Genomic DNA, 144,179 nt, shown 5'->3' with positions numbered 1-144,179 from the left:
CACAGTTTCAATGATGTGTTATTTATTGGGGAAAACAATAGCTCATCATTGGAGTAAAGAGTTCAGAGTGTGCAACGGTAGACTGCAAGCAATTCCATCAGCATCTCACCTCTCTCTCACCCACCTGCATTTATTTTAGTGTTGCCCCTCAACCCCTTCAGATGGAGCCGTCCTACAGTGCAGATGCTGTGTAGTTCTATCAGCGTAACAGCGGTGAGGGCAGCTGAAGTCGGTATGCGACTGACAAAAAAAAAAAAAAAGGATAAAAAAAAGGTAAGGATTCCGGTTGAATCCATGTAAACATCAATTCAAAAGGGTTGAGAGGATCCTGTGGCTTTGAGAGATGGCTTTGAAATTGATTGAAAAACAAAAACAGTGAAATAGAGATTTCGACACAACTGTATTACAAAGCACACATTTGCATGGCGTGTGATCCTGAGTGCTGAGGTAACTACATATTGCCTGAACAAGTGACTTAGCTCTCTTCATTATCCTGCTAGTGATAGTGGTTATCATGTTCCGCATTTTGTAAATCAGATTGAAAGGCATGTGCTTTGATGACATGGTATTTTTGTAATATGTACATTAGGGCTGGATGAATAATCACTTTAATTGTAAACACCACGTTGGGACATTTTGATAATAAAAAAAAATAATAATAAAAAAAAAAGGAGTGGGCAGTGTCTTTGCTTTTAATTAAAGAACATTGAAGCGTCAAATTTCAGATAGCTAGCAAGTAGCTCTGCAGTTTTTGAGTTTGTATGACAGATAGCTAGTGAACATAGTTGTCGAAAATCTCCCAGGTGAACTTTTAAATATACATATATAATATTTGTATGCTTCTCATCTTGAAAGGCTATGAAGCACCTCATCCATTGCAATTACAGCAGTCTGCGAGGCTAACGTTAGCCAACTGGGCACATATGCAGCTGATAAATATAATGTCAAATGTATACTTTTCAATGTAATACACTAATAAGTGTGCACTAAATTGATCAATTGTAAGTAGAACACTAGGTGAGTAGATTTTGATTGTTCCCTTACTGAAGAAGACGAAAGTAATTGGATAAAATAATGCAGTTAATGTGGAAACTAGTTACGTTTGTGCTAATGCTTGCATATCTATTTTAATGTTATGAATTAGACTACAAATACAGGCCTGAAGTTTAATGTTATTCAAAAATTGTCCTCCAATCGTTTAGTCCTAATAATGATAATTGTATTACTATGATTTGACTGCATTTCCCGTTGTGACTAATATAAAAGTGTCAAAGTTGCTGCAGAGAACCTCCCCCCGCATCTATCAGCAATCTAAAGAGGTCTAACGAGCATTCACATCTGAACTGTATACTTTGATGCCATGACAACCCTAATTATTATTCACAGTAAGAGTGGGGAAAAAAAGAGCAATTTTGAAAGACAAGTCCTCTTAGGAGTTCACTATCTAAGGGAGGAACCAGTGTGTTGATTGCCTGAGAAATTACTATTCTTGCACCTCAAGTATGATTGGAGTGGCAGAAAGGCAAGAAGACAGTATAATCATAACCATGTTGACCAGGGTCATTTGAACCAACTCGTGCCCTTAGACGCTGACGGTCTTTAACGAGGCACTTCTCCTTAGCAATAATAATACATGTGGGATTATTCTCCATCGTTTGCTTTAGAGGAAGTCTAAAAAAAGAAAAAAAGGCTGTACGGACAATGCTGGATGATTATATAGTTCGTGATATCCAAGGATCGCAATGACAACAAGGATGTAGATGGTCAGGTCGAATAAAGCATATATCCTAGCTGCACGCAGCACTGACTGGAAACAGCAATATAGAGCAGTTTGTATTCAGGCTATGAGTTTAACAAACATGGAATTCTCTGAATAAGTGCCAGCTGCTGGTTAATTAGCCATGTAGTGACAAATCATCAGCTGGCTACATTTTTATTTCAATTTAAGGATTTCGTTTTCTGAAACTCAGCCACTAAAGAGTAAAAAATAGTGGCCGTGTTAAAAACTGCATACTCAATTAATTCAGTAGGCAGTATGCAGTACATCATGAATAAGCCATATCATATGACTGACGGCCATGCCAGTCTCAAGGCACCCCACCAGCGTCTGTCACATCTCCAAAACAAACAGCCGTTATTTTAATAAACTGACCACATATTGGAGTCTCAATGATTACTTTCTCGTCTGAAAACATGTTAAAAAGTTTTAGCCTGGCTCAAAATCTCCCATGGCTTAAGGCCTAATTGCCGCCTCCCAGTCCCAAGGTCAGCGGCTCTTAAATCTCCAAAAACGTTGCAGCAAATTTCCCAAAAATGGCGATATATGGATAAACTGACCACATACTGGAAATCTAAATGGTTACTTTTTTCTTGCAGGACAACATATTAAGACTTAACACATTAACAGCTTTTAGCCTGACTCAAAATCTCAGCACCCAGACAGGATGCAGCCACTAACATTATGAGTTAGAAAAAGACACAGCTCCAAAAAAACGGAACCATTTTTAGCAGTTTGCAGCAGCTCCTCTCATTCAAGAAGCTGCGTGACATCATAACCAGGAAGTAAACAGAATACATCCCAGATGACCCCACTCACACATTCCCCCTTGGGAAAATGGGACACAAACTGTGCCACCCAGCAGTTCTGCCTGAAAGCAGTCTCTGCTCAACAAGCCATCTACTTCAGTTCTCTGCATGAACTGGGAAACTGCCCCATAGCTGATGGTGAGCACAAAGTGCCAGTCAGAAAAAACAGTATCCAGTCAGAAAGAAAGTCCTAATGTCATGTTTGAATGTATAGCTGAAGAACTAAAGCAGGTGAAGTGAATGACAGCTTGTTGGCGGTGATGGTCCGTAAGTAGATGGAAATCGGAGAGTTCCCCAGCGAGGGCTTTTAAAGACCATTAGCACTGAACCATGGAAGGCAAAGATGTACAATAGCAAATCATGGTTGACACATCTTAACAGCACAGGTCAGAGCAGCTAATGGCCTTCCAAGTGAGCACTGCAACCACAAACAACCCATAAAGCTAAGTTCTATTTTTGTTCCACGTCAGTATGCTAGCGTTGTGTGCTTTTTAGATTTGAGTGGCCCATTCCACTATTTACCGGTCAAGTCAAACTAATTTAATTGTGTTCTCTGAGCAAAGTGCTGTGACAGAAAGAGTAAAAGAGAAATACCCTACGATGTTGTTGAAGAGCAAAAAAATAAAAGAGTTGAAGAGGGGTGGGGGGGGGGTTAAAGTCCAAAAACATGGCAGCTTTTAAAAAGACAATTGCAAAGCCATTAGGCATTAGGCATTGACATGGGGGAAAACAGGAGAGAGAGGTAAAAGTTGCGGGTAAGATGAAAGGTGGTGTTCTTCTTTTATGCACAATTACTGTGCTTATCATGAAAGAGCCGCAGTCGCATACGCCCAAAGCGGCAGGGACTCTGTCTTCAGAAGTGAAGGGGTAAGCAAGTGTGTCATTTGAGACGCTGCCGCTGAAATTCCATTTCAGACTCAATTTTCCTTGAAAACAATGAGATTAATTAGCTTCATAACTCCGACAGTGAATGAAAAAGTAATGGCCACAATGTATCATAATGTCATACACTATCTTATGCTTATTATAAGCATGGGCTTTCTGTCAGACATCAATCCCGACCTGGCAGGTTTAAGTACACCAAACTGGTCAAAGAAAATGGTGGACAGATGGTGTGTGCATGGTCACTAATTTGAACAGCAATTTGGGAGAAAGACCCGTGTGTGGGGGAAGAAGAAAAAACCCCACCAGTTGTAGAAACGGCATTAGGAATGTGTTGCAGTCTGTAGTAGAAATCACAACTACATGTAAACATATTTATGGGATTAACATCACAAATCAAGAACCACAGGTGTAGTACCAGTTCTCCCTAAAGGCTTCCACCAAACCCAAGTTAGCAATCATTATTCCATGTTCATTCATTCAAGCATACAAACATGCCCTCATCCATATTATTTCCCGACCTTGTCAGGGTTCAGGTTCACGACAGTGGAAAAAGAAAAAACATACTTGGCAGGCATGCATGTGCTTGGAATAGAAGATGAGCCTGAAGTGTGACTGGAGAAAACCATTCATATACATTGAGACATCATAGTGGTACCTGGAGTGCCTGCTCACCTCGTGAGCTAGGAACCGAAACCCTTTCTACTACTCCCAGGGCGCTGTAGAGTAGCTTCCCATGGTTCCCACTTTGATGGGTTAAATGCAGAGTCTGTGCTTTGTACATGCGGGACGAATAAAAGAGGATTCAAAATCCTCCATTTCCATGAGAACAAACACTATACAGCAGGGACTGCATATAGTTGTCCTTCCATCTCAGCGTACATCTCAAAAACTAGTTGGTTAGGTTTAGGAAAATATTATAGTTTGGGTTAAAGGTTGAAAGGAGCCAGTTGAGGTGGTTTGGGCATCTAGTAAGGATGCCACCTGGGCGCCTCCCTAGGGAGGTGTTCCAGGCACGTCCAGCTGGGAGGAGACCCCGGGGAAGACCCAGGACTCGGTGGAGAGATTATATCTCCTCACTGGGAACGCCTCGGGATTGGCGGATGTGGCCCGGAGAAGGGAAGTCTGGGGTTCCTTACTGGAGCTGCTGCCCCCGCGACCCGACTCCAGATAAAAGGTAGACGATGGATGGATGGATGATTACCTTTCACAATACAAATAGTAATTTTTGGTATAAAAATACAGATAGGTGCAGCTTTAAATCACAATCAAATCGCAAATGTAACTGGAATGTAACAATATTCACTCCATGAGAATGCATGCTTTTCCTACAATTAGACTTTAATTGCAATCTCTGATACAATAGTATTTCCAGGAAATTATCTCAATGAAGTGTCAAGACAACCACCATGATGGGATTCCTCCTGTTCTCAGCTGCTACACAGACGCGTGCCTAAATACATTTCAAGTTAAAGTTGGGCCTTCCCATCAATGGACCCTCTGGCATCATTAGTCATTCGACTAATGTCTGTAATTTCTATTTTCACCAGTGTTCAGTGCTTCCAAGTAGGACAAAAATATCCCCCTCAAACCAGCCTTACTTTTAATGATTAACCCAACACATTTAGTTCTTTAACTTCAGTCCTACTGCTCAACCACCTGCTGTTATTTAGTCCACAGAGCATTAAAACACATTCCCAATTCCACTACAGCTGCTGTGTGCGTGTGTGTGTGTGTGGAGATACTTGATGGTTGCACCACTTCTTCCTTTAGAAGGTAATTCAAATTAAACAGATCTTTACCAAACTTTAAAGTTCGCTCAGTTAGTGGAACAGGTTAGACAGTGGAGGGAATGTTTATGCAGAAAAACCCCTAAAGAGATATATATATATATATATATATATATATAATTTATATATATATATATATATATATATATATATAATATATATATAATTATATATATATATAATTTATATATATATATATATATATATACATACATACATACATACATACATACATACATACATATATATATATATATATATATATATATATATACATATATATATACATATATATACATACATATATATACATACATATATATATACATATATATATATATATATATATATATATATATATTATTTACATCAATGAATGAGGCGGTATTAAAGAAAAATGTCCCCATTCTATGTCCTAATAGCTTAATCTGGTGGAATTATCATATTTGTATATTTCATTCATGCTGAAATATCGATGCATTCTACCATATTTATAGTTTAAGCCAAACCAAAGCATGAATATATTTTAGTAATGATAGTTAATTAATTCCCTTCATCAATGTAATTACTTACATGTATATTAGTCAGATCTGCATAGCTTTCAATTATCTTTGGGCGTGTGCTTCATTAATTTAATGTTACAAAGAAATTTAAAATCAGAATTTATAATAGACTTAATGAAGTGTCTCCGTTTCATTTAGGCTGAAAATTATTTGACATGTTTATTTGTAACAGGGACAACGTGATCACTTCTTTTGTGACCCTAAATTGAGGAAATTCTATTCATGTGTAAAAGACACAGAGCAAATTTCCTAGTTAGAATGAATAGCTCTCTAATGCTCTAAATTCCCTAGCATTTCATATTCTCCTTTCAGATAAACCCTAATTAACAACTGCATCAAGTAATAATTGTTATCTCCTTGGGGCAACACAGAAGAGCACAATTCATTTAAAACTATTGCAAGTGTTCAGTTTTAAAAAGTTACTCTTCACAACAGATTCTTTTTGTCTCTCTTTTAATTGAAATCTTCCCCCGTTTCACACTCGAGTTGTTCTCTTTTTTCATTACCTGCGGAGATAAGCAGATACTGTTTGAACAGGACCCTCGCCTTACTTGGATGTCCAAGAGACCACACGTACAACTAGGGTGTCCTTTAAAAGAAGGAGCAGGCCTCACTGCACTTATAGGACGATTATTTACTCCTTTTGTTGCAGCTTCAAATAAAATAGAACGGGAGCTTGCCTACCATGAATCAAAGTCCAGACATGTCAGCAGGCCAGCAAATTCCCAACAGAGTGGCAGTAGTCGGGAAAGAGGGTCGTTTGATGCATGTTGACCCATTCCAACAGGTCAAATTGACATGAGATCGGCGCAAAACACCAGTTTAACAGCCCAGCACTTTGAAGAAAGATCTGCAAAGTGCACGTGTGTAGAATCCCACGCCAGACCTTTATCTGACCCTGGTTGCTAAAAGAGGCCAAGGAGCTGAAAATAAAAAAAAGGATGGATTGATGACTTTGAGGACCCATTTGGCCAAGTTAACAAAGTTGGCCACAGTGCTCGAGCGAGCCTTGCAGGAGGGATTAAAAAAGGGGGTAAACATACATCTGGCCAGCCTCGCCCGACCTGCTTCTGACATCCTGGCTCCATACGTGCTGGGATTATCAGGGACAGCATGAGTGTCCTCAGTGTGAATAGCCTGGGCGATTTTGACAGGATTACCTCCAGCATCAACAAAGACAGCCTTCTTTAACCCAAAAGCCTTGCTACTGTGGCGCAAGTTGATGGAATGACAAAGTGTAGGGACTGAGGCTGGAGGATGGACCAGTCCCTATCTATGACATAAACGATGACAGTGAGCCACGGAAAAGAAGGAAAGCAATATTAAAAAAATAGGTGCTAAAAACAGTAAGTAGCACATTTCAGTCACCCCCATGTGGGTACGGTATACTGATGTTGGTTTGGAGGGTGAAGGATGGCCAGGAGCAAGTAACAGCTTATGAAAGATGAACCCCGCACCCAAAATCAGCAGAAATGATAACAACTATAGCCCTTTCAAGTTGGAACTTAAAAAGGCTACCTCTGGGGATGCAAAGAAAACGGTTTAGAAAGATAATACGTCTTTGCTTCTGCAAATCTTCAGTGTACAGAGCAACACAGTGTTGGGTACCTACCAACTTTGTTTTTACATGAAAAAAGGGCCAGAAAATGGGTGCTTCGGGGTGGTGTCTAATTTGGCTGAGGATGTAAAGTCCCAGGTGAGGCTACTGGGATGGGCAAAATGGCAAGGAGAGTCCACATTTATGGTTTGGGGCTCTAGAAAGGTAAGCAGACAACAATAATTTAGGGGCAGCAGGCAAAATCCTTGATTGACAACTAATTATTTTTGGTGAAAGCTCAAACCTGAACGCGAGGAGAACCCGGGCAAAAGAAAAGATCCCCAAAAACAAATTTTATTAACCGAGCGTCTCCTTGTTAATTAGAACATTAGCAATGTGATGACGGTAAATGCTACATTTAAAAACCTTTTATAGATAGTTATAGTCATAGTTTTGAACGGGAGGAATCTTTTTGTTTTAGTTGATGTCATTTTTTTTTAACAAAACAAGTTTAACTTCTAAATGGAAAGCCTTTTGAGAGGAACAACTAGATATTTAAGAATGTTTTAGTGTGCAGCTCTGTCCTTGGCATTTTGTGAACCTCAGTTTTAGGTTATTCCAAATTAATTCTGAATTGCCAGATATGTGCGGTGTTAAATAAACTAAAAGAACAAAATGACACCCAACAGTAAACGCTGTATCTTTAGGGCAGGAAAATAAAATCAAACAGCCTCATGGCATTGCCACATTTCAAAGTAACACTCTTCCCGTGTCTCTGTGTGTTAGTTCTGCCACTCATTGCTGTTCCTTTCGCATAGTACATAACAAAACACACACAGTATGTAACATACACGTTTGAAAACGACAAATTCCAACCAATTCTGTCCCCCAGTTTGTCCTCACTTTACTGCAGCGATATGGATTTTTCTGCCTTACTTCTCTTCAAAAGCATTGCAACAGTGGCTCGGCGGTGCGGTGCGTCTTGAAAATCTGAACATGACCAAGAAGATGTCGAGTAATCCAGGGTTAACGTGCGCGGTCAGATGGAAATCCTGCTCAGATTGCAAAGCAGCATGGGTGTCCGTACGCCTCCTACACTGCCTGTCTGTAACATGAGACAAGCTGCCAAATGCTGTAAGAACACCGCTATATCAGGTCCATTATAACAACACGGCGAAGTCTGATTATAGATGACAGCTGGGTACAGGTGAGCATGTACTCTGCTGCACAGCTGTGGCTCTTGACCTCATCTTACCTTTTATTTGTTTGGAATTATCACATGAAGGTCCTGAGTTGCCAAGAGTCCACATCAGCTACACCTGGCTGGGGGTGTGAAGGATTAAGAAGCTTTTTCAAGCCCTTAATATGAGCTATAGAGTGAGGAAGAGGGAAAAAACAGTGGCAGTTGATTACAATTAAGGGAATGAGTCTTCTCAATCTTATACCAGACCTTTCTTTAGCCTTGGGGCGCTTCAGGCCAGAGACTCCATCACTGAAAAGAGACACAAATGAGAGAATTGGGACAACAAAACCTCTCACAAAAAGGCAGCTGGATGCCCTCAGCACTGCAGTTTTACCTGAACTCTTTGTGATCATTCACTCTTTGAAATCACCAGTTGTGTAACTGTGTTAACTGCTAAGCGTGACGAATCGCTGACTGGGCGCTCTGTGCCCCTCTGACAAACCATTTGTATCCGAGGTGTTTACAGGGGCGGAAGAAGTGTATTCCCTTAAGTACGAGTGGCAATACCTCAGTGCACATTTACTCCGTTACATGTTCGATGAGGAGATCGATACCGCTCATATATTTGTCTGTGGAACATAAAAGCTACAGCCAGCAGATGGTTTAGTTTAGCTTAGCAGCACAAAGACTGGATATAAAAAGCGCAACAATCAACAAGTTCAATTGACTTTGTTTCATCCGCACAAAAACTAAAGAGTAAGCACGACAATCCGATGTTTTAGGGTTAGGGTTAGGGGGACTATTTCTTGGGTCTGAGAAGTGGTTATTTAAGGAAGTTGCTGCTCCCATTCAAGAAATATCCCAGTATATAAAGGCCCTTTAAAGAGCAGATTATAATTTCTACACTTTGGTTTATGTACACATTAAACAAGCATGTGCTAATTAGTGAGCATGTGGATTTTGTTACTTTTGGACTGAGCCCTGCTGGCAGTTCCCCCATTTCCACTTTTTGTGCTAAGCTAAGCTAACCAGCTGCCGTTTTATAGGCTATTTAGCGCACCGGTATCCATCTTGAAATCTAATTCTCCTCCAGATAGCGTACGTGTGTATTTCCTAATTCCTCCCTAAGTATCTATAAAATGGAAATACTCAAGTAAAACACAAGTACCTGAAAGCAGGTTCACTGTTTTGCTCAAGGAGAAAACGAAATCCACTTTTTCTGCCTCAAACCGGTGAGGATTTCGAGGGGCCGTCTCAGGACAGAGGGCCAAAATAACTGGAATAATTTTTTTGTTTGGGCGCCTAATAAATCTTCATGTGCTACATTTTTATTAAGAGGCATCAAAGCCAGAGAGGAGGCAAACCTAAAGGGAATTTGAGTTGCCCCGGCCTGGCTCTTCTGTTGGGAATCCCTTAGGTGGCTGAAACTGGCCGCCGGCGTGCACCTATATACGCTTGAGCAAAGTCATAGGGAACAACCGGCGAGCTCTTGATGTTCCGAATGAATGGAGAGAACAAGAGCAACACAGAGTCGGCTGTGCCAATACATTCATCATACTCCGGTACCCCCCTCCCACCCCTCCACAGGCCGGGTTCACTGTTTACAACCTCACACAGTAGTTGTGGAGTGCACTGATGGGAATTTGATGCAGAACTGTAGCCACTGTAGCGGAGCGAGCATATTAACTTAAATGCCTGTTGCTGGTGTTCCTATTTTAGGCTTGTTTGCTTACTGCACTATTTTGGGGGGGGGGGGGAAACTACCAAAAAAAAGGGTTTAATTCATTAACAAATATATCGCATGTTTTATAATAGTGTAATATAAAACGGCTGTCCACCCTTTTTTTTTTCTTCCTTCCATATATCCTAGCAGAAATACTACTAGTTAATGAACATCTATTTTAGTCATACATACTTATATTGTCCTCATTACAGAGGTATTATTTCAAACTGCTCCAGTTGCCTATATGGGGCGTAAAATAGAATGTCTAAGCCAATCTTCCGTGGAAGAGGAGCCTCCAGAACATGTCTCTGTTAGATAAGTTAATTACCTCATATCCTGCGGCTACACACCAGCTACCCTCCTCCCCCCCCCCCCCCACCTTCCTGTACAGGAGGAATGAAAACAACACTCCTACATGATCAAGCTGTACTATATGCTAATGCTAATTAACTCACCGCTATTATCTTCATCATGTAACATGCACCTGTTATCTGAATAATCACAGAACCATCAACTGTGTAGGTTTCACCCGTCGCAACATAAATCACAGGCTTCGTTTATTTCACACAAGAGGAGGATTTAAGAGCGCAGAGATGGAGTTTCGTGAGATGCTGGGGTTCTCCGTGCTTTTTCAGCAGGAAAGTGTGTGTGTGTGTGTGTGTGTGTGCGTGGAATCTCAGTGTTTTCTTCATGGAAGTTTTTCTTCTGTGACTTACTCAGTTTGGCAGAAGTACAATAAGGAAAGTGAAACAATTAACGGTGATTGCACAAATAATTGTCTTGTTCAAAATGACATGACTATCCTTCACAGCGCTTAATGAATCCACTGGTTGCCATGTCGCGTTTGCACGTTAACCGCTGTTTGATGTCACCACATGCTTAATGAAAACATTGTTTGCTCCTATGTTACAATTTAAAAAAGGTAAATCAACATGCAGTGTGCCATGTACTGTTTGCATACAATTGATTTATTGTGCTACATCCCAAGTAGAGAATAGCTACACTATAGACATTATGTATGAATAGTGCCACTTATGCACACTTTCCACATTGCCATGAATAGCGGTGGCACTCTCTGCACAAATAGGCGGTTTTGTCCACATGGAGCACGTATTAACTCACGAGTATGTTCTGAGGGATTGTCCCTTTCGTGTCCTGTGTATCACATCATAAAATAAATTGTATGGTTGTTGTTTTTTTTTTGCTCTATTGCTACAATTTGTAACACAAGAAGCATTCTGGGCCGGCTGAGTAGCTTCCTTAGATGCAGTCTCAGGAAGCGGTGGCTTACAAAAGAGGCACATTAGTTTTATTGTATTCATTGTGACAGAATATTACATTCTCAGGGGTTTTAACCCCTTCCATTATTAATAAAGACAACCTTTATCAAATAGAAGAACTTTCCTTCCACATTCTTCATTTTTTTTTTTAGATAAAGTTAGTTTGAGAGGCACAAATGGGCTTTGAAGGAAATTTGAAAATCTATTTTTTTTCTTAATGTCAACAAGTTCCATACCAAATAGCAAAACATCAATGCATTGATAAAGTTTATAACCATGATCATGGTTTATTGTGAGTAGCAATGCCATAAATACTTCCCCACAATAGCATTAGCCCCCCCCCCCCCCCTTTTAGCAAGATGCATTCCAAAAAAAAACCTATTGACAATACAACAGCAAATGTTAAAAACAAACAACTATTTCAAATCTTAGATTCATAGATTAGATTAAATTCAATAAAGATTCAAAGTTTGTCCTTCAAGCTAGCTAAATGTCCAGAGCAAAGCAAAACACTGACAGCTGGAGACGTGATGAATGATGGTTTGACAATTAAAAAGATGTGCGTGGCAAATAAGATGTTGATATTATAAATTATATTTTTTAATAATGATTATTATTTATTTAGCATTGTTTCCCTCAAACGTGTGGAGGTCCCACTGGCCAGCCTTCTGTCACCAAATCTGTATTAATCCACTGCTGAAAATAGTCCCCAACAAATACACCTATTTACTCCTGTTTGAGTAATGTTTGCTTTTTTCAAAAATGAAACCATATATATATATACACGTGTCAGCTGTTTGAAAAGAACAAAAGGGCTGCGAGGGGCCGAGTACCACAGACGCGGAACATCGGAGAGTTTTGAGCGATTGACGATCCTGGAGGTCTTCGGGGATTTGTTGACAGTAAGAATAATGCTAGGCGTATCCTTTAAGTGTACACACGCAGCCTATGACACCATCCACCAAAATGAAAAGAGAGAATATAATGATGGAGGAGATGTTGTTGATCATTACGAGTCGGAGACACCTCGTCTGTGTTGTGGGAGAGTTGGACATGAGTACTTTGTGCAGAGTGGCCCCTGGTTGTTATGGAAACCTGTTTTTATCATTATAAAATGCTGTCTGAACAGTGTTTTTTTTATTTATTTATTTTTTAAAAGAGAGGGAAAAGCTGAATAACATAAATTAGTCCTTGACAAGTTTGGCAACCCCTTGTTTGCCACATTGTCTCTGCAGCTCCTTAATCACTAAAAGAATCCATCAGCCCATGAAACACACACAGAATACACACCGACTGTGCTCGATACACTTTTGAAAATATAGCATAATCCTAATTCTGTATATTCAGGACTGACATATTCCCGAAATAGCATTAAAACCCTATTTTGAATTGTTACAGTGAACGAGTCCCCACTTTGGATGTTGATTTGTTTAAGGAGCTTGAGCTGCACGTAATCCTGCATGTCAGCGCTGCTTTGCTTGAAGCCGTTTCGCATGTTGTCTGTGTTATGCACTCCAGTCGCTCTGCAAATACACTAACCTTCCACACACACACACACACACCTTTTCACACAGACATGCTGCACACACACACTGCGGTGAAAGTCAGCATGAGGGCTCAGTAGCCCCCGTATAAGGCGTGTTTTTACTGGATTATCCCAACTCCACCTCGCCTCTGAAGAGCTTTAAATTGGGGGGGGGGAAATGCTCCTCCTTCCCTTGATATCGTGCTGGCTTAATGACTAATAAACCCTCTTGTTGGTGCTCAAAGTCAAAGGAGCTGCTAACACAAGCAAAACAAACAAGTCTACTAAACACCGTTAAATGCAACCCTTAAAAGTCACAAAGTGCAAAAGGCTTGAAGAACACAAACGGGCGCATGTTTATATTTCACTTAAATTCCAAAGATGCTTTTCTATGGAGGTCTTTCTGGAGCTGTATCGCTGCAGCTGGAGAGCAGCTTCTGCCTCTTTAATGTATCATTACCCCCCTCTGCTGGTGTAAAACAGGAAACAAAACTCTGCCAGATCCACCAGGGAAGTATATTTAAAACATCTTTACCACCTCATTGTTATGACCCAACACATTCTGCCTTAGTGTTAAACAAGGAGAAACAGTATAACACTTGCTGTAGATTTTATTAGTGGAGCAGAGTACTGTGACTCATTTCCAAGTCAGCGGCTGGAGGAGTTGCTTCAGTATGCAATGTGCTCTTCTCACAGGATGACTCTGTCTCTCTCTCTTTCCTCACTGCCTCTCACTCTTTCATTCACAGTTGAATTCATTAGCTCTGCTGCCATGTTGCCGACGCGGTGAGGAATGTAAATTAAGGTGACGGAACAGATATTAACAGACGTCTACTAATAACGTCAACTGATGTTATCGGGCGGAGTACAATATTAAAAAGAAGCTCCCTTTTTCCAGATGCCCTCCTTGTCTCCTCCTGAGTTATAGCTATTCTCTCCATCCACCATCTTCCCTCCATTGCCCCCTATCCCTGTGGCTTCTCTATACCCTGTCACACATGGCCTCCTCCAGCCCATTACGCTTTGTTTTGTGTCATGCCCGTGGTCGCCGGGGCGAGGGGCGCGTTGGATGATTTCAATCTATCTCAGGAACCCCTGTCCTCCTCCACCTCGGTCTTTCCGTCAGACAGACACACTCTCTGTTCCTCTCCTTCTCCCCTCAGTGCTTACGGATGTAAAAGTAAAGTTGCAAACTTTCCCCATCACCCCTACCTCACATAGAGCTTGTCCAAAACCCCATTCACCCTTGGTAATGCTAAAGCTCTCCCCCTGCCGCTACTCCGTCAAAGCTACCCTAACGGTCACTTACTTTTGCAATAATATATATATATTTTTAATATCTCTGAGAAAAGCAGACAGGTTTACCAAATGCGTTTGAAGGTTATATCAAGGATGTTAAACCGATTCAACAGCAAACACAGGTTAAAACGATAAAAGACAGAAGCTAACGTTAAAGCCTCCAGATGACAAGCGAAACACCATCACCCGACGTCCGTGACGGACAACGAAGTTAATGGAGCAACGCTGTTCCAGCGAATGCAGGGTAGCTCTTTGTTCACTGAAACACTCCATAGACAAGCAAAAGCATGTGTATACCTTCAGTATACCGATTTAAAAGTTAATGATGGTGCAATCGTGCTCGGCTAACGTTAGCTCCACAGGTCTTCTTTCTAGAAACGTTGAACCATGACTGGCTCAAAATGCACAAAACCAGCCTGAGAATGAAGAAAATCTAATAACGATTGCACGAGAGTCGAGGGATCATAGTCGTTTAGTTATCGGACCGTGGTCAGAGCTGGCTGATACTGCGCTATAAAAGTCTGCGATCCAGGTTGGGTACTTAGCGAAGGATCTATAGCTATTTGGATAACCTGGACATAGGAAAACATGTTTAAGCAGCGTGTACTGTATGTACACAGGACACAGTGCATCTGGAAGTGGTCTGGCTTGCAAATGATCTCATCTGGTATTACCATGTCTGAATACATTATCTGGATAATGACCTCTGGTACCAAACAGCGTGATCTTTATCTGACCACAGCGTGTTTTGCGTGCATGTACACCTTGCATTACCTTATTCAAATCCAGATACTGATCACATGTTAATGCCAGGCTCAGGCAATCCTATAAAAAAGCTTCCTTGGTATTGGGAAAAGAAAAAGAGCCCACACAGCAGCATCGTGTTCCTCGACACCGTGTTTGTTGGTCGGCTTTGAGATCTGATCACAGATTTGACTGGAGGCATAATGAGGATCTCATGTTAATACCGGGTATAAAATGGGGTCTAAAGATTCAGAGTCTGGTTGGTACCATTTCCTAATCTTTTTCCTGTAAGTGCTGGTGAAAGGTCATGACGTTAAGGCACAACGTGTATAATAAAAGAAAGGAGCCCTGGATAGGAACTTTCTCACCTGGAGTCACTGGGGGAATGGTGTTAAATAATGAACAAGATAGTTACTAATGAGTGACTCATGAATCTTCGCTTTGGAGGAACGTCACGAGCATTCGTCAGCACGATTCATACCTGCACATGCACACCTCCACCCATATTTTACTCTGTATCTTTCTCCTGCTTTTGTCATCGCACACCGGTTGCTTTCAGGTGCATGTGTTTGCTATTTCCCAAGGGCTTTAACTTTACTCCTCTCAGCACCATACCTCCTCCCTTCCCTGCCTCTCCCAGTCTCAGGAATCAGACACAGGTTTGCCACTGCTGAGGAAGCAACCGTGGTAATCCTCAGGCTCAACTTCAAAAAGAGCCCTCTAAAGACTACACTCTCTACGGTTCTGGCAACTCAGCCTGCTACCTATGCTGGGGGAAGGGGGGGGGGGCGCGCGAGCACACACCTCTACTCTCACCTGCCTGTTTCTCCTCTTCCCAGATACTTCACTCAACTTGCTTCTACTTTATCAGCACTAAATGATCCTCAGCTCAACTCCTCAACTCCTCTCACAACAAATGCTGCTCACAACACACATGTCTGCAAGGCAGGGGAGAGAGGGAGAAAAATGAAAACCATAAGCAGGGAATAAAATAATAGGACGGAGGGTGGAGAGGGAGGAAAAAGTGGAAGTCAATGTGAAGCATAAAGCAGCTGGTGAGTGGAGGAGAGAAAGATTGAGAGAGAAGGAGGGGAAAGAGTCCCCACTTCTCCGGTTGGTCTCGGAGGGATAGCTGAGACACTGTCAGCAGATCTTTATAGTAGTAGCCTCCTCAATCCTTCCTGATTACAGATTTGATACTACCTTTGAAGCGGTGTGTGTGTATGCGTGTGTTTTTATGAGAGCATAAAGACTTGGGCATCAGTAGAAATCCTTTCAAAATTGCCATGACCAGGAAATTTCAATTGTGGAGTGAAGTTAATCTTTTATGTCAAGTTCAACTTTGGGGAACCAAAATTGTTGACCAACAGCAAATTGTCTCGACAGCAATGGCCGTCCTTGGAGGAAACTATCGTAGCTTATAAGCTAGGTGAGGAGTCAAATACGTCTTTTGAATAAACTGTTTGACTTTAACGTCCCGTTAGCGTTAGCTAACTTGCTGACTGACAGTTATGTCCCTGGCTTGCTAGAGTGTTCGGCATTAGCTCAACCAACCATAGTAAATAAACCAATTGACCAACCTTATTTCATGACTATGTGCAGATTAACTTCAGGTAAAATCAGTACAGTTTTGTACATTGGCTGTTTGGGCTGAATTTACACAGACTGCAAAAACAGACCAGTGGTTAAATTGTCATTGACACTTGAATAGAAAACAAGCTTACCAAGACAAAGCAGAGCAAAGACGTTAGGCAGGTCAGGAACAGGCAGCGGATGAAAATGTAAGTACATGATTTTATTTTGAACAACAGGCAAAGAAAGTGGCTGAAACTTAACATTTACAACCTAGTAGAGGACTGGTGTACGTGGGCAGGTGATTAGAAGGGAAATGAGGGGCAGGTGTGCTGGCGGCTGTGGAGGACAGGTGACTGGGAGGGCGACATCTGGTGGACAGGTGCAGAATGGACAGGAAATGTCCTGGAGGAAGTGAGAACATCTAAGGCTGAAGGCAACAACTATATGCTTCGGCAAAACTGTATTAGTCATATCATATCATAGTCCCCAATGGGACCAATGTACATTCCCAGTTTGTCATTATTATTGTCTCTTTTCATGGAAATGGGAGGATTACAATCGAATCATCTTTCATTCGTCACACATGAACACAGCACCGAAATGTAAACTCTTTAAACTCTATCATTAGGAGCAGATGCTATTATATCTACACAGCATCGGGGCAGCAGTGTGGAGTGCCTTGCTCAAGGGCCCAGTCAGCAGTGCCCAGGAATTGAATTGGCTCACTCACACACTAAATACTGTATAATGAAATGTAAAATGGAATCATGAACTGAGTGATATCATTTAAATTGAATGATCCCCTCTGAGTTCCCCACATTCTGTACAAATTTACAGTTAATATGTGGGAAGAGAAAACTATGATTTGCTCTATATACTATTCCGTGTTCCTTTTTGTAGTTTTTTTCTTCTTCTTCTTTGATTGCTTTTCTCTCATTCTATGTGCTAATTCTGTGGATTTTACCCAGAGGTGCTGTGCTGCTACGCCCGGCTGCAACCCCACCCCCACTTCCCCCCATTTTGCAATCACCCATCGCCTACGTGTCATTGACTTAATCTGTCCCCGTAGATGGTATGCTCCAACAATATGAATTATGAATTATTTATTTCATTACAACAGTCTGGCCTGCCTTTCTGAATAAAAAAAGGCATGAATTAAGTTGCTTTATTCAGCTGATGCCACAAGGCAGAGGCCGCTCTGAGCAGCTAGCAAGGTGTTTCTGCTTTGGAGGCAGAAGGACTCAGACAGGCGATACTTAAACATTTAAAAAGGGGGAGGCCAACTTCAAAGGAATGGCCTAGCACAATCAGTGTAGCCCTTTAACACAGTCTGCCAGGCTGGCATGCTCACCTAAAGGCTGGGCTAAGGCCGTGAAATATTGATGGCCCCTTCTCGGGAGTGAGAGGAACGCTTTGTGCTTCGTTCCCCCGGGTAAAGTTTATGCGTGTAAGATATTTTTTTGACAGCAGACAGCCGAGTGGGTGATTTGTTTGTGTGATCCGAGTGGGCGTGAAGTGACGCAGTAGTAGCGGATCGCACTAAATTCAATCAAAAGTGTCTCAGCAAACACTCCTCTATTCTAACTCGGCAGCACATTAATCTTTTACTGCGGTAACACAACAAAATAGTTCTTTGTCTCTCTATCGTTCTTCCTCGGCCTGAGAGTGATTCTTACTTATGATCTGCGCTGTTTTTACAAATCCATTTACAGTATTTCACCTATGGCTGCGGCATGTGAACTGAGAGAAGGGCAACTTTTGGAGGAATCAAAGCGTGTTTGCCAGTAACCGCTAGTAAACAAGACTTCATTATTATCCACGATGTGTGATCCTGCAATCATCAAGGACGTGGAACAGACATCTGCATTGGTAATTGCACCAGCTCGTCATAAAACCAGCACTTAACATCTGAAACATTAAACACTTTTACAAAACTTTAAACTTGTATCTTCATTTTTAACGAGAAGGACCTTATTAATGTGTTGTGGGGCTTTGTAATTATCTACATAAAGAAACAAACACGGTTTGAGTTTGAAACCTTAAAGAAGAGGTAGGATGTACATTAATTACTTGGAAAGGATCTCATGTAAATCTTCAAAACAACTTTGAAGGAAAAACATTTTTGGTAGAACTAGTTCTCACTTCTCTCTCACTCCGTTTTTATATAAAACATAGATACCTCAACACATCCAGACCTACAAATTGAAGTTTCAAAAGAGTTCTCAAATAGACAAGGTGTGAACTTTGACATTCATCCCCGAAGACATCCTCACTCGGCATGCCAGGATGTGAAGCTGAAGACAGAGAACGAGAGGAGCAGATTGGATGTGATATTAGTGAGGGCTCAGGCAAGTGGAGGGTTATATACTTAGTCATACGATGACACAGCCTCTAATGGGGCAGAGAAGCGATGCACTGATATCCTTAATTGATGGATTAGAAGCATATAAATTCCCTGCAGAGAGAGGAAGATCAAGAGAATGGAAGAGAGAGTAAGCAGAGGGAGCGAGAGCTTGAACATGACCTGAACGGTTAATTGAATAGGGAAATTCCCAGGATATTTTTTATTTAAATGAGGTTGGGAGGAACAAATGAAGAAAGGAAAGTGAGATGAAGAGAAGGTTAGAATTTGTGTGGAAAAAGGAGAGACTATGTCAACAAATAGTGATGATGTTAAAGCGCTGTTAAAGAGTAGGAAGCAAACAAAAGGTCGCTTTTGTGAATGACTGGATATGGATGATGGATGTGGTAAAGCAATGAAGAGAGGAGCCTGGGAGCAGCACAGCATTTATACATCAAGAGTGAAAGGTAGATCCACAGCAGAGACGGGGATGGATGGGTGGAGGAGAGAGGAGAGACCTCTAGAGGAAAGCAGCAGATCCCTGTCTAAAACTCCCCTTTCATCTGGCCCACACAGTGCCAGATCAATCCAAACGCCCGCCCATCATTAGGCATCAAAGAGGTGTAGGAGGGGGATCCTGTCTGCGCACGACTAATCCCTTTTAAATATGCCTTCTCAAGGAACAAAGCCGCCATTACATCCACAATGAATTTCTGAATAATCTACACTTTTTCTTGCGATGCTTCGAGATCATCAAAGCGAGCGAGGTGGCATAAAAAGTTACAAAAAGAAAAACCAACGCGGTGACTTAGGATAAGTAGCGGCACCTTTTCAACACGTTTGTTTGCTTGTAAAAGCTCGCAAATGCCTCCAGAGAGGTGAGGGGCTACGTTTGATTGTCTCCATTCATAGCCTAGAACGCCTGGTTCGCATTGATAAATGTTCCGACACCGACTTAGGGGACATGTAAAACAAAAGGTCAGGTTACTGCAATCATTTCCATCACCACAGATGACAAATGGAGTCGGTGGCTTGCATTAGTCAAGACATTCTCCCCTTCTCTTAGTCCTCTCACTCTATTTTCTGTACTCTGTGTCTCTTACTGTTCCTCCATGAAATCCATGAATAAATAATTCAAGCCACAGATTTTTCATTTTATGACTGAATATGATATTTATCCCTTACCCGATCTTGCCACCCACCCACCTCTCTGAAGGAGCACATAAAACACTGTATGCCTCAAACAAGACTTTCTAAAAAAGCCCTCAACATTTATTTCCTCTCAACGCTCCAGGATCATCTCTTGAGCCCCAAAATGTTGTCTCAGCACCATTTGACTTGTTTTGTTTTCTCTTAAGTATCCCCTATTGGCCTCCCTGTTATCCCACCCTCTCATCCCTACGTTGCCCTCCTCTCAGCATCGTGCCGTGAATCTGAGACAGTGACAAACTCCGACAAGAATGCCAGCGATCTTGATACCTCCTTGCATCTCAATAATGGAGCAACTTGATATGAAAGCCTTGTTATCAGGGCCCTCTTGGCTCACTGCATGTTGCATCCCATCCGTCAATAGGGAAAGTTGTGGGGAGACACAAGGGGGAGAAAGAAGGAGGGAGGGGGTTATGGTTCGGTAATCACAACAATGGGATTAATGGGTGTGTGGAGTTTGAATTGGCTCTCGATGACAGCGGAGGCCTCACCCTGTTTCTATCAGTTATCGGCAGGTTTCCCCCCATTACTCAGTCTCTTTCTCTCTGTCTCTCTCCCCTCCCTTACTATTTCTCCCTCTCCCCGTAGCTGCAATTTATTCCTCAACCTCTTACCATTTATGTCTGAACCCCCCACACATCAATCTCTCCCCCCCCCCCCCCCCTCTTCTTCTTCTTCTTCACTCTTTGAATCCAATACTCCAGACAGCATGATGTCCAAATTAAAGAATGTGTTGGAAGCCAATACAAGTACATAGCCTGGTGCAGTAAGTCAACTGCATAAATGGACTAAATGAGCATTTTCAATATTTGATAACTGAATATGGTGTTGTGCAGTCAGGGAAAATAGTACTAGGGAAGCACTTTCCCATCATGTTCCAAATGTGTTCATTTCTTCCAACTGTATATCCAGTAGTTTTACTGAAGCTAACTATTTCAACTATATATCCAGTACTTTTACTGTAGCTAACTATTCCAACTGTATATCCAGTACTTTTACTGAAGCTACCTATTCCAACTGTATATCCAGTACTTTTACTGAAGCTAACTATTCCAACTGTATATACAGTACTTTTACTGAAGCTAACTATTCCAACTGTATATCCAGTACTTTTACTGTAGCTAACTATTCCAACTGTATATCCAGTACTTTTACTGAAGCTAACTATTCCAACTGTATATCCAGTACTTTTACTGTAGCTAACTATTCCAACTGTATATACAGTACTTTTACTGAAGCTAACTATTCCAACTGTATATACAGTACTTTTACTGAAGCTAACTATTCCAACTGTATATACAGTACTTTTACTGAAGCTAACTATTCCAACTGTATATCCAGTACTTTTACTGAAGCTAACTATTTCAACTGTATATCCAGTACTTTTACTGAAGCTAACTATTCCAACTGTTTATCCAGTACTTTACAATTTCTCTTGTGTAATCATTACTTTTACTATTTGAACAGTTTACGGTTTCTACTTTTACTGAAGTAATTTACTAATTATTAACTAGGTTTACTTATTACTTATTTCAACTGTATATCCACTACGTTTAATGTAGCTAACTATGTCAACCGTTTATCCATTACTTTTGGTGAATGATTTAAACGGTTTACATTTAGCAAATTATTTCCACTGTTTATCCATTAATTTTAGGTAGCTGTTTGCACTACTACTCACCACAAATATGTGAATATGTCTTAAATCATAATTTCAAATTTCTTTTTTTGTTGAGTTGCTTCACAATTTTTTCCACGTACCTCCATGCAACTGTAGAAATACCCCCTGGGGTCCAAATATCACAGGGTGGGGATCACTCAATTAGGGCATACAGTACATAGCTTCCACAGTAACTGAATAGACACATCCCATCAGGTGCAGCACCATATTTTTCCATTTGAAAATATTCTACGAAAGCCGGTCCAATACTTCTAAGAATGCTTGCTCTATCTTTTAGGAAGAAGGACTTTGTCGGCGATGTTTATTCACTACTCACTTTGGTTTGAAAGGCTCATTCATCTTAAAGAAACTTATGCTCATAGCAGCAGATGGGCTCGGAAGGAACCACTATCAAAAAACTCCCCGCAACAGCTTAATTACTTCTCACTCTGTTTTACTATGAAAGAAATGGAGGAAGAGGCTTTAACATGTTAAAACCAAACTCCATTTGGGGGGAAAAGAAAGGCCCAAATACAGCCATTTTGCTGCCACAAACTTGGCTTACAGTCACAGACACTGCAAACTATGAGACATCCTCAGTCGTCATGGTGGGTCTGTGTTGATCAGCTCAGTCCTCCTTTTGTGTGCTCTTTTCTTTATGTCACACATCCCCTCCGTCACAAAAGTCCCCTGTAGGTCTCCATTATCCCTTGCAAATCCTATCAGCTCCAAAACACACACGGCGTATTGCGATCATGTTTGGAAGTGGTTGATTCAATGTCCTTGTTTTTTTTCTGTGGCAAATAATGTGAGCAGGGTACGCCATTCAAACATCTATGTGGATTCACAAACATCTGCGGCTGATGGAAGAGATACCCAAAGAGCTTGATGGAATATGGAGAAAACATTACCTGATGTGAGCAATTTAACGCCGTCAGTTTCAACGTCGACTTCCAGGAAAAGGATTCTATTTTAAGAAATGAAAATCATACTTTGTATCAAGTCTTTTATGGTAAAATTATATTTTAGCTTCCCTCAGGAGACAAGTCAAACCAAAGTTACAAAGCTGATACCTGACAAACAGTGAATTCCTAGAACCAATATAATATATTATAATACAATATATATATATATATATATATATATATATATATATATATATATAATATAATCTTCATTAAACTGTGTTTGCAGGATTATATGACTGCGGCATAGTTTGACATATAATAGAGCTGAGTGCATGGAAGTGGAAGCCAGTGTTTGCTCTTTGTGTTGTGTGTGTTGTTGTGGGAATGGGGTGAGCGGCATCTTTACACATGGCTTCCCCTCAGTGAAGGCGAAATGAAGGGGAGCCCTCAGGGCAAACACAAAGGCAGGAGGATCTGAAAGAGTCTGAGATGAGCATAAACACACAGACACACACAGACACAGTCACAAATGTAAACAACAAGCACTTGAGAAATAGAAAATTCAGATGCACACCCAGACACACAATGAGGAACATCTTCAGTCCTAGCACATGTGTGGCCTTTTCAGCACCATGGACAGCAACCTCCTCTGTACATACAGTATAAGCTGACAAAACCAAAAGCATGTGCTTCTCAAGGTCAACGAAGACAGCTGATGATGTATCATATTTGTATTTAAATTATACGGCGATTGAACGAGCCTCAACTTATAAACACCTGTTTGTTTCTCTACTAGTCACTGTCTTTCAAACAACATATTGTGTTTCTTAGGGTGAATTTGGGTTGCTATTTTAAAAACAAATGTTGTTTTTCGTTTGGTGCGAGGAATAAATGAATTCAAGCAATTGATTATGGTTATATTTTATGCAAATTCACCTTCTTTGAAAATGTTGAATTCAGTGTACCGTGCTGCATTAGTCTCCGATTCGGGTTTACGCACACATCATTGCGGTTTGTATGAGAAAGTTGGTTTGTCTTCCTTATTCAACCGTAGAATGGAACACTGGTACATTTTTCTTCATAAGTCCGTATTACACAAAATGTTTCTTTATTTATGTTCTGTACCGATTCCTAAAACTACCAGTGGGTGCAACATTCGGTCACAACGACCAGTTTTGTACGTCATTCCGCACTGTTGACGTTGTTCCTCATTCCTGTTTAGTCAATAGCTTAATGCAACAAAAACAAAGCTAAAAGAAAGGCCAAATTATGAGTGAGTAGCAAGGTTAAAAAATGTATTTAAGTGCAAACAGATTTACTTCAAAATCTATACGCCGACCGGTCTGCATATGTCGAGTTGGAGTTGCATCTTCATTGTGTAGAACGAACGCCACATTTCTGCAGAAAAAAGAAATCCCCCTCCCACTGTTATCTATTATTCTCTCAGCAAAAAGTTGCAAGTAAATTATCCAAACTTTCAGCAAACAGCAGAAAATGTACTTTATCGCCTCCATCTTTTTTTTTTTTTGTGGATTTATTTCTCTCCGTCACCCCTTCACCCCCCTCTGATAATGATTTGTTGAGATTCCAAGAGACAAAACATGGAAATTGCACAGAGGGGATCAGGAATTTACTTCTTGATAACATCTGTTACTAACTATTCCGCTCAGCATGCAGAATCAGTTGCCCCTGTAGACCCGTTTTCCTCCTTTATCTTATTTATTTTGAGAAAGAGTTATATTGTCTCATACACCACAAGGTGCACCTTGGAACCTCTGTGCATGGCTAAACGGGAACTTTTATAGCCGTCCCTACCCAGATTGGCAATTAGCTGCGGTAGACTGGGGAAAAACACAGAGCAGAGTTGGTATGCAGAGAGCTCTGCAAAGTTAATGGACTTTTAAATCGACACTGTGCGCCAAATTCCCTTATTAATGCCATCCCTGGTCCCTGCCTACGCGACCGTTTGATTTCAAAGGTCAACCCTCAAATGTCAACATAAGAATGGTAAATAGAGTACATTTTTATGATGCACGCACTGTGTGTCCAAAGAATGTGAAGTAAATGAGAGGTGAAGTGAAGAGGGTCCCTACTGACACGTGATCATCTTTGTCTATATTGTAATGTATAGGGCACGCATGCTAGTCCTCAGCACTGACCGGCTTTAAGTTTGGAGGGTTTACACATGAATACACACACCTATATTCTACCAGTGTAGTATGTAGAATTGAAGAATCGACTAAATAAGTATACTCAAAAGCGAATATAAAAAGCCATTCATTTTTGAGTGTGCTGTAAATTGACATTTTTCCACCGTGAAATGCACAGAGGAAATGGAGGAGCTGCTGGAAGAAAAAAAATGATGGGGAATGGGGATGAAACCATTCTTGTAACATCTCAGAATACAAAACAACAACAAAAATACTGTGAAATTGTTGGTCTGTCTCTAAAGATTATGTATTGTTAAAGACCATTAAGATGGCAGCAAACACCTATTTGCTCAAGATATAGTGCAGTGATGTCCATCTGAGCAGAGAATGAAGTCACACTCCCTCTGTGTGTTGTAATCCGAGCTTCTCTGTGCTTTGTTTACGTAGCTGATCCGGCTCCCTGTTTGTGTGCCCCACTTGCTAGCTAATGGCTGCCGGGCTAATATGCTAATGTTAGCATTAACGGCAGTTACTGCCTCTGAAGTGTAATGCCCACCCTGGGGGTCTCCCTCAGGTTAACTCTGGTAGCTCTATGAGCACCGTTAGCTGCTAGCTTAAACCACAGTTTGACTGATTTGATACAAAGTCTTATATCAGTTCTAGCTAGTATAAAACTGCTTATGACAGTAGTTATATATTGTATAACTGCAAAAAGAGTACACACCTAAAGAGAAATACATAGTAGGCTATCGGCTAATAGTTCAATTATGTAAATATAAGTAGTCAGAGGGAACTATCTGATCAAGCTAACCTAACAACATTTCATATATTAGCTAGCTAGCAAGCTAACGTCAGATTAGTTAGTTCAGTTTTTAAGAGTTACAACTGGCAGTTAATAGGCTACTGTTAGTGACAATAGTAACAACTATCTCTATGTAAAAAAATAAGTTTGTCTGGTGCATCATGGTGCATACATCTGCTTTACATTCTTAACACTTTTGTGATAACTTCGCTTGGTTTGAACTCTTGACTCAAGATGGGAATCCTACGAGTCCCACTCCACTTCTCTGACATTCTGTGCCGCCTCGACCTTGTGTGTCATTTAATGTCACTCAAAGGTAATTAAATGGCTGTGGTAATTATGACTGAAGCATAATTGCACAGAAACATTCAACAAATGATAGGCATATACTTTTATCGAAGGTGCCCGAGTAAGTAAATGAGCTATAAACTATTTTAGGAATGTCCAGGGTCACTGTGCTACTAGTATAATATACAAAAAGTGCATTTATTGTCTGTGCTCTTCTTACTGGTTTCATTTGGATGGGCATCAATTGAGAAATGGTGAATCAAAATTGAATGGCAGTTGGTGGGCTTTCTGCCATTCAAACCAAACCTACACAGAAGCAAATGAACTGAGTTTTTCTTACTTTAAGTTTGATTGTTGCCTTTGATTTTCTCAGTAATATTTAATGTTATGGAGAAATACTTTTTTTCTAAGTTTTCAGGGGCTTTAACGTTGTTTTTAATGAAAACCCAGAATTGCTAGTTTTGTGTGTCTGCAATAACATTGCTCTGTAGCCTTTTTATTTGATTTTTTAGTGTATTTTCCATCTTTATCTAAGAGATTGAGTTTGCAACAAAAGTCTGATTTATCTGTTATGACCCCAAAGACTAAAAATGTTGTTTCCAGGCATAGTCGGAAAAACAAAAGTTTGATGTGTGAACATAAAGTGCAGGGGTGCTGAACTACAGAACAAAGATGAAGTAATTGGTCTGCGGATTGCAGCAGACCAAGAGAAAGCATCATCAGCGTTTAATGAATATGAAGAGACAGATACTGAAAATATCCGGCCACTGCGGGGTCCATAAGGAAAGAAACAAACTAGTCACAGATTTAATGAATGATTCTGGACAATAACAGCTTGTCAGGAAAAGAGGTACATTGGGAAAACATCATGATGATGGACATCTCATGATGGAGACTGAAAGAGTAGCCCTGGGGTTGGAGTTTGGAGCTGGAAGGGAGAGTATGCACAACTGCAAATCTTTGCGTCCAGCCCGAGGCTACGAGCTGAGAGTTCTGACCCCGTGACTTTGACGGACTACGGAGCGAATAACGCCACGGGCCATAGTAGCTGGATGAAGACGTGTAATGTATAATGGAAACACCACATCATTTTTTGGCACGGCCACAAAAGAAATAGAAAATCCACAAAGACACAGATCCATTAATCTGTCGAAGTGAAGATGTGCTGTGTGAAAGCACCTCGGTATTGATCGCGCTGATGTAGCTCGAGGTGCAGAGGGACACAAGAGTTAACGGCGTAAAAAAAAAAAGAAGAAGAAAGAAATGGAGGAAGAGGAGAGAAAAGGCGGAATTTAAACATCGCCTCCAGCAAGCAGACTGTATCTGTCTATTTTAATTTGCTTTCCTAATTATGTGATTACTGCATGTGCTCGTGGATTCTCTAAATATAAGCTCAGATTGTTACAAAGCTCTGCTCACACATTCTCTTTGATTGTTTGGTGGCGCAAACCGTCCACACAGTGAAGGGGTCTCACTGAAATAGTCCCACCTTAAAAAAAAAGCAAAAAAATGCTTTCTCTGAGATGTTTTCTTTTCTTTCTTTTTTTTTAAAGCATTTGTTAATATGCCCTGAAGGCAGAAGCGTTTTCATCTCCTGTCCCACTTGAAAGGCTCATCAGGCTTTCCAGATGTTTCCCTCTGCCCTTTTATCTCCTGGCTTTGTTGTCAAGAAAACAACAAAAAGTTTTGTCTCATTAATTATTGTTTGTTCTCCGCCTTCGTGTTGATGTGTCTCAAATGCCATGTTTGGTGCCCGTAATAGGAGCTGTGTTGTGCATTCGTCCGGGCTGAGGGGACGTTAACGTGAAAGGAAAGTTTAAAAAAAGAAAGAAAGAAAGAGAGAGAGAGAGAGAGAGAGAGAGAGAGAGAGAGAGAGAGAGAGAGAGAGAGAGAGAGAGAGAGGAGGGAAGATTCAGGGTGTGGTGAGAGAGGGATATAAGGAGAGACAGAGGAAAGCAAAAAAGAAGGACATTAAGAATGCAACCTGCTGGTTATCAGGTGCAGGGTGACAGGGCGAGTGTGTAAGTGGCAGCTGTGAACGCTTGTCAAAGGAAATTCAGGTCAACATGTAGCCATCTCCCTCGACATCATTGTGGCCATGAAACGGAAATCCACACAGCTTAGATTATACGTATGTGTCAGATTCCTCTAAATGTTTGCCTGCGCTCATTGATTTCCTGTCGCTCCGGCTTGATTGATAAGCCGGGCGCATTCATCTATTAGTTTTGGTCCTCCAAAGCAACTACTCAAGATGAAAGGGACAGAATGCCTTTGCAGTGAGCGTCTGCATGTCTGTGTGTGTGTGTTTGTGCGCTCGGAGGCAGCTGCCTGTCTACTATTGTCTAGACAGAGTCATGTGCCTGCATACTGAGAGAAGAGGTGACACGCCTAAAGCTGCCTGTGTTGATAATTCTCCGCGACGCTCATTTGCTGCGACATAGACCCGAAAGTTAGTTGCAGCAGAACTTTACAAAAAATTAAAGCGGTTCAGGGATTTAAAGTGAAGATCAGCTTTTCAGCATAAAACACTCGACAAACGTAACAGCGACGAGTTAAGGGGATTACGATTATAAGGCTCGCAAAGTATTCAATACAATACTATCAACTGTGTGCATACCCCCACTGTGTCTTCTTTGGGCGTTTTCCAAAACGCGAGGCAGAACTGATGTCATAAACTGCTCATTATTCACTGTATATAAAGCCAGATACAGTGGGAAATACTTTCAATGTTTCTGCATGAAAAGTCTGACACACTTTCCACTGCAACTTCTCAATCCTCCGCATCTCCTCTCCATCTGTAATGGAATCACCACACACACCATCCCCAATCAGCCCCCATAATGCCTTGCTGTCTGCATGCCCCCTGGTTATGGCTGTGCCACGCTATAATGGCTCCCGCCTTATCTGACACACAGTTATGCAAATATTAGGTTCCACCCGAATATCTGGTGACAGGAGTTTCTCTCGCTCGCTCCTTTTCCCCCTGATTATGCAGTGATAGGCTCGCTCGGCCTGGAATAGACTACTCGCGTATAATCGTGATTAGTCATATCTCGTGTTGGCAGTGATGTAAAACCCATCACTGCCTGGTCTTTATTGTCAATGAAAGTGTTTCTGTTTGTGTGCGAGACATAGTGATGGACAATCGGGGACAGACGAATCTTTCTCATGCCAGCGGTTTCGATATTGTTTGTAATATGCTACGCACTGCGTTTGCTAATGTTGACTTGTTGAATGCTGAAAGTGGTAGTTCATTATCTTGTCATCCGCCTTAACGCAGCAATGGAACTGCGCAGCCTACCGACTTTGCTTTCCCGCTATCGCTCCTCGGCCCTGGTGGATGTCACAATGTAAAAATGAAAAGCGCCGACCCAGAACGAGACACAATCCCACACGGTCGCAGCCGTAAATAGAGATTGGCACGGCAAAGAAAACTTAACCATTAGTCTTAACACGTCGCTCGGCAGACTTTAACTTGCCTGACAGATTGCGAAGCGCAGTGACACGTCATGTCATGGAGACAGACGGAGACGCAAATGACAATTAAAGACCCGTGTCCAAAAATAGAAAAATAACTCAGGATGCTGCAGCCTTCGACATCATTAAGGCGAACTGACAAGAAGTGACTAGATACAGAAGATTCCTCTCGTTCATATTATCATATATACTTAAAATGACAATCAAGATTACATATTTTGGTTTTGTTATCCTTATGAAAGTAAATGATTTAATATTAGGTCACTTGTTTATCACATATGTAAATCAACATTACCTCTTCCACTCAATGTAATATTTATGTACTATTTTTATTTTTTTAAATGTTAGTGCCTAACCCTAACCCTAGATGTGTTTTCCACAGTACATTATTTATGTCCCGTATCTTATCGTCACTCGACCTCATTCGTTATCGTTTTTATGCAACGGTTAATTATTTAAAGCGTCTGCCTCGCAGTCGCCATTGGACAGTCGGTAGAGTATGTCCAGTAAGCTTCCGTCTCATACTCAGAGATTCTTGTTAATGTAGCAGACAGCCGGCCATGTAGTCGAGTACACAACACCTATATACTATGCAGTTGGAACACACTATATATTCAATTTTACGTCACACTTAGTATGAATAGAAAGTAGGTATGCAATTTCAGTCACTGCCTTTGACATATTATGTCCCTATAAAGTTGTTATTACTAAAGGTTCTGGCCAACAGGTGCGTTTTTACTTATCTAGCAGACACGGAGCAACTTTAGCAGTCATGTTTAATGCCATCTGACAAATGTAAATTCAATATTTACTCTTCTTTTAGCTCCCTAATGGGAGCTAATGGCTAACTAATGGCTCTAATGGCTAACTTAGCATAACTTAGCATAGGGGGTTTATCTACAGCTGGCCACTATAAATAGGGTTGATGACGGTGGAGTTTCAGGCCAAAAAAAAACAAAATAACAAGCTAAAAGAACCTAAAACACTAGGTAAAGCTGATGGGGAAGTGCAGAGTCAAGGGATAACATATTGTGGGTTTAAAAAATGCGGACACTCCTTAGCGAAGTGGTTGTAGATTGCTCACCTTAATATGACCCCAATTTGACCCTTATTATGTGCAGCTGTTGTAGGAATAAAAAACAACCTAGAAACAATTTGAAGAAATGTACAGTTTTAACAATGTATTAACTGAGTGAGTTGGAATATTAGGATCCATAAGACCTATCAACAGTATATATTAACATGTTAATATTGGCAGAATCCATATATCTGCTTTTTACATACAGTATTAGTTGGTCATGTAAAGCATTGGTGGCTTGAGTCGATCAGGTAATGGTGCCAAGCAGGCTGTTGACAGCAAGACAGAAGGAGGTAGGTGGGAAGTACGTGAGTAGTAAAATAACAACCAGCCCTTTCTCTCTCTTTCTCTCACACACACACACACACACACACACACACACACACACGTACACCCTTCTCTCGCTCACACACAAACTCCATCTCCCTGAGGGGTAGTGATCTGTGACTCCTCAATGTTCTGTGCACATCTGAGATGACAGCGCACACACACAACATGGCCAGCGCTCCAGTCTGGGTTCCACATGATCACCCACAGCAGTACTGTACCGCAAACAAGATACAGCCACACTGTGTACAGACAAGGAAACGGGCCAGGACACTCACTAAATTCAACAGTGTCACGCTCAGACTTGGCCACACATTATGTACAGCGTGGTTTTGTCTTGGCCTGCTTCGGAGCCAAAAGAATGGACTTTACAGTACACTAAAATGCTCGTACGTCGTTTGTATGTTAGTTTACTTCTTTGCAGACGACATTCAGCTATTCCAAGTGAACTCTCCGAGATTCTTTTGCCCAGAATTTGATCCCATTGCTGTATACTGCAAATTCAGTAAATGGGATACAAGTAGTAAAGAGAGATATTTGTTTCCAAACACTTTGGTCTGAGAGATAAAGTTGCCATGTCTACTGCGACGATCAGGGGGATTCTAAATTCCTTCATCGGATATCACTTTTGTTTTCTTTCTTTTCTTATGCGGTAACATAACAATATAAACATATTATTTTGATCTTAATTGATCAGAGAAAATCAGTGTATCCGAAGGATTCTGTCATTCAGGACATTTTTTTAATAGATCACAACGTTGACTTGGATTTGATGAGGACGCATTTGTGTCAGAAAGCTTTTAAACACTAGTCCCCACGATGCTCATTACAACGAAAGAGAAACTCTGTGATGCCGAATGCTAAAAGGAAGTGTGGATGTACACTCCATTCCGGCTGATTTTATGGAAGCTGTGGGAGAAGTTATTCTCCACAGATATGATCAAGTGTTTCATGAAACATGCGTTTTTTTTTGTGTGCAATTTCCAAATGTAATGTAAATGTGTACATTTTCTATCTCATGTCATTTTAAAACCTGAGACATGTTTCCTCCTTATTATCAGCAGAGGAAGGAGCAGACCAGATTCAATTTGAGGAGAGGTAGTGGATCATGAAAGCATTTCACCATTCGGGAACAAATTTGATATCCGTCTGGAACTCAGGACCCAGAACGGTAGTGTTGTCAGAAAAAGTAAAAATGTTGCTTTATTTGCCATTCCAACTCCAATTTCACTTTATTGCTCAAACTTATTTTTTTCCGATATCATCACCTTTTCTGACTTTTTTTCCTTAGATCTTTGCTCCTACCTCTATTTCACTACTTACCAGTTTTGGGGTGTACTTAAATTCCATCTTATGAAACTGATACCAATTACACTTACAGGATCTTTAACAGTGCAGTAGATTTCCTGTGAGGAAGACTGAGGAAAAGGGCAAACTCTGATCCTATTTCGTTTTTCTCCTTTTATAAGATCAAGTTTTTGTCATAGGAATATCCTCTGAAATTCTATCCTGTTGCAAACTGTAATACTGACAGGGGTGCGTTTCATTTCGGTCATCAATAACGGAATTGTGTTCTTCGATGTCCTGATAATAATTGCTGCAAATGCATGCACTGGGTGCAAAATAAAGACACTATTAAAGTTTTTCCAAATTGATTTCTTTCCTCCATATGCAGAAGTGAACACCCTTCACTCTTTCAGTGTAAGTTTGCTCATTTATTTCTTGAGTCCTTTCTTTTCTATTCTTTTCTTTCACCCCTCGCTTCCTTTTATGAAGAATTAGCTATTACACCGTGGCTTTGTAATTGCAAGTCTCCCTCTCAGAAGTGCAGATTTTGCCAAAGTTCTTTTGCTAAAAAGCCAACGCTTAATAAACAAAAAGCTCCTCTTGACCCACGGATTGACTAAACAATGTGAGCCGCTTGCTCGGCGTAATTTTTATTCGACAATTGTAAATGGTGTAATTACAGACCACAACTTTGAATGAAAAGAACCATGGCCCCCTTGTTCTCTTCAAAACATGCCTTTGTTCTATTATTCCACTGATATTTGCTCCAAGACAATTCTTTTCAAGTCCTTCCCATATAATGAACACTTTACCTCCTTCTGCAGGCCTGGAAGTTAACTCTATGTTGCAGCTTTTTCTTAATACATAAAAGCAACAGTAATACAATGCAATATAAAACAATAACGTATGCCTGAGTATCCTTTGGAATTGAATCGATATTAGGAACGTTTTAAGTATTTGCCCAAGTAATATCAACATTTACACATTTCATTTAGTTTGACTTTAAACGCTTACTTTGTCTGTTTTAGTGGATCTGTGTGGCTATTTCCAACCAATATCTATCTTTTTAATCTGTATTTCTACCTGCCTGCCTGCATTCCTTCTGTCAAAGCTTGGGAAAAAAAGCCATGGATAGCAAGAGTTGGAGTGAAGCATCAGGTTGGCACGATGCCTGGGAAACAGCGAGAAGCACGGGAGAGATGGAGAGAGAAGAGAGGGCAAGTGAAAAATGTGATAGCGCCGAAGGTCCCGGGGGAGTCCGATGATGCAAAATGAAAGCATAACAACGGGACAGAGAGCGAGGAAAGAAAGAGCGGGTGAGTAAGATGTGTTTAACTGCGGGAGGTTGTGTAGGAGTGATGGGAGACCCCGCGGGGCCCCGAGGTAATCTGCAGGTTTGTGCGTTAGCTCTCCAGGACCTCGCAGGTGTGCTGCGGCGGAGATGTCACAATTGTTGTTTTACACACAAATTCAGACGAGCACATGACAGACACACAGAGGATAAACTCAATTCAGGATAAACAGGTGGGTATTAAACTTCCACTGCGGTTAGCGCTTTAACTTGTCATCGCAAAAACATACCTATTAAAAAAATATATTAAAAAATGTTTTTAATTCCCCTCTTCTGCTTCTCACATCCATTTTTTTTGTCTGTGGAAATTACAATCAAATATCTTTGGAGTAATGTTGTAAGCCCAGACCTGCAAACTCCCATTAAGATCAAGAATGCGCACTAAACAGGCAGAAACCAAACGTCCTTGGCTGTCTGTCTTCATACTCTGTGTTTGTGTTTACCCTCGTAGTCACACACTCTTTACGCAATCTCTGACAAACTTTTTGCTCCGAGAGAGAGATGAACAACAATGAGATTTAATCCCGTTCTTCTTTTTGCAAACAATTACATTAAGGCTTTGTTTTCCATTCAATTCGATACGAGAATCTGACACCATTCTTTCCCGCGATCCGCAGTCATACATTATGGAGACGGCGTAGCGTGCTTCTGTTAATAAGAATTGACAGGAGCTACTGCAGAAATAACAAGAACAGACTTCTCCGGAGTCTCGGGCCCCACCCGAAAAACACTGCGCTTCCACAGACACAAACGCACTCGTGCACGCGCACCACCGCCAATGCAGAACAGCAGTGGGACATCCACAAGACATCCTCATCAATTATGAAGGAGCTCTGAGTACCATCCATTACACACAATCAGCTGGAGAAATCACTGTTTTACCACCATTAGCATTCCTCTATTCATTAGGAAACCCCACACACACACACACACATACACACACAAATATGCACACACATGCAGACAATGCACCAGATAAAGCAGGATGAATATGGAGGAACTAAACAGTTTTCAGAATGCAAAAGAAACCAGTTCCAGTCCCTAGTTTATTCATGACCTGAATAGCATGCCTGCACAAACAAGCCCCGACTAATGTTAATTAAGCAGAGAAGAGGCTCGTTAGAGAGGGAGAGAGAGAGAGAGAGAGAGAGAGAGAGAGAATGGATTAATCCAAGGACGGCTGGAAGGAAACGTTCGATTGGAGTTGGGAGTTATAGGGAAAATATTGGCAAACTTTCATGCTTAAAAAAAAAAAAAAGGACAGTTTTGAAGGAACAAAAAGGGTAGAATCAGACAGGCGGATTTAGTTTCAATGAAACCACGGTGAGGAAAGGCAGATGATTAACGCTAGACAGCTTGCCACTAAAGCAGTGGCTCCGAAACAAGGGACGAGAAGAAAAACAACTGGATAGATAAAAAAAAATGCAACTTTTGTTGAACTTGGCTTTGAAAACACAGTCATGTGTATTTGTGACTACAGAAGAGCCACACAGCTAAAGGTTACCAACATTAGCCACCATGGTCATACCAGACCAAATAAGGTAGTGGCGCTCAAACCCAGAAAACTAGCTTTAAGGAAACAGTAGCCAAAAAGGTTTGGGATCCACCACACTAAAGCATTTTCAGGTCCGATAACATGGACATGTGTTGGATGACGGATGAGTCCAGAAACATTTTTCCACGGTCAAATCTTGCCCAAAACTTGCTTGTGACTTCATTATGAAAAGAGTAGATCGTGCATCAAGCTGAAGGTGAAGCGGTCGGGAAGCTAAGATGAAAAGGTAATCGGATGGGAAGGAGTCCATTCTGTAGTGAAGGCTGTCGGGCTGCTTCATGTGGCTGCAGTGTGCTTCATTATGCATGCCATATTGAACCAAACCAATAGGTAATCAAGGTAAATCAAATATTCATTGGGACAAATTTCGCTTGAGGCCACGGACGCACCGGAGTCAGGGCAACAGGGACATATCAAAGGCAACAAATGTTGCATGGGAAGCGGCGGAGTGACTGAATATTTTAGTTTAGCCTGGAAAATATGAATTCAGAGGGCAATGGGCTCAATAGGTGTTCCCATTCATGGTACACTACAGTGCTAATTATGTTTATAGGTGTACTCAAACGTGTGAGAAAAAAATAAAGAAAAAAACATTACCTTTTCATCTGAGATTCCCCTTTTAGCAACACTTTGCATCTCCTAGCAACAGTGTTTTCTGACACTTCTGTTTTCTAATAAAAATAAATAAATAAATGGTGTTGCTGTTTGGTGCGCTTTCTTTTGCCACAGCCAAGATGTGTGATACATATGTCCACTGGTCCTACTAATCAAGGAAGTTGTCTTTCTGCTAAATGAGCTTGTAATAGGTTTGGGGGAGAAAAAGGGAAACAATTGATGTCTATGAGCTGGAACAACTCTATCATCATTGCTTTTCTTTTCATCCGTCCCTTCTGTCTCTTTCCCTCTCTAACTATGTCTCGCTAGAGCACTTGACCCTAACCCATGGTCTATCTCGATCTCTTTTATATCCTCTAGTGGAAAATCAACCACATGCACGTAAACAAAGCCACATACTCACTCACACATCAGGGTGCATGCACGCACACACACACACACGCGCACACACACACACACACACACACACACACACACACACACACACACACACACACACACACACACACACACACACACACACACACACACACACACACCATGGGGCTGAAAGAAGCTTCTATCAGCTTAGTCTTTCAGGTGGTAATTAGCAGTCATTGTTGTTCTCCAGCTAATCAGAAATCTCACACACCAATGAGGGTCATTATCTTGCCATCAGGAAAAGAAGACCAGCCTAGCTCAGGGAAGATGCAGAGTGTGTGTGTGTGTGTGTGTGTGTGTGTGTGTGTGTGTGTGTGTGTGTTATGTGATATGTGTGATGATAGAATTCACAGTCTTATCAAACAAAATGGCAAGATTGGATCTTTTTCAATCATTTGCATATAGAGGGGCTTAATATCAATTAAGCGATGAAATTCTGTGATTGTTTTTTTTCCTCTGGCTAATTGTGCCTTACGGACGCATTGTTCTGAAGAAGCTTTGAGGCTAGCTACAGAGTGAACAAAGAAGCAGTGACGTTCAAACAGGGTTAAACAAAGCTGAATACAGTTAGGAATGAAAATGTATGTGAAGAAGAACAGGAAGCAAGAAATCTAATTAATTAATAGCAGCATGGAGAAATTCAGCCCAACAAAAAAACATGTTCTCAGCTTGCTTTAAAGCTGCTACGTAAGATAAACACACTGAAAGCAACACATACGTGGCACCAATCTTATGCAAGATGATGCAACTTTTGCTCAATAGCAACCATTGTAGCTATATTTGGCATTTATGGGAACATAGTGAATGCTAAAAAAAAAGCTAAATGCTAACACCGTAGCACAAACCGTAAAGTCAGGGATCTAGTCTCACATCACATACACATCAATACAAAGTCTGCTAGCATGAGCTAATATTAGCTAGTGGTACCTACCACAGCACGTAGGGATGTAGCAGTTAAACCTTCAAGCAAGACTACGGAACGTTTGCTTAAATAGTGTCTGCTGTGGCCACAATAGTCATTTATGGAAGAATGCCAAACATTCGGTGAACACTCTCACTAATGTCACTTATTATGAATCCCACTGCTTTTCTAATTAGCATTCAAGCGCTAGCATTGACCAGGTGTTCATGCATGCGCGAGGTACGCATAGCACACTTTGTTCAATACATACCCTCAACCAGCTACGCAGGGAGGGTCATGATTACGCGCCACTTACGTCGAAAGTTTGCTAACATTAGCCACCATAGGCTACTGGTCATATCAGTACATATACATATATACTTTTATTTATTTATATTGGGAAGACTACAAAAAAGTAATCAACTGTATCCAACTGATGCAAAAAAAATAAAATAAAATATATAAGCCGAATAGTAAGGGGAGGTGTTCATATTGACTCGCTAATGCCACCAATTTACTTTTATGAAATAATGATGAGATATCTGAACTCTTTGATTGGTGGCTTGGAGTGTTTATACAGACAGTATGCCAGATATTAAGTTTACCAAACAGCAGCCAAGGACACCTAAACTTCAGAGGACGACTACTCTGCCACTTTATCGAAGCTCTCTGCCTGCAAACAAATGTTTAAAGCCCTTCCAGTTTGCCACTTCTGTACCCACCCTGTGTTGATGACTTAATTTAGACTAAACAATCTCGAGATGAAGGTTACTGTGGGTGGACTGGCATTCTAGATTAGAAGGGGATAAATAAATAATGGACTCCGAATGAAGCGACACATTATGCTCGTCTCCCCAATTCAAATCAATGGTGTCCAATCTATATCCCGTGTCCTTGGGATGGCGTGGGGTTTGGAGAGCTGTGGGGCATGATGTTGCACAACAAATTGCTGACTGTCTCATGTTGTGTGCTTCTGGTCACTCCGGGGAGATGGCCGCCTGCTTTAATAGGGTGGTCAAGGTCCCACACTTGAGAAGAAAGCGAATACAAGGACTCCGGATCCAGGGGTCAGGAGGTCGTCGAGTACTATCCCTCTTTCGTTAAGGCACTATGTTAAACGTTTAGGTGTGCAATCTCGCCATTTCCATTCAACACATATTTCTCACTCTTTTCCTCCCACCTTGTTCTTCTTCTGCTCACTCCTGCCCATTCCTGTACTCGCTCCCTCGCGAGTTTAACAAGGGAGCCCATTGGACGGTGGTATGCAGGGGTCGGCTCGGCCTCTCTTCTCATTCCACCTCTGGAGTGGATTACTAAATGGAAATGACCGCGGGGTTACTAGGTCCACCCTGATCAGCTCACAGCTCCCCTTCTCTCTCTCTCTCTCCCTCAAACCCCTCTCTCTTTCTAAAAAGGTGCTGAACCCCTCACCAAGTCCCAGAGACCCTCATATACAGCTTGCCAGCCTCCGGTTTGTCTGAATCCACCAGCTGTAGTTGTTTCAATATTAAGAAGCATTCTCCTCCATTGCAGTGTGCCATGTTCACAGTGGAGAGGCAGACTTTCTATGCGGAGATTAAACGTCAGGATTTATTTTTCATCCTAAAAGGGGTACTCCAGAGTTTTATTATTGGATGCCCATAAAGTTGGGGGGGGGACTTGCAAGAGACAGATCAAATAAATAATAGTCAAAAGCGATCCAGGCCAAGATATTCAGACTTTCAGTCACTATCCAGAGTCAAGCTCCAAAAAGACTGGATCCTACATTAACGATGATGCATCTTGGGTTAGGTTTTTTTTTAAGGTGAGATTAAGAGTGGGAACGTCATGTTGGTCAAGTTGCATTGTGGGTAGTGTAGACGCCAAGTTTTGACAATGAGTAGAATGTGGATGATTTTTCAAAAGCTGTCCGACAACCATTAAGCTAATTGCTACTACCTGCTGCTGCTTGTGTTTAATGACTGATTGAGTCATATGCAAACTATAAAGACGGTAAGGTTACCGCTCGAACAATATAGTGTTATCACTGAGGGGACCTCCTCCTTCTGGCAACATTCCCATAATTCCAATAATGTGAAAATATGAAGATGATCTACAGCCTTATCTCCCACAAATGTTTAATTGGAATGTTTAACATTCCCTTCTTTATTAGCCCAGTGGTGACTCGCTCCCTCAACCAGGACGGGGGACGGGGGACGGGGGACGGGGGACGGGGGGACTGATTGAGGTTTTAAAGACTCAATCCCAGTTGAATTGCAATTGCAGAGGCTTTTAATTAGATAAAGCTTGGCTGGTTTGAACGTATACTTTACAGCCGTGTCAGGCTAAAAGGGTCCATGTGCCGTAAATATCACTCGAGACATTAATAGAATTGAGATTAGAGGGCAGAATGTGCGGATCAGCGTAAAAAAGGCGGCCGGCAGTCGGACAACCTCGTGCACTGAGCTATTTATAGCTGCTAAAATGGACAGCTCCATTAATATAAGGCTTACCCTTTCTGGAAATGTAAATCACCGGGGCCATGGCTCGACGTGCATGTTATACAGCTGCGGTATGTCAGAGTTAACAGTACCGTCTCTCTGATTTACAGGGGTCTGGGATAAAGCAAAGAAGATTGCTTCATTTTTGTGTCTCACGGACATCTGGTGCGTTTTAAGTCAATATGGCAATTTTTTTTCTCTCTCCAACTCTTATAATAACTCTGCATATGGCCGCAAAGGAGATATATTTTAATTGCACGACTGTTTCAGAGAGGCGGCACAAGGACGTAATACTCGGCAGACTGCTATACAGATGTCTAAAGTGGCATTAGAGCCACGTTGAGACCCGTCACTCATCTGCTCTCTTTTCATTTCTGCACTTGATGTTTATATCATTCAGACATAGGCAAAGCGAGCGATCACCAAAGATGTCAGATCTCCGCCTCAGTGGACATTTCCACAAGGCCGATCAATAACCTCCACATTTCAAAAACTGCATTGAATTAAGTCCAACAAGTTTTGTTTTTTTTGAAACCACAGGCTCCAGGTTTAATTGAGAAGCATCTCACGTCGAATCAGACGGCTCATGTCTGTTCTTTTGAAATAACTTGTCATTTTTCTCTCTCCCTTTCTCGAGCATATCAGCTCGCTCCTTTTCTCCCCCCCCCCCCCCCCCCCCCCCTCTCCCCCCTCTCTCTCTCTGTCATCACTGTCTGTGAGAACACTGCACACAGCTCAGGCACTCTGCGACTCTACTCGCATGCATGTGTTGCGAGACTCCACACAACCAGTGAGGGAAGAAAACCACATTTTTTTGTGGGAAAAACCCTCCTTGTACAAGTACAAGTGAATATATACTAAATCAGTATTTCCATATTGTACAGAAATTAAGTCAATAGCTGCCTGGGTGGTGTGAAAAATAAGTCAACATTTCTATAGTATGTGTTAATATGTATTATGTGAGCAATAGGGTGAGAAACATGCAAAACCCACTGGTAACTAATTATTCAAAATGGCCATTTATATTATTGTTATTAGAATATGCAATAACATTTTAATATCGCAGCTGTTTATGTACTATTGGCTAATCAAATCTAACAATGCGTCATATGTAAAATGCTTGGGTTAATGTATTTTCCACCACTGCAGCCATGCAAGCTGTTACCTGAACAGAAGCGATATGGTCAATGTCACTGCGTGTGCAATGATTCCGCAGAGCCGTCCACTGACGTCTCTCACACCATATGGTGACCTTCGTACCCTATAGGCTTCAGAGGGATGACAAAAACTCTGGTTATACAGACAAAAAGGACAACGGAGTTAAATATACATACCGGTGACATTTAGTGCACACACGAGTCAAAGGCACGTATATATTATCCGAACTGAGAGGTGTTGCAGTACGTCTGCTGCCAGTGGAAGCAAGGCTACGCGCAATGAAACTGACTCAACAGCCCAATTAAAGTATTACATTAAAAGTAGGAATGTATTAATTTCTACTTGTGCCGTGAACATAGTAATATCGCTAATATGGGCGAGGGAAGAAAACACATATTTGCAGAGGAACAACAAAGCCCCTAATAAGAAACGCTCAGACCATGAATGAACAAATGTGGCAGTTCTGTGATTAGAATATAAGGACATGAAACAAAAGGACAAGCAGCTGGCGTATGAGGCATAATGAAAATAAAATGTTAATATGAATTTTTCATGGGAGGAACCTGTGTGACAATTGCCTGCGTGTGCATTTTCCGACGGCTATACATTATTCAACAACAGTGTGCGACTTGAAAGGGAGTTTATTTTAACGTTTCGAGCGAGAAAAGGCAGAATTTGATGAAATCTATGAATAAAATAATGATATAATTATATATAAATACGTCAAAGATGGAAGTCTTTTTCACATTGAAGCTTAAATTGCTTACAGGACTGCATCTCGTAAATATTGCAGATATGAAATATGACACAATAGAGTGTACAGAAGGAAGTTTAATCAATGCAATATAAAATCCCTGAATGTATATATAATATATATATATATATATATATATATATATATATATATATATTATATATATATATATATATATATATATATATATATATATATATATATATATATATATCCCTATATGTATATATATGTATATACATATATATACACACTGAGCACATTTACCTGGTGAAAAGGGCCCAAATGACTGCATTCTATAAAGCAGAGAACAGATGCAATATTAAAATAGAAATAAAAACACAGATAAAGACTTCTTAGCAATTGAACAGAACAAAAAAAGAAATCCAATCACGATGGATAATAAACCTGGAAGCAATGTCGGTAATTATCATTTAACACTGATGCTTTCATTCTCTTATTATTTTAATGGCTTCCCTACATGCGGTATTTTATTTTTACCTAACTGTAATTATCTGATGGATCAGGGTATATTTCTAGTTTTGTTGCTGTGAAGAAGTATAAAACTGGCAATTTCTCGAAAAAACAATTTCCTGTGTGTATCTCTCTTTCGGTCACACTCACACACACACACACACACACACACACACACACACACACACACCGATACCTCCACCATCTCTATTGTTCCCAGCATCTGCATTTCTGTGGAAACGCAGGAAAGGAAATGTTTTATTTACACTGACAGACCTGAGCACAGCTCCTCATTTCATCAATGTTTTTTGTGTGCCCACTAAGTATAAACAGAGACCGTCAAATAGAAAGTTATATATATATATATATATATCTTTAGATCGTAATCTGTTGACTTCACACCTGAACTTTAAAAATCCTGTTTGTGTTCAGGATGGATGGATTCTGATGGAGCGTGGCATTACTAAATAAGATGGTGTTATTATTTGACGATGTTTCTGTGGAGGGTTCAACTTAAGTAGTGCAACTTTGACTGTGCTTGATAAAAAAACAAAAACATGGAGGGGTGTTAGCTAACTTTGGCTAACGTTTAGCTTGCATTATTTTTGTTATTGTACGAAAACCCTGAACATGAAGGTAAAACTTAAAATATTAGTAATATAGCAAGTTAAAGCATTTTGCAATGTTTATTAGTATATTTATAGTGTACATTTACAGTAGGTGGAAGTACAGAATAATATGCTTAAAAAAAGAAAATAAATCGCTAGTTAGCTATACAACAAAACATTGTGGGTAACGTAGCTGTTATAAAAACATATTTAAAAATACTCAGAAATAAATAGTAACTTGTGAGATTGCCCTCCACTGTTAGCTAACTTTGCATCGTCTCATTTTCGTTGCATTCCAGTACAAACTAAGGTTTTTATAATTCCGTGCGTTGGTGGCAGACCCCGCCACTATTAATTCAAAATATAGGAAATGCTATTTAATATGTGCAACTCCATTACATTACAGTGGAAAAAAATGACCTAAAGATACCTTTAAAAGCTCACCGTGTAAGGATTCAAATAATCATAATACTTGTCAGATGTAGTCAAAACAGCATTTTCAAAGTGAACGTGAAGTCACGAAGCGAATCCTTTGGGAGCATTTCGGGAAACTTCTGTGGGTTTGACGTCCGGACACATTTTTGGAGCAGAGCGGCGTATGAATCAGGCTTTGTAGTGCTTGGGTCAGCGCTGTGTCCAGCTGAGGTCTGCATGACCTCCAATGTCTTGCGCACCTGCTTTCCACATACCCTTGTGCACCGCCGTCTTCAGGCTATAACGTCCCCCCCTTCCCCCTCCCCTCACGAAGCAACTTTCTTTGGCTCCATCAGCATCGTGTGGTCTTGTTCTGCCACGTCTTTCTTTGTATACTCGGCCGTGTAATGTTGTGTCTTACCGTTCAAACTGACCCTTCTGTGTACCTCTCCTCCTCCTGACATCCTGTCAGTCGTTGCTCTTGGCACCACGACTAGTCTTGCTTAGCACCGAGCTAAGTTCAGTCAGCAGATTAGGCGGCATCATGAACTCCCCGCCCAGAGCAGGTCTCTTGTCGAGGGTCTTGAAGCCACTCTGAGGAGGAAGAGGCAAAGCCATGGGCTGCAAGCGTCTGGATGAGGACGGGGAAGGGTGAGGTTGAGGCTGGTGAGCATCCGCAGGGGTTCTTCTGTACGGGGCTTCCGGGGCCTTGAACGCGTCGTGGTGCTTCGGAAAGTTGGTTGTGGCGTTTGTCTTACGGTGCAGGGTGGCGTCCTTGGACCTCTCGTCTGTCAGCTACAAGCAAATATGGCAGATAAAGATGAATTGAAACACATTGCGTTCAAGTCGACCACAGACGACAGGAGCATTTACCACATTGTGTCATGTCAGGAGTCAGTTCCACATAGGAAAGGGATGGAACGAGTCATCAAACTGAAACTGAAACCTTGAAAACACATTTCTCTGTTTCTCCCAGTGTACCTTGAAGGCAGCAGGAACACATTCCAACATTTAAATGGATTCCTCACCTGTTTGCTGGTATTGTGGTTGTGTGTCGAAATGTTCCGGCCGTCAGGCACAGCTCCCCCTCTGGAGGGTTTGTGATCTGCAGCTTCTTCTGAGTCGCCCGTCTTTGAACAGAGGTCCGAACCGTACTAAAGAGACACAGCCATCAGCAGAAATTACTGGTACGGTAATCATTTGGGAATGTGATTCAATGTGGACAACAAAGATGCTTCATGTTTTATTTTCTCTTTAAGTACGTTTGTTTATTTTGGAATGGGACTGTTTGTACATGACATCGTCAACGTCCTTTACCATGAATAAAAAAGATCACGCTTTTATTGCTAACTTATAGCACTCATTCAAATAACCATAACACATTTATGAGGTCAATTATCATAATGCTTCATAATTGATGGTCACTCACTGAACATTATTTGTTGTTGCAAAGATCATAGTGTATTTTAATTGACTTATAATTGAGTAATAATGCACTGTAAGTGGCCATTATTTGCTTTAAGTAAAAATAAATCATTAAATCAAGAACACAAAAACGTTCTAGAATAATAGAATATTTAAAAATCACATTATAATGCACCGTAACAGAGATTGCAGTGCATTATAAAAAAGATAATGCATTACAGCAATGGGAATTATAATACACCTTGCAACAAACAAAAATGACCAGTCATTATAAAATGCTTTATAATGTGCTATGATTATTGCCACAAAGCATTATGAGTGCTTATAACTATAATTAAACAGCGCTATAAACAGACTAGAATTCATTATAAGGATGTTTGTAATGCATTATAGACATGGAGTAGAAAGCATAATAATAAAATAAGGACAATAAAGAGTTGGGATCAGTGTTCAGGTATATATTTCTGCTTTTTGGCTGGACTCATGCAAACACCTTTAAAGAGGCTCCTCGCTGCAACCGTGTTCTGATCTCTGGCTAAACTTTCTCTTAAACAACTTCTGCTTTGTTTTTTTTTATCTCACTGAGACCTGAATGTGTATTTCCTCACAGCTAGGACCCGTCCTTGGACCTCTGCGTCCCCCCCCCCCCCCCCCCCCCCACCCCCCACCCCAACCCTCCGACACTCACCACCAGTCATTCCACCTTGCTTCAAAACTAAGTCCTCCATCGCCAGTTGCTATGGAAACTGTCGGGGCACAATGCTCGCTAACAGGTAAGAGAAAGGGAAAAAATAAAAAATAAAGAACACTGAAGTGCTCCGTCTACTTTATCATCTACACGTTCTCTCTGCCATTCCCCACAAGTGCTGTGTCCTTCCCACAAGCCCCTGCGTTGGAAGCTGACGATCCGGATATTTAGCGGATTTGGGAGGAAAATCCTAATATTTTTAGCCCGGGCTCCGGTCTGCTATAGATTTAGTTGTTGCAGAGCTAAGAGCTTCTGCAAAGAGCAGAGGAGAGGTCACTGAGCCCACTGAAATAAACACCTTGAAAACACTTAGAAACACTTGGAAACAATAGACAAAAATTGGCTTTCCCTTTAGATCAATCTCTCCCTGACAGTGTTGCCCTTTTTACTCGCTAACCCCCCAAGTAAGGCACTAAAAGGCTTTTACAGTAAGATGCCGTGATAAACAACACCGCGCTGCAGACAGGTTCCCATAAAGGAAGCCGAGCGGAGGGCTAATACCGATTAAATGTGCTGAGCTGCAACACGGAGCGGGGAAATCTAAAGATTCGGTTAGATCTTTCAGTTTAGGACGCGTTACAGTCATTTACATGGAAATCATGTATTGTTGTCGGATGGGGAAACAGTGACTTCACTGAGTAGTGATGAGTGAAAAAAATAAATACACAAATATGACACATCCGTAGCTTCTCTCCCCGTGCTTTGCTTTGCCTTGCATTATTTATGTCATATGTGCTGTGTCAGCGACTGACAGCGACAACACTTAGCTGTATCTGGGGGCTAAGTACCACAATAAGATTGTTACAGTCGCCTTGACCTTATTCTCACAGCTTTTCCACATAAAATGATTTATGTTATTGCTGAGTGACCTCGAAAACTTTACAGTTCTTTCCCTGTTTATGTATTTCATCAGCCATCGGCACAACGGAAATGGATGATTGGGGGGAAACTATGATTTATCATATCTCCTTCTTCTGTGATATGGATTGTAAAAAGATGATTTATTCCAGTTGTAATCTTGTGTATTTCTCATCCACATAAGGAAGGGGAAAGAAGGATGTCTCCGCAATGTGCGTGTCACATTCACTGATATGTTTTTGGTTTGCAGCAGCAGCAGTAAAAAAGATAGAATGTGAACACTTCCCCTGCACTCCAGTCGCTGCGTGCTTTGCTCATTAAATGACTTCATCAAGCATTTCCATGAGTGCATCCCTCAGTCTCGTTCAAACATCTCCGCCGCACGTCATCGTACCTTCATCCTGACGATGTCCGTCACCCAGCTGACCCGCGCCGCCCTCGACTCGCAGCAGAAATGCCTGAGGAGTGAAAGCTCGTGTCGTGAATCACTCTTTTCCACCTCGTTATTTTTTTCACACTCATTTTCGCCAGGTGACTGGACTCGGTGAGTCACAGCACTGGACACAGCTTCGTCTGAAGAGACAGCTCGTTGGAAACTCTAAATAGAGCCGACACTCCTTGTGATTACATGCATGGGAAAAGAGTCCCCTCGCAGGGCGATTAGTGCTGTAAGTAACAATCTATTCAGATTCAAATGACTTTATTTATCCCGGGGAGGGGGGGGGGGAATTAAATTTATCGCAATTACTACATTTTAGATTAAAATACAATAAAATATTTATACATGCACATCATAATAAATATTACATGTCACAATATATACAGCAGTGTAATAATAATGATTATTAATGCTGAAAACAAGATGGCTTGAAATGTACAGAGTAATTGCACAGGTGGTGTAAGTGTAGTCCGTATTGCACAGTTTAGATATAATAATAGGATGTTTGGGTTTGAGCCGCTTCTGGTGTTTCTGGTGTTTCTGTTTGGCATTCACTGTAGCACCCTTTTTTATTTGTTCTGCTGTGCATTCCAGATGAGACTCGTGTCACATGGTTAGCTACAAAATATAGAAAAAGAAAGGGTGCAAATAAGCTACCAAGACTAATGCTGCATTCTCATGGAATTAGGCAGACGGGTAAGCGGATATCATTTTAGTTGATTTGGACGCATAAACAAGGGATGCAACAAGTTCACCTCTCCTTTCACCTCGGTCACCAGATGACGTCTTATGCTCATTTGAATTTCTGATCCATGGAGGGTTTTATGTGTTTGTAGCTCGAGCCGAGAAAAAGCTATTTAAAAATCTGTGAGTTCACCACAGTGTGAAGTCTTACGGGCCGAGCGGGAACTCGCGGGCGGGTACAGCGGGAGAAACACTAATGCGTAAATCCAGTGGGCCGCGTAAACCAGGAAGGAATTCCCGGAAGCTATAAAACTTTTTTTGTTGTATGCTAATCCGCCAAAAAATTATCCTTGGATTGAACCGGCGCCATCTTTGGGTCTGTTATCCAGTTCTTATATTACATCCATGGAATGCAGCACAAAACTCTATAGCTATGCTAGCAGGTCTGTGAAGCTACATTAACCTCAGCATGCTAACATGCTCACAATGACATTGCTAACATGCAGAGGTTTACCAACCTTTACCACGTTCGCTAGCTTAGTTTGCGTGCTAGCATGCTAACACTTGCTAATTAGCTCTAAACACATGGAAATCCCAATCAAATCAGATATGTTAGTCTGGACCAAAAGAGGCGGACCGAGCAACTAGCATTGCCATCCCCGGGGTCTCGCCAGCTAGTATGACAAAAGAAAAATAAAGCCTGGCTTGTACTTTCAAATTGTTCCTTAAAACATTTAGTCAGAAATATCCCCATCCTATTCAGATTTAAATAACTTAAAAAAAGAGAAAATCATTGTATTTTTTCACTTCCTATGAGTCGACCAGACAGCCCCTTCCCCCCCTCTCCATGTAGTCGTTAATATTTTTTTACAGCGTTGTTAATCCACTTGGATCAGTTCTTTAAATTCAACTTTTTAACTTTCTGCCACTTATTTCTGTTTTAGAGATATTTCAAGAGGAAAGGGTAAAAGTCAACCTTGTCAATGATTGAATTGAGAACTGCCAGCACGGCACTCACCATTGTTGTTTATCAGTGTAGACTGTGAAGCCCCAGCTGTGAAACGAGAAAGACACGTGTCAGAGATTCTTCAGATTCTGCAAAAAAACGGAAACTTACAATGTCCTGTGTATCAACTTAATTGAAAAAGACAGAGGTTATAAACATCTTTTTGTGAAAGGACGGTGGAATAAAATTTTAAAAAAAGGTAGTCAAACTCCAGAAAAGAAAAAAGTTTTTTTGTTTTTTGAGAGCGTATCGCTAAAGATAACGGCGGGTCAAAACCTTTTCATCAAAATGCAAACGCTAGGTGCTAAACAGTGGAATTAATTAAATCAATCAGTGGCGTTCCAGCCCACATGTTTATGCAAGGGCAGACCTTAATCTGCTCTGGGCAAAAGTGTACAATACACCGAGCTCATCATTATAAGCCTTAAACTACAATTTGTTGGGAGAGATGGAAGAGATACGGAATCTATTTGCCGTACATAAAATGATTGCATATAAATGTTATTATGGTGCTGCGAGGCAAGCTAAATAAAGACAAATTCTTCCCACTCTTCTTTTTTGTTTGTTGCACGCTTCAAGGTGTATACATACATACATGCATGCATGGGTGTTTTAGAGCGAATTAACCCACCCAGAGGCAGCGCGAGGTGAAAAGACCACCGTCCTGGAGAATACACCTTCCCTAAAAAAAAAAAAAAACCCCTTCACAGGTGAGGCTGAACAGGAGCAGAGAAGTGGGGGAAGAACAAAGCGAAAAGAGGGGGCAGGAGATTGGACAGCCGGCAGCACCACTCCTGTGAGTTAAGGCGGCCGATCCAACCCAGCAGTAGGCCGCTCACAGATAGACCTCTGCCTAATGAGGTAGCAGAGCGCTGCCTCTCCTAACCCTCTCGCTATGACTCCCTCCGTTCTCCTCAGCAACTCTTGTCTTTACTTCTTTATTCACCGTATCACTTCTCCCACAGCCCACTCAACAGTATATCTATGATACCACTCTGTATCATCCTCTCCTTCGCTTTCTCTCTCTCCCCCCCCCCCCCCCCCCCCCCCCCCCCCCTCTCTCTTCATCTTCCACTCCCGCTCTCTTATCCACTGTCTCTCCCCCTGAAGGACGTCGTAATGCAGATAATCGCTTACCGGACTAATTTTTCACGCTTCCCCCCCCCCCCGCTGACTCCAAATTCCGACGTGGGGAAAATGATGAGGAATTAGAATTGGGTAATTTGAAATATGGTGTTTGGCTTCACAAACCCCCACCCCCCCCCACCCCCTCTTTGTTTGACCAACAAGAAGTGCGGAGGGTTTTTGGCATGAGTCGTAAATTCTAATAATAGAAGATCATTAAAAAATAAAAACAGTGGCAGCGGTGTTTTTCTATCCGCGGAATAATTTGTATTTGTTAAAATGCAATTACATTTAATCAATTTCATTACAGTGAAAAATACGATGGGGGGGGGGGGGTTCAGAGGAGTGGTATCTCCTGGTGATGCTCAACTTTGGGAGGGAAGAGAAAGGTCAATATATCTTTCGGGGAGAAATAGTTCACACACACACACACACACACACACACACAAAAGAGAGTAGCGATGGTAAATAATGACTTGTTCATCTTAATAACACAAAAAGAGGGGGGGGTGGTTTTGCTAAGAACGCTTGTTTTGGCTCTAATGAGTCACGTTTAATCACATTTATTATGCAGCCACAGTAAGTGGCGCTGGAAAGAAAAGTTTTCAAAAACATAGTTAAATTCAACATGTACTGCACCAAAGAGATATGCAAGGAGGGACGGGGAAAATGTATACAAATGACTATTAAAACTGGCCCATAAATGTCTATTGACCGCTGTGGCAGATGCAGTTGTGTCTGATTTAACGTCTCGGGGAAGCAGGTGTAAAAATTTGTGGCACTTTTGTTTTATTGGCTGCTCACAGAGGTGTTGGGGGGGGGAGAGAGAGAGAGAGAGAGAGTCACCATCGTCTACATTTCAGTAATATCTATATGACAATGAAAACCATTTCACTGATGGAAACAAAGGATATTGTAGCAAATAAATAAATGCTCATGAATTGCACTTTACAAGGGGCTCAACAAAAAGCTGCAAGACAAAAATGTATATTTTCTGGGTATTATACCAGATGCGATGTTCAGCCAATCATATACTTATTACATTTCAGTAGTTGTTTTAAATCCATTCGCAGCAGTAATCTTGTCGAAACACTGCTTGTGACAACACCTTCACATAATATGAGCGTAATACATTTGAATGTGGGAGCCCGATGCTGACCTTGGGGTTTGTTCACTTACTAAGGTTTTCTAAAGCTACATAGAAAGCTCACCTAAGAGACCTATAATCGTTAAGTATGTATTGTTTGCTGTTTTAAAACATCCCAGCATCAGGTGTTAATTATCAGCAGTGCATGCGAGTGCAGTTTACCTGGTTGGAGGTTTGAGCTTTCTCTTCAGGCCCAGGTAACATTTCACAGAGTTGAGTTGGATCACTTTCTCTGCTTTCGTGGCCTTGCAACAAAAAAAAAAAAAATGATAACAATGAGGGGGAAACTCAATTTAACTAATTAAAATCACAATGAAATAAAATGCCAACAAACTATCCGGGCGGCATCGCAGCACAACGATCAATTTGAAATCGTTAGCGTCTTCTTCTTCCCGAGGAACAAAGAGGAAGAGAACAAAGCGAACAAAATCAAAGTTATAGCTCTTCCTCCTACACATCACAACCCACCGATCGTTTTCCCGGTTTCATCCAAACGTGAATGTGCGCTAACTACAATAATTGTAGAGGCCAACAAAATATCAATTCAATTTCAGAAACACTTTCCATCTCCGGTAATTAGCCACATTCTCGTGATATTTAGAAAAGGTTTCAGAGACGACTCACAACACCACCCCCATTATAGTGCCAGAATTACTGCACCTCCATCAATTATTAACACTTCTTCACACTCCTTTACAAAATCCTATGTTTCAGCCGCGGAAATGTGCCGAGAAGAAAAAGGCCTCTGGGGAACTCGGGCCTGCTGGTCCTCTCTGAAGCACACACGTAATCTTTCTTTTTCCAGAGAGAGAGCGAGAGAGAGAGAGAGAGAGAGAGAGAGAGAGAGAGAGAGAGAGAGAGAGAGAGAGAGTGGGAAGTCCGCTGCGATCGGTGTGTTTTATTTCCCCACTTAAATTTGAAGATTTGGAACAGTGAGACGGGACACGACGCCAGGGAGATGAAGCATGGAGAGTTTGGGTGGAGTTTTGGTCTATTTAGTGGCAGTTATGTAGGCGCCATTCTAACACAATTTGCTTTTCTTAAGCAGTTTTATAACCTCCTCAATTCCCTCGTGATACAAAGCGCTCTCCGATGCTTGCATGCAAAAACCCACGACGGCAAGTGTTTACAGTCGATGTGAGAGAAGATTAAACCGAAAATAAGTGTCCTTACTTTGATATCTCTGTAGAGCTGCAGAGTCTCTGCACGTAGTACAACATATTTGTCCTGGAATTTGTGCCCCGACAGCAGTTTGGAAGATCCATCGTTGAACTTCAGATAGTCTCCTTTTATAAACTGCATTTGATCTGCTGTGAAACACATCAAGGAGAGGAATATTGTCTGTCAGCCCAGAGTGGACGCACAATGCTCTCAATGCTGCTGCTGCTGAAACAATTAGTTCAATGATAAATTATGACAGTCGATTAAATATTTAGGAAGTACAAATATCAACAAATAAGCTCTTCAAATGTTTTGTTTGGTGTTTTTTCTGTTTTACATCATTGCATATTTAACAATCTTTGGGTTTTGGACCAACAGCAACTATATAATCTGATTACACATTACATTTCGCTGTAACCATTTATCCAGTAGCCTACTTTAAGCTAACTATTGCAAGTAGTTCTCTCTTATTTTTAGCTAACTATTTTGTAAGTTTAGCCATTACTTTAAGCTAACTATTTCAAGTGTTTAACTAATGATTTAAGCTAATTATTTCTACCATTTATTTGTTACTTTAAGCTAACTATTACAACTAGTTCTCTCTTATTTTTAGCTAACTATTTTGTAATTTAGCCATTACTTTAAGCTAACTATTTCAAGTGTTTAACTAATGATTTAAGCTAATTATTTCTACCATTTATTTGTTACTTTAAGCTAACTATTACAACTAGTTCTCTCTTATTTTTAGCTAACTATTTTGTAAGTTTAGCCATTACTTTAAGCTAACTATTTCAAGTGTTTAACTAATGATTTAAGCTAATTATTTCAACTAGTTATCTCTTATTTTTAGCTAACTATTTTGTAAGTTTAGCCATTACTTTAAGCTAACTATTTCTACCATTTATCTGTTGCCTTAAGTTAACTATTACAACTAGTTATCTCTTATTTTGTCGCTCTTGCTATGAATATATGCTTTTCATTAGTTAAGCTACTAAACAACTACAAGTAGTTTGGGAATTACTGGTATAAACTAAACAAGAATTAAAATACCTATAATAAAAAATAAAAATTGCAGTCCTACAATGAACAATAACTCATCCACGTACAAAACATACAGCATTAAAAACATCTTAAATGGTTTTGTACTGTTTGCACACCGTACCTTTCCCATCAGCCACTCTTTTGGCCGCTGTGAATTTCTTTATAACAAGAAAAGCAGACCTAGGGCAGTCTAGAGTACTCCACTCCAGCACCTGTTCAAGAATCTTCTCACTGTGGTGTAACGGACGCTCTATTGAAAATAAAAGAACACGGATCAGAGGGAGGGGAATGATTAGCAGGTAAATCTGTTAGGAAAAAAACCATAACAAATTCTATTTAACTAAATAACTAAATAATGTTGTTGTTCTCACCATTTTCATTGCAGAGCAGTTTAATTTATCTCCAGCATATCAGGACTTGATTATAAAAACACACTCATGTGAAAAATAGACCTATTATCTCTTCCTAATTGGTGAACAGGGTACATGCTATCAGCCCCCCCAAAAAAAGGAAAAAAAGTAGATAATTTGTGTACCACCACCCCTGCTCTGTTGCCTCCATCTCTACACTCCCCCGTTTTTCATAACCGAAGGAGGTAAAAAGATCCACAACGGCATAACTTATTCATAACAGTGGGCTTATCTTTTCTCTGGAATCTCTGCAGACCCAGGCCATGGAATTAGTTCCTCATTTCCCAACAAATATTAGCTCCCCTTCTCTGCCTAGTGTTCTCGATAACAGTGTTTATCTGTAGCCATCCTCCAAAATGGCTAATTAACACACTTTCCCTCCCTTCTTTATGGTTTTATGAGCAAAACCTGTCACGCTATACCACCTTCAAAATAGCTTGACTGTTTACTCTTCCACAGACACATTGTCTCGGCATGGAAAATATGCTGAACCGTCAGCAAATATATTCAGTATTCAACACACCTTTATTTATTTTTTTATTTTAGAGGAGGACGGCGTGTCCTCTGTAACTTTGTGAGGAGAAAAACAAACATAAGAGCGCGGCGTAAACTCTCTGTGAACTGATGAAAAGTGTACGAGGACCGCCAGCTAAGCAACTCCGCGACAAAAGCTCAACTTTGACTTTCCTTCGCTCGCCCGCTTCCCGTGTTATGATCAAAAATTGCTAGTGTGAGGCAAGGTGGGGGCCATCAGTGCATATTAATGCAAGATGATGGGGGGGGGGGGGGCGCCGGGTCAGCTGGCTGGGTCGATCATGCCAGAAAGATGAAGGTAATTTATGACATATGATGGTACAGATGATTAATTAATGTGCATATCATCAAACTGACGGTGCTTGGCTAATTTCTCAGTGTGCTTCCATGTTCACCGACACTGGTTCATTAGAGAGATAACATAATCCTCTAATCACGAGCTGCTCGGATAAGAGCAAGTGTGATCTTTGTATATGCCCTGGATGAGAATAGCCAATCGCTAATTGGATATATTGTGGATGACGGTAGAAGGTTTAGCGAAAACGTTTCTTTTTACTTCTATGGAGATGTGGAAAGTGACAGCGGGGTAACTTTTCATTTAACTCGTGGGGATTTGACGTCATAGTCCAGAAAACAGTTTAATTCAGATCTAATGACGCAACAGTTGATAACTATTTATCTAATAACAAGGGGGTGAACAAAATAACTTCTTCAGAAGTGCAATTACATAAAAAAAACAAATGAAATGATTGTGCGTACACACTGTGATATTAAGACAACACTACATACTATGGCAATCATTTTCAGAAAGATCAGCGTATAGAAACATAATCACATTTGTCAGGCTTTTGAGAGTCTAGCACTTCAATTAAAGAATCAATTACTCCTTAAACCTTCGGTCTTAGAAAAAGAAAGGAAAAAAGAAAAAGAAAAGACTGTACTCTAGTAAAGCAAGACTCCACATTAATGTAATTATGTTTCACTTGCAATAAGCAAATATTGATGGAATTATAAAGAACATAAGTCATTATTGGACAGAGACAGTGGAAGGATGATAGGAAATGAGAGGAGAGAGTGATAAGTAATGATATGCATGGACATTTTACGGACACTATAAGTTCAATTATGACACTTTTGTGTAAAATGTTGAAATAAAATGCCATAAAAGTAGCAATTGATAAAACTGCAACGTCCATGGTTCATTTCCCGGCTGAGGGAACTTTGTTGCATGTCATACATCTCCCCCCCCCACATTTCTTGTCTGAATCTCTCCTACCACTATCTAAATCTGGGCGTGTAACCCATCAAATGCACAATATGGAACCCCTCGCTTTTGCCTATAACTTAGAGCTTTCTATGCAGTAGTTAGATTAGAGGAAATGACTTCGAGACAAGAAATGTATTCTTATATAGGGGACATGAGGGGAAATCCTGCGTACCTAACTCTCCATTCTCAATGACTTCAAAGGTGATCCAGTAGTCGTCAGCCTTAAAGGTGACGTTCCTCATACAAAGCGCGGTTTCTGCAAGCTCCGCGGACCGCATGCTGGGAGAGACCTACCGCAAAAAAAAACACACAGCAAACACATAAATACATACCGACGCAAACAACAAAACGATTAAAAGAGAAACAATCAAACGCATCCTGCTTAGATCAGAAGCTCCCTGGATCGATATCGCTGCCTTCAACCATCTCAAGAGCCACTCAATATTTAACATGTAACACTAACTGCACAGATTTATCTGGACTCGCAGACGTGTACGCGGTGCACTGATTAAATTCTTGCTTCTTTGGCAAGTTATCAGTTGTACCTGAACAGGACTGAACAAAGCAAATGTGCTACTTAACTCCACGGAGAGAAAGTGGAGTGTTAAAGTGAAACTGTGCTGCCGTGCGCTCCTCTTTAACCCCCATCCCGCCGCCGCTGACGACCTGTGAAAGGAGTCCGTAACCTAGAGCGGCCTGCGTGCCTTGTAAAATGCAATTACTCACACAATTAAATCAGACGTTTCTTTGATTAGTCCACTTTTGATTTATTTCAGGGCCGGTAATCCCATCAGGTTAAACCACAAATGTCTCAGCCCTATTCTATCAACCTCTCCACCTCCCATTCTACACCACCCTCATTCACCTGCCTTCATCCCGCACTTCATCTCCCCCCCATCCCTTCTTTCTTATTTCACCTTACCACCGAAGAACCTGCGGGAAAAGCAGGCACACTCGCATGCCCACATGGTAGCTGAACGTACAGACGCACACACATCAACACACACACACACACACACACACACCTTGATTAAACAGCAGTTCTCTGGCTCTTTCTTTTCCAGGTACACCTCGAAGATCAAGTCCCCAGCTGGAGAGAACTGGAGAGAAAGAGACAATGGACAGACAGAGAGATCAGTTGAATTACAAAAAAACAATAAGGCCGGATTAATTGGCTTTTCTTCCAAGTTCGTACTCCAGTGTGGCATGAATCTAAATGGAGAGAAGTGAGAGAAACAGTGTGGAAAAAAGAAAAAACCAGAGGTCGTTTTCTGGAGCTGGAGGCAAACGAAATCCCGGTAGCGCTAATGGAATACAAAACCCGGCTAAATAAAGAGAACATGTGTGAGACAAACTTGTAAAAAGGTGGAAGCGCAGGGTGCATGTTTCACCCACACTAAAACTCCTCAGGTGTTAACTTTACGTGTGCTGTCAGTTTAAAAAAATGTTTTGAAGATGCACCTAGAAAAATGTTGAGGGGTTATTATGGGAATGGAAAATACTTTAGGCAAAGAAGAGATGCGAGGAGTCACCGTGCATGCTCCACTGTAACAGTCTTTTCTCACACTTTTATTTGTACAAGGCATGTCACACTGCAGAAAAGGAAATAGCTGTATCCAATGTAAAAACCTTTACAAAGTGTTGCCTTGCTGTAAATCTCAAGGACTTTGATTTCAGCCTACTTCTGTTTGTACATCCATTTCTGAAAGCTACATAGGCTAATCTTAGTTAAAAGGTTTAATACACATTTATACACCTTTGTGGCAGTCATCCCTAAACAGTCAATACAGTAATGTACTTTCTTGCAAAGAATTAGATGAGAAAAAACCCATACCACTCCCAAGTCTGTCCGTTAAGAATGGAGCTAGTGCTAGGTGGCGATTAGCATAGACTAGCCTAGCATAAAGACCGCAGGCTAAGCAGGGGGAAACAGCTAGCGTAAAAAAAGCTTACAAACAGGCTATCTTATCTTTTCTTTCTTTTTTAAAGCCGTATACAAGACAAGTTGCGGTTTTAACCACTCTGTAACTGCAAAATTAACGATTTTCCATTTTGTGCTTGTATCAAAACAAACATAATTTATGTTACAGTAAGCTACATTTAAGCTAGCAGCTCCACAGCTTACTTAATACAAAGAGATGCGAGTGGTATCGATCCTTTTGTCTAACTCTTTGCAAGAAATATATAGAAAAATATAATATATATATATACAATTTATATATATATATATATATATATATATATATAATATAATATAATATACACATACATACACATTACAGCCTATAGATCTTCCTGTGTCTGGTGATTTTTTCCCACTCATGGACGACTAACCTATGTGAAATTAAAAGGATGACTTTTAAGTGGCCTTCCTTCCTGACATTCAGTAGGTCAAATTCCCAGTAATATTGCTCTTGTCAGTACAAATCATGGCACCTTTATCCATATGTTGGAGCTGTAGGCTAATCATCCTCCTGCATCCAATTAAAAACCGACTTTTTTGGTGAGAAAACCAGATAACTTAAGAGAAAGTGAAAATCTAGTTTTAAAAGGGGAAAGAAATGAGACAGGGTCATACTATTTCTGGCCAAGTTGGAGTGGTAATCCATTTCTGGACAATGAACACCTAAGCACGAAAATGTTTCTTTTCCTATTGGCTATTTGGAAATTACAGTTACTTTTCCTTTGTCATTAAAGTGCAGGTGAACTAAGGTACATTATTGGCTTGAAAACTATCACAGGATAAGAGGGAGCTAGCCATGTCTGACTTCTGTGGCCCTGAAAGGACACAGAAATTATAGTCATTCAAAGCAATAGAGTGAAAGCTGTCAACGTAAAAATGCCACACTTATATGGCGCCATCTTGGCTTGCTAAGTACACTTTTCCTCCTCCTTCTTCTGCTCCTTTTTCTCGATAGTTAAACGATGGAAGTCCAGGCACACTTTACGAACGCCACATTTGTCCCGTGAAAAAGAAAAGCAGGAAATAAAGACGTTGACGACGTGCTGGAGAAAAATAAAAAATGTGTTTCACAGCTGATGAGGAGATTTCTCAGCAACGATCAAGAAAAAACAGTAATGTTCTACTCGAGATTAAGGCTTTCTTAATCTTTACCAAAGTCATACTCCTGCTGCACTCGCTCTGGCTGTAAATGCAAGTATCGATTTTAAAGTGCCACTTCTAACTTAGAAGGCGTGACATTGCCTTGCACCTCATTATATCACTGATTTATTTACTCCCTCAGTCTAGCCGTACTATCCACTTACAGGGTGCAGGCCTCCTTGTCATTCTCTGCCTTTAAAAAAGGAAACAGATGAGGTCAGACGCTTCACCCGCAGGGCCCGAGCCCTCTGCGACAAGCTTTCTGTAATTGTCAAACGAGCACATCGTCTTGGTCAGGGGTGTTGCGATGTATAGGCATTGACATATTTAATATGATAACCCCCCCCCCCCAGACACCCACACCACACACAGACACACATTCTGTTAGTGGAAATGTTCTTTCTTGTAGGCTTTTATGCTTTACGGGTTCCAGACTCTCTCTCCACATCCCTACATGTACATTTTTTCTTCCCAACTTTGCACAGAGATGGAAGCGGCTCCATTTTCAGAAGACATAGCTCTGAGATTCCCGATTTTGTCAGATAATTCATCTCCGAAAAAAACCCTACATGGATGGATGTTGGATGGTTTGAGACACACTTTCATGACAATCCAATACCATTTTCCTGATTGGCTGTTATTGAAAATATGATGAATATTGAAAAGAAAATGTCATTCCAATAGTATACTGAATAAAACCCCCCATGATTATATAAACCTGTGAGAGATACCACTATAAATGAATGGCATGCATACATAACCAACATGAGAGAGGCCTTTATAAATCTGTGTGTGGGAAATTACATTTTTTACAAACTGCTTTTTTCCATGTTGCATCAGGTTGAGAGATACTAGAAAGCAGCTCTGGAGCGTCCCAGTAGCTCAACCGGTAGCACAGGCGTCCCATATACAAAGGCTGAGTCGTTGCCACAGCGGCCCACTGGTTTGAGTCCAACCTGTGGCCATTTGCTGTATGTCGTTCCCCTTCTCTCTGTCCCCCTTTCACAATCTGCACTTCACTATCATAAAGGCATGAAAAGCCCAAAAATATAACAAAAAAAATAAAAAGAAAGCAGCTCTGCAGTGGACTGGATGAACTTTCACTTAACTTCCTTTTTTAATATCAAGTTCACTGGGTTTAATTACTCTGTAGCTTGTGTTCCACGACCCTGCAGACATCATTGTAAAGCCAGTGACCTCTGCACGAAGCCAGTGAGTGAAATAAATGACAGTCCAAACTATATATTAAACAAAAGTAAGTAAGTCCTTTGTAAAAGGAGAAGATTAATGGAACATTTTAACTTAAAGCAATGTTGAACGAAATAAGCTGATCCATTATCCCAACAGAGAACGTTTCCCCATGCTGACTTGTAATTGCACTGAATGATTGTTCTTAACAAAGAAATTATGTTATTTTTCTAACATCATTTTTGTTAAAACCCTAAAAAAAAAACACAAATTCCTGTCCATAACTGTCCAAAGATGTTGTCCCAATTTTCACCTCTGACAGCACTGGCTTTCCACTGAGTAAAACTCCTTGACCCACAGCAGCAGACATGTTCTGAAAGGCGGCGGACAAGGTGGAGAGAAAAGGGGGGAGAGAGAGAGAGAGAGAGAGAGGAGAGAAAAGAAAGGAGCTGGCATAAACAACCTATTTCAGATTTCAACAACGGCAGCGCCATGTGATTTAATTCCCCCCCCCCCCGCCAGTTATCTGGACCAAATGTTTTTCTCGGCTGAGGCATCCAGGCGTAAAGTACCTGCCGCAAAGGTTAACAGGAACAAAGCCCTTTTTCCCCCTCCCACGCCTGCTCCTGCCTCCCCCGTAGCCCCCCCGTCCCCTTCATTTTTGCCAGAAAAACAGGAAACTTGCTCACATGCGTTCCTGTTTTGAGAGACCAATGGCGCACGCAGGCAAATCAATACACACACACACACACACACACATACAAACAGAACACCCGTTGGTGATTTCCATTTGGACTCTGCGGGTCGACTTACCGTGGTGTCCTTCTTGTCATTCCAGCGTGTGATGAAACTATTCTCTCTCTCCATCTGTTGCACCCGGTCTTCATTGACCTGTTGGACACACGCACAGACATCCGTTCAGACTCAGCAAAACCAAGAGAAACATTAAAAAAAAAAAATTGCTCGATAGAATCTGAAAACCATTTTCTAAGAAAAGTAACATTTTTTCCAGCCCTTAAATACAAAACATGGGAAGATTAAACCAGTTGAAAGGCATCACACGCACATGTAGAATTGGGTCGTTCAGCTAAACCTTCTAAAAAACTAATTTTTGAGAAGGAAGTTGGCTGTGAGTGTTTGACACAGCTCAGTGCCAAGTGAATACTCTTTCCTTTCACAAAGCTCTGTGTGGGAAATTATACTTTTTTATTCCAACTTTTTTTTTTTACACCATTATCATTTTCAGAGAACAATTTGCTTTGTTAGAGTTCCACGAATGGCAGAGAAGATTGGGGGTAGAGGGGTGGGGGGGGGGGGGGAGATACACTCACAAACTCATAGTGTGTGTGTGTGTGTGTGTGTGTGTGTGTCCAGGCCTGATAATGGGCCCCGTCGAAGACATCCAGCACAGAGCTGGCGCTTTAATTAGCGAGATGTCTCACTCGTTTTATGTTGCAGTGTGTGTATTCACTGGTATTTGGGCTTAGGATTGGTTGAGCTTAATGGCTATTTGTCATGCGAACGACGGCGTCCCGAACCGATTTGGAATGAATGCTCCTCCTTTAACGTCAGAACAAGAGAGATCCAGGCGTTCTGTTGGGAATTAGCAGTCGCTCTGTGCTGCGTATCCCGTAAGCCAGGCAGCTCTCCAAGGGTAACATTGATCCCAAACCCCCCCCCCCCCCCCGACCATCCGCACATCAGCAAAGTCAAGCCAATTGTGGAGATTTGGCAACAACAGCTCTGCTCCGCAGATGGTTGAAGTAAGAAAGTGTAAATAAAGTCAAGCGTGCAGCTTGGTTTAGGATATGAAATGTATAAATGTTAGGATGGTTTTTTTTTAAATAGATTTTGAAGTCACACTAAATCTAGCAGGAAGACTAGATGAGTCATATATAATATGTTTGATTTAAATGTTGGATGATTTAGTACAGATAATGTATACAACTATTTTGCATTCTATAGAAAGAACCAGAAGTTTGTCTAGAAATGATGTTCTGTAAACCTTCACCAGTAATAATTATTAAAACATTTCTTTAATTAAATCCTGCAGTTATTGTTACTGTATTAATCAGCCTGTGAAAACAGTTGTATAATGTCTTGACGGAGCTTTGTAAACTCTGACCCTTACTGTATGATGTCATCAGGGAAAGAAGTGGGAGTTTCCCCAAGGCCGGCAGGGTATAACACAAGATACTAAAGAGTTGCATTATGGGAAATGTAGGATTCCGCGCTATTGGAGCTTGATCAATTCTGTCAATTTTAAGCTTCTGTTTTGAAATTCGTTTTACTATAATACTACAATACTAAACTTTCCTGAAATGTAACTTGCATAGAGTTGTTTAGAATCCTTTCTTATCATTAGTGGATTATATATAAGAACACATTTTAAAATCTCATGTTCCAGGCATCAGTTGCCAGATCTGATCCTGAAGATTATTATCACTTTATACAATAAGGAGCATGAAAACATCTATAGTTTTACATGCAGTTGGTTCAAACTGCATCACATGAAGCATTTACAGTGCATGTAGTTAAAACATCTTTAAAACGCTGCTGAAATATAACCGCAACAAAAACAACCGAAGAATAAAGTCACACTGCTGCGTCAAAGCGGAAAGAAATAGTGTATTTTCCTCACATATAGAACAAACGGAGTCATACGCCTGGCCTCATTTCATCTCAAGCGAAAGATGTCCTAAACAAGATTCTCAGGGTATTGTTTTTCTTCTAGGTGACCTGTTTTTACAACATATTCTGTATTTTTTGGAGATGTGTGTCGTCATTGTCTGCAGAGCACAGTCGGCAAAGACGTTGGTTTCCATATTTGACTGATAACTGTAACAGCTGAACTAACCAACTAGTGTTATGAGTGTTCACGCAATAAACAATTAAAATCTGATTTGATCCATCTTAGAGGTGTACCCATATCATGTGACCATGCTCAGCCCTTTGTCACCATCTTCATCATCTCTTTTAAAATGTTTTTAACTCACGCTGAAGAGTGTAATGTAGTTGCTGATGAGGTCGTGGATGACGCTCATTTCCTGTGGGGTTTGTCCCCGAGTTTGGAACAAGCAGGTGGAGAAGACAGAGGCCAGTTTTTTGCTCTGCATGTGGTTGAGGTGGGAACACTGCTGAATCCTGAATGATAGAAAAAAAACGTGGTTAGAATAACCCAAATGTGCCTTCAAACAAACACACACACACCCACACACACATGTATATCAACACAAACTCCTATCTCTTGCTCAATAGCTCTCTAAATCTCTCATGCCCACACATACTGTACACAGAGAATTTAGTGAAAATGTTCGGCCAAATTCAGCAAAGGGCCAATTAAGTCTTCTCCAAACAATCTACCTCATTAACATAATGCAGCTAAATCACGACTATCCACTGCAGGTTTCTGAGGGAGCGAGGTGTAAAGTGAGCTTCAGTGAATGAGACATCAAGACAGCGCAGTGTTTGTATAGAAATGCAAACTAGAGGTGGAAAAACAGGGCTGCGGTGTGGGGGCAGCTGCAGGGCGGGATCCAAGTTGTGCTGCTAGCTTTAGCCTCTGCACCTCGTGTGTAATGCCGACACCGTGGGTTGTACATAGTTGTATTCTGTCATTTATAACTAAGAGCTGAAAAAATCTTCAACACTGCAAGTGAACAACTGCCTGAGAATGAACTTCAAATATATGATTTACCCCCCCAAAAAAAGATGCCATGGGGCTTCAACTGTGTGTGCTAATTGGCTGAGTTTTTAATAATGAGCCAGTCAATCTGTCTTACTTGCTATATGTGTTACGGTGCGGTGTACAGGGGAGGACCCAAACGCAATACTCACAAGTTGATGAGAACAAAAAGCGAGCTTTTATTAAAACAAAGCTGAAAACACAAAAAGGTACAAAGCAACTGTACTCCCCTGAGGGAGCTGGCTATTAAATACAAAAGGTAAAAAGTACACTGAAAACACAAACTGAGGAAGACACGAGGAAGCACACCAGGTAACATCAATGTAACAGGGGTGACGAACAGACAAGGAACACTGGGACAGACAGGTATATGTATATATTTATATGTATGTATATATATATATATATATATATTATATATATATACATACACACGGACACTAATCAAGAAAACGAGACACAGCTGGAGGAAAAAGTCAAAGACACGAGGGCAGGGTGAATAGACACAGGAGGATCAAATCAACAATCAGAGGGAGGGAAAAACACAAGGACAGGAGTAAAACAAGACATGACACAAGGGGAAGTGATTATTTAAAAAATAAAACAGGAAGTAGAAAATCAAGATCATGACAAAATGGCAATAAATGGTGAAAACAATATGGGATTGAGTCATCAATTTCAACCGGAGGAGGCTGTGGGCTGAAGGCCATCACACATACATCGCCCACTAAATCCGAGATGTGACTAGAAAGTATCTTGATTGGTCAGAAGAAAAACAAACAGCAGAGGGAGAGAGTGGGTCATTAGCAGAGCAGATAGGGACAACGGGCTAATTAGCAGGTGACAAATAGCAACCCTGGGGCTACTCGGAGTGCGGGACCTTTGGGTCTCAAACTTGTTGTGTCTGTGATGCGAGTTGGCATCTGTAGAGCTCCACCTGTTCTATCTGCCACCAGTCCACTCACTAAACAGGAGGAAGACAAGAGCTATCGAACAATTTGTGCTGCTATTCTAATGAGTTATAATGCACGATCTGTCAAAAATAGTAGTTTATGTCGAATTAAGTATGTCAAGTGTCTACAATGGACGTACCAGTGGTGGAAGAAGCACTCAGTTCCTTTACTTAAGTGAAAGTACTAGTACAACGGAAAAAAAACCTCCAAGTCCTGCATGGAAAAATCAGCTAAATGTATTTAAAGTGTCAAAGTAAAAGTACTGGTTCTGCAGTGAAATGTCCCCTGTGACCGATATCTTATTATATATGATATATGACAATATTAACACTTAAGCAGAAGTTTAAAATCGACTAATCTGAGGGGTTGTGAGATGATTAATGGGGGAGACCAGAAGAAGAAAAGTAAGTTTTGATACACAAATGTGCTTGTTTTTGTGCGTTTCTTTTTTTTATGAAACAATCTGAGAAGTTTAGAGGAGAAATATCTCTTTGATGGAAAACATCTGAAGATGGCTCCAACTAGACAGATTTTATTTTGTATTACAGGTCACGAGCAAAAAAACAATTGGGAATGGCAGAGTAGTGTTTTCTATGAGCTCATCATATGATTTTTATACAAAAATCTTAATCTGATAAATAGCCTGACAGCTGACACATATATGTAGTGGGATAAAAAGTGCAATAGTTTACTCTGGACTAACATTTAAACAGTTAAATGTGGTTTTGGCATTTTGTTACCACATGCATTATTCTCCTTCAGGACAATAAACGTTATCCCCACGGCTAACCTCGACCTTGAAGTAGCCTAACTAGAACAAAGCATTAAACGTTTGTGCGAAGTTTGAAGCGTGTTTGTGTGTGTGTGTACCTGTGCGCAGTTTGAAGTGTGTTTGTGTGTGTGTGTACCTGTACAGATGTTGGAGCACAGCATCCAGGGTTGACCTGTTTATCTTTGGCAAACTCTCAATGAAAGTGGAGTACTTCTTTACTCTCGGCCTCTCGTCCGTCTCGTCTACAAAAAAACACACGGAGGAGAACTACTGTAGAAAACTAGAAACTGGGACACATGGGAACCATGGACACAAAAAGGAAAATGAGGTTCATACTGTAATTATTCAACCGTTGAAGCAACAGGTCCTCGCCTATTGCGAAGCTACAAAGCGTAAAGCACAGAGTGTATTACTACATACACCACATACCCAGAGCTGACACCCAGTATGGATAAAGCTCTTTGGTCAGCAGTGCATCCTCCGCTTGGGATAAGAAGTTCTTTAGGGTGTCAGTCACATCCTCCAGGTGGTGCTCTGTCTCCCTCAGCTTCACATTACGGGCGTCCCGGGTGAACTCCTCCAGGAGGTCGGCTACTCGCCCAGGGTCCCCCGGCCTCTGGTAGACCCCCTCCTGGCACAAACCTGGTAAAAAAATGGACGACCGGCTCATCATTTTACGATCTCTGCATTTTTTTGGTTTTGTCACTGTCTGATGTGTAGTGTCTGCGACAGCAAATGGCAGTACATACTGTAGATTTCTATAAAACTAAATACAATTATAAAAAAAGGCAATAAGCAACCTTATGGATGCTAAGTTGTGGGATTTAATAACGTTACATAAGCACATTTGAATCTAAATTGCAGGCAGAATGAAATTGTCGCTGCGAGGTATGTTAACCTTCTGTACCACTTTGCAATTTCAGTCAGAGTTGACTTTTATGCCAATCCCTCATTACATTGCAGACCACTTATAACGCAAATGTATAAGTTTCTGCATTTATCGTGCATTGTTGGAAGTAATATGTAGAATAGATTTTGTGTAGTGCAGTGGACTATATTTTCTACATTTCTATAAAAGAAAAAGAAAAAAAGATGATGATGATGAAAAGAGAGATGGGATAATGCCACAACATTATGCTAGACTACATTAGAAAGCAGCACATTCTCATCACGACGCAGCACACCGGATGAATCAGCTCCTCAAGGGGAAATCATAATAATAGTCATGCGGAAATATATCTTTTTTTTTTTTTACTTTTCTCTCCCCTGTGAGTATAATGCAACTCACCATATTGGGTGACAAAAGCAATGCAACTGTCGACTATAATGGGGACACCGTTCTTAGTTAGCTGTTGGTCGCTGAGCGCCTTGCCATCTGTGGCAGCAGCCAGTGTGATGGCAGAGTGCCACAGTGCAAAGTCCATCTTGTTGAAGCCATGGATGTAAACTGTTCTGTTAAGAGAGAGAGAGATTTGGGAAGGAAAAATCATTTCCAGATGTGGCATTTCATATATTTGGACAAGTCATTAAATAAAACAACCAAAAGTACACATCTATACACAAGCACCGGTTTCCCCCGCGAGGTCTCATCAAAAACACACACAGACGAAAAAGCAATTAACGCAGGAAGCACAAAGGCTCTAAAAAGGGGGAGACTGTTGGCCTGTGCGACGTGCCGTGACGCCTTCTCTGTAAACTGAAGCGAGACTTTGATTACCGCCGATGGTTACAGTAGGTAAAGTGCATTCGGACTGACGACACGAAGGCGACGGCATTGCGGAATGCATCATTATAAATAAATACAGCCGGACATACCTTCTTCCCTCCACCATCAGCAGGACTTGGATCTTGTCCTCACCCTCCGTATGTGTGGAGACAGCTGGGGGGGGGGGGAGAAGAGCAGCAACTTGTAAAAAAAATAGCAAAGACATACAGTGTACATTCAAAGACAAACTAACGCAATGCGTTTAAATCTGACATTTGCAGTCGTTCAATCTCTGTCGAAAGCATCGTCGCTTAGAAGCCGCCGCTACAAACTTGGAAAATGCATTCATTACCTCTTTACTGAAAGGTCTCCGCTCTCTTAAGTATTTGTTTCCTTCTTAAGACACTCACTGCACAGTTTGTCTAGACATATCTTTTCAAATGTGCAGACATATTGTGTAGTGGAAAGAAAAGTAAGGCACAGCAGTGGAGAGGCAAATGCATCCAACTGGAGTTAACAACATTTTCTTGTTTCAAAGGAACACTTGGGTGGAGTTTTTTGTGATCGACTTACTAAAAGGTGGTTTGAACAAAAAGTGTGTGTGGGGGGGGGGGAGAGAGAGAGAGGAATACAGTGTCAGTGGTCAAGCTTTCCACAGAGTTGGTCGAATTGCAACCAAATAAAGATTGCACTGAGGATTAACACCGAGAGAGACAAGGGAAGAAAAGAAAACTTCAACTGTACAAATCAATCTTTTATCATAACAGTGCAAGGATACAGAGAAACTGGGCTCAGGGACTCGAAAGCACTACCATAATCTCTTCTGTTGGTTTAAGTAGCTGCTTGGATCACGGCAGAAAGCACAAACGCAACAGACAGAAAGTATAACAAAGAAAAATTAAAATAAAATTAAAATATGAGCTGTGCATTTGTGAGTCACAAATCTCCAAGCAACATCTGTCACTTTGATCTTACTCAAGTTCCCACTGGTTATGCTCAAATAATAGATATAAGGACAGTATTTTCTACATAACAACCAGTTCTTTCCATTTCCTCCAACACACACACACACACACACACACACACCGCAATCTCTGCATCTGCTCGACACACGGCTCTGACACCTGAGTTTATCAGGAATCGATAAGGGGATCAAAAAAGAATCGGTAAAATCAGCATCCATCAATTCCCATCCCGACATACGACTCTGTTATTTGTCATTTGTATGTTGGGTGAAAACAGCAAAAGCAATTAATCCCCAAAAGTCTCTCTTAACAAATAATTAGATTTTTGTTTTCTTTGGCAGATATTCAAGGGCACAGTATTTGATTCTGATCCAAAACAACAAGAGAAAAAAAAGAAAACTTCACAGATTGATATTGACTTGTGAGAAGTTTATTAGCAGTGTTATCAGGTAAATGCAAAACATTTGTCACGGCTGTTTGAACAAACACAAAAGCAATCCTCTTTTATCCATCTTACAGCTCAGTGGGAACATTATTATTACTTAATATTTTTATGTGTTAAGGAAATAAGTCTGCGGCATTGTTCTCTCCATCATTTGCACCGGGCGCCCTGTAAGAGATTTCTATGAGGGGCTTTCCCCCCCCTCTAAAATCAGGGTGATTTAGAGCGCTGGTGCAGATTTCCAGTGGAAGCATTAAGTGTCGTTTATTTTGACAGGTTCTGTATGATAACCTCATAATATTACGAGCCCGGTTGCCAATGTTTGCCATTGAACAAAGACTCCAATGAACTGGCCCTGTTCGTTGAGGGATCCAATGTTTTCACCGGATGCAACAGCTGTTCCACTTCCTGCCCGGCTCGATCTGCTCTGTGCGACGGCCCGCGGCTACGTAAAATAATAGACTATAGGTATTTTTTCTTCTGAGCTTCTGAAACACTCTACGTCGTGTTTTCTAGCTAGCGGTCTTTTTCACGGTCTTTACTGGCACGCGGCGGTATTTTCATGAGTGGAGATTAGTGTCAATCGTGAATGTCGCTCCGTAGAGCTACAAGTGGTAAGAACTCTACAGGGAAGCGTTAGTTTAGCAATTTATCCGAAAGAAAAATCTAAAATCGTCGAAATTGGGAGGCACGGGGTCTCCTCTGTAATGGCTCCATAAGTGACACGACTTAAAAAGGAGTTGCAGCATTCATTAGGGTTATTATTTTCACATACCCCACCTTAGTTTTATTAACTGTATTGTATGTACGATGTCGCCGTAGGCTAACACAATAGGTATAGAAATATGAATCTGATCAGAATTAAGTATTAAGTTACTTTGAAATGAACTTGAATCATCACTTACAGTTCTGAACATGTTAGATGTGATTGCTTTGTATCTTAAAAATTATATATATATATATAAAATGTAATTTAATTATAAAATGAACCTCCGTGTGGACACATTTGGAATGGAATCTGGCTGCTAAATATGCTTTTTTTTTAGATGATTGAGCAGAGCAATGGATTAACCTTTTTTTCCTGTATTGAGCCGCTGCCTTAAGAGAAATCCAGTGAGAAAATTGCAGTGAATGAGTTCAGAGTTAATGTGCTCATCTTAAGTGTTCATTTCAGAGAGTTCTGGGTGGGACGGTGGATTTGTGCACTGCGACAGGTTAATGATTATCCAACTGTATCTGTCATTTCCTTTTCATTTGGGCTTTAGTTCTAGTTATTTGTGAATCACAAAAAGATCAATCCTCTCTCAAGTTCACGGCTGAACCCCCCCCCCAAGAAGCCATTTTGAGAGGTAGCGCACTCTTGTTCTTTGGGGATATGATTCTTTTTTATTTGTTGTTTTTTTTCCTTGAGCATTTATTTATTTATATAACACTTTTCAAACAAAAAGTGCTTCATAGCCAAGACCAGTGAATACTGCACATTGACAAAAGATCAATGAAACAAATGGAACGATGAAGCTAAAGATAGTAAAAAAAAAAAGTGTCCCTAGTCATTGGGCTTGAGGCAAACGTAGAATAAATAACAGTCAAGGCAATTAAGGATAAAATGAATAAAAGCCAGAGATTGCAGCTTTCACTTTATTAAAAAACCCTTTAGAAGGTTTTGAGAAGATATTTAGAAAAATGATGGTAACTGTGCCAGCCTCGAGTCAAATGAAGAGGCTGCATCACTCCTGCTGCAGTTTGAAGCGCTGCATGCTGGAAACATGGGAGCGATTTTAATTGAAAAGTCTATTTATTAAATCCCTCACTGCTACACAGGGGGTACCTTTTTATGTTGTGGTGTCACTGCAGAGAAAATAACAGTTAATCCCATGTCACAGACTGCGATTCCTAAAGGGATCCTTTCAATGCTCCAGAACCGACAAAACACAGTCCCTTCTGGCCTTAACGGCTCCTCGGCTGTGACAAATATGGTTTGAGAAAGCCGGGAATCAAAATGAGCACTGTTGCAGTTCTTTATCCCGCCCAAGGTGAGAAGACGGGGCGGGCACTTTGTGCGATTTGATCCACGTCGAGCGTTAAATGGATTAAAAAAGGATCCATTGATTCTTCCCTCCCTTCTGTTCACACATCACACTGGCGCATCGATCAATCTGCCAAAGTATGCGTGAACTTTTGAGCCTTCCCTCGTGACTGGCAGCTTCCCTCCACTGACTATCCTTTAAATAACTGCTGTTCGCCAGTGATGTGGAGATATTGGCAAAATGGATGTCAGTGGGCGGTGGGAGGAATGCTACTATTAGAGTGTTAATATTCCAGATCTTTACCTCAATCCCAAAAATAAATAAAAATGAAATATCGCAATTATTTTGTATGCAAAACAAAAGATTCTCACTTTAGTGTTGCCGGATATTAACTCGGAGCAGCAGAAGTACCCATTGAAATAAAATAAACATGGGGAGAACTAGAAACATAATGAAAGCATGCTTACTGAGCTCCTGTAGCCGTTTGAGTCGGAGCACTTCCTCCTCTCCCTCTTCTTCTCCCGAGCTGAAGTGCAGGGCAGAGCCTTCCAGTGTAAACCAGCCCACCCTCCAGTGGTACAGGTCGTAGCCTTCTTTGTAGTGCAGTCTGCCGATCAGCTCGCCGTCTCTCTGCACCAGTGCCTCGACTTGAGCCGGGACGAAGCACTGCGAGTCGCAACGAAAGAGAGAACAGTTTTTACGGTGGCGTGCCACCAAAACAGAGCAGGTGCAGGCTTCTTGTCGTCAGTTTAAACCTTTGCTCAGTTTCTAGTGCCTGATTGAATTATCCTGCTAGGCTCTGTCTGGCCGTTGTGTGCGGATATACAGGGAGGGTGTGGAAGGCCTATGGTACAGATGGAGAGACATATGGACTAATGCAGCTATACCTCTCACTATCTATGACTGGGTTGCCTGGGATTAAAGAGATTAAAAAAAAGGGAATAGGGGACACATTTATGTAGGGTGTTGTTACAAGATCCTGGCAGCATGTGGGGGGGAGAGATAGTAAGACCACTTGTGTTATTGAAAGAAGCACAGGCAAGCATGGGGCTCACTGAGGACACTGAGTGTATGTTGCAAAGTAGCAAGAGTGAAGGAAAACAAAGTGTGGATGTGCTGTATCTCTGCGGCACATTCACATAGTTTTTCTCCTTTGTGACTTTAAGTGAAAAACAAACTAAAAGGTAGGCAATGGAAATAAGTGTGTTTGTGCCGTATGCAAAGTGTGTCACCTTTGTTAGCGCCTGGATCCAGTCGTGCTGAGTTTCCTGTGTTTCGGCGCCGACAATCAGTAGCCGCTCCGTCTGCAGGTACAGCTCCACGGTGAACACAGCCCTGCCAGGAGAGACACACGGCTCAGTATCAGATATCTGGAATCTCTCACAAAACGCACACATGCGGGAGGCGAGCGCCGGCGTCCGTGTACATTTTGCACACGTACAATAAAAAAAATGAAAAACGGGACGTGCTGACTGTCGACGGAACATGAAAATATGCCGGCGGTCACCGCTAAAAGTTAATTATACTGGGTGTAACAAAAGCTGTAGAACAGATTTCCAGACACAGCTGACTTCATGCAGACGTAATAAGCTTAAAAAAAAATTCACACAGTAGATAACAAATATTCTGTTTGGTATATATTAATATTTGATACTACTCATTGAATCATATTTGTAGTTATTGAAGTACAGTGCTCAGAACATGCATTTCGCCTTGAAACTGTCATGAATGTGCTTTTGTACAATGTGTGGCAGATGCATGTACACATTAGGTTATATACACACCGAACAAAATAAATAAATAAAAGTGAGCATCCACAAACACTTCCGTGGCTGTCGGAAGCAAAAAGGCAGCTATTAATCTTTGTTGGTCTTTCTCGTCTCTGCCTCCACCCCTCTCTCTCTCTCTCCCTCTCTGCGTCTCTCTCTGTCTCTCTCTCAGTGTGAAGGTACAGAGGTCAGAGTATCAGTATCTTAATGGTTTGAGCACACTGCCAAGCGGTGGCCTCGTTTCCATTGGTACGCTACGGCGAGGGAGGCTCTAAATGCTACAGCGATGGGTGTTTAAGGTGGCGTGTCACGGGGGTCACGGCAGCGCTGAGTCGCTCTCTTCTCAGGCTTGTCAGGGGAACAGGCGAGACACGGGTGTTTGTGTGCTCCCGGGTGACCCCTATCCTCCCCGCCCTCTTTCCTCTTCCACCCGGCTTTCCGCCAGCAGGTGTGGAGGCGCTTGTTAGAGGAAGTTCCACAGGGAGAGCAAAGGATGGAAGCTGTGGAGGGGTATCGGAAAGGAGAAGACGGGAAGGATGAGAGTCGCATTATGAGTGTCCCAGAGGGAGGGAGTGGATGGGGAGAGGACAGAGAGATGCTCGAAACAAAGACAGTGAGACAGTGAGAGAGTGAAAGGTGCGCTGAAAAAAAAAAAAAAGCGAGCGACAGAAGAACTTGAGAAACATACGGCCGTCATCGCACAGGACACATTCTTGTACCGTGCCTGTGCAGCTGTAAACGCTTTGTGTGAACATCATCTCCTTTGATGAGATGTCATACGTCTTTTAAATACATTCTTCTTTCCTTTTTTTCTTGTTTACTGTATCCAACTTTACGCTTCTGGGCTCAATAATGCACACAAGAAAAGTAGGTTGTTGGGAGAATTCAGGTTAAGGCAGGAAATTGTGCACTTGCAATAATCAGTTAGTGTAATTGTAATCGGTCAGTGGGGCCGTTTTTGATAATCAATTAAACATTAAAGACAGAAAATACCATCAAATATGGAGATTTCCTGTTATATTATATTAAACCGAACATCTTTAGGTTTGCGCTGAGCAATATAAATGAAATGAAGCATAACTTACTGTTCAGCAGTGGAAACATATGTCAAGCTAGACTAAAAGGAGCAGCATTGATTTGATATAAATGCAAAGGCAGATTACAGTACACGACATCATGTGCTAATTTGAGCCGACCTATAGTACAACAAAAAGTACTTTCTCTGCTTGAGTAAAGTTTGAGTTTAAACATGCACTTTTCCTTGTGGAGGAACTTGCTGCACAAGATTCACCTGTGGTTTAAACAAGCATTGAGTTATCTATATGTATTTCTGTAGCCTTTTATTTCCTCCTTAAGGCTTTCCTTGTGCTCTGAGAAAGTCTTAATTCCCCAGCCCTCATATATCTAACCCATCTCGCTGGCAAAGTTAGCACCTGAGCCCTTCTAAAAGTCTATTTAGAATTCTGCTTATTCCTGTCGGCGTGTGAGAGAAGAAGACGTTGTGAAAGAGAGTGAAACGGTGCAAAGAAAAGAAGCAGAAAAGACTAAATAGAAAAGAGAAAAAAGGTTTGTTGAAGGTCAGAATTGACTTAGAAATAGTCTTGTCGAAACAGGGCAGAAAAAAAAAACCCTTAACTTATCACCAGCCAACATACTCCCTTTGCATTAATTCCTCAGGGGTGGGTTTGTAATTTTAACGTACAGTATGCGTCGGGGTTCACGCCGTAATTCACGGTGTCCTCTGCCACGGTGAAATTACCCAAATGCTGTGCTTAATGGAAGCGACACCTACGGCCTCCTGCGTGCCGGCGATAGGCTGCCGGTGGGAGCGTTGTCATCTGCATACGTTAATATTCATGAACGACAGACAGTCAAGAGGTGAGGCGTTCTCCGCTCGCTCTGCGCGCGGGCATGCTAGGAACGCTTGAAGTTGCAGAAGTGAGAGGGAGTGAGGCAGAGTTTAATCTAGTGAAACGCACAGCCATTATGAGCGTCGGCGACGGAGAAATAATAGCCTTTCCGGGGGCGACGGCGTGACCTGTAACTGCCTTGTATGTGCTGAGCAAAAATAAATAAAAATGCCACATGTTACTGTTTGCAGCGTCTGTGCAAACACAATATTGTAACCGAAACCGGTCACGACCGCGTGGAAGTGTCCGGCTCATCGAAAGGTCGTAGTTTCAGCTCGCCAGGTGTGTTTCTGATGGCTGTATAAATAACATTTACAAAATTAAGCATTTTTCCCTTTTTTTCGTAACATCTGCTGCCGTCATTAAGGACCCGGCTTATGCTTTAATCAGTCTCCAGCAACACGCACAGTAAGACACGTATACAGTGTGACCCGATGGGAGCGGGGGGGGGCAATGTGAGCAGGAAAGGATCGAAAACATCTGTTTTCTTCTTCGTGCGTTTGAGTCACTTGCAGAAGAAAGAAAAAAGTAGAAGAAAGTTTTGTCGTCAGAGAAACTTTTTAAGTGAATCGTAATCTGAGAAGCGATCGGGGAGGCGGCGTAAAGCGAACGGAGGGAGGGCAGTTAAAGCCGCGCCGTTCGCCTGCATCTCCGCCAAAGTAAACATAGAAATATAGCTCTCATAAAGCCGTGATAGGTTCCGTTAAAGTGAATAATGCTCAAGTTTAAGATTATGCTAATGAGACGTGACGAGGGAGAGGAACTATGCAGGAGCCTTTGACTATATGTTTATGTTAATATATGGATTACAGGCAGTAAATTGTAATGTAGCCAAACAAAGACAATAAATCACTTTGTGGTGTTTGTGTATGGATGCGTGTCCTTAAAGCAGGTTGAACAATGAAATTATGATTTAGTGGCATTTCGAATGGGTTTGACTGTAAATGTGTCGGCCGCCGCCAATGTAAAGTTTGAGTTATGTGTATTTAACTTCTCATTGCAGAGGATTTAGATCAATATTAAATGTTATATTTAATTATAAGCTTTAACTTACATTGGGGGAATCTATATGAAAAAAAGCTACAATGACAGTTATTCTGATCTTGCCTCAAAATTTTACAGTAGATTTTACTAGACAGCAGCAATATGTACATCGTGTGTTAGTGCGTGTGTTCATACCCAGCTCCAGTCATCGTCTCTGTGCTGCTGACAGCCAGGCTAACCACCTCGGAGACGTCCACCCTGCCGATGGCCGACAGGCTGCGCTCGCTCTCGTAGTAACTCAGGAAGCCGCCCTCCAATGTACACCAACGACGAGCCATGTCTGAAATACATACGCAATCGTGTAAGCACAAAAAATATACAGACACGTGTAAGATAGGCGGTGAAGCCTGTGTGTAGAGAAATGCTGAGTGAATTTAAGTCGGGCTTTTATTGTGAAAGGCAAGGAGTGAAGCTGAAAATGTAATGCGCTGACAATGTGGAAAATAACCTTACTTACTTACGGAACCTTAATGTTTATTACATAAGTATAGGTGCAGCTCGGCTCCCCTATGTTTTGGCTAGGCGTCAGTAGCTCGTGCGCAATGCATCCTGGTACATGTAGGAACTGCCGGCACGCACTGAGGAATTTATTGCTTCAATGGACTACATTTAACATAAACACTGATTGAACATTAAAAAAAAGGAGTTCTTTAAAAGAGAAAGATTTCTTTATGTTATCTGTCAAAAGTTACACAGTCTTTAAGCACCATGTAAGTTTCAGTACGTGTACGCAGATTAGCAGCCTCCCTAAAGAAATATGCAATATTGGGTCACTGCTCTGATGCTCCTTTCCTTATGCTCCCAAAACTCTCCAATATGTCTGTTGCCTGTATTGAATTACTACTGTAGAGCCGAGCATTTGCATACTGATAAACTTAACAAATGGGTTTGAAGAGTCAGGGAAAAAAATAAATGAATTACAGCCTGCAACGCTAGTGATTGGTTTGTGAACAATTAGCACCACTCCAACCCTATTTAACACAGCTAATGACTCTCCACAAGACAAAAACGGCGCTACCAAGAAATCGTTTAAAAGTTTGGAAGATAAGACGCTGTGCATTCGGCTTTCAACACATGGATGGCTGCATGGAGATGTGACACTGTCGTAGGCCTCTAACTTTTCTTCTTCTTCTTCTTAAGACCAACCAAGTTTTTGGTATCCAATGCCAAACCAGGCAAAAGGATTACACCACCTGAAAGCCGGGGAGGTTTTTTTCAAAGCAAACATCCTTTAAGAATCAACATCCAAGATACAACGCCAGAGAAACTGCACTGTAATTAGTATAAGTAGTCTACAGGTAGACTGTGGCCTTCATTTCCAAATCAACAAAAGAAGTCTTTCCCACTGTTGAAGACCAGAAGATTTAGTTGTGTCCCTCGTTTTTCTGTCCATCAGAGGACAACTAAGTCCAGCTTACTGTATCCGGTGTGTGAGGGAACGCACGCGGAGTTAAGAGAAGTACCGAACAGATTTCAATCAACAAACGAGATCTCAGTGGGAAAAAAGCTGGAAAACACACAACATTGTCTTTCATGACTGTCTGACTGTGCAATTTACATAGCCAATGAGCATGAAGTTCATGAAAACATACCTAATTTTGGATTTTCAAAGTCACCGTGCCATCTGCTTTTGTGTTCCGCAACAAACACACACACACACACATATAAACAGCCTCCCCCCACCGCCACCACCCTCTATTGTACCCCCTGTCGCTTGCGACTCCAAAGTTTCCACTGTATTCATCTCATGAATATGCTAATTGTGCATTCCTCTGCCAAATGTGTGTGATGTTTCTGAAGGAACAGATATAGTTCCAATAAAGAAAGGAAGTGTCTACAACTGGCTGTTAAAAGAAAAAAGGATGTGATAAGCATAGGAAAAGGAGAATGTCAGTTTCACTCTATTCACCCTTGCACTGCCTCTCTGTATGGCTCTTTTGACTTTCTCTTTGTCTTTTCTGTCTCAGAAAAACAATCTGGACACAAACAGCTTTAAAAGTGAAAAATGACTAATATCTTGTCGCTTACTGTGGCATTTGAAAAAACACTGATGTTCTGACCTCACTTCGCTTCGAAGAAAAGATTATTCCAGCAGCTGAATACTCAATCGTTTTTATCTGAAACAGGCCGTGCATGGAGCAGTTTTGCATGTGTGTGTGGGAGAGAGAGTCAGAGAGAGACTCTGGTATTTAAAGTTATTTCTAATCCAATCTATCGGACAGGATGAATTGTTGTCTTGGTGACGGAAAAGATTGTAATGTACTAAATGTGTCCCTGGAGTGCATAGGTTTTGCAGAAAATGTCATGTCCATCATTTCCCATCGGGGGAATGTCGAGTAACAAGTAAGTAGTAATTTTGCCTTCCTTCCCTTTGTCCCTCCGCTAATAGGGTAATAACTGAGTAGTTTGTACCATATGTACAAATATGTTAATGTTAATCTTTGCTTCTTTGTTGCTTGGTCCACCACTTCGGTCCAGACTGAAATTGCTCAACAACTCTTGGATGCATTGAGAGAAAGTTTTGTACCGAGAGGAAGGTCCCCAGATGATGAATTCTAATGACTTACTTTACTTGTGAAATTTTAGTACAGCCATTCATGTCCCCAAGAGGATGAATCCTATTGACTTTCATTACTTTCCCTCCAGATCCTCCGGCAGGTTCTCGAGCAAGATTATCGTGTCAAAACGTCAATTTGTCTAATATTGTGTTTTATTTATCCAACAGTTTGGTTTTCTTTACAAAAGGGAAAAACAGTCTCAAAGAGCTGTGAACCAAACAGGATGGAGACCACTGCCCACACACCAGTAGTTCTTAAACCTGGGGTCGTAAGGTAAAAATCTGAAGGGACCCCAAGATGATTAACATGAAAGGAAAGAACAAAAAACCTTTTTATTTATTTTAATTTTATATATATATATCTCTTTTCTTGTAAATTACTGGTCAACTTGATAAATAATAATAGAAAAGCTTTTCGAAAAACACCTTTTTCATTGACCTTGTCTTATGTAGACATCCAGTGACGAGTGTTCGCAGAAGACCTTGCTGTGTCTTAATTGTCCTAAACATCCAGAATATTAATAGATCTCATTTCCAAGTTGGCACACGTGGCATCTGTATTGTGTCTCCTTGAACTAAGTCGGACAAAATCGTTCATGCACAATTTCGAAAAGCCGAAAAAAAACATTTTTAATTTTCTCTCAACTCCAAGGAGAGAAATCACACTGGTGAATTTGGGAAGCAAATTGCTACGGGACCCTGGGTCCAGACAGTGTGGACACATGAATGAGCTTACTACTCGACCCACCAGTTTGTTTTTTTTGAAGAGTTAGCCTCATAATGGCCAGCACACCCACAAGAATAGACGCCTGCATAAGGCTGAGGACATGGAAGGTTGGGAAAGGAGAGGGATTAGAGGAAGGCCAAAAGGTGTCGAGAGACTACATATGTTCGACAAATGTAATTTCAGATACAGTTATCTCGTTTGGGTTTGAATTGTGCATGAATATGAGGGATTTGGTGGACTGAGGAGAAGACAGGAGAGGCTATGATGACAGGAACTAGACATTTTTATGGAGGCCTGAAGGTAAAAGAATATCTCAAACCAGGCAGGAAGTAAGAGCAAGATAGAACACGTACCAGTGGTGTGGCTGTCATTTTCGGTATCATCATGACTTCAGTGCAAATGTGGAATAGCTGCAATGAGTTTTGCTCGGTTGAATGCAGATATTCTTCAGCTATGTTGGAGTTTGTGACAAGAGTTGCTTCCTTACACAGCAGTGAATGCCTTTGGATCCCTTCAGGATATTCCACCGGGAAACTGGCGTTAACAAAAAACCTGCACAACACCGGATCGCACGCATTCCTTCTTTCTTCTTTGTTTGTGGTGCAGCATTTCCTTAGCGGGTGGGATACCACTAGCTTCGACACAAGCAGTCTTGCAATGTGGGGAACAATAGTGCTTGATTTACAATCAAGCAGCTGCGTCCATTGCCAGCTGTTCCACACACACACACACACACAGCAATGGCCCCGCGGCCCAGCCGTTCTCCGCAGGAGTCCGCAACCAGCCGCCAGAGACAACGCTAGCGGAAGCCAACCGTGGTATATGCCTCCACCAGCTAAATTGGGCCAATTAGCTTGCACGCCAAGAGTGCTCCCTGCATTGCATTTTCCAGTGGAAATGTGGAATCTCTCTCTCTGTTTCCGCTTTACTTTTCACCCCCTCTCTCACTTTGGCATTTTGTAAAATGTTCTAAGTGCTCCAAGTACGCAAGATGAGCAGGTTGATTAGACTAATCAAGTCGTCAATGTGGCAATTAAACTGTCGTATTGTTCATTGACTGAAAAGGTCCAAGTTACAGAATAACATATTTGCTCAAAAAGTTTCGACTCTGATTGTGTCCCCAGCTGTATTCTTAGATTTACCCAATGTCCCTCTAAACTTTTTTATCGACATTGCACAGACACCCATTTCAGTATGCATTGAAAAAGCAGGCTGTGCCCCTTTCCACTGAATCAGCCTCTTCCCTCCCTCACTCTCCCACCTATCTCCCTACCGCCAATCTTCTGCCTATCTCGCCATCAGACTAAAATATCTGCGATGAAGACATCTGCTGGACAGCTTGTCAGGGGGGCTGGAAATGGAAATCGAGAAACTGAAGGGATCTGAACGATCTGTCTGTGCCAGAATTACAGCCCACTTCATTACAGGGAGGAATGGATAGATATGGCATAAGATAAAGAAAAAAAACACTTTCTGACATGTATTTCTGGCCTAAGCAACAACACTACTCGCTCATTTAGTAGAGCAGAGGCACATTAATATGAGCACTCCAAAAGCATATTAGATTAAGACAAATTGTTTAAACAGGCTTTGTGTACTCCTCGTAAAATCTAAAACAGAATAACACAAATGTGACTGCTTAAAATTTCCAATCATTAAAGCACCCTTTGACAAATCCTTTTCCACATAAACCATCAAGAATATTTGGTTTATTATCCAAAACTTGACTCCAGCTTTGTAGATGCAAGGTATCTAATGTTCGAGTGAGCTCAGATTTGTGTCCTTAATAAAACTGTTCTTTTCTCTCTTCTCTCAACACACCCCCCCCCCCCCCCCCTCCTTCCTTCTTCTTCTTCTCTCTCAAACCTAATCAGAAATTAAGGCTGCCATTTCCCTTCTGCCACTCACAATTTCAGACAGTAACTGCCTACTGTCTCTGCTTGCCTCCCAAGAATCTCACGAGTACAGACACACACACACACACACACACACACACACACACACACACACACACACACACACACACACACACTCTTTAATGTCAAAGTAGCACGAGTCACTTTTCTACACGTTTAGAGGGGGAGACTTAATTTACGCTAGAATCAACTGCGTAAACCTGATATGGAGCGGAGCTCAACTGAACAGCAAACACCGATTAAAGTGGAGCCACGCTGGAGAATAAACCAGTTCAACCTTGATTTCAGCACAAATAAAACAACATAGGAATATTGTTTTTTTAATCCTAATCTATATTCTCAGCTGCATCTGGACTGAACACGTTATTTTTGTTGCCAAATGCTAAGTAGCTCAGTATTTTATTTCATTATGGTGGACTGGCACAGTGATCCCCTATGCCACCTCTGTCAAGTCCATTACCAAAATTGCTTGCCAAATTAATTTATGTCATTCTTTCAATTTAGCTCCCATTAGGGGGAAGCATGGAAGCCTGTTGGGAGTAGTCTCCAGACAAAAAAGTTTAAGATGCTGTGGCAGAGTGCTTTTATTAAGTCCTGAGCACAACCTATGAATTATTAAGAACAATGGGTGTATCTAAAGACCATCTAACCATTAGCCAGGGAGCGAAAGGCATCCTGGAGTACATTCAAAAATACCTCATCCCTTCGTGCTCACAAAGTCCTGACAGCACTTCTTCGTGATTGAAGAAGTTGGAAGTTTTTGAGTTTTAAACCCAACCCCTCTGAATTTTTCAACAGTCGCAGCTGCAGTTAAAGCACAAACTTGTACGGCTTTTCATATTATAAGATATAACAGGGTGTTTACCAGCACTTATCTGAAGGGAGACGACTTTGGAATGGGGCTATGTCTGTAAATGGACCTCGACAAGATGGACACCTGTAGGGTAAGCCCATCTCAAGCAGGAGCTCTCTTTACTGATGGTGGAAGAGCCAAAAGTGTTTTATTTCTGTAAAAGTTTTAACACGAGGAATGCCACAGGAAAGATTAATGCTTATGGATGCAATTACTACCTTTAACCACTTAACGGGTGGACGGCCCATCGGCCCGATGACTCGCGTATCGTGTAGCCAATGAACTGCTGGCTGGACCTTTAGACATGTGACAAGCTTGGTTTTAGCTTTGTGTCATTACTACTGACAGGGAATATTGGGTATATAATAGTTATTTAGCGTAAAGGCCAATAGTTATTTATGGCCTTTTTATCAATAAATATGATAATATCTCTAATTGCACAGCTTGTGAACGCCTGGTGTTACTCTTAGAAAAACCTGTGTAATATGTTAAGTTTTTATCCCTTTTATCTGAAATTGGAAGTTTGACTTCATAACACTTGGTGCTATGTTCCTATTTTGTTTTCCAGTTCACACCTACCAGCTATACCCATCTTCAGGCATCTTTTTCAACAACAAACTTCAGGCGGAGTGTATTTTCTTCAAATTCAGTATATTCAGACCACTATTACTCAGTGCCAGAAGCACTTGGAGTGATTCAATGTTTTGCTAGAATAATAAGAGTTATCTTTTGAATGAGACCAAAATCATGCAGCTGGTGCAAATGGCTGAAGAGCAGCTTTTAATTTACTTTGGGTATGTCGTTTGTAGGTATTTTCGGGTAAATTCCCCCACCCTGTAAGAGGTTAATGTAATTGATGAACCCACAAATAATCACCAAGCCCTGAAGAGGGTTTTAGTGTTTTTTAGCTCATTGTTTTGGTTTTACGGCCCACGACTTTTGTCTCTCAGTGCTCTCATCAACATCCTTTCCAGAAGTAGACAGCGGTTTTCTGCAGAAAAAACAGCTCTGATGAACCCATTTCCCACTTCCTGTTCAGCACCAAACAGGATGTGGAAAAGGCTTTGGCTAGATAACGAGCCAATTACTCACCATAGTAATTCCTGCTATGCAGCAGACACCCTACACAGTCTGTCACTGTGAAAGAACATTAACCAAGTAAACCTTACGTTACTTGATGGTTACCCATGCTAATATCAACTGTGGCTAGAGAACCTTGTTAAGTTCAGTTATTAAGCTACATGTGAATTTCTGGATGAGAGATTTTTTCATTTTTGATGGCCAACAACTATGACATTAAGACCCAAATTGCAACACATTGGAATGGTCCTTCAACAAATATAATGTAAATTAATTCCATCTCTACAAATAATGAGAATTTCAATAGACACTGGTGGGAATCTCCCCCCATCTCCTCTAAGGGGCAATTTTCCAGACCTCAGCCCTGTTCATTAGTCAGCATGTACAACACCAATGAGAGCAGAGTGTGTGTGGGTTGATGGAAATGGAGATGGATGTCTTGCCCAACACGTAAGAGATTCAGCTTGTTCAAGTGGCAGGTAGCTGCAAGCTGCCTCCCCACCCGGAAACCTTATTTTCCCCCCACATCCTTCACCCATTCCTCAACCTTCTCAATAACCTCCTTCCCCAGGGGCAGCATCCAAAGCCAGCTCCTTCTCCTAATTACCCATGGGCCCAAGAAACGCTCCAGCTGTTTGGAGAAGTGGGACCATTGCAGAGCAGGAGGTGCAGCAGTAGCTGAGGAGTTTGTATGTGGAATGGAGCCTGATTAAAAGTTTTAAACTGCCTTGGAAGACAAAATGAGGAGAATTTAGAAGTTTTGGAGGTAGCGTCTCTCGTGTGGATTTAGAACGGGCTTGTGCTAAAATTATTTTATTAATTTATATCCTAATTTTTTTAACCCTGACCCTAATTTACCCTGAACTTCCAGAGAGCACTGCTGGGTCGTCAAAAAAACATCTTTCTGTCTGACAAGTATTCCCAGAGGACCGATGCGGAACGCATTCGAAAGACAAATTCATTGATCGTTTTGACTGCACTGTTTAGTGTACGGATTAAACGATTGGCAGTTTGACAGCTGACAGACTGACACTGATTGATCGCTCAGCACTTAACTGGAGTAGACCTCTGACAAACATGCAGTTTAAACTGCTTACAAATGGATTGATGGATTGATTGGCCATTTTGCAACCAAAAAAATAAAACGGCTTTTTCGCTCACCATCTCTTCCGCGGCGGTCCAACGTCGTCTTGGCAGGGCCGGAGGAGATGTAGAGGAAGCCATCCATGAAGAGGGAAGCTTCAGACAGAGAGGTGCTCTCCAACCACTGCTCCAGGATGGGGAAATCTGCAGTAGATGAGCAAAGAAAATGGTTTCCCCCAATTATTGTAATGGTGGCAGGGCACCGTTCTTGACGCTTCACTTGCACTTCTGTCACCATTTCACCTCCATCTGCAGCTGTAATACAACTCATTTTAAATATCACCCTTTCCGCACTTAACCCCTAGAATGCTAGAGTGCATCCAATGAAAACCGTGTAAGCATATCATTTTGACAATTTGAGATAAACTGGAGGGTTAAGTTGTACTTCATGGGTCAAGGAAATTCTCATACCCTTTGATTTAAATAAAACATTTAAAAAACCCATCGGACAACCTATAAAAATGCATCATCACAAACTGGGTTGTTATTTTTAATTTGCGAAGCATTCGTTTTTCAAAGGACAGCTACGATAGACTATAATAAAGGGCTAGAACTACATAACCAATATAGCTTTAATTAAAAAAATCTATATACATCACAGTATGGCAAAACAACATGTAAAATAATCAGTTTGATGTCCAATGCAAACAACAGTTCCCCACTGTTGTGTATTCATATTCAAATACAAACTGCTTATAATATAAAGTTGCTCAGGATTATTCATTTGGAAAACACAATTTTGTCTTCGTATCATATCACGGTAAGAGTCCACTGAGAATTGTTAAATCAACAGCTATGGTAGTAAATTCCTTACATCAAGTATGCAATCCCACAGTGCACTGTGGGACAGAGTATTAACTAAATGTAGCATGTCATATATCATCTGTCAAGATGGCTAGCTTCCATCCCGCCAATCATCGTTGTTATGTCATTATATTGTCGGGGGAAAAAAACTGATTTGGATTTGAAATATGGGAATGTTTTCAGATCTTTAAATCCCACTCTTATTCAAGTAAAATCCCTAAAAACATCTTACTACCAGGAAACATTCATGGCTCAATGAAGGCATAGCTCGCCATTGTTGAAGTTCCCTTAAGCAACACACTGGATCCCGACCAGCTTCGTAGTATTTCCCCGTGGACATCAAAATAGATCCACAGTATCTACTGTATTTTTCCCCACAAAGAGCTTGTACATGACTGTACACACTACTGTATATCCAGTCACATGGTCATTTAAAGACAAAGATGAGATGTTCTTAGGGCATTTCAAGGCACATACCTCCATGTATCTGTTAAAAAATAAGTTTTATGTTCCATCTTCTTTTCATCGTGGTCCATTTAAATTAAAAGCCTCATTTCTCATTTTCCTCTAAACTCCCTCTTCTCATCCTTTCTTGCCAGCTTTAAACGCTCCCCACATTCAACCTTATCGTTCTCAAATTCAATTAGCTTCAATTCTGGGGTTCAATTTTCTGCCCGAGCCTTGGCAATATCTTACAGATGTTATCTTCACTAACTCCAGCTCTCTCATCAGGCAAGGTAAAATAACTTTAATTGAAACCACTTTTAATTGAAGCGACATTTCCACCCTTTACTGACACCGGCGACGCCTCATCATTCCGGAGAGAGAAAAAAAAAAATCAGTTAATTTAACAAGACAGCTTTTTCTGAAAATGTGCGATTTCTGTGTGCGGATTGTGTCAAACTAATAAATAAAATGTCCGAATTCACATTAATAATCTTTGAACAACAGTAAAATATTACGAAGACATTAATATTACAGTTGGATACAGTATAGCATGAAATGTTTTGCCTAATATTACTAAATGATGATGACATGAAATTAAAGCCCATTATGATTATATAAGTCTCTATAAATGTATGTACCTGTGAGTAGGGGGTTGACAATATAAAATATACTCCGAAATGACAAATGTGTCTTAGTTTATGCCGTGTTATGTATCCAGTTAATATCTCTGGGTGGGGCCCGTGTTACAAATCAGGCAGCCAAACTGCTTTGTGGTCATATTGTATTTCTAAATGATTGATTTTTGCATTAATTATATAAGTACACTGATTTGTCAGCTATTTAAAATCACTGGATGAGCCAAAAACAGATATTTTGTGAGGTAATATATTATTATTCATTAACAGTTGTCATTTTTTACAAGAAATGCGTAATACTATATCAGGGGTCGGGAACCTTTTTGGCTGGGAGAGCCATAAAAGCCAAATATTTTTTTTATGTATTTCCTTGAGAGCCATATATTTAATAAATTTGAATGCAACTTTACGTATGCATTTTTTAATATAACACGTCTCCGAGTACTAATAGAGGTATCAGTGTTTCATTGAACAGGTGCTCTTTTATTAAATAAACTAAACGCTTACGTTATTTATCACATATATGAGCACGTTTCAGTGTTTACTGCACGGGTGTCAAACTCAAGGCAATTATATCCGACCAGCGAAAAAATATCATATGTCTGTCATAACTGGCCCGCCGGTTAGGGTAATTAAATCAATGCATGGCACAACCACGGGGAAAGACATTTGAGGAAGAATCTAAATGTGTAAATGAAATGAAAGTTTTTGGAAAGCAAAGGGAAACACAGCACAGATCTCTGGGACGATGTGAGCTGGCCTGTTTGTGCGACATAACGAAGCATCTCGCTGTTAAACCTGCAGCTTCAGGGCCGTGTGATCACGGACATGTTTGATGCAGTGAGAGCTTTCTAAGCCGAGCTGCCTGTGGGAGACTCTGATGCAGAAGGAAACTTTGGTCACTACGTGTTTCCAAACACTGACAAACATCTCCACCGCTGTGTTCCCGACCGCATTCTGCTGATCAACTGAGCGCATTTGCCGACTTTGCAGCTCAGAAATGAAAACTGAACTGCTCAGCAATCCGACTGCAGTTGACTTAAATATGTTCCATATCTTTTTGCACTTTATGTTTATCGTGTTCAATAAATGTGGACCGTGTTTGGCCCTCGACGTAGTCCCAGTTTTTAATGTTGGCCCTCTGTGAATGAGTTTGACCCCCCCGGTCTACTGCTTGCTTTGCGCAGTTTCTCCTCTGCTCGGTTTCGCGACGGGCGGGGCTCCGCCCCCTACACCCCTACACCCACACCTACACACACACCTATACACACACACCTATACACGCACACACACACACACACACACACACGTGTGTAAGTGTGTGCGCTGTGCAGTCTGAGACAGAGCGGAGGAAAGGAGAGGGGAGAACTAAAAACAAATCCGCTGCTAAATGTTTTACTTTAAAATGACACAGTATAATTGTTTATTACTTGTTAATCATGTTAAAAAATGTCAGCTCAAAATTGTCTGCGAGCCATAACGCGTCATCAAAAGAGCCATAGGTTCCCGACCCCTGTACTATATCCTATCAATATCCTGATATTACATATTCCATAAGTTTGATAAAAACATTTTCCAGGTTACTTTATACTCTTTAAATGTTTTAAAATGTTGAATTCTTTTTTATAAACATCTCTTTTTTTGGCTAAAAGATATTCTGAAAAATATGTTTACGTTTTTAAATGAAAAGAAAAGAAACTTGAAAAAAACACATCATGAATGATTAATGGATTAAAAAGAAAAAAGACCCAACAAATGTACAAAGGTCCATGATCAGTCTAGCACGTCGCAATCAAATCGAAACCAACACCTTCTCTGGCCTGATACAGGCATTTTTACGCACTGTAGCAATTTCTAACAAGTGCAAAATGATTTTAATTCTGTTGCCAAGGATGCAGAGCCAATCAGGAGCAGGGTGACACAAAGCATTGGGTGACTTTAGGTACCGACGTCTGTAATCTATCTTTGAATCTAACACGGACAATGTGTATGCCAATAGCAGCCTCGTAAATGCATGAAATCTGACAGAATTTAATCAGCAAACTGCAGGGAGGTGAGTCTAAACACGCGCACCAATTTTCCAAGCACTCAGGTTGAGAGAATGTAAATAAGCCAGTGGCTTGATGCTGTATCAGTTGTAACAAGGCTCTCTCTGTGAGCCTTCTAAACAGTCCCTCTGGGCCGCTAAAGCTGGACTCTGTTAAGATGGGACTGTGATGTCTGTGGGGGAGGCAGTTGAGAAGTCTGGCCTGCGCTGATTGGCTCAGTCCCCAGTGAAGGGATGTGACATGACAGAGTGCTCAATTAGCCATCTGGTCGCCCACGGCAACGGTCACAAAGTGGTCCCCGACAAGCAGCGGACAGTGGGGTAATCAGAGACACGCGCTCACGCACACGCAGGCGGTGAAGCTGCACATAGTAAATTAAAAAACACAAATGGCGAACATATGCGAGGCGAGCACAGATAACACGTACGAGTAGAAAGAAGACGAGATTTCCAAGTGTTGAAACATGATTATAGAAATAAAACTCATTTATTAATTGAGATGTTTAGCCAAAAGCCACACTCAAACGCAAATATAAAGCACTTTCCTTCAAAATAAAAAAAAAACAGACACTTCACCGGAGAAAACTTCATTAGAAAGACTTTAATAACTTAACAAACACTCAGCATCTGCTCGTGACCTCATGACCCTCTAACAGCCATGTTTGTGCTTTGGTTAAAAAACATAAACAACGTCAACAAGCACTGAAGAAACTGGCAGAGCCTTGCAAAGTTGCAAACAGCAGGGTGGAATGGATACCCAAGATGAAACAGGGCCTCTGATTTAGTTTTCGTGTGTGTGTGTGTGTGTGTGTGTGTGTGTGTGTGTGTGTGTGTGTGTGTGTTTCATGTTTTTATTATCCACACAGAAAGCCTGCTGGATAAATTTTTAATGTGCCGCGAGATTCAGAGATTCGAGGCGTCAGGGATGCTAGGGCGGCAACAATAAAACTTCTTTGCCTCCAAATCCGTGGTGTGTCATTTAAGAAGAAGCGGGATGATGTCAACACAGTAAGAGGCATTGCTGTTTCGCTTGGTTTTTACAGTACAAAGGCCTCCTGGGTCGAGCGAATAGCTGCCATAAAACACAATTTACATGTTTGCATTGCTTTGTTTACAGTTTAGGCATTAGCTGATGCTTTTATCCAAAGATTTACAGTAAAATACCTGGCGCTGTCTGGCTGCGAGACACACACGTTGTTAAGTGTAGAAAACAAATTGCAACCTTAAAGCTAACTATTTGTAGCTATTTCATAAGAATGGCAGTATGGCAATGCTTTCTTCTGGGAGGTGCAAAAAAGTATCGAAATCTACACATAGTTGCTTTGAAAGTGCAATATTTCTTCTTTTTTAATGAACAATGGGACGGATGACTTGCAGTGACAAACCCACAGATGATTATCATCCCACCTGCAGTTCCCCTCAGCACAGCTTTTTAGGTTTTCATGACCAGTTACTTTACTGTTTTGGTTCAGTCTTAACGCTCTCATCAGCCCATCAATGTCACTTTTAGCCACAGCGCACTCAAGACAAACAAAGTTAGCAGCTAGCTGGTAAACACAGTGGAGCATTAACCCTTAGGAGTCGACCGTCATGCCGGCGTGATCAGATCACATGACCTGTTTAAACCGGCGCTGCATAAAATCAACAGTCCGGCCAACATTGCCGACTGCTTCTGTCAAAACTACAGGCTTGAAACTCTTTGTCAGACTTTGTTTCATGTAAATCGACCCAGTAAAAACGGAGATACGATGATATAAATATATATATATATATATATAAAGTTGATGCAAAAAAAGTTTTTACGACAATATTGAATATAGAATTTAAAAAACCAAAATGTTTTATGTATATATGAACTCTGACCCTGTAAACTAAATCTCCATTTCCCTTTTCGCTGACACAAGCTAGCGGGAGCAGCTACGATGGGGCGCTAGGTGCGTTGTTTACGCTAAACACGGCAGAAAAGAAAAAGAAAATGAACTATTTTCATAATGATTAGGAGGAAGAATCATTTTTTACAACAGTGAAAGAAAAGTGTGTATGTCTAATTTGCGGGGCGACGGCAAAGACACTTCGGTACGTGTCACAAAGCTACCATGCTAACTAACTAACTAACTACCTAACTAACTACCTAACTACCAGCTGCAGCACTGCGGGCAGAACAAGTTGAGAGTTAAAGGCACCAGGCCGGTGAACAAGTCACAGAAAGCAACAGAAGCTTCACTTAGAGCTGCACATTATTTAATTAAGAACAAGAAAGCCTTTTCGGACGGAGAGGTCTTGAAAGGTGCAATGATGTTATTGGAAACACTGTTCTAAGACGAGAGGAAAGGTTCCGATGTGATCTCCACTCTCTGAGGTCACAAAGTTAGTGTTTGTACAAACAGGATATGATGTGAAGATGTGACAGATAATAATGATTTCATATAAAATGTTACAGAAGTGATACTTATAACCGGTGTGATTTTGAACAAAATGCTACAAATGTGCTCATTCATACAAAACTGTCAATAAAGATATTTACAAAGATATCAGAGATGTGATGACTTTCAAATGTTGAAATAGATTGAAAACATAATTAAATAATGTTGCATGTTTAAATATATCTGTTTCCTACCATAAATCATTGTTAATAATCATTGTGAGGAATAATTAACATTAATATGTGATCAGTCTCTTCACATGTATGAATATTAATTATTATTATTATTAATGATGTTATCATTAAAGGTGAACCGTGCAATCTATGTTATTCAGGAAGTTTGTATCAAACAAGTAGCCCTTTCACATCATCATAGTGACATCCCATGTATATATTTCCAGCTTTCAAAATGTTTCGTTGTTTGTGTCACCCATAGTTAAAATAATGTCGTTTTCAAAATCTGTTTTTTTGTGTGGTTTTGGGTCCATTATGTTCATATAGTATGTCAAAATGAAAAAATAACTATCAGATGATATAGGTGAGGTTGTGCTGAAAAATAAACATGCCAAACATTGACATGCTAAACCTTTCTTAATGGGGTTTAGTAAGGCAGAGTCAAATGTTGCGCCGTGTCTGCTGGATGTATAAATAAACATGTTTTCACCGTAACTACTTTATAAAGACGATAATAGGTACACTTTTTGTTTACAGCTTGTTGCACCGCCCTTAAGTGGCCTTTGTGACCGATGACGATCTTTGGGCAGTATATAAATGGTTTAACATGACACAAGGCATCTTCCAGTAACCCGTATTTAAAGCCTAGTACATCAAAAATAACCTTTTACACCCATTTACCAGATTTGTAATATCATGTCACTATATTTGAATCCAGATACACCATACAAACAATACAAGAATATCCCCTAGAGAACATAAACACAGAAAACTAAACCAAAAATATTAATGTCTCAATAATAACTACAGATCTTCTACTCTAACGGAAAGGACCCCACATTAATTTCTTCACAGAAGCACTGACGGGAACTATTCATCTTATACGTTTGGTCATCACCTGACAGTTTGTGAAGATTCCCAGCGTATGACCGCTCATTGAAAAGGGACTTGGACGGGTATTTAGTTTAAACGGATCGAGCGTGTCTGTGTATTGGTAGCAAAGCCAAGTGGCAGATGGAGTTCAGTTGTTAATGTTACCCACCTGCAACGTTTAAGAATCAATTACCAACTTGTCTTTCTAGTTCAGACAGGGACCAGTGGCAGCAACACAGAGAGTGACACATCCAAGGACTGAAACTTCTTTTGTTAGTTAATAAAGTACTCGTTGGCCAAAACGGTCCCCTGTGTCGTCTATTTAAGCCACAAACATTGGATGTGACAGCAGTGCTGGCAAAACCATCAGTACATACTCTGTACCTGATAAATTTGCCAGCAAGATGTGGGAATGTTGACACATTATGGGATTAATAATGCACATTTTTGGTGTTAAGAGAATTTACATTTACAGTTTTAGATCATCAGTCGAGAGCACTTCCAATTTAGTGCAAAGGCTTCGAGGGGAAACAACGGTCCTCGTACACATTTGTTTCCTTAACCACCAACACTGGGAATTAGCATTCAAAAAGTGGCATCAACGCCGATCAAAGTGCAGTATCCACAGAATTCAGCGTGTGGTGTCATATCCATCACTATGTTCAAACTGGAAAGTGACAGGACAGACACTGGTGACGACGCTGTTAGACACGAGACATATTGGCAGTGCGTGTTTGTTTATAAAATGTTGCTTAAACAATGCCTACATTTTTTTTAAATCAAACCTTATACTATATAATTATTATGTTTTTTAATCGTTGTGGCTTATGTAGCCTCTGGAGTGTAACACATGGGATGACACTGGACATGAAAAATGAAAGAAACCTAAAGATATAGAAGAAACCACCCCAGTGGAAGCCTTTGACTATAAGAGATAGATCCATCATTGAAGCTGCCCTGAGGAGATTCTAAAATGCGAAGAGACACTGCCTTGGAGAGCTGCCATTGGCTTCTTTTTAATGAAATCTGGGATGGGGATATGTAAATGAACACACTCCTGCAGTATCTCAGGGTGCTTCGGGGTGAGCAGGTGGAGGCGGGACGGCGAGGGCCGCCGAGACCCACGTGCACGCGTTCACGTGGAGGCAGAGAAGAAGGAGCTAATGAAGTGGCAATGCTCTGCCGTCAGAGGGTGTCCTAATACTGGAGCTACAAATGAGCCGCTGGGCAGTGGAGAGGTTCTGGGACACGCAGGCTGACAGCTTTGTTTTACATGCACTATAATCCAGGCGAAATGGAGGGTTTTCCTATTCTAAATGGTGTACAAACTGAGAGCGCGATTCCCACTGTGAAGGGACCCAGCGGCGATGTTTTCCGCACACTAAGACATACTCCAATTGAGACTTCAGTTATCAGGGAGAATTGTGTCTGACGAGTGTTTATCGCCGGCTTATCCCAGTCTCGCAGCGGGGGGATAGTAAATTTGGTGAACAACAATGTTTGCCGCTATTTCATTCTGGTTTACAGCAAAGGCCTGAAGTGCACCCTCGTTGTTGATGCCTGCTTGATAGGATAAGATAAAAGAAAAGAAAAAGGGAGAAGAACTAAGCACACAGTCACCACAGGTATGCACATAATGCCATAACAGCAGCAAGACACTGCAGCAAACAAATGAAATACTTCTTTGTCCTTGTGTTAGCTTGCATGTTTGGAATTTCAACTCTAACCCAAGGCTGAGGACTCTAAAAGTCTAAAAACAACTCTGCACTCTTGTGTTGTCCTCGATATTGGCTCCTGTGTGGCTCCTTTTATTCTTCCGTCTATCTTCCCTCTGTCAACAGCAACGCTACACAGGAGGGGCGGTGTCACATGGGTATTGAATTGTTCCCACTTTGTGCTAGAGATAACGACCGGGGGAAAAGTTCCAATTTTTTGTTTAATCAAAAGTGTTCACAAGTCTTCTGGGGGGGCTGCATGCGCAAAAAACAATGAAACACTTTGCACAGCTTTGTGTGATGTGACAATGTGTCCAGCAGTAGGGAAATGTCAAATAGGGAATTCTGAGTCACTATTACCGTAGTTTCATAAAGTGTATTTATAGATATGTGCTTTTATATGATTTTTTTAACCTTGCTGGATAAAGGCATTAGACATATTGTCAACTGTTCGATCACGCTGTAAATTACACATACTATAAGGATCGGACAGTACTGATACTATCAGTTCCTACTGAAGATATAAATCCATAAAGAACTGTTCACAAATATTAAGTTGCAATTCAAATAATTCCTAAAGACAGCTGGTCACTGTAGTTTTTAAACTATTGTTAATGATTATTTACAGCAGCTGGACAGTGTAGGTGGGATCTACTCAAACATTTTAATGAGGGAACATGTTCCCAAGTGCAACGTGTGGCTGATTAATGTGTTTTTATTTGTTTTTGGACAACATTTAGAGGTATACGGTACAAGCGCTAGAACGTTTAGGCTTACGCGGACGGTACACAAAAAGTTGTGTGCTGCAGAATTGTCAAATATGAAAGTCATTCCTCGGGATGTTATTTCAAGATCTGGGACTATGTTGTCAGTTTTGCACATATACAGATCTTAAGTCTATAATGTAAACAAGACACCATCGTTAACGGTGTATCTGACCCTGGGTGAACATCGTGTGTCACCTGTAGGAGTCGCTTTGTTGTCGTCACTTTTGACCCCCGAGGAAAGATCTCCATTGCAGCCGAGCAGCATTGCAAATCTGTCAGAGTGGCATATGAGTTGCTGGTGACCTATGTCCTTCTTGCCTGAAGTAAGTTTAGTTGGACATCCATCTCTATAGGAAGAGTTTGCTTAACTCCATAGTTTGTTAAAGCCACAACTTCCAGACACATAATGAGCACATAGAGCCTGGATGCGACACATTTCCGACGGACAATACCACATGTGTGAATGTGTGTATGTCCGTCTCTCAGCATGTGTGTCTTCCAGCACACCTCCAAGTAATGGCCAGCACCAAAGGCAACCAGGTGACCCATGCTAGCAATTAGGAGTCCCTGACAGGCTCGGTGGCGGCGAGTGTGCACAGATGCAAGCGCATACATTATGTAAAATACTGTCCCTGAGAAAGTGTCCCCTCGGCCCCAGCCGACGGCCCCTCTCGCTCCTTTAATCTAATACATTCTCATCATCAGCCCTGTGTGCAACCGCACAAACAAAACACACCCGGCATGAGGAAGCCGCACGACACAGCACATCTGCGCCGTGCCGTGCCTCCGATGGCGGGAAACGCGAGGTGGGTAATACAAAGGAGAGTTGGGGGAAAAGTAGCAGAGAGAGAGAGAGAGAGAGAGAGAGAGAGAGAGAGAGAGAGAGAGAGAGAGAGAGAGAGAGACACGCCAAGAAAAAGAAAAAGAGAGAATGTTTTTACTTAAAACTAGCTGCCTTCAAATGTGTGGTTTTTTCTGCCTTCATTTCCTATTCATGGCAGTAGGGGAAAAAGAAAATACCTCCCACTGTGCTTTTATAAATGTGGCGGAACAATGGTGAGCGTGAGCTTTAAACATGATTGGCTTGTTAAAAGCATAAAGACAATAGGCGGAATTTATGGGTCGTAAAAGTCCAACTCGCACACCTAGTTTAAAAACACCTTTTCACACATCCATTTAAGTGCGTCAGCTACTTTTTCCAGGTCTGTTCAGGAGAACGTACGAGTTATTCTTGGGTTGAACACTGGCTATGGAGAAGTTTCCTATTCTCGCTGGAACTCGGAGGTGGATAGCTACAAGGTGCTGTCACTGTTCCCTCAGTTACGCACTGAGAAATCCAGTGGACCAGGAAGTGATTTCTGCCCGCCTCTTAAAAACGTAGAGCCGACTGCAGCGCGGTGTCCACTCTCTCACCTCTCTGGAATCACACACTGTCCCTGCACTATGGAGGGGGGGGGGGGCTTTTAAGCCAAGTTTTAAGCCAACTCACAGAATTAGCATACATTAAGCTAGCTACAGCTGATCTTGTAGCAACAGTTGTAATTTGAGCCGACACAACTGCCGCTTAAAAGCTACAAATGAAAGTGGTAAATCTGCCACTGTAAATAATAATACTGTTTCTTACCCGACAGTTTGTTGTGGTGAAGGAACTCCATGTGTAGCCTCTGCCCGGCACGTTGGGCCAAGAGATACGGGGTGGAGGAGGTTGGATCCCCGGTGGCGCACATAACGTCTGCCCCACTGAACACGAGCGCCATGGTCTGCAGCACGTCAGGCAACACCACAGCTGCACACAGCGCCTGCACAGACATAAAAACAGGATTAAAGAGCACATGAACGGTTTCTCTCCACCGTGCCCTCGTCTACTATGGGTCTCATGAGGTCACGACCATTCATACGATTCTTCAATAATGCATGTGAAGGATAACACTGGGGTTTTTATTTTATTTTTTGGACATTATTTCTAACTGAGATTTTTTTTTTGTGGTCACAAATCTTATTCATGCAATTCCCCCTGTCACTTAATGATTCCTGGTGTGATAGACTACTAAAAGATTGAATAAGTGCAGTTGCGGCTCATTGCATTTCTAAGTAGCTTTCTATAGCTGAATTAATACCTTAAAAAAAAGAAACTCACAGCCCCACACAATGGTCTCACTTCCTCGTGTAGGACGAGACTGTGTGTCTCCTGTATGTGTGCATGCCGGGTTGATAGAGGACAAAGAGTCTATAAAGCGGCGTCAGAAAACCGTATAAAAGTTCAGAATTGAGTTCCGCACGCTGATCTCAAAAGAGAAGTTAAAATAAGATCACGCTTTAATACTCCCTGTGGGAATCATTAAATCTCTAATCCCCATGAAAAAAAAAAAAAAAAATGAATATAGCAAATATGAACAGGACAAATGGGCCATATTAAATATAATGAAACTAACAGTTTTCAAGAAGAAATGAGGGAACAAAGGCATGAAATGCAATGAACGGAGCAAATAACAACAGCAGAGCATTCTGAGGCAGAGGGGAATACATGGAGTGAGTATTCTCTTTGAAGCCATAAAGTATGCAAGATGTTTACAATATCAAACTGGCAAATAAGCAACCATGCAAATACAAAAAAATATATAAGCAATATGACAATTTAAATTAATGAGGGGAATGCGAATGGGTCTGTACTTTCCCCATTTGTCAGTTGAGAAAAACTTCAGATTGAAAAGAAAAGTTGAGAATGGCATGTATTGTAATATATGCAATTATATACCATGAGATCAAACACTGATGTGTGTGTGTGCTTTGGCTTAAATGTTTCCATGTAACACTGAGTTTATAAACTGCCAGGAACAAAACATATGGTATAATGTATTATATTAGTGGCCATGATCGTCAAAATGTGCACACATTATATGTTCATATTGAAACAAAGTAAGCGTTTATTCCCCATTAGTCCTCAATGACACTCAACATAACTTCTGCTTCTGATCTTTCAAACGACACGCCCCCAGTTTATAAAGCAGGTTTCTTTGAGCCACAGAGCACATCACACAACTGTTTTCACAGGGCGAAAAATGAACTGACCTTTTAGTGAAAAAACAGGTGGAGTGACCCTTTAAAGATAAAAACAAATTGCAGACTAGGCTGGATTCTGGGTTTAACATGTTGTTCCATTTAACCCCAAATCCACAAAAATTTGGGAGGAAGCCTGGGAGAAGCAGAGTTGAACAAACAAACCGACCACCACAGCAGGCTGTGATAGGCCGAGACACCTGTCAATCAAAGATATCTCCTTTAATATCTCCTTAAATTGGAAGAATCATTTAAAAAACTGCCAACTTTAAAAACTTTATATACTTCTGTGTATATATATATATATATATATATATATTTTATGTCTTGTCTCCTTTTACCAAAGTGCTTTAGCCTTGGCTTACTACAGACTGAGTGTTCTTTATAGCATATGGTGGTCATTAGTAAAACTGCTGCTTTAGGCGCCTCTGCACTGGCTTCAGCATTCACCCTTTGAGGTTGGCACTTGGTCCCCAGGGGCCTGTTAAACAAACTTTTGCTTCTACAAATACATGAAGGAAAAATACCTAATTTAATAGGAGCTGAAAAGAACACACACATATATATATATATATATATATATATATATATATATAGTGGTGTCTGGCCATGCAGACTTGCATTGTTAAACCTGTTTCACACGGTGAATACAGTCTGACTGAGGAAAGTATTTTCTCTCTCTGCGTGTCTCTTCCTATCAGTCCAGTCAATTGATGTGACATTGTGCACGATGACCCGCATCAAAGTGGATCAACAGAGGAGTCGAGTGGCAAATGGCGGAACTTTTGACGAGCAACCTCTCCTTTCATCGGACTTGGAGCGAGTCGGTAAGCTCTATCGATCTGCCACAAACAAGCAAGGCCCGTCTGTTGAGGCTGCGCATATACACACACACACACACTCAGGCAAAGCACACACACACACACACTCAGGCAAAGCACACACACACACACACACGAACAAAGCACCTGTCAGTATAACCTGCCCACCCACACAAAGGACCTGCACTGAGACAAAGATGTATGTATTCCAAGCACAAGGATGCATCATTCATTTCTATCTGTGTGCACAGCAGCAAATGTATTAATCTAAACATGAACACACACAAAAAGGAATTTATATAAAAAGACATGATTAGTTTATTCCCTCACTGTCTTTGTCTTTGTCTCGCCCACGCTCACACACACACAAGACGGGGTCAGATTATGGCAAAATAGTCCCAAGCAACCTGGCCTTATTCCATATCATCTCTGGAAAATGACCTTCCGTGTCATAGCAATTACTGCAGCCACTGGAGGGTTTCTGTGTGTGTGCGAGTGTGTGTGTAATGATATAAGCAGGTCCTTTGACACCTCCCTCTCTAGGTCATGTGGCCTGGAGAGACTCTGTGGAGGTCACTGGGATATGAGCTAGTAATGGGGAACATGGGACTAAGTAACAGAGTGCGGGATAAAGAGAGGGCACAGAACGAAGAAACCGGATGGAGAGAGAAAAACATCTCCACGGGATAAACGTGCCACATGAAGCTTATTTAAGAGACATATTGATGCAGTCAGGTGTAAATCCCTTCACTGCTTTTCTATTTTCATTTCATTACTTGAATTGACACTTTAAACGGTAATTTACTGTATGCGTTGAGTGAGTTTCATGACCCCTGTGCCCATAAAACCTGTTAAAATGCCATCGCATGATTTCAAAATTGCATGAATGTCAATGAAGGAAATTGCTAGTGTTATTGTCTTTGTTCCAGAGAAGAGTCCCAAAGGAATAGCTTTTATATAGCTTTTATTTTTCCATATTCATACTTGTGCAACGGTAAGTAAGTGTGACACAGAAGTGGAACAATGTGTCCGATGAGATTAGACTCCGTGTCCTTGTTTACGTTAAAAATACTTTTTTTTTTGTATTTAGTTTTATAAGTTGTTTGTGATTTATTACTTTTTTGTACAGATAAATGGTACTGATTTAAAAGAGTGTTTATTCTTTTAGCACACACACAAGTGTTGAGTGACGGTGTGTGTAATGACTCTATGACACTTTGAACCCTGTCAAATCTGTTGAGTCCATTTATAAAAAGGCAGACTAGACGGAGAAAAAGGCAAACACCCATTCCCACCTTTTTACTCTCATGCACACACACGCACACACACACACACGCACACATACACACCTCCACTGGCCAAACCCTTTTAGGCAGCAACACTCTTGGTGTCTGTCACACATCCTCTCCTGCAAAAGAACTCCCACTATAACAGCAAATTCACACATCCTTAGTGGTGCAACACACATGTTCACACGCGTGTACACACCACACACTCCCACGCACGCAAAGGCCAGCAAAGCCGCAATAAAACCAACCCAAGCGTTTCTGTTGTGGATCCTAATCCACTTTTCCACTTAGCTAGCTAGTATATTTCTTCCCTACTCACCCCCCCCCCCCCCCCCCCCTTCACTCCTTTTTTCTTTCTAAATCTCCATCCCTCTCTTTCTACTCAAGGAAACAATACAAAAGGGGCTGATCTGCTTAAATGCTGACGCAGGTGGAAACTTAGCAGTTTGGCGGCTCAGTGCTTTGTGCTTTTAAGACCCACTCTTTTAGAGGGAGCCAAACAACAGCAATAAAGCCTCAACCACAAACTGGAGGAGAAGGCCTGTGCGTCAAACGGCTCGCATTTGGGATCGTTTAGACTACCCCCTCTGGCATTTTCAGACTCGTTTCACTGATGGTCAAAAGGTCAGGAAAATATGGCCTTTTTTAGGTTCAGTGGGTTTAGATAATGGATTTAGCCATGTACCCTGTTTCTCAGAAGTACAGATTGAGCTATTGAAGGTGCTCATTTATCACTGAAGGGTGGTGAACCTCTATTATGGAGCAACCGTAACTAATAGAAAGAATGTTAGGCAACTACATTCAAGGTCGTAAATGGAAATATTTCTTGATGTTTGACTTGTTCACACAGCTAGCATAGCATCACACTGCTAATTGTGGTGAAAATCAACCTCATATTAGAGCTTAAGTATATTCTATATCTAAAAGTTATGGCGTGTGAACAATGTCACAGCAAAAAGGACCGCTAGTACATCTTAAGACATGCCGGGTTTTTGTTGTTGCTAGCCAATGTTGTGCTAGCTAACAGAACTAGGAACAATGGATATTGTAGATGTAAAACTACAAGACACAATGCAATATACTTTTCCAATGCCAGCAATAACGGCAGATATTCTGACATTTTTTGTAAACATTGGACAGATCCAACGTCCTTTCAGGTCGACAGTGCAGCACTAAAAAAAAAGAAAAAGGAACTTCTGGCACAAGTCAACAGTGTGATGTAGTCAGTGTGTATGAGGCGACGCTTAAAAACACAGTTAAAGAAACACTAACCCCCAACTTTAATGTTGAGGATAACTTATCGAGGCAGTGAGGGAGTTGGGGAGTTGTAGACCTGCTGTACTTGTAACACATCTGCTCTACTTGTTTACAGAGAAAAGCAGAGAAGACAAGCACAGGCGCATAATATTGTGCTGCTGTAGTCAAGGAGCAAACAAGTTTGGCACATAGCTGGAAAAGTGCTTGAAGTGGGTGTATAATGGAAGGCAAAGTAGTTCCTCCTCCCTTAGGTAACTGATGGTAAAAAAAAGCAATGCTTAATTGACAGTGAAACAGAGGAACGCCTACTACGTGATCATGCAAGAATAAAAACAACCTTCAAAAAAATAATACATGGCCACCATGTTAGCAGGATACTGGCTAGTTTCTAAGATATCCATTTTGAGTGTTTTGATTTGAAGTATCTTTATTAAAGTCGTACCTTGTTGAGCTGCTCCAGGTCATTAAAGCCCTCCAGGACCCTCCGGTACTTCCTCTCCCTGTACTTCCTGCGGATGAACGTGGCGCGCTGCTCTGCCGAAGCCCCGCTGTAGAGTTCCTCCTCCAAGGGAAGATTAGCAGCCCAGAAACTGTTTGCATTCTTGTTCCCCACCTCAAGGAAGAGCTGAGGGGTTAAGAGACATGGCGAGGGGATAAATGCACGTTGGAATCATTTGTAGACCTATAAGGTTTAAAATAAACATCTGCCAAGCCCTAAAATCGGCATAAAGTTGGTCTCGGCAACAACACTTTATAGTATTTTGCTTTAGTATACTGAACCTTTGAAGGTTTGAAACACTGACTACCACAAATCCAGTAGAATTCTTTTTTAATTTTGGTCAAATAGGAGTCATATTAAACATTACACTGCATTGGATTATATTGTGCCTTCATATCCAGTTCTCACTCATAAGGACAACAGTACGTACCTCTACTAACTCATTGCTCCAGATGCTGCTGTCCAACTTCAAGCTCCGCACTTTGGACATACTTGGGCCGAGGGAGCGGTGCTGCCCTGGAACGCAGGAAGACACGGAGTTCACAAAGCTCAGAGAAACACACACTATGCTCAGAAACATCACACAACCCTTGCCTTTGTGAAAAATGTTCTCTATTAGATATATTCAAAAATGCCATGGCTGTCAGGCTACGCTTTTAGTTCCAGAAAAGTTCACACAAAAAACAAAAAAATTAACATACATACATTCACAGAAATCTCCAGAGTGCGTGCAAACACACACACACACACACACACACACACACACGCGCGCACACACACACCACACGTTAGCGATGGAATAAACAATAAGCAGGGAGTTACAAGACGGAGAAACAGAGCATGGCTCGAAGCTCATTCTCTCACTCACAACAGACATATTTAGTCCCCTCAGCACTCCTAATTGGAAATGAAAGCACAGAACGAGGGCCATTAATTGCTAATGAATCATGAGTAATTCATTGTGTTTGTGGGTCGGCCTGTTTATTTGGGTGAACGAGAGGCTTCTAGGGTTGCTTATGGCCAAAGACAGAGCATACATGCATAATACATTAGGCAGAAACACGCTGTATGTGTGAATGTGAATTATTGTCCTGTGTGTAAAGGCGGATAATTTTAGATTTAGATTTGGCATGATCTCATTACTGTTTTCTATCCTCAAGTAGAGCAGCTGTGAATGAAAATGTGGGGCTTAAAGCTGTGAAAAGGCCGTCTTGACACAGATGCCGGAAATGAGTGAATTGTTTTTGTCATCTGAGATATTAAAGAGAAACTAGGAAATTATTTTTGATATCAATGGATTATTATTTACTCTATTTATTTTAGAAATACTGGTATTTTATAATGTAGTATAATATATAGTGAGCGGAAAAAGGCATAAAATCAACTGACTGGTCAAATTGCTCCCTGAAAGGAGTTTTTAACCGATATGCCAGGATAATTCCCACTGTGGTTAGACTTGTTGTGATCAAATGATGAATAAATTAAGGACAAAAGACGGTCAAACATTTCTGAACCCATTTTATTTTCTACATGCAGCATTATACTGGGATACTGTAAGGTTAATTTGTCGCTAGCAATATGTACAGTTGTGTCTCGTCCGCATAGCTATGACAGTTTACACGGTGTAGTTTTATAATTAAGCTCAGTGTTAACATGTATAATGAACAAAAAGGAGTGGACCAAGCATTGAACCCTGTGGAACACCATATGAAATGTGACGGTCATCTTAAACATGCTCACCAATATTTACAAAATCTGTCCCCTGTTTATTAAAATAGGTATTGGACAGCCTTTCTAGTAATGCCATTGAGGAGGTATCATCATATTTAGAATTTACCAACAGTACATGTGATAATACAATGCTCCTGTCCTTGCTGGTCTGTTCTCAGCGATTTTCAGCAGAGCCCTGCGACTACGAATAAAAGAGACTTTCTTCTTCCTCTAGGTTATAATTAAAAAGATTGTGGGAAAAGTTCACATTAAAGTGTCAAGTGTGAATGCATTAGTGTGTTCAGACTGGAGTTTAAATCGGTTTAGTCCCATCCCACAAGTCACATTGAAAAGAGGAATAATCACCGTCTTTGAGAACACATCAGTCCAGCTCGACCAATAAAGGCCAAAGAGCAAGATTCTGTCACTTTGTTTTTTCCTGTGAAGGAGTGAAAATATTTCACTCTAGGCGCCTGCTGCATCTCTGCAGCCACGCTGCATCTGCTGAGCCTTACAGCACCATAGGACCATTTTCACTTGTGTAAGGGTAATGAAGCTGAAGAAAGTGTGCATGTGCAAGTTCCACCGGCGACACAGTGAGATCTTTACATATAAATAGCCTGTTGTAAATGTCTTCATCTTTCTGATGGAACCAAAACAACCCACTAAAGGGCAGCTCTCTCAAAAAATAATGCCCAACACAATAAGGACAAGGATTTCAGCACTTTTCCAACCCCCCTGTACTTTGTGTGGCATTTTCCCCTCACTCAACGAGTCTTTAATGTGTGCGTTACCACGGCAACTGTTGCCAGCAGACGTGTCTACAAGTTGCATCCTGTGTTTGTTGCAATTACTTGTGTGGTGATGGGCCTTCCAGTCTTTGGAGTAATGTAATTTCCGCTGGTTGGTCAGGTTGGGTCAAAGAGGGAAGAAAAAAGAACGATGTAGAAAAAGGTTTCAGTTATTGGGGAAGTTACCGAGGAATTTAGGTGTAACCAGTTTAACGATCTGGACAACGGCTTATCATCAAATAAGCCATCAATCATCAAAGCTGCACAATTCAATATTTTTATATTAATAATGGATCAAATTAAAATGTATAAAATTACAGAATTGGACTGGAGTTCCACTTTAGCCCTGCAGAGCGTTTTAGCATCTTTCAGCTTTCATTGTTTTGGTGTTAGGTTACATGGTTTTTAGCTTTAATGTCTTTTTTCAGTGCTACTCAGCTGCTTAACAGTCACCCGGAGGTCGCCTCTTTGGTTTACACCTTGTTGCGCTGCCCCAAAGTTGCTTTCTAAATGTAGTAAAACAAGTTTAAGCCTCACTAGTTTTTACATTTTTGGCAATATTTACCAAATAAAACTGAGGCCATTTCACCCTTGTAGTTTCAGCAACAGTTTATGCTTACGGTAATGAAGACTTCCTATTTGCATTCTCACTTTCGAATAGAAAGGGAATAGAAAATGGGACAAAACACATATGAGCAACTGATTAGAAATGCGTCTCTTTAAGTATTTAGAAATAAAACACGTGGTTATGCTGAAGAGTGTGCACGCTACAAATGGTTTTTGTATGATTGTGTTTTTTTTTTTAAATCAGATTCACCTGTTTTTCAACGCTAATTATCTTTTTTCATCAATCTTCAAGTCTACGCAAACAAAGACACAAATATTTAAGTTCAAGAAGTTTCTCCACATCAGAGAATGAATCTACAGACTATTAAAATGAATTCTGCCTTGGCATTAAAAGAGGAAAGCCAATCTGGGATCATTTTTACCATTACCCTTCTCATTACTTCTTTCCTCTTTCAGCATTTCTCTTTATTGTCCATGACATGGGAGTGCTAATTAAAAGCATGAGCAGTCATTGGTATTCCAAATGGAACACCGGCTAATTTAAGGAGAGCACGGTGTGAGGACAGCTTCCTTGTTGCAGATATTCACCCTCTCTCGCCGAGCGTGTCGACAAAATGTAATATTAAACAGTCCTGCAAATGAAATCATTTAAGGTTGTTTGAAAAGGGATGTTGGATAACTGATGCGTACCAATTACATGGGCTTTGCAGAGGTGAGGTGGAGAATCGCATTAAAACTTATGACTCTGGGAGAAATCGCCGGCCTAGAGAAGATCCGAAGGGGGGTGTAGTGTATAGGGGTAAAACTACACAGTAACCAGATATCCCTCTACATCAGGCATGGCTGCGGCTTCTCACTAATCATGTTTAGCGGGTCAACAGGCAGTTAGGGATCCCTCAAGTTCTCGCCCGTGGCTTAATCTTTGTTGTCATTTCATCCGAGCCAGCCGGGATTGGCAAATAGATTAGAGAGTCCAGAGGCCAGACGCCAACTCCCATAAGTGGCTTATCACCTGAGAACCCACACCAGGAGAGCCTCCGGGTCAGAGAACACTTTCACGCACGACAGTGAGTACTAAACATTTTGTTAGTAACTTTTCAAACGCGGCACGGTGTCTCTTTTTGTTTTGCTACGACTTCAGAAAGCAGAAGGAAGCCAAGAGGAACGCAGTGCACGCGTGTCTCTTACCTGCACACTTCTTACAGACAACCACACCCAGATTGACGGACGCCCACTCCGGCTGCGGGGCGCGACAGTCGGCGCAGCTCCTGTTGGCCTCGTTGAACCAGATCTTCTCTGCCACTTCATAGTCGGAGAGTGTCTCGGCAATCGATTCCTGGACCGCTTCAATCCACTCCTCCTTCTCCTGTTCTGACTCGGCCGTGAAGCTGCAACAATTGATTTTTTGCCCCACCACCCCAACACATGCCTCAGTGTTATTGATTTGATTTGAGAGAGAGAGCAATTATACAGCATAGTATCGCTTGGCAGGGTGACGGGGGCGTGCAGTATTTGGAGTAGTTTTGGGGGGTTGCTGAGTGTGTATGCCTATGTGTGATTGCAATAGATTTGGTGAAATTGATAGGGGAGTGGGAAGAGTGGGCGACAGGGCAGGTAAATCAATCCGTCTCACCTTGCACGAAAAAAAATCTATGAAGTGTTAATGCAGGGTACTTTTTCAGGATATTATTTCTATATTAGACTCGGGAAAGTTGAGCAATGGTGATGGGAAAAGACGTCGCACATCTACGGCTTCAATATACAAAATCATGTTTAATACTATTGTTCCATCAGGACTCGGCATCCAAAAAACTTTCCAGATAATTACATGGGCGCAGTGTGGAATTACATGAAAGCACTATGATTAAAGTGTGACACAGGGAAGGGGACAGAGGGTGCCTGAAACCTGTAGTTGTGAGGGTGATTGACATATTTCAACAATAGAAAAAACAATGCTTGAAGATAAATTATCTCATCTAAATTATAATAATCTTGGAGATATAGGTAGTGCTGCTTCTTCTGTTGACATGGGCGCCGTGACAGACTTGGATTGCATTTCACGTTCATGTCCGCCTTTACGCCATATGGCCAAAATTATGTTGGGCGTCCAATTAAGGGAAAATGTTAACAGGCCAGAACACAAAAAAAGTGCTCTGACAAGAAAACCGGGCTACACGGGATAATCAGAGAACACGTTTACATACACTGTAGAAGCCTGTAGTGGTGATACAATACACTCCTTCTTGATCTGCAGCGAGAGGAAAGCTCCGTTTGGATTCTCACTGCATGAAACGGTGGAAATCGGATGGAGTCATTTTAAATTTGTGTAATGATCTTTTCAGTCTTCCAGCTGCTCAGCTGTCACATAAATACTTTCCCCGTCTCCAGGCTTTGTCACGCCAACGACCTTGTGACGCGTTTGCTACAGATAACAAAGATATATCTGGGGGAAAGCAGGTTTCTCGAATCCCCTACCCCGATTACAGAAACAGTTTCTGCAGAAAGTCGACTGTAACTCAGTTAATCAAGAGCGTGTGAACACACTGAATGATATTATAGACATCAGCCCTGATGCTAACCCAATCATTCAACACCTTTTGGGTTGAACTGGAACGCTGACTGTGAACGCTCATGTGGCTGAACTGAAGAAAAAAAAAAGGTGTCCACATACTTTTGGGCATGTAGTGTGTTTTGAAAGAGCTATTTTAAACTATGTCAAGTATGTCAATTAAACTGATGCAACCAGGAAGTTTAAACCAGCCATATTTTATATTATTCTACGATATATAATAAAATAAATATGCACTACACACAACACACACACACACACACACAGTAAATGCGTGAACTGTCAAAGCTCCCAAATTGGGCGTCTTTCAGAACACTCATTCACTTGTCTCTAAATCCATATATATATATACACACACACACACACACACACACACACACACACACACACACACACATTATGTAATAAGTCCATTACTGTCACGCAAGCATTTATAAAGATAGCTGGCAGGGACAGAAAGAACAGGTTTCTGATGGAGAGGATGTAGAAGTTGGAAAAGTTGCTGAATGTACTGACTAACTCAAAATGAGTGTATGATAAGTGTGTGTAACAAGCGATCTGTGCGCATGTGTGAGCTTAAGTGAGGATAAGAGAGGAAGACAGACAGCAAGATCGACAGAGATATAAAATTCAGATGGGGGGGGGGGGGGGCGGGGAGAGAGAGCAACCTAGCTTGACTGAAAGAAGCTCTTAGAAAGGAGAAATGGGACCACTGGTCTCCATGGCAACCTGGCGACTGGTTTAAAGTAAGACTGAGGATGACGGGGTAGGGGGGTGGGGGCTTTTGCCCGAAGCAGAGGATGTGCACCAAGTAACCCGGCAGAGATCGATAGGTTGATTGGGTTCAGTCGTTCCGTGCCCACTGGCCCGTCTAAAGAGATGACTGCTCACATCCACGGCTGAACTACAGCGTGGCCTCCAAACCCACAGAAGGAGCAACAGGAGGCAAGAGGCAGCGCCACAGTATGCGGAGGCTCCCGAGCTGCACAATAAGCGAAAGGCTGGTCCTCGCAAAAAAAAAACAAAAAAACAAAACCACAGCTTTAAGGAGAACAGGTGCTGAAGAGGAAGATATAAAAGCTGTTTGCAAATCGTATTGTTAAAACATGCCAATCAACCTCAAAACAACAGGCTTCAGGCATCCATCTTCCCCTTTCCTGTAACGCACTGCAATCATCGAGCTCTCGTGTTATTCCACACTGCGCCGATGTAATTATCTGGAAAGTTATCAAAGCTCGAGGCTCAGAGTGCTGCACAGTTATGAAGAATACAAAGCAAGTCCAGAGCAAGTCTCTATATATTGAATTTTAATAGGATGAAAAAGAAATTGGGGGGGGGGGGGGGGGGGAATACACTTATTCTCTTTCTTGCCAAGAGTTAAAAGAGAAAATTGATACTACTCATGTCTGTCCAATAAATATAAGCCAGGGAATAGTTAGCTTAGCTTAGCATAAAGACTAGAAACAAGGGGGTACAGCTAGCTTGGCCACTTCTTGTTTTCTTTTTGTTTTGCAACTGCTCCCAGCCAAGAATTAGTCTGGCACGTGAAAGCCACAACTTTTGTTTATTTACATTGCAAATAAAGTAATATAAATGTAACAAGTTAATTGGTGAGCTTTAGAGCCGACGGTGGGTTAGTTAAAGTCCATGCTAAGCTAAGATAATTGTCTCCTGGCTGTAGCTTTTCCTATTTAACCGACAGACATGAGTGGTATCGTTCTTCTCATCTAACTCCGGGCAACAAAGCAAATAAGCGCATTTCCCAAAATGTCAAACCCACTAAATTTGGAAATCCAATTTTGTAGCTTGACATTCATTTTTTCTTTTATATATATATATATATATGTATATATATGTAATTCTCAGAGCATTAAATGTTTAAAAATGTACTTCCACTGGTGTCCTTTATCATTTTTGCCGTTTAAAGCGTTCTAGCTCGCTACTCTACATACTACATGTAAGTGAGGAAATCTAATTCTTCTTCATGAATGATGAATCCGCTCCTTTTGCATGAATGCATTAATGTACAAAAATGGTAAAAGAGTTGAATATCAAATAGAGGTTTTGTCCAAAATAATGCTGAAAGTATTAAATATTAAGAAAGGTTGATCGGTATATATTCAGCACCATCAATCTTTCAAAATCCATGTGACATTGCAGCTAGTCTTTCCCAATTGCATTTATTACTGAGAGAAGGAAGTGATTTGATGACGACAATACGGCCTTTAGAATGACCTTGTTGTGAAACCAACAGATCACGTGAAAAGAAAACATGAACTGTATATTTTGCGGGGTCAAATATGGCTGAAAATGGGACTTCAGGGGCATCTTGTCCCAGTTCCAGTCAAGCCTTTACATCCTCTCCCTACCCACTTCAACTCTGTTTGCTTGGAGGGTCCGCCATATTAAGGGCCATCCCAAACCAATTAGCTGGGAGTAGAGGTAGGTTATAATGTTAACTTATCCAGCTGCCCTTACTGACCATGTCCAACACCGTTTCTTTTGCCTATCATGGAAGACGCTCCTACAAACCCGCAAAGCATTTACTCGTACTCTGAAGCTTTACAGTCAGTCACATTCTTTCAGTGTACACTTTTTCTGGAGGGGGATATTTGGGTAGTATTTTAATATGGACTTGAAAAATACAAACCTATTCTTTTTGGGGTCATTCAATTGCCCCTTGTGATGTCGGCCAATGCAATAAAGACACAGCCGTTGTAGAAGGGGATTTTCTGCTGCCACCTTGGTACATTGGAGTTGAAGGAAAGCAGTGTGTTTGTGCTGCTCAAAGCTTTGGAAAATGTCATTTTAAAAACTCAACAACAACATGTCCTTCAAAAAGCAATGCCCTGCACACTCAGGATAATCCAACCACCCCGCTGTTGAGAGTTTTCATCAGGAAACAGTTTCTGTCTAAGGTAAAAAAAATAAAAATATAATTATTGTGTGAGTTTTCAATGCACAACAGACAAACGCAACACAATCCAGACAAACATGGATTTTCTCCAATATGACCTTGAGCTAGGCATTTATCTGCAGATTTACTTGAGCAGAGGTGCTTTCTGATCAAGAGCACAAAGTTTTTATTCTCTTCAAAGTTGAGTGTCTTTGTCTGCGCACTCCTCTCTGCCTCATTGTCATTCTCTCTACTCATAAAAGTCTGCTATTGCATCTACCACAGCGAGCTGAACACTCTGTCCACCATTTAACGGCAGCAAAACAATGGAAAAGCCAAAGTGAGTCTCCACAGCTTAAAGTGATTAGATGAGTTTCTCACTAATCCCCACCTTGAGCAGGTAGGAGAACGCTCCCAGGGCTACCAATCGATTTGATAACACACACACACACAGCACACACCACGCAATAAAACCCTTTCAGCAATCACCTCATCAAAACAATTCAGAGGGACCTGAGCTCATTTTAATTCCACCTCTTTTTTTGTTCCACACAAAATGGCAATTACGACCAGCGTATTAACAAAGCTGCCAAACGATGGAACCATTAAGAGAGCTGACACAAACAGATCGATCGGACATACAACAGACAGGTAGAGGAATGAGGTGGGGGGGGGGATCTTTATGAGAGGCTACGGGCAAACAAAAAAAGGAAGGGGTAAAAAAAAAAAAAAGAAGAAGGAGAAGATAGTGAACAAGCGCACACAAACAAACATGCTTTGTTCAGGCAGCTGTGACGGTTGTATTCTAAATGGGCCATTACAGCACAAACAAGCAGAGGGCTCATTGATTGTGCGCCCTCAGGGACTGGAGTCACCTGAAAGGCTTTGTGCCCTACAGAGGCAGGAGATTCCTGCATGAAGCTCCCAGGGAAGATGTCCTGTTTCCCATGTAGTGCGTTTACTGCAATGACGAATAAGTCTGCGATGGTTCACGAGACGGTTTGCGAAAGAGGTTCGACGTGAGAACACAGAGTGTTTACTAAAACGGTCAATAAAAACCTGTGTGAGAAGATTCTTGTTTGTCTCATTAGAGCTCAACTTTGTGACACGGCTGCTCGCTACTTTCAAAAGGAAAACAGACACGGGAGGGGGGGGGGGGAATGATTGACAATGAAAGTGAATCTAACTCAATATTAGTAGCTTTTATTTTTGTTGGTGACATTAAGGTCACCTTCACACCCGAAGTGACAAAGTGGCCTTTTAGTTTTTTGTTAGTTTCAGGTTCACACCGACTTTACAAGGCATTTACGCAGCCCCCGTACGCAACACACACCTTTCTAACAGAACCTGCATTAACTTAACTACAGCAGCTCTTCTGTTGGATCTGCTTTTTATAAACGGCGATGTAACTTTTAAGATTCGTAATGCTTGCACTTTTACTGAAAAGCAGGAAAAGCACAAGGCAAAAAAAAAGAAGTTCAAAAAGTCTCCTTATTTTAAAGCCTTGAAAAACATTCTGGTTTGAATTAATCCTCCAGCTAAGCAGACAAGGTCTATCTAATATATATATATATATATATATATATATATATATATATATATATATATATATATATATATATATATATATATATATATATATATATATATATATATATATATATATATATATATGTTTTCTTTAAAGGCAAATCTGAAGTGAATATTCTTTCACCGCATGTACTCTAAACTCTTATCGCATTATGAGACTTACATGTATAAAAGCAGATTAACCAAAATGCTTGCCCTCGCCTCTTAGCTGTGAATATGGATACTTTATCAGATATGATTATTGAGATTAAAAACAAATGAGGAGGATAAAGCAGGAAGATTTGTTTTAGGAAGGAATAAGAATGAAGATTTTAAACAAATGTGGAGGTGTACTACGGTGTCAACCTGTTGAATGCATCAGTCTGAGGGGGTGTACGTTCAAGGAGATGTTCTTTCACGTAGAACTCACCTTTTACATGATGAAGAAAACAACTATGAATAGTATGTGTAGGTAAGATCAAACAGAGAAGGTGAACCTTTCCATCTCTTACGCACACATGCGCTTAAAAAGACACACATTTTTAAGCATGAATAGATGTTTGTTGTAGGAGAAGGCGTACCAGAAGTTCTTGAAGGGTGTGTTGATTTCAAAGCCCCTGCGGTCCACGTCTCTAATGTTGGCAGCAGCCAGTTCCACTTCAGCAATAGCCAGGCCCGCTTTATAGTCCTGAGAAAAAACAAAACGAGGAGAGATCCGTCGAATTAATACGAGTTTATTGTGAAGTTGTTGCAAAATCAAATCATCAACAATTAATGTGCTTTACCCTGTTCCCATGCTATACCATTTAAAATGTATCTCATTTTACAATACATATCTTTAAAGGCCGTTTTCTCAAAATAAGTTTCTCATACTCGGAGGCAGACATCTGCACTTCAGTAGCACTTACATACACAAAACTTCCCAGTTTCATTCCCATCTATATTCCGAAGCTTCTCACGGAGAGCTTTGTTCATACATCATTCATAGCATGATTCATATAACATTTTATTCCTAAAAACATGGCGAAAACCAGATTTACTTTATGGCCGTTGAGGGTATTTATGGTACCCAAAAGTCTCTCTGTAAAAACCCTTTGACTCCAGTATGTCACCAAAATGAAATAAGGAATCCTGGAAGTGAATGCAACTTAGCGGCTATTTAATGAGATAATGCCTCCTTAACTTAATTTCATAAAGCTTGTCATACAAAAAAGAAATGCCTTTATGTAAGTGATCAACAAATCATTGTTTCCTGAAACCCTTTGTTATTTTGTGAGCTTCAGAGGTTCTTGTGGGTGGATTTTGTGACCTTTGGACAGAGCCAGGCTAGCTGTCTTTATGCTAAGCTAACCTCACTAGCTGCCGGCTCCAGCTTCATATATGCCATGGCAGAGAAATAGAAGTTGCATCCATGTTGTCATCCAACTCTGAACTCCTCCCTGTGGTGAGTATTCCAGGTAACTGAAAGGAGACCCTGGGGCAGAACCAGAACTGGGATTTTGGAGGAGCTTAAGGAAGTAGATAGGGGGAATACTTTTCCTTCTAACCCCCGCACACTGCAAGTGGCAAAAGAACGAAACACATCAACTGAGAATTCTTCTTTGTCTTTAATCACTTCCTCATTCTAATGAAGCCAGGAAGTATACGTGGAAATGTTAAAACAAATTATTAGAGACACTATTCAAAACACCCCAATAAGAGAAGTATTCCCGAAGAGCCCTGAAAATGTGAGGGTCCTTCACTAGGCGCCCCCCGGGGCCCTTTTTTGGCCAAATTGGAGATCCTTCCTAATAAGGTGGGATCAACAATGTTGCCTCATTAAAGTCTCAACTCGTTTCTCACATGGGGGCTTGAATGTCATTTGGTCTAATGAAAACTAGCAAACACTAAAACAACGTGTCCTGCTTTACTGCTGTGTTGTTGTTTTTCTCCGTAAATGGCAATGGACACAGAATTATACGTGTGAGAGGAAATAGTCTGTGACAGACCAGTAACGGACCTAACAACAGTCAATCGCAGGCTTTTTCTGCTTCGTACCAATGACGCACAAGCCAAGTCTGTGCGTGACGTGTGTATGTGTTAAAGACGAGACAGAAAGAAAGGCTGGTGTGTGTGTGTGTGTGTGTGTGTGTGGGTTTATACCTGTGAGAAACAGAAAAGCTCTTGGAAAGGGAAAAAGGTGTATCAGGGGAATCCAAAGCAACCCAAGCTTTCAGCCTCAGTTTTCTAAGGCCCATTTCAGAAATAGGGGTTAGATGCAGAAGCACAGTTTTCATAAGCTCCACTGTAACTCCACCCCTCCCTTCTCAGCTTCACCCTCAACACTCACAGCAGTTTAGACCATTTTCCATAGCCTAGAGCTCTGAGCTGAGACAGAAAAACAGACAGGAAGACAGAAGAAGTGCAACTACGCCCACACAAGTTTAGGCACAACATGAAAATAGAGCAAAAAAAAAAAAAAAACCACAGGCGTCCAACATTACAATACAGAAAAATACACAGAAAAGGCCAAAAACGTGAGTCAAAAGAAGAAGCAGAGAAAGACAGCGAGAACACAAAATGAATGGGAAGGAGGGAGAAAGTATAAGTTAAAGAAGGTCTTGGTAATCCCTGCTGAGAGTGGGTGAGATGAGCGAGGGGTCAGTTGACAGAGAGAAAGCAAACGTGTGTGTGTGCGTGCGTGTGTGTAAAGCCAAAACAAAACAGGAGCTGTGCCAACACTCCTTAACAGCGACTTACAAAATACTGCCTTAGCGAGGAGCGCTAAATGCTGCCATGCTGTGCCAGCCATAAAAGCGTGTGTGTGTTTTCTGTGCTAACTGTTCTTCACTAAGAAAACAATTTACACTAATTACACTAAACAAAGAAGAAAAATGAGTGGCACCATCTTTGTTGATAAGGCGGGTTTTTGGGAATACGTGGCCCGGCAGACGGGAGATGAATGTATGTGTTTATGTATGTGGGGGAGAACGCTGGCATGTCTCTTCAAAATACTTCAACTAATTGGCGACAAACTTTTCATACAGCCAAATTGTGCAGATTGCAATACAACACACTTAAATATGTGCGTGCTGCAGGACACCCAACCTGATCTTTGGGTGTCGTGTGGGTCGGTTCATTTGGGAATAATGTTGCAATGTGTCCATTTGACCATCATTAGCTCTAATTGCTACTTCGATCAAATTTAGAGGACTGGGGTAAAAAGCCTCGAGCAATTATTGTCCTTTCCTAAGTCTTCTGCACGATGATATTGAGACAGAGCGAGTGGGTTGGAAACATAGCGAAAGGCTAGCGTTGAGATCCCATGAAGCATTATGAGTAACTAAGAAACTGTGAGCTCCGAAAGAGGGTGATATAAGAGACGGAACGAGAAAGAAAAGGAGCAAGAGAGCGTGAGTGAATTCACTTTAAGGCCAGGTCTTAATTGAGCTAAAAGTTTTGATGTGAGAGCTCAGAAGCGGCAGAAACGTATATATATATATATATATATATATATATATATTTTCTATCCTATCAATTATATCTACAGTACATACTGTACGGTCATTTCTCTTTTAGATCCAGCATGTTCCGAGGTTTGAAGAGGCATGACGCGATAATGAGTCAATCCAAGTGCCAACCTTTCAGTTCAGTATCTCAAAATGCAACGCACGGCTGTAGTTTAAAAAACAGAAGGACAAATGGTTCCCATGTATTCACTGTATAATTGTTCTGTTTCACACTGGAGGGATGTATGGAGGAGGAACGCGCCCGTACTGTATGTACTGAATGTATGTGCATGAGAGTGTGAGGCTGTGCTGAGAGTGCAAAGCAGTCACCTATACCTAATGACCCTCATCCCTCTCAGGCAGCCAATTAGAGCTCTGAGCGTTAGCGCCAGTCCAGCCCTCGCCACTCGTTACCTACCCAATATGTGCCGTGGCCTCCTGCCCTCTCCAATTAATTCACCAAGGATGGAGGGAAGGAGGGATGACGAGAGGAAGGGAAGGCATTAGAGGTAAAAATAACTTGTCCAATTACAACAGCCAAGAGGTAGGTGGCAATAATGGCGTTTTTTGGGGGGGGGAAGGGAAAAAGCCCCGGAGGCGATGTTCGTACCCATGTGTGGTTTTATGCACCACATATCATAATACATAAAACACTTCACTGTACTTCCAAATAACTTAAACAAGAGGAGAAATAAAGAATTCATGAACTCAAAAAATCAAAAATAAATAATAACTACCGAAAAGGCCTAAATTCCGCAACAGGATTTATCTCGCTCCTAAATTGAATAACCTTAACCTGGTAAGTGCTGAGCAAAGGCCCACTCTGAAAGAAATAATTGGATGCACGACGGGATTATTCAGAGCTTTTTAAACTCTTATTGTGCAAGTCAGTCACTCTACAGTGTCGAGCTGCTCGAAGCCAGACAAGCAAAGGCGGCTTCGACTTCTATCTCCAACTCCACTCAACCACTTACGGTGCTCTAAAAGCATACAGGCAAAGACCGTCTCAAAGAGGGGTAGGCGAGTTTAAAAGGGCACACACTCAATGGAGACAAAAGACTTTTGATTAATTTGAATATCAGACGGTGAGACAGAGGTCAAGGGAAACGAAGAGCAATGGGCCATGATAAAGGATACAGAAAAGAGAAGTGGAATAAGACAAATAATCCCATTGAATATATGGAGAAAGAGGCAAGTGTTGAATGCCATAGTAGAGCTCACAACTCGGGGAAAGCGCAACAACCCAGGGACTTCAAATTTCCTGAGCATGTCAAAGAACGCAGGAGGCACCAACACAACACAGGACAAGCCCCTGGCCACCTCCCACAGGAATTCATTAAAGGAAAACTACTTCTGAATGTCGTTTACTACCACTTTCCATCGTCGCAATGGGGCAAACTTGAAACCGTTGGATTCGTAATACCCCAAAATGGGTAAGTAGGACTTGGTTTCAAGTGTCTACGACCTTTCCTAACCCCTTACCCTAACCCTAGGCATACGATTGCCATATTATCAGTACAAATGGGTTCCCAGAAACGCGCTCTTAACCACCTCGCCAAGTAACACTAACCCCTAACGATAACCGCCCTTTACTACCACTTGCCATCGTTGCAGAGGGACAAACTTGACCCCGTTGGATTTGCAATACCCCAAATGGTGGGGGGGGGGGGGGGGGGGGGGCGCGTACGACACAAATGGGGTCCTGAACATTTTCCCAAGAGACATTCACCATTAGAATCCAAATGGCACTCATAACCAGCCAACAGACAAAGTTAGCAACTAGCTAATTAGCATAGTGGAGAATTTAGCAGCTAAAAGGAAAGAAACACAAAACCCAATTGCCCTTAGCACATACAGTATCGCAAAAAATATTTGAAATGTGCTGATTATCTCTTAGTTGTATCCAGTATGCAGAAAGAAAACAGAACTCATTACAAAAGCAAGGACTTCGTGAAAAGAGACTCTTGCATCACAACTCCTACCAAATGGCCTTGCAGTCCTGGGATGATGCTAATTGTTACAAAGAAGATCTTGAGCAGAGCAAATGAGAAAGAGATTTAATTAAAGTAGAGATTAAATAAATCCTCAGTCTCGCTTTTATTGCATACTCAGAATACCTTTCCCACCAGAGAGGGCTCTACTGTATGCGTAACCTTTGCTAAGTAGGAATGAAAGGGAGAGAAAGATGTTTCATTGTTTCAAACCAAGACTATTGGTTCACACAAGCTAGTAGGAAGCAATGAAATGACAAGCAAGATATATGATCATCCAACGATCAACCAATTCTTCAGCTACCGAAGTGAACACACACACACACACACACACACACACACACACCAGGAAACACTTGTGATGTATGACATGATAAGGCACGAAACGAGTTGCTCTGGTTGTACCGATCTGCCTATGCAGCCGATGGCAGGGAGATCACTCTATGAGTAAACGCGCGCGTGTGACACCGTCTGACTTTCTTTACCTTGGTGGTTAAATGACCTTAAACACAGCTTCATCACAGGGCTTACGGCCCATGAGAAATGGGGTAGGGGTGGTGAAGGAGGAGCTGGGAGGATGATGTTTCCAATAGCTCGTTCATCATGTTAGATTAAATACTCCACTCCACTGAACTTGAACGGGGCAACGGTCTACCTCCCTCGCCGCCCTCTTGCTCTCCATCACCCTCTCCTTTTTCTTACACACCACCAACGCTCGTTCCTTGCTCATTACAACCTCTGCACCTCCACCCTTTTTCACTGCAACTTTCTACTTTCCATCTCTTTGTTTCAGTCTCTTGTCTTTCATTTGCCGCCTCCCTTCCTCTCTCTGCAAAAAAAATAAACGCACTACCGCCGCCGCCGTTGCATTTATGCCGGGGATTTAGCTCGTAAACTGATATAATACAATTAATTTGTCCTCTCTCTGATTCTCTGATTCGCTCGTTCCCTCCGCTCGTTTTTTTTCTTCCTGCCGTCTCAGATCAAGGATGTGGAAATGTGCTGACATGGAGTGATACCCAAAAGAGAATTCTAACAAAGATGTTTGTTCACGCTAATGAAGAAAATAATGAAAGGCAAACAACAAAACTAAAAGATAGAGTGAAATGAAATGAGAGCCAAAGAGGAACGGAGACGTGTCGAACGCGTGTGGCATCATCAAATATGCACACAAATACGTGTGAGGCACTTTAAGAAATAGTATCACTGCGTATGAGATGTATCTTTCCATCTGAGATAGGATATCTCGCTGCCGGGACAAGAGTAGGCAGAGAACAGAGTGTCTGTACGTGAGCAGGGACTATCAGGGATAATTGGACTCGCATCAAATAAGAAAGACTCAAGAGAAACTATGAGTAAGTGAAAACTTATCTCTTTATATTCTGCAGTTAAGTTATATATATATATATATATATAAAAAGAGTGTAGTCAGAATACAGAATAATGCTAACTAAGTATCTTACATAGCAGCGTGTCACTACATAGCAGCGTGTCACTACACAGCAGCGTGTCACTCCACTGATTTTAGTCATGAATGAGATTCAGGGTTTTTGGAGCATGACTCATACTAGGAACTAAAAGTCACAATATCTCAACCTCTGCTGTTCTGACTATTCAAAAACAAGAAATTGTAAAGTGTGCAGACTTTCCGAAGGCTGATTTGGCACTGAAGAAAAAGAAGAAGAAAAAGGGGGGGCTTCCTGACTAGCCTTTACTATATTGTAATCTTTCTTGGAGGAGAGAAGCCTCAAATGTAAAGACACATGGTGCATACATAACTTCGAGATGACCAATGGGATCCAACAGCAAGTCCAAATCCGGTCAATCTGCCAGTAAAGTTTTGTTTCCACTAACATCTTTTAAAGATCGCTGGTCATAGTTGTACTTGCGCAAGTTTGCTAGTAAGTTGCCTGCACCCGTGTGCTTTTACCCACCAAAGAATAGAGCACAATTTATCTCAGGACCCTGAAGCATTTTCACATATATATTTGCTTTTCTCATTACACATTCATGAACATCTCTATATCTTTCATGCATATCTCCATCTCTGCCTCATCTGCTTCAAATAGGCTGTGATTATCATCATCCTTTTTTCAAACAGGAAGCTGTCATCCTGTGGAGAGGAAGTCCCGGCGGTGTTTGGAAGTACCTGTTCTGTTTTGCAGAGCCTGACTTTACTCCCCGCCAGGGACACCAGCACTCTGCCTTTGTAACCGCGGAGATCCAGCAAGCCTCGCTTGTTTGTGGAGGAGGGGCGGGAGAGGCTGTCGGAGCGCTTCTGGGAGCCGCAGGCGGGGGGGCGCGTGGCCGTCTGAAGAGTTTCCATCCACTCCTGGCGCTCCCCTGTGGACACGTGCATGAGTGAGAGACGGAAACAGAGGAAAATGAGAGGTGCATGTGGATACAAGTGTGTGGAAGAGAGAGAGAGAAATCAAGAAAGGCCAGAAAGAGAACTCGACAAAGATAGATAAGGGGCATCTTCAAGTCTTTGAATCATCGTGTGAATTCATCATTTTTACATCCCTTCACTGGCTTGTTGGCAGCGAAACCTCCATTGCATACTGATACAGATAATACTAGGCCAAAAGAAAAGTAATTGAAACACAGGATGGAGCTACCAATGGTAAAAAATTAACTAAGCCCCTGGAAAAAAGAAGATCCTGCAAAGCTGAAAAGTGCAAAGTCTAGCACTCGAGATATAGATAGCTGCTACTCTGAGATTTGCAAGCCTTAGGCAAGATGTGGCCGGGCTAATTTGAGACAAATTAGTGTCAAACATACCACCTAATTAAAATATATAATTAAACTAGAATTACCGCCTCGCGGTTTTATGCCACCGCCAACCAGTCAAGTTACATCCATGTGTGTCCAAAATGTCTTTATCCTATTAGATGTTTGTTTGAAATTGACATTAGTAGCATATGAAGCCTTAAGTTATGGGCAAAACATGTGTCTTGTGAGGTCACAGTGAACTTGACCTTTGACCTCAGTTTATCATTGAGTGCAAGTGGACGTTTGGCAAATTTGAAGAAATCCCCTCAAGGCGTTCCTGGTTTATGGTACGGACGGACAACCCCAAAACATGAACGCCTCAGACCATGGCTGTCGCCAGAATGGTAGCTTCTAATGAGACGCTGCCACTTATTTGTAAAATGCAGTTTAGAGCTGGTCAGTCCAAGTATTCATGGGCTGTAAGATTGTGTTCATTTGTTCTCAAGTAACGCCGTTTGGCTGCTTTGCCTACGTACTTATTTTTCAACCCAATGTTTCTACTTTTAACATCACAAGACAAAAGGCTTTTAGGAAAATCACACATGTATCAAGGAAAACTAAATGTTATTGAGATTGCTTTAAGCTTTGAAAGGCGCTTTACAAACACAATTTATTATTATTATTATTAGAGTTGCTAAGATATGATTGGACCATCTCTGTTCGGGGGGAGGGTCCTATAACTGGCACTTAACAGGTTTGGTTTCTTCAAAAACGATTTGTCCTTGAACATGACACTGAATCTCTTAATTTGTTATAAATCCCCCTGGATTACCTCGCAGCTAAATGGCTAAAGTGTGACGCAAAAGCATCGTGTTCCATCCGGGGTTTACATTCAAACAATGTACGCTCAAAAGGCCTCTCAGATCTTCCTCTGAAACTTTTCAAACGGACATAAAAGAAGACATGACACCGGCGCTGTAAAGCCCATTCCCCTACCACCCAAGACATTGTGCTATCAAAGCCAGCAGAGTGGAAACACTAAAAGATACCGAAGAATTGTAAACACACAAAGCCCCCAAACACACACACACACACACATCACAGGTCTAAAGCAGCACCCACTGTGGTAACTGTTCAAAACATCTGTAAACTGATACGTAAACTAAGAAGTTGGGATGGTCCTGCAAATGTGAGACAACGCAACAAGGCACACCTTCTTCTAAAAGGTTCTTAAAAAGTAAATGCACTTCAATACAAACATGTGCGGCTCTTAAACTAATCATCCAAAAACAAGAAAACAACAACACTCAGAATGACAGACGCTTTTCTGAAATACAAAGTGACAAAGTGATGCTCTCAGAACTAGAGTGAGCACTTGCATGGTCCCACACACACACACTCACACACACACACTCACACTCACACACTCACACTCACACACTCCTCAAGAAAATGTATTTTCGGATACCCATGAATTTGTGCAAACAACCGGATACAGGATCTCATGAATGTCCTCCAGAGGACTTGATATCTGTGTCTCCAAATGGTCCTCTTGTTCAGGGTGCACAAGAGAAGCTCTTACTTCTCCGTTACATTTTTTATCATCCATTACCGCGATTATAACGGGCCAGTTCTGCCGAAAAGAGGGACAAACCACTCATGTCACCAAAATCAATTGTGCTATTAGCTATGTAGGCTAAAGAATCACGTGGACATGTTTGAAGGTGAACCAATGCCAACTTAACGATGGAGAGAATAATTGTTTTTGTGATATTACATTGATCTACACATTGGGAAAATGTGTCTCTTCACTTTTCACCCTACAGCTGGTGTCTTGTTAAAAGCCTGAGTTAACAGAGATCCAAGAAGAAAACTCCACGTACTGGACTGTTGAGAAAGAGATTCATTGGACATCTCATTAGCGAGACAAATGTATACATATTTAACTTCAAGCCGATTGCAGTTAATATAAAAGTCAGTGATAGCTGATCGCCTGTGTCTATCTCGGACTAAATACGACATCCTTCCCCCCGCTTACTGCAATGCACTATTCCTTGCATCCTTTTAAGTCGGCATCAATCAAAGCTGCCAACACAGCATGATCCCGATTGAGAAAATTGTTTATGCACCAGGTTGGAGGTCAGCTTCAAATCCTGGAACAAAACACAATGTGTCTGCACAAAATGAAGAAACGCAGCGATGGCCTTTGGTCATTCTTGCGTCGGAGAAAAAAATGAATAAAAAAGGAAAGACAAAAAGGTGAAGTATAGCCATTTGCTACTATTTCTTGTCCAGTTTATGAGCATAATTAAAGTGTTAAGATATCAGGTGCAGATGCATGTGGTGGTGGTTACCAATTTTCTCAAGTGTTGACACCTCAAACTACAATGATCAATCAATCAATCAATCAATCAATCAATCAATCAATCAATCAATCAATCAATCAAAACAAATTCATCAAATGATTGTTTTAGTAGTATTTTAAGCAAACATTTGCCAAATTTTACCACCAGCTATCAGTCTGACAAAGATAAGCGTCAGGGGGCAAGGGGCAATATTTTGTGGGTTCCACCCTAGCCAGGGGGGGGGGGGGGGGGGGGTCATCATACAAGGCACTGGTACAAGGTGTTGTTCTGAATGGTGCTTCGGTATACAGACTGTGAAAACAACAGTTCTCTATAGGAGGACAGTGAAGAATGAATCTGAATCTTCTAGTTTCGGTAACAATCTCTCCAATTACCGCATTTTGGATCGGGTCCAGTTATCCTCAGGTCTAACTCGGATCAGGTCGGAATGTCTGTTTCTTTCTTGAAAATTAATTGATGCATGCGCTTGGATAGGTTCATCTAGGGTTAACATTAGTGTGATCTTTTTTCTTGTTTTTACTCTACAGCCTTTGCGCACATGTGCCCGTCATTGACCTTATATGCAAACATACCCAGTAACATCTGAAGAAAAGTTTCTCCACTCTGAGTATCCGACTCCTACACACACTACCCTCCTGAGCTCCCAAATGCTGTATCCGCTGCCTGGTCCTGAACCCAGCTCTGGTCTGGCTACCCCCCCAGATTCTTATGAATTTACAAAGAGCTGGTATCAATAATGAATGGCCTCCTCAATTATTGACTGCTCTTTACATCACTAGGCTTTACTGTTCCGTTCCCACCCTTGCTTTCTGAGTTCCATTACCTGTCCTGCACTCACTTATTTGCCTGTTCATTTATTCAGGCTCTTCCTCCCTCTCTCTCTCTCTCTCTCTCTCTCTCTCCTCTTCGCCCAAGCTGTCAATCTGAGCACGGGGAGGGAGGGCTGCAGCGCGGGAGGAGGTGGGAGGATTGAGAGAAACGGAGGAGCCTGTACGCCTGAGTGTTAGCATGGGTGCATCTGACTTTTGCGCCTGAATGTGTCCAGCGTACGATTGAGTATATGTTTGTGTGCACAGTCTCGTAACATGAGAGGCTTGCTAAAGCCATTTACACTCAGTGTGCAAACATGCCCTTACGTCTGCATGCATGTAAAAGAAGAGTGCACTGCAACCCCCACCTATATATATCTATATATATATAGATATATATAGATATATATAGATAGGGAAGAGACGAGTAGAGATAATCCTCATTGAAAGTGGATGTGATGAGAGCCAGGTCCACTTAGAGCTCAACATAGATCTTAGAAGCCGCCCACATGGTCTCTATCAACAGGAAGAAGAAAAGGGGACAGCCAAAATCAGAGGGATTGAGAATTGCTTTGTTTTCCATCATTGCAATCCTCTTCCCCTAACATACATGCCCAAACATTTACATAACTCTCCGATGTTTAATCTACTGTATGCTCGCCCTATACTACGATATTCTTTAGACCTGGATGAGTCGTGCAGGCCAATACGTCGACAATGTCATCAGGCAATTTAAGCTTACCAGATATGTCAGTAATAAAGTAGCAAGAAATTGCAGCACGGACGTATTTCAGGATGTCAGGATGTATTAAAAATCTAAATAAGACTATATACGTCAACTATTTGTGCTTCCCTACGTCGAGGAGTGCGTCGCTGACTTGGCATAGTGGACCTCGGCTCAACCGTCTCATTGCTTGGCAATACATGCTGAAGACTAGCTAAAAAGCTCAGTCTTAAATGTATTTGTTGAATTGCTATTAAGAGTTATAACCTTCCACTGTGTTGTAAAATCTTTAAGTGCAATATTTACTACAGCTAACATGACTTCACTCCCACTCTTTGTCCTCCTGAGTTTATATTTCTACCATCCCTCTCTCCCTGGCCGCTTCCCAAGCATTTTTTATCCCTACTTATTCTCTACATCTCTCTCTTATCTTCTTCCCTGTCATCTCAGACAACACTAACATGTGTTCGGAGCAGGCTTTGTGGAAAGGCAATTGCCAAAGCATCAGAATACAAATCATCAACATTTCTTTACAACATAAATCCCATCTTCTCTCTTGTAGCGCATTTGTCTGCATCGTCTCTCCAACACTCCCTTGTTGTCTGGACCGTTTTCCGTCACTCTCCTCCGTGTCTCTTCTTGCCAAACTCTCCTTTCCTCTCACTTTCTTCTCCCCCCATTGCTGCCACAGCCTCTCGTCACTCCCTCGCCCCTGTTTTGCTTCTCTCCTTCCTCCTTCCATCTCTCCTCTCTCAAGCTGACAGTACCTGAGGGAAGAGGCCACCTGCGGACCAAGTGGAGAATCAGCCGACAGCTGTGTGCACACTCTCTCCGGTGGCCTTCAATTATTCACTCACTTCTCCCTCCTCCTTTTCCCCTCTCTCCATCTTCACTCTGCCCTTTTCATCTCTCCCTGCAGTCTCTGCCTTCACCTTGTGTGTTGCTTCTTCACACCGAGATTGCGTGTCTGCTTCTCTCGCTCCATCCATCCCGGTTATTCACCCATTTAAATCCCTTCACTCCCCTTGTTTCCTCTATCCCCTTCTTCTAATGTCCCTCTTGGAGGCCTTCTCGCTCTCACACACTGTTCTGACCATCACTCCACCATCCCCCCCCCCCCCCTCCTCTCACCCCAACTGCATCAGCCCATCAGCTCCATACCTCTACTTCACTAACACACTCCTTCTCTTTCCCTCTGCCTCCTCATGTGTCCCTCTTTCTCGTGTGTTTCCCCAAAGATTGATGACTCTCCAGCAAAAGGCGAGTGGGCCTGTTTAAAGATGCATGAGGTGATGAGGCCAAGTATTCTCCTTCCTTCTCTCTCTTCTCTCTCGCTCTCAACCCTTTCTTCTGACGGCAGCAGGCCACCTCCGCGAGAGGCTTCCCACTGATCCCAGGCGGTCAGAAGCCACCTCTAAATGAGACAGCTTTCTCCCCTCCCAGCGCTTGTCAGGACGACTGAGTGTGACGTATGACGATCAGCTGGCAGACAGGGTGATAAATGACGCCGCTGAGGACCCGCGACTCATAAAAAAAGGGTAAAAAAAAACAAAAAGGCTGGCAGATATCAATATGATGATGCACTGAATCGACAGGGTGAGGAGGAAGAATCGCTCGTGCTCAGTGTGGTGAAAATAGATGACATTTCTTTTTTAAAGGGCAAGTTGTTGATGTGCCCTGAATGCTTTTTTACAAACCAGAGGTGACGCATGAAAACCAGATCCATGTTTCTTATTGACTGTTTATTGAAGAGATTATAGGTTTTCTAACACGATGTTTGTTCAGTGGAAGAATCAATTACAGAAGATATGTAGTAATAAATATGTAGTGAGTTAGTACTAGTGAGCAAAGATGTTTTACTATTGCATATCCCTATATCAGCTCCAATCAATTCCTCATTCTGCTGCATTAATATGCAATGTGTCAATGAGTCCAAGGTGTCTCGATGTCAACCAAGCTTGTATCAAACGCAAAAATGGTAGTGGAAACGGTCAAAAAATAAAAGTGAGAGTAAATAATGATCTAAAAGTTATAATTAATTGGGGTTTTTTTGGCTTTCGGCTAGGTTTTTATGGCGACTGCGTTAGCTTGCAGACGCACAGCAACATTAGCATTCATTCAGATGCTGTAGTATAGACAGTACTTCAAATGACTGATGAGGCATTTTGTCCTAAATCAGACATGATGCATCAGAATCTACTTGAACGGCTCACACTGTAGTCAAGCCTCTTAAAACAACAACTACAACACACACACACACACACACACACACACACACGCCCCGTCTGAGTGTAATGTGGCGTTTCTCCTGCATGCCTCTATGAAGTGTTAAGTTATACATTACAAGCTATAGATTTACAAGCACGCTGCATGCTTATTGGCTCTCTAACACAAGTAAGATTTACCCCTTAGGTGTTGAAATTGTGTTTTGAATAACGAGGCATCTATGGAGTGTGGAAGCAATTCGGTCGGTGTCTAAAAGTATTGAAGTTTGGTATCCAGGCCGACTGAGCACCGAGCGATAAATGACCGGTTGAACTTCACGATCAATAATGAGTATGTCAAGTATTGATGATTCCATTCCTCACTCAACAGACGATATGTTTAGAACTCGCAGAGACGTCTCACGCAGTTTCACCAAACATTCACACTGCACCACGCAAACGAGTAAAAAAAGGTTCATAACCATGCGAGAGAAAGTTTCTCCGATCCCACTCATGCATGAATCAAAAAAGGCGGTCAACATCTGACCCCGGAGACGGACCTTCGATGAGTGCGAGAGCAGTTTGACCTGAGCTGCCTAATGAACTGCCAAAGCAAGCAGGAGGTAAGGAGCGGAAAGTGTCCTCTCTCCCGTCTCATTACGGCCGACGCAGACAACGCTTCCAGCTGAAAGACGATCAGCGGAGACAACTCTTTCTTCGTTTTGTCTGACAGAGGGATGAAGAGAGGAAGGAGGAGCGAGACCATTAAAAAGAGACGGTTCCTGGGAGATTTGAGAATGTGTTCATGTTTTATTTTACAGTCTGTCCCTTTAGATTAACTTAATGTCATAGGTGCGGTCGAGGACATGAAGTCGTTACTGCCACCAAGAACTCCCCACAGCCATTTACATAGCATAATGCTCAAGAAACTATTTATTATTTACACTTTAATGAATTCGTTTGGCATTTCTTTCTGAGATGAAATGCGAGTTGGAGTCAGGACCTGTTTAACCTAGCTTAGCATAAGGTCTGGAAGCAAGGGGAAACAACTAGCCCGCTCTGTCCAAGGTATAAAAAGATTATTTACGCAATCCGTGTTCATTTTTTCCAATGAGAACAGTGTTGGAACTGTCCTGTGCAAGGCTATATCCTAGGTACAGTCAGTGAGCACAGGTTTAGCTATGGTTTCTACACAATGCTACCAAAAGTCGTCACTGCTGCTCACATATTAAGTGATCTTTCGAGATTTTGGAAGCTGTAAAACAAAATCTGTATCTGCACTTAAGGCACAGACATGATATTGATCTTCTCATGTCATGCTCTGAAAGAAGGATGATTTCCCAAAATGTAGCAGCGTTTATTTCTTTACATACAGGTACCTTGCGAATGGATTTCTGAGTGATGTAAAACCTCCAATCACATTGAAAATGTCCTTTGAGAGCGAGTGTGTCTGGAAACAGAAATGGCAGAGAGAAAACTGCAAGCGGAGAAAGAGAGACAAAGGGGGGAGAAATAGGTGAGGCGGAAAATTCCCACATTTAGAGAGAGTGAGGTAAGAAGGAGAGGCGAGACAGAGACAAGGGAGGGGGCGGGAAGAAGGAGACAAGAGAAAAAAAAACAAGGCTAAGCATTAGAGGCAGACTGACCAGCAAAACAGAACGAGGAGCCGATAGATGGAAAAAGGCTGCACTTGTTGTACCTTCTCTTTCGGCCCGGAACACGAAGGTCCGAAGGGAGGTGACCACTTCAAACTTGTTGTCGCCCAGTCCTCGCACCCGTCTCACAGCACTAGCCAGGATCATGCCTTTGGAGTACATCTCCTAAAACGAGACGTAAACAGACGGATTAAGAGCGCCGACGGGGGGGGGAAAGAAACACACACTAAATACAAAACGCAAGCGAACACACGCGCAGCTTCATGCGTGCCAATGTTATTGAATTGTTGCTCATTCCTATTATCTGCATCTGTAGGCCCACAATTACCGCATTCAATCGCAATGTTTGCATCAATAGAGGTGTAATTCCGAGTTGTAATACCGTCGGCTGGTATCGCATTCGATTTCAAACGCCACCGACAGACATCCTCATCAAACCCGAGCCATTACCCATCAATACGCCGTCAAATGTATTTGCAGAAATAGCTTCCCTGTCCCCTTTCAAGCTATAACTTTGATGAATGGCACAGAGCTCTTGGACAGGAAGCATTTCAATAAATACAGCAATACAAACAGGAACCTCGTGGTGTGTGTATTCATATGATCGGCATACTGTTAAGCAAGCTTAGGATAAATCTGCATCGATGTGATCTTTGACATCAACACAAATAACTCAAATTATAGATTTGAAATGTGTGGGATAAAAAAAAAAAAAAAATGGAGGAGCGGGAGAACAAAAACAGGGAATATAAGAAGAAGCTAAGAATAAACACGCAGAGCACTGTCATTTGGGTGTTAGGAAACATCATAAAACAAATCCACAAGCTGAGAAACAAACTTCTCCAATATAAAAAAACAAAAAAGAGAGACGGGTACGCTGGAGTGGGGATTTGGGTGAAGCACAGGAAGAGCTTGTTGGGTAGAACTGGGAGCTGTGTGTGTATTGTTTCATTACCCACATGGTTTCCTCCCCAGCAACTTTAGTGGATGCATATAAATAAGGAGGATATTACACTGGAGGGTTCGTGACCCCGTTTACGACCTCCCTTGACATTGGCAATTTAAGTACAGGGTCATTGTCGATATGAAAAGGAGGACAGAAGGGGCAAAAATATTATCACGTCTTAAGAAGCGAGGACAGAAGGGTACCGCCATGGAATCAGTATTCAAAGCGTAATGTGGCGAGAATAACAGAGAAATGCCCTTAAAAGTAGTTGGGGAGAAAGCTAAGAACATGTCAGAGTGTAACGTTGCTGCAATAGAGTGAACCGGGGGAAAGTACATTCCGCTTCTGTAGCGGCGTGAAAATCACTGGGTTATAAAAAAGAAAAAGGGTCGTTGCAGACCTTGCATTATTCATGTCGATAATGTCATTATCAGTTGCAAAGTATGAAGTAAAAAATAGTCCCTTTTTTCCTCTCTCTCAGTCGCTCTTCAACGTGGCTTGACCTGAATTTTGATTCTCTGCAGTCCTGTGCACAATGTAAAGGATTGTTGGCGATTGCCATGCACAATGTTTGCACACGTTCACGCTACTGTCCCGGCGCCGTCACATCCCGAGAAAGACACTCAAGAGTGCGAAGTAAGCGAAGCAAAAGGGATGAATCGAGGAAGTGAACTTCTGACTCCCTCTCGCCATTCTTAAATCAAGCCGGTGACCTTGGCAGCCACAAAAGCCTATTTCTAGAGCCAAAAATATACCAAGCGGCACAGTCAGTTAGGGAGGGAGGGGGCGGAGGCGGGGATGGATGGAGGGATGGATGGATGGAAGAAAAAAAAAAAAGAAAAAGAGAAATTAGGTTTGTGTGAAAGGCCAAGGAGAGGACTGAGGGAAAGAAAATGAAACAGACATACAATAGAGAAATGATAAAGGCAACAACACTCCATAATCTGGAAGAGAAAGAAATGCAGCCGGAGGAGAAGAGAGACATCATGCATTGAAGATGCCAAAGCGGGTCAGGGAGTAGTCCTTCTCATATTAAAACAGGATGTTAACAATGGCAAGAAGTGGCTCAACTTAATTACAGACAGCCAGCCTCGTGCGGTTCTCTCCTCAGGAGTTTCACCCCCCCCCCCTCTTCTCTCTCTAAATTTAGATATAATTTAAAGGGAAGGTGAGGAAAGGAGAAAGTAAGTGTGTGGAATAGCTTGGTGGCTGTGTGTGCTAATAATTACACACCAGTATGGGTTAGCGGTAATTAATTGTTTTAATTCTACTTTTGGGGTCATGGAGGGAGAGAGAGAGAGAGAGAGAGAGAGAGAGAGAGAGAGAGAGAGAGAGAGAGAGAGAGAGAGAGAGAGAGAGAGAGAGAGAGTTGTTTAATTGCGAGTTGTGCATCTGTAAATACTCTGACAGCGAAGAGAGACGATGAAAAAGAAGAAACGTTCAGCGTTTAAGGTGGTGGATTCAGACAATGCCGCGCTTTGCAGCCGCCCACACACACACACACACACACTCATATACACACACGTAATGTTTATAGACTAATCTCAAGAGGACGGACTGCCAAAGAAGCAATGAGGCCTAACTATCTCTCTTTCTCCAACAACAGACGCACCTGACTCACCTCCTCTGCCAAAGATCTCCTCCACACTCATTTCCCCTCACGCTGACCTCCCTCCCACTCTCAACTCCCTCACTCCCACGTCCTCTCATTCTACCTATTCCCATATCAATACCTTTTATTCTAGCCTCCTAACATACATCAACAAAAGTCATTTTGCAGGGCGGAGTCACTTCTTTCGTTTTTTTCCTGTGAAGCGTCCTGTCCTACGCAGATAACTATGTCTCCTTTCTTTTTCAAAAAACAACCTGGTAAACTTCAGGAAACAATTAAGGCAGCGCAATTGAGCTAAAGCCTTTAATAATGGAGGCAGGGTGTGGAGAAAGCAGGGAGGCGGGTAAAGCAGGGTGGAAAGAGTTTTACCACCAGCATGGAGTTAAGGTTCTGGCGTCTCCAAGGCAGCGCATTTTCAATGGAGCCATGAGGACACCAACTGGTTGGAGCGGAAAACTGCACCTTTGAGAAAATGCCTGTGGACTACAATGCCTCCTTGCTCACCGTTTCAACAAGCAAAGGCGAACCAGTAAAGTGAGACGTAGCGTTGTCATTTTAGGGTTTTTTAACATTTCTGAGACCCAATCATTTTGATGTTTAAATATTGAGGGAGGCAGCCTGTAACTGTGGTAATAATTATTTCTATTATTCAAGGATTTTATGAGGTCAGAAACTGAGTTTTGGTGTGAGGTTAAGGGTTATGCTTGGCCACTCGCGGGGCGTAGCTGTAAACACAGTATTTACATATCGCCTTATAACGTTGATGTGGTTCAAATGTTGAGCCAACAGTTGCTTGTTTATACACGGAGCAAGCATTAGCATTTCATTTGAAGTCATGTTTGTGTTCACCTGATGAATGCAAGTCCAAAATCTACTCTCCTCTGAGCTCAGTTTAGCGTATGTAGCTCTTTATTAGCTAAATGCTCCTCTATTTTGGCTAGTCGGTACATTTGTAAGCTAACGGGTGAATAGCGTACAGTAAGGTTTTAACCACGTGGAACTGTAACTATGACTATTCTAATTAACTTTTATTAGATACACTTCATATTGCTACTGAATGTCGCATACTTTTGGCACTGAATAAAATGGGGGGGGGGGGGGTAACAGTTGGGGTGTTACAGTAAGCGTCAGCAGGGGCTTCTTAGAAAGCAGAGGAGCAGAGGAGCTTTCAGGCTTGGAACAAGGGAGCTTTGCGGCGTCAGACCGACAGACAAACAGACAGACAATCAGGGAGATACACTCAAAGACTGATCCCCGATCCTAAAAGCTTATCTCCCCTTTGGCCTACAATTCAGCCTCCCCTCCCACCCCCTCCCCCATCCTCTCATCCCTCCCAGCCATCCTCCTCACTTTCTCTCCTCATTACCCTGAAGCCAGGCTTTGGACTGTTTTTGACAAAACACACACGCACACACAGGACACCAAGTCGGGACCCTGAAGACTACATCTCAGGCCCAAAGCGTTCCCCCAAGTCAATCCCAGTGTTGACGAAATCAGGCGAAAGGGGTGATTGATGAGACGGGTTGGATACAACGCTGCAGAGAGGGAGAAGTGAGACTGAGGATCTCGCTACTCTCCCACGCCACCTCCGCTACCCCGATGATGACATCACAGCGGACAGAGACCTTCAAACTGCGACTGTGATTAAGTGCGATTAGTTCTGTCTGGGGCTGACGGATCCCGGAGGATTTTTATACTACAAAAAGAGAATTTTTGAAGCGTTGAAAGTTTGAGAAAGAGAACAAGCATGGGAATGTTTCAGTGCGGAGGCATCTTTATTTTTGTGTACATAGCAAAGATTGGACATCAGTCTCAAGTCCAATGTAAAGTCACACGCAGACTGCACCAATTGTGCCACGATGTCTGCGTGTTCGACATTATTAGTCTGTGTGAGACAAAGAAAATCTTTGTAGCTATGTAAAGTTAGCTAACATTAAGTGCGATACACTACTGGTCATACCAGACACGGTGAGATTGTAGCAGCAAAATTGCATTTTCCTCCTAATATATCTTTGTAAGTTAGTTAGTGACCAAATATCTGCAAAACGGACATTCTGATCATTCTCTACTGAACGTCCAGGTTAGTAATGCTAACATGCTAAACTAAAATGGTCAACATGGTAAACATCAGCATGTTAGCTTTGCCACTGTGGACATGCTGCAGCAGCTCGGTGACATTAGCATGTAGCTCAAATGTGGCAGCTCGAGTAACAGCAGCTACTGATGAAGCTAGTTAGAGTCGGTCCACTTTCGTCGGACTTCATTTTTAATCTTGAAATATGTGATGACATAATTAATATGCAAATTCACGCGTCTATTTAGCAACATTTATTAACCTGTTTGAGCAGGCTTTAGCTACTTTCAATTGAAACTAGTTGGAGCACCTGCGACAGGAGGTGAACAGTATCCAAGATGAGCTTGGGATGAAAAAGGACTTCTTGTAGTCTGCACATACATATGTGTCTCTGCACTGTGAGGGAAAGAAAGCCACCAACTTCCATTTCAATTTCTGACAAAGTGGTGTTGAGAGACTTCCTGTCTGTCCGTGCAATTTTCTTCTACCGCCGTTCTCACTCTGTGGAGGTGGCACTGGGTGGCACGCAGGGTGGCACGGGGCCTCAGCTGGCTCATGAAGCAGGGATGACAGAGAGATTGTACTCGACCTCTCTGTTCACCCGAAACATGATGAAGCCCTCTGCTTCCTCAGAGGAGAGAGTCACATTGGCAGGGTGACTTTAAAAAGTCTAAAACAACCATCTCTGTTCCCCCTCTCTCTCTCTCACACACACACACACACACACAGGCAAACTTTCATCTTTCCAAAAAAATAACTGTCGCGCCTACGCCGACAGTGACATGGAGTACAAAGTGCTGACTCGCTGGCCTCCCTGCCGATTCCCACTCTGCCGGCGACGGAGCGTGTCCTGATAAATAAAGCAACAAATGCAACGGAAAGAGAAGACGAGGTGAAAGAGAGAAAGGACGACGAAGCGAGAGAGCATGGAGGGCTATAATTAGTAGGTGATTAACGAGCAAGCATCAGACAGGTCCCACATCATTGATTGTGATGTTGCGCATTGCTGCTGCAGCGAAAATGAGCTGGCCCTGGGAAGGGGCGCCGAGGTCACTACACACACACAAACACACGCACACAAAGAAGTGTTTGTTCGTAGTGCAAGATACATCAAATGGTCATTAGCAAGAACATGAAGGTAAAGCACATTATGTCAGATGTGTCAGTTATGGATGCACTGGAGAACACAGAACTCATCCATTAAAAGCATTTTCTTTTTAAAGGGTAACACCAGGGGTTTTAAAAGGTTCTAGCAAATACAAATAATGTATACTTTACAGTTTTAAATGTGTTTTTTCTTCCTTTCCAGGAGGCCAAAGTAACATTTCTGTTCAGTATGAAATCAGTTGAGTTCTGAAATGTACTTCGTTGTGCATTTGATTACATTAAGCATCTAGTGTACAAGCATATTTACTATTAGATGTCAGTTGTTGCATCATTGTTGTGTGAAAATTGATTTGCAAAGTGCATGCACGGGTATCGAAGCTCGATACGTTTTGAGTTCTGACTAAATATCCGTCGCGTTAAGTCTTGAAAAGTATCAAAAGTTGGAATCGATTCCTAAAACCTTTTCCATTTTGAGACTAAATAATTAATACTGATGGATTGGAGCTACACACACACACACACACACACATTGAAGAATAAATTATCTAACACATTCTGCCAGTGGATGTCAAAAAACATTGGCAGTAGTCATCAGTGCTGGATTCAGAATCAACTGTTGAGGGTGACGGCGTTGTTGTTAGGAATCGTTGCGCTGGCACCAAATTGAAAATGTTTGAAACATTACGCGGCCTTACAACAATAACACAATGTTGGAAAACATAAATACAGACTTGATATTTACTATTCTGGATTAGTTAATGAATAAGGGTAATGGACGCTGCAATGAAGCAGTGAAATCTAAAAAACACACAATGCTTGGCGAAAAAGTTAAAACTGCCATCTTGCCTGCATCTTAGTTTCCAACTCCCATACTCTCACCCCCCCCCCCCCCTCTCTCTCTCTGATGATGAGGCAGCCAATGCTCAAACTCTGTGAGACAGAAGGGGAATGAAAAGAGGTACAGGGAGGGAGAACTGCTGAGGGAGGCAAAAAGAGGGGAGAGTCTTCCCTCTCCTTCCCCTTTCCACAGGAATCTGGTCATGTGCCAACATCAATGTACTTTACTGTAGGGCTGGACGGGCACAGATTGCTGGCCTGTCATGCAAGGCCTAATGTCGCTCTGTCCTTGCCCCCATTCTTTACCCTCCCAAGCTAATGATGATGATGATGATGACAACGAGGATGAGGAGAAAGAGGAGGGAACTCTTAGAACTTGGCTAAGCGGCTCATGGTATAGATTTTTGTCACGGGGCGGGGGGGAATGGCTTTGCCAGTGTGCATGTGGAGGATGCGGGTGTGTCAGCGGGAAGCCTGGAGGAGGGAAGGGAGGTGCGAACATGCGCCGTGTTTTTCTCGCACTCACCTTGTCATTGTTGTAGTAGGCCAGACTCTCGCCATCAAATCTCACCCACCTCCTCTGGAAAACACACTTCCTGCAACAAAAAAAAAGGGGAAGGTGAGGTGCAAATTCAATCCATCTGCCGCATTTAAACAAACTCAACCAGTTTCGAGTGAAATAAGTAAAACAAATCTAACAGCGTCAGGACCGTAAGCCAGTTACTAAATCTGCTGTGAACAGGAACTCATATTTCATCAAGAGTGCCATTGATTCATTAATGTCAAGAGTTGTATCAACAGCTGTCAATTAGCATAATCAAAACAAATGGGCACTTTCAATTTGAATATTCAACAGCCCCTTGGGCAGTTTGCCAAACCTATGCAAATCAGGTGGTGAAGGAGAATATAAAAAGGAAGTAAATGATTGATAGCTTCGGTTTTGAGCAACGGTGAAGCCTGTGGCACGAGAGACTCTGGGAAAAGAAAGAAAAAAAAAAAGTTAGTGCTGCCAGAAAAAGCGCAACAAAAATAAAAGCCGACATATTGTGTGTTTTGATGCTACAAGGTTATCTCCCGTCTTCCTTACCTGTCCTTTCCCTGCCATGTTGCTATGCATTATGGATGGATCTGCTTCAGGCTTCTGTATCTAACATAATTTATCAGTTATAAATGGTCATCAGAGATAGAAGACACACGGGGAAGCAGAGGAAAAAGGGGCAGAGTAAAAAAGGGTCTGCAAAGAAACAGGAAGCAGTGGTTGACTGCCTGTGGTGGTGACTTCTCCTGCCACTTGACAGGAAGTGCCGTGAGGCGCATTTCTAGTTGTGGGAGTGAAAGGCTTTTAAACATGCACTGATCCCCAATAGGAAATAAATGTTCATAACATTTCCTATGCAATGTGGAGCTACAGTAACACTGGCATTTCATGTAGGTCAATGTATCATTACATAGTTCAGATTACGAGACATTAGTCATTCTTCTTCATCTGAGTGTCTAACCACAGTCATCCTGTTCAGCAGTACTGTAACCTACCCTTGAGGTGACAGCTTGTCCAGCCAACCCACTTTGAGCACCTGGTGTTTGGGGGCTCCATAGAAGCATGCGTATGGAGAAATATCAGGCCGTGCATTGCTGGTCCCACCTCCCAGAGCGTCTGCAGGCTCTGAGTAGAGGTCACACTCCACCATGATTAAAGATCCATCCTTAGGGCCAGAGGCAGCTGGCCCCACAGCGAGAGCCTCACGGGTGACTGGAAAACTTTGGTCCAAACTGGCTCGTGGCAAAATGCTGGAACAATCTTCCACTGTGGAGTATTCGTCTTTGAAGGAGTCTGGGATAGTAGGAGCAGGGGGAGTGTCTTTTTCCTTGGATTTCTTCTGTTTAAGGGTCTTTTTCCTGTAGGGTGACATTAAAAGGGACAGTTCAACATTTTGGGAAATACTTATAACCGTTTTCTTGCAGATGAGAAGATACACGTCTGAGCCAGAAGGCAATTAGCTTAATGTTTGCTAAGAGAGGCCTTACAACACTTTGTATGTCAAGTTTTGTTTTCATGAATTACGTGCTGAAACCATCTTTGCTGAACAACAACAACAACAACAACTCAACGCACGCAGCCAAGAAATCGTTACAGCCAATAACACCCGGTAAAACTTATTTTTAGATTCCTGCTTTGGGTACACATCAAACAAAGATGGTGTAAAAGCGTTAATTACCAAAAGAGGCATTGATCATATCAAAGGGAGTAAATCAGTTGAAGGGCCACAGGGGCCCATTGTTGATCTCATACCTTCAAAATATGGCTCTGATAGTTTAAAACATTTACACGAATGGTGTGCCAATGTTATTTTATTTCTGCTAGTTTTATAATGGTACTTCAGACTCATTTGTGGGCTGCAATTCTTGTATGAAAGGTGCTATACAAATAAAGATTATTATTATTATTATTATTATTAAGCATGTTTCCCTAAATGTCAAAGCTTTGAGTCATGCCTGTAGGAAATGTATCCTCCTCCTCTTCCCACGACCATGTGCTACACTGAGACTAGTAAACGCAGAACTCGTGGTTAGTAGTTAGTAGTTCCCTATTCTGAACATTTGAATTTGTACTATTTGTACGTGCGGGAGATCGGTATCACATCAGCATACCATACCTCGGTTTCTTCTGTTTCATCTTGTCCTTAAAACCCTTCTGGAACACTTCTTTAGGGCCTTGGTCCTACAGAGCACAGAAGAGATTAACATCAGATGGAAAGAAAGTGTCCATCTTTCAGTCAGACACTGTTATCGTGTTGGTGCACTAAGCTATGTTAACTTTAGTGGCTAGGTGACATTTCCATTAACCTCAGGGGGCGAACTGAAACAAGCACATTTCCACTCTGCTATGTGTCTACGGTGACAACATTAACACTGAGAGGGAAGTTTGGTGTGAGGACTACGGCTGAAACACCGCTGATGGTGTTGAAGATCTGAGAAATGTCTGTTCCTCTTTGGTAAGCTGCTACTCACTGTCCACTAGCGGGGGTGCAACGCTGTCTTACCGGAGTGTTTTCAGGGTTGTTGTACAGGAACATTTCTCCATAGGGAGAAATGGGCGTCAAGGTTCTTTGAAGTGGAGCTAAAAAGGACACAGAAAACAACACAATGGTGGTTTTGTCACGCCATTGAAACTTGCAGAACACGGTGTGAAGGCCTAAACATGGTGCATGAAAGTAAGGAGCTTAATAGGATTGTTCCAGTTCAATTTAAAAATCACTCAGATGTTATAGTGCCCTTTGATTAAACCAACTCATTGATCTGAATAAATGTGCCAACCCTTGATCCATGTAAGGAGTAAACCAATTAAATTTTGTTTTAGCATGCCTATCTCTCTGCCACGGCCTTTTCCTCGCCCAACCGGGAATACGATCCTCCTCAGTCTGCCTCAAACAGACTGAGTCTCTGCCAAGGCCATTTCTCCGTCTTGGCTCCTGCAGGGACCGCGGTCGGTGGAAGTGAAGACGAAGAGCGGAGAGATTCTGGCCAGACACTATTAGTCTGGAGACCCGGGGCCACCCTGCATTGGCCACTGACTGTCACTGTGAAAAATGACACCACCCTCTCCTGAGGATTGTGAGGGCCAAAAGACGCCGCCACGGGGCTAGACACACACATAGACACAGGCGGAGAGGCAGATATGCACGCAGACGGAGATCGAAACACCCTCAGACGCATAAAAATGCCTCGAGACGAACACGGACATAAAAAGGATGGACAGTCAAATAAGCACAGGCACACACACTCGCTCCAATACAGATGTGAATGTGCTACAGACTTCCAAACAATGCAGGCCATTACAGAAGGGCACAAAGGGCATGTACTGGGCTTGGTAAGCTCTATGACAGAGTCAGTTTACTCGTTGATAGAATACACTCCAACACAGCCACCCTCTCTGCGGACAGGCTTGGTGGGCAGATAGCAACCATCAGTCATCATCTATCAGCCGACCTTCAGGCCACTGGCAATTCACTCCGACGGCCCGCCGGACGCAACTGTACTCAATTCCTGTCTGATTCCCTTCTATTCTTCCCTCGCTGACTGTCTCCGGCTACCGCCTTTGTTTCTCTCAGTCGAAACCACGCTGCTTCTTTATCTGCTCCTGACCAGACTCTCTCAAGTCGCCATCTTGGAAGAGACCTAGATGCCGCCATCAGCTCGGAGTTAGTGAGGATATTGATTTTATTGTGAAGGAAGCCTCCGTTCTTTTAAAGTCGGCGAGTGAAAGGTCAGATTGTTATTATCACTCTCACACTGAGCGTGGAGGAGACACAGCCGCCGCCATCTGAATTCAGAGTAGTCAAGAAAACGGTTTTGTTCTTTTTAAATGATGACAAATGAGATAACAATCATAATAATAATGGTGGTTAGAGTTATATTATATTTACCATGTTGCAGTAGTAAGGTTACTTTACGAACACGTGTAAGGTGGACTGTTAAATGTATTAAGCAAATATAATATAAAAAGGTTATATACAGTGAGCCTCAGCTGTGCCATCGTTGGAACATTTACAGGAAGCTTATTACATCTGCCATATACATGTGCGTGGCATATAACACGATAAGAACTAAAAATAATTTAGTTTAGTGTTTTAAAAAGGGAAATGCATTAAACTGAGCCGTGTGTGTGTGTGTGTGTGTGTGTGTGTGTGTGTGCCATTGTACGATCAACTGCAAATCCTACCATTTATTTTGTTATCATTGAATGATTTTCTGCGCTGCTGCAGAGCTGCTGAGGAAGCACGAGACAGACGAGTGTTCACAAAGACACTTTTCTTGTGAAAGACAAAAGGTGTTGGGGTGTTAATTAAAATTCTGTCAGCCTCCAACGACAACTTTTGATTGAATACTGTGAGACTGCGCCGCTCTTTTTCTTTCCAAGTTTTGGATTTCATCTCTGGATAAACTTCAAATATACTTTTGGGTAAAACGATATGTCAAATAACGCCTTGGTAGACCTCGCTGTGAAGGGAGCTTTAGCTTGCGAGTCGAGCTCCCCGTTTCCCTGCTCTGGGACCGCCTTGCCTCCCCCTCTTCCTCCGTCTCTCAGCCTGTTTTGCATCCATCTCCTCTTCCTTCCTTCCTCCCAACCCACTTCACTGTCTTGCCGTTCTCTCAAGTCTCACTCCCTGTTCTTTTTCCATACTGAGAAAAACAAGGCCTGCCAAGAGACTGCTGCAGTAAAGGTACACGGAACAAGGAACGAAGGGGAAGCGAAAACAAACGTCCTTGAGGGGAGATTAAGAGTCGAAAACGGACAGGAAACTGTTGACACACTGCAGGAGACAATGTGGTCAGATATGGTCCCAAAAAGACTGACGTGTTCACAGGTGTTTCACACACTTCCTTCATACAGACTGTTGTCGCAGCAAAGCGTCATGTAATCCGGGGAGAACACAATCTACCCGAGCACAGAAGGCAGCGCACGTAGTATCTCGTCAGATGAGACACGAGGGTCGACAAAGCCCCACAAATACAGCGAGGGAACAGGAGAAATTCAAAACATATATTTGTACTGGTTGTACTACAAGCCTGTGCGAAGTTAAACAACTTCTAAAAAAACTTTGGAGAGCTGGGCGACAGGAATGCACACCAGGGTCTCGCTGAGGGACGAGATGTAAGAGAGCATATTCCCTGTGAGATGTGCACTTGAGAAGAGGGGGGGTGGGGGGGGGGGCTTTCCCATGACACAGCAAGGGAACAACCCCCCCACCCACACTACCCTCATCTCCTCTCCCTTCTTTCATTTTCATCCGGGCAAACAACAGCGCCGGTGACTCTACTGCCGTATGAAATATTCATGGCGGAGATGAAGCGCATGCAGCTGAAAGACGGTGTACCTTTCTGTATGCCGTTTGCACCGGTGGGACCTTCGGAGCCGGTGAGGTGTTCAGGGCTTGTTGTTTGCGCCGGTGGTGCGCTCCTGAGGAGGAAGAGAAATCAGTGGATTACAACCACCGGAAAAAAAAAAAAAAACACTAACGCCATTTACTTGTAAACGCCTTCCGAATAGAGATGTGGAACTCTGAAAGTTAGTTTCACAGCTCAAAAGTTTAACAAATGTGTAGCATGAGGGGTATTAATGTACGTGGAATGCAGAATTGAATAAGAAAGGCCTCGGGTTTTCCATTAGTGTAAATCTGAATGCAAAGAGGGAACGTCTTGTTTACATATTCATTCATGCGTTAGCAGCGAGCAAATGTATTTCTCCAGGTGCTTTTCACCGGGCTCTTCTAACTTGTTTGATTAGTTTTCAACTGCTCATAAACTTTCATTAAGTCAAACTTTATCCTCAAAGGAATAGTTAAACACTCTGGAAAATACACTTCTTTGCTTTCTTGTTGCGAGTTAAGTGAGGAGATTGATACTGCCGTGTGCACGGTTAATGTGAAGCTACCAGCCAGGCAGCCTCTCAGCTCGGAGCATCTCCTTCAACTCGCTGCAGCAAAGTGAATGTGCACTACTGTTGAACTGTTCCCTTGAGTTTAACTGTTACCTGTCCTGAAGTGGCAGCATGCTGTGAATCGGGATCTGAGGGACGGGCCGGTGCCTCAGCCGGTAGGAGCGAGTGAGCCGTGGACCTGCACGAACCTTAAAACTGGGCTGTGCCTCGTAGATGGAGTTTTCCACCATTTTACCGTGAAAACACAAACTGTCTTCAGTGAGCGATGGGCGGGGGACTTCGGCCATACATGGGACGGAGTCGGTGCTGGACAGCGAGGGATCCTCTGAGGAAATCTCCCAGTCTGAGGGCGTTTCAGATATGGAGATGGACTCACTGCTGCTGCTGGAGGAGGACACGGAGGCAGGGACACAGGGATCATCAGGCAGGGATGTTTGGATGTTCTGGGGATTGCGCGGGGCAGGTTGAGGCGGGCGAACGCATCTTCCGTCTGGGGTGTCCTCAATGCCCGTTCCCAGTCCGGCTCCTGGTGGTAAAGTCTTACTCCCTTCCAACACATACTCCCTCCACTCCTTTGACTGTTGGTGCGTACATGTAGTCCCCCTCCTTTTATCCTTCAGGAAGATATGTCTCGGGTGTGGTACGGGCTTCCTTCGACCCCTCCTGTTCTCTTCTCCTCCCTCTTCATCTTCATCTTCATCTTCCTCTCCACCGCTCGACTGCTTCACCCCTAGCGCTTCCAAACTCCGAAGGATGCGCCTGCGATGGCCTGTTGGAAGCACTTTGAGCTCCTGGAGGCACTCATCCGTGAGGTCCTTGCAGTCTTCCAGAGCTTGATAGCCTGCTAGCTTGAAATATGAGGTATACTGGGACAGGCGGAGCGTGGACAGCCACTCCAAAATCTCCCGGCAGGGCTCCGGAGGCTCCAGCATGATGCTCTCGTCTCACCTCTGCCACATCAGGATGACCTTCAGAAGATGTAGTAGACACTGTAGACGCACAAAAAAGAAACAGAAACACTGTAAACTTAAGAAGCTGCAATTGCCTTCAATTAGAAATTAATCTTTGCATGACTCCACTCTTGTGCCATTGACACAATTATTAACCTGTGAAACGTTAACTCTACCAGGAATACTTTAAAAATACCTGTTAGGCTCTAATGATATGCATTGTTCTACAATTTAAAATAATTCAAAGTGGATACGGATTTTGTCTCTGCAGGTGAAAATGTATTTAAGAGTTGAAATGTACCTTCTTACCACTTTGATGGCATTATTATAATCCTCAACTCTTTGGGAAATAAGCTTATTCACTTTCTGACAAAGAGGTAGATGAAAGGATGAATACCACTCTCATGTCTGTGGGGCGACTCTGAAGGTACAGTCTGAAGACGGTTAGCATAGCCTAGCATAAAACAGGAGGGAAGCAGGGATAAACAGCTAGTATGTACAAATTAAATAAACAAAGTACACTTATTAATTGCGGAGCTTTAAAAGATGCTGCTATGCAGATATTTATCTACGCTCCCCTGCTTCAAGTCTTTATGCTGAGCTAAACTAACGGCCTCCTGGCTGTAGCTTCATATTTACCTTGCAGATATGAGATTAACATTGATCACAATAAACATAATCTCAGCAATATAGCGATTAAACCAACTTTGCAATATGTCTACTCCTTTAATCCTACTCTGAAAAGATCAAAATGCATGTGCTATACATTCAACAAGTATGCAAACATACCAACAAAACCAAAACTAAGTTTGAAACAATAGCTGTGAGGAAATAGGCAGGGGTCGGGAACCTTTTTGGCTGGGAGATCCATAAAAGCCAAATATTTTTAAATGTATTTCCTTGAGAGCCATATATTTCATAAAATCGAGTTTTAAGTATATCACGTCTCCGAGTAGTAAAAGTATCAGTGTTTCCCCTACCATTGTCTGGATATTTTTAGAAGCAAAGGGAAACACACCACAGATCTCTGGGACGATGTGAGCTGTTTGTGCGACATAACGAAGCATCTCACTGTTAAACCTGCAGCTTCAGGGCCGTGTGATCACGGACATGTGTGATGCAGTGAGAGCCGAGCTGCCTGTGGGAGACTCGGATGCAGAAGGAAACATTGGTCACTGCGTGTTTCCAAACACTAACAAACCATCTCCACCGCTGTGTTCCCGACTGCGCATGAACTGCTCAGCAATCCGTTTGCAGTTGACGTGGAAACAGCACATGTGAACATCCAAATGGAGCTTGATTGAGCTCCAGTGTAACGACACACTCAAGGCAGAGTCTGACTCTGTGGGAGCTGCAGTTTCCAAGCTTCACCCCCGAAACGATGCCTTAACTTTGTGATTGAGTTTGACACCCCTGGTCTACTGATTGCTTTGCGCAGTTTCTCCTCTGCTGTTTCGCAAAGGGCAGGGCTCCGCCCCCTACACACACACACACACACACACACACACACACAGTTACAGTCAGAGACAGAGTGGAGGAAAGGAGAGGGGAGAACTAAAACAAAATCCGCTGCTGTTTTACTTTAAAATGACACAGTGTAATTATTTATTACTTGTTAATCATGTTAAAAAATGTCAGCTCACAATTATCTGCGAGGCATAACGCGTCATCGAAAGAGCCATAGGTTCCCGACCCCTGCCTTAAGGTCTGATATTTGAATCAAATAACACACAAACTAGATTTCTGCAGAATCCACCTGACATATTCGTGTTTCTTTTGTCATATGTAGGTTAACACAGGGTCAACGGTACAATTAAATGTGTTAGAGAGCGCATTTCAGCTCAGCAGAGATTAAGAATCCACGCTTCACAGCTCACTGCCACATTGATAAATGTAAGAAAAGAAAGTGTGAAATCATCAGGAAACAACGTTAAGTACCGATGAATTGTGTGACAAAACTAATCACACACACACACACACACTCACACAGGAAGGTACATCAACATCTTGCCATGTCTACTTCTCTTTTGAGTTCACTACACAGAGAATATGAAGTGTTACTTCTGCTTTCAAATAAACACAATCTTGCAGCATGTGTGTTTACATTTTAGTGCTTTACTGTGCAAGTAATTCACATATAAACATGAACAGAAATGTACCTTTAAACATTGTATATATGAACCTGAGAACATAGCATCATTTCCCCTTCCATATATTTATTTGGCAAAGAAATAGGATATGATAGTTGAGGGGGAAAAAAAACTAAAATATGCATGCACAAAGGCAAAATACAATTTCTGAGAATGTTACATCAATTGTGTTTCTTGTTTGTTCAGATACCCTTTAAAGCAGACATTTTTCATCTCGGGAGCACACACATCACACCTTAGCTGCTTTGCATTTTTAGCATTGAGCACACAGTCCCAGCGCCACATGACTATTAAGTCCACACAATAGGGGCCTATACAGTTTACCAGACCTGCCCAGCTGAGTATTGCAGTGTTAACATGCAGGGACCTGTATTTGGCTAACAGCCAGCACAGGCACACGCCAAAGCTTGCAAGCACATTTGACCTGAACTGCTCCTCATCTCTGCCTTTTAGCGCTTTATACACCCACTCACACAGCTGCACACACATACAAAAAACTACCCACCATTGAGCACACAAATTCAGCAAACATTATTAAAAGGGCTGGATATAGGAGTTTTGATCCACAGCTACTGTCTGGTGTCTCGTTCCACAGGGTGTTTAGATCAATGACAAAAGAGCAAGAAGAGAACTTAAGAAGATAAAACAGCAACAGACACACAAACACATAAAGTATGTACACCAGTCACTGACATATAATAGGACGTGCAATTATTAGATATTGTTTCCTCTATACAATACAACTGTCTGAAAGCATGGCTACCAGCAAAGGAGAGTTGGGTGTAGGTAGGCTATGTGTTACACCCACTAGGCACACCACAGGTATGGTTAGAAAGTACAAGGGGTGAGTCATAGCATGCACACACCTCCCTCATACTTCTGCACATCCCTCATCCAACCAACTTCGAACAAAGTCCAATTGGTGTTCCCTTCCTGGTTTGAGAAAAAGAAATACCTGTGCACATTGTGCAATTTGTGTGGCCTGTTGAAATGTTATCCACTTAAATATTAAGTGGTGTGTTGAGGATTTGTCACATAGACATTTATGAAAGAATGTCAATTAAAAATGTAATAGAAAAAAACATTTTTGTAAAGCTATCATTCCTCAAGCTAAGGAGTTTGTTTTCATTGAAGGCAACACAAAAACGTATTGACACAAGTGAGGTTCGCACGTGCGATATCAGTTCATTTAGCCTGTGTTTACACTTGCCGAAAACAAAAGGTATTACACCTCTATGAATACTATATATGACGTAATGTTACTTCACCTTCTTAATGCACTTACCAATAAGTTAAGTGATACAGACTTCTAGCTATACCTAGATAAAAAAGCGTATTTAACTTAAGCCAGTTCATGTTTGTCTCGCGCCCACTTTAGTCGGTTTGATACATTAACACAACACTTTAAGTCAGTGTATTTACGCAAAACGTTACGTGGTAATGGTGGTTTGCAAAGCTTACCTGCAGATAAAGACAGGTGGAAGCATCAGGCATCATCCCCACAGCTTTTGCGCACTCGCTGTTTCCAGTCTCAGCCGCGCGGAGTCTCTGTTGACTGTCGCGAGCCCTCACAACGTGCTTTTACATATACTGTTCGGTTTCCGTTCAGTGTGTGTTCGGTAACTCCACGCCCCTTCCAGCGCAGGAGATGCAGAAGTACAGTCACCTTACCAGCTCCTAAAACTCCTAAACTGCAGGATGTTGCCTAATAGTGTTAATGTTGTGGTGAACCTTTGTTGCAAGTTGTTAATCTCTTTGTTGTTGTTCTAAGGGACTTTAAAAGAGTTTGCGACGAGCACCTGAGAACAGCAAAAGTGGAGGCACTTGTGATGTTTTCCTGGTAACACTCGCATGTCCCAGCTTGATCCTGAAGGCCCCAGGCTACACATCCAACACAGACAGGAATGCAGCAGGATGCCTGACTCACTTAATGAAAACAACACATTTAGTTTCATTATTTCATCCATCAATGTTTATTATTTGATATTATTCTGATGGGGTGTACTGTATGTGACATTGCTGTATTGCTGTATCATAATAGGCATTTATATTTCAGACCTGATCGATGAACACAAACTAAAATACTGTAACATATATGTATTGTATTATATGTATGTTATATGTATCAGGAAGTGAATTGATAGTTCAACCATTAGGTATATTTTTTATGAAATGTGATATATTATTCTTACTACTATTAACACTACTAGCAGTTTCATTATTCAGTATATTAACTAGAACTTCAGCATTACGTTTATTTGTCATTCCTATAAAAATGCAGTTTGAATAAAATACCATTTCTTCGTAATCAGAAATACTTTATTGATCCAAAGAAGGAAATTGGTTGATGTTACAGTTGTTCCCATTCTAAAATATAAATATATAAATAGACAAATTCTAACAGTGTAAATAATAATAATGCTGGAAAATTGGAGCAGGCCTCTGCACTCCTCGGCCTATTTAAAAAGCAGGTGTCTTTAACAGTTCAACTCAGAATATCAATAATATAACACTGTAATTATCATTTATTTTTTTATGTTATAGTATTCTCATGTGTATTTCTTCCCCCTCGGACGGA

The 144,179-nt window shown here is 41.7% G+C and overlaps 1 protein-coding gene across 3 annotated transcripts; it reads right to left on the bottom strand.

Moving 5' to 3' along the window:
• Positions 1-43,282: 43,282 nt before the first annotated feature.
• arap2 (ArfGAP with RhoGAP domain, ankyrin repeat and PH domain 2) lies at positions 43,283-143,146 on the bottom strand. Of its 3 annotated transcripts, none has more exons than XM_029455305.1 (33): positions 143,063-143,146; positions 138,595-139,490; positions 137,939-138,021; positions 135,104-135,180; positions 134,717-134,781; positions 133,596-133,958; positions 132,589-132,658; positions 125,531-125,651; positions 117,166-117,359; positions 110,119-110,225; positions 103,692-103,891; positions 99,866-99,951; positions 99,379-99,561; positions 94,137-94,311; positions 82,647-82,772; positions 74,488-74,632; positions 70,862-70,964; positions 70,097-70,295; positions 66,306-66,369; positions 65,779-65,942; positions 64,920-65,132; positions 64,627-64,732; positions 62,077-62,224; positions 59,894-59,971; positions 55,815-55,889; positions 54,962-55,079; positions 52,700-52,828; positions 51,550-51,686; positions 50,539-50,621; positions 48,117-48,152; positions 46,370-46,433; positions 43,973-44,098; positions 43,283-43,739 (listed from the first exon to the last, which is right to left on the bottom strand). In XM_029455305.1, exons 2-33 carry the CDS (start codon positions 139,431-139,433, stop codon positions 43,413-43,415), a joined length of 5,004 nt encoding a protein of 1,667 aa, XP_029311165.1. In that variant the 5' UTR covers positions 139,434-139,490; positions 143,063-143,146; the 3' UTR covers positions 43,283-43,412. The 3 variants fall into 3 exon arrangements, with proteins under 3 accessions (XP_029311165.1, XP_029311166.1, XP_029311167.1); XM_029455306.1 differs by having other exon boundaries at positions 51,550-51,683; XM_029455307.1 differs by lacking the exon at positions 46,370-46,433 and having other exon boundaries at positions 43,598-43,739.
• Between the last annotated feature and the right edge of the window lie 1,033 nt (positions 143,147-144,179).

The sequence above is a fragment of the Cottoperca gobio genome, chromosome 18 (assembly GCF_900634415.1).
Source record: "Cottoperca gobio chromosome 18, fCotGob3.1, whole genome shotgun sequence".
Classification (NCBI taxonomy): domain Eukaryota; kingdom Metazoa; phylum Chordata; class Actinopteri; order Perciformes; family Bovichtidae; genus Cottoperca; species Cottoperca gobio.
Note: the sequence above shows the minus strand (reverse complement) of the source record. Positions and strands in the feature narration are given on the sequence as shown.

Excerpts from the sequence above, each read along its gene's own strand:
- arap2 (XM_029455305.1), bottom strand. The coding sequence starts at position 139,433 with ATGCTGGAGCCTCCGGAGCCCTGCCGGGAGATTTTGGAGTGGCTGTCC. Across the intron at positions 74,633-82,646 it reads GGACCGCCGCGGAAGAGATG|ACATGGCTCGTCGTTGGTGT; the intron begins GTGAGCGAAAAA and ends TATGTATTTCAG. Across the intron at positions 44,099-46,369 it reads CGGACATCGTCAGGATGAAG|TACGGTTCGGACCTCTGTTC; the intron begins GTACGATGACGT and ends GTGTCTCTTTAG.